The sequence below is a fragment of the Haliotis rubra genome, unplaced genomic scaffold (assembly GCF_003918875.1).
Source record: "Haliotis rubra isolate DU_JTF1 unplaced genomic scaffold, ASM391887v1 Scf56, whole genome shotgun sequence".
NCBI classification, from domain to species: Eukaryota; Metazoa; Mollusca; class Gastropoda; order Lepetellida; family Haliotidae; genus Haliotis; species Haliotis rubra.
The window spans coordinates 274272-418450 of record NW_025767257.1 but is presented as its reverse complement, the minus strand read 5'-3'; the positions used below and the strand labels follow the sequence as shown (position 1 = coordinate 418450).

The following is a 144179-nucleotide window of genomic DNA, read 5'->3' as shown; positions in this document are numbered from 1 at the left end:
ACAGTCGTGTATTGCTTTCCCGGAACAATTGCTTGCTTGGGTCACTTTATTAAATACATTTAATCATGAAGTTAACGCTGTCGACAATGCGATGTTTGCTAAGAGCTAAACGATTTCTTGCAATAGGCATATTCTTTGTGGGTACATGTCAGGATATTGTTGTCCAAATGCAGCATGTTTGTCAATTTACAACCTGCAGATTGTTTACCCTGATACCAGCAAACAGTTTGCTTTGGTAGTCGACGTCGCTCTGGACACTTAATGGCAACAACTCCAGCTCAGGAAAGATAAGTCGGAATTAAAGAATCAGATGCAAACGGCCATTCAGATAAGGGACCAAGTGCAACAGGCAGATTGTGCAAGGGTACATGCAAGGACGCTGCAACAGCGTCTCCTAAGATAGATTACACAGATTTACTTGTACGTCCACGTGCAATCCCAGTATTTGAAACAGAGACTCAGGGAACGTCAGTACTGGAATAATCGACGTGTGGCTAACCGAAAGGAAACTCTGACACATACATCAACTTCAAAATCCACCTCAAGGAATTCGGTGCTGCTCACAGTAATGGCTGGAACAACAACATGTGTCACGATGGCATTGGTCAACTCATCACAATCAAAGGATCCATGCATGTACAGCCAACAGATGTCGGTTTAACCAATATCAATACCGGATGCAAAATGGAAATTACGAATTGTGCACCGATGTCTTTGACGACCATCACACCAAACATCAGAACCCATGACTTCCCTACTCCCCAGCAGATATGATCATAGCATTCATGTTCCATTTGCCAATACCATGTGGATCAGATCTGTCTTAGTGATTCCCACCATACAGGTCTTTTTAACAGAGTATTGTGCATCTCTCATCACTTGGTTGCGGTCACAGACTGTTAACGGTATAAGAATCTACTTCGAAACATCGTTAGATCCAGGAAACCAGCACTTGTCATCCATAAGGTTGTATGTTTTCTTAAGACTCTTCATGATTCGTTTGTCTGACTGAGATACCGCTGACTTAATAAGATGTATTAATGGACCCGATCTTAATAATGAGCCTATATGAATTATGTAATGTCAGTCTTTCCACACAAACAACCTAAGAAACCACCCGAGCGTCTTTTGAAGTTGGATAATACATCAACACGAATCGATGGAACTCACAGGATTATTAGTGTATAACATTACACAGTTCAAACAAAGGGGGAAAACATAACTACTGTGAATGTTCTTCTTCAAGACTCATGTAAAGGTTACTCTGTATCAAAGACGGAATGTCTTACTTTCAGAAATGTAAAAAGTCTTTTTCATTTCGCAATGTGGATTAATATCACCCAAAATGTTTAGGAGTCAACGTAGGTGTTTCATGACAAGCAATGTTTTAATTGAAGGTGTGGGGGATCTATAAATAGATATGAGATATGTGTCATTAAAAGAAGTGGTCGACATCTTCATTGTCCGCACAATGACGCAGGGGGTAGATATGTTTAAGCATGTATATGTACTTTGTTTCAGCATGTATATGTACTTCGTTTTAGCTCGTTTTAGCATGTATATGTACTTTGTTTCAGCATGTATATGTACTTTGTTTCAGCATGTATATGTACTTTGTTTTAGCTTGCATATGTACTTCATTTTAGCATGTATATGTACTTCGTTTTAGCTTATTTTAGCACGTATATGTACTTTGTTTTAGCTTGCATATGTACTTCATTTTAGCATGTATATGTACTTTGTTTCAGCATGTATATGTACTTTGTTTCAGCATGTATAATGTTTATGTACTTGTTTCAGCATGTATATGTACTTTGTTTTAGCACGTATATGTACTTTCTTTTAGCATGTATAATATTTATGTACTTCGTTTATATGTACTTTGTTTAAGCATGTATATGTACTTTGTTTTAGCTTATTTTAGCATGTATATGTACTTTGTTTTAGCATGTATATGTACTTTGTTTTAGCATGGATAATATTATGTACTTCGTTTTAGCATGGATATGTATATGTATATTTACAAAGAAAGTGTAATCCCAAATATAACATATGTTACATTTGACCACTTTCTAAAATGGCATTCCGTAATCATATATGTACTTCGTTTTAGCTTATTTAGCATGTATGTGTACTTTGTTTTAGCTTGCATATGTACTTCATTTTAGCATGTATATGTACTTCGTTTTAGCATGTATATGTACTTCGTTTTAGCATGTATATGTACTTCTTGTGTCAACATTGAGTCGAAGGTATGTTTATGTTGAATCTGATAAATCAGCGAAGATAGGTGAAATGTTGAATTGTGGTTTTGGTTTTGCAGTTTTCTCGATATATTTGACATTGAATGTCACTTGGGTAAAATTCTTCATGTATGCTAAATAAAGGATGTAAATATTATGTACTAATTAACATTATTTTTTCTTAGATATTAACTGTTGAATAGGAAATGTTGGGCTCTGAATAAATTACACAAACTGACAGTAGGTCCTCATGAAACTGGTCTGTCATACTGATGTGATCTTCAGCCCCATCCAATCCTGACTGTCGTGATGTCAGTGGGATTCGAATGCAGCCCCTAATAGACGACTGCGCACTGTAGAAACGTTAACGCCGCTGGCGTTCCGCAGGTCATTTCTGAGTGTGGTGGCAGTCACGAAGTGGTAAGCTCTTGCTGCAACTAGTTGGAAATGTGCTGTGTTGAGGAAAGCTGTCGTCCACCTGCATGTTACTTGGCAGCTGATCCAAACGTTTCCTGATCTGCTCTCTACTGATCTCACTATGATTGATTGATTGATAGTCATTGTTGGTTGTTTAACGCCGCACTCAGTAATATTCCGGCAATATGGCGGCGCTCTGTAAACAATCCAGTGATCAACAGCATGAACATCGATCTATGCAATTGGGATACGACGACATGTGTCAACTACCTAAGCCAGGCTGACCACCCGATCCCCTTAGTCGCCTCTTACGACAAGCATGGGTTACTGAAGACCAACTCAAACACGGATCTGATCACACTATGATCAGCCATAGACGTTTGTAACGTGACGTTGCGCTGTTTACGTTTCAAGTAGTTCTGTGCATGTACAGTACAATTAACAATAGCAAATGTTGAGGTCTGTGATAATGATATGGAACGATTCTGTCACGATATATACAAATACATGCTTCCAATCACCTTGTGTACAGCGCATGAGTGTTCGTTCATTACAAAAGTGATGTCCTATAGGGTTACTCAATCACTGTGTACAGACGTGTTTCAATATTTATTTGTTGCTTGAGTTTTTGTCATCGTCCAAACGTGATCCGTAGCAAACTTTCAGTAGTATATCATAACGCCTGTTGCTTGTGGATACGGGTAAGACCTTACATTTGATTAGCGGGCGTGCCAAGAAAATACACCTTAATATGAAGAAACACAATGCTTCATGAAAAACATCAAATCTCCGGAACACTACACTCCTTCTTAGAGCATGAAAGTCGCTGTGCTCTAAACACAGCATTTTCATTGAAGAAACAAGCGTTGCTAAGGAACTGTCAGAATGAAATCTTACATCGGAAATCATTTAAGGAGGGTTCAGAAGGAGAGAAGGAAACAAGTTTTCCTATAAGAAATATCGACACTGACAATCATGAAAAAGCGATTAATGTTGAAATGCAAATACATGACAGGGAAACAATCAAACTACTCGACACTTTAGCACCGCACTTTAGCATCCCAACATGTCTTTGTGAATATGTATGTTAGAAATGTCATAGTAATGTTATGTATAAATCTGTACGGTACAAAACCGACATGATGCGGGTTGATTGTCCACACAGAAACATTTCAACATTCGATTTCAGCAAAGAGAAGCAGCTCTCCACAACTCCATTCTTGAAGTGTGCCTGTAGAAGGTGCCTGTACTGGAGGGTATGATACGTGTAGCCCAGAGTCGTTGTGAGAAAAGGCCTGAGATGAGCCTGTCTCAGTGTCACACACTGCATCCTCCTTCGACTCACAGAGTGGATGTCAGTTGTCGACGAGTGAGTGTACCGCGCCAGGGACAATCTATAGACCCCTCCGACTGGAGCATTGTGTTTAGATTTCTTCTCTGCTCCTGTGCCTTAATTATATTTCTTCCGAGCATGATCAAGATATTGATCACCATCGATCTCGTCTCTCGTATAAGTATTTTCCGCTGGTCTCAGAGAGAGTGAAAATATTATGTGTGACTGAATACTTCAAGATGAAGACGGCGTAACCCCTACTCAGTATCTGACACGGGTCTTCTTCTCGTGTTACTTTCGACTAAATATCACAATAGACGATGACGATGTCCCTTGACGCTTCAGATAGTACTCCTGGTTCCAAAGGGTCTTTAACAAAATGTGTTACACGTAATTGGATAAAAAGATAAAACGTTTTCGTTTAGAGGGGAAACCATTTGATTTATTTTTTATAATATTTTTCATTAGATTTGGTGAACAATAATATGAACCCATTTTAAAGCAAGAACATTGTTAGATAGAAAACTTGTGCAATGGTCACACCCGTGAATTGCCCGCAACAAGAAAGACAGACATACAAGCCACGGGTGTCCCAAGGCTAGTTCTGTCTGCTCTCTACAATAGGCCTCGTCTCATTCCAAATACCATCCGACGTAGTCACTGTGTTCCTGTACATATCTCCAGTTGCACTTGGGACAATATGAATATGTATGAATGAACACATGATATGAATTAACATCAGTGTGTTTCTTTCTTGTCCCAGCAATAGTCCAGATACTTGACAGGGGCCTGTAACAATGGAATCTGGACCAGACAATCAAGTGATGAATATCGTTACGCAGTTGGAATGCAATGACACCCTGACAACCTAACGCTCGCCTCCCAACAAGCAAGAGTTGCTGAAGACCACATTCTAAATCTGATCTTCACGGGGCTATTATTAATTAGATTTGCTGAACATTTATGTAAATTCCAGATCAAACAAGTGTCATGGTAAACCAAGAATTGGTTTTGTACCGATCGGATCTTTGTCTTTGTCACGTTTTTAATCGCTAGGTTCCCTAGCAATCATCGAAAGTGAAATCACAGTGGACGTTCGTTCAGCTGAATAAAACCAAATGATCGGCGGGTGTTGTAAAATCGATCGTACGTTGACAGTAGTGAGTGAGTGAGTTAAGATTTTAAGTCACATCGGCAGTATTTCAGCCATATCGTGACTAAATTAAGTTATAGATTAATAATAATTAAAGGTAAATTATAAAAACTCAACGAAGGACAGTAAAACAACTATTAATTAAATCTAAACAAAATTAACTATGCACGTCAAGACAATATAAAAACAGGCTATAGACTCCCAACAACTGAGGGTAGGTCACCAGTTGAGTTGGTTATACGTCACATCGGCATTATTCAAGCCATTTAGTGACGAGATCAAGTCTGAACTAATACACATTTTAAGTACAAAGTCCAAATGCGTTCTATTTTAAAAGCATATATATTCATTACATTTATATTCAAAAACAGAAAATGTCATAGCACTAAATTCAAAAGCACGCAATTCGTTATTAGCATTACATAGTTACAATTTATGGTACAGGTCAACTTCCCTCAGGTAACTAACAATGAGATACCCGCTCACGCGGTAAAACAGATCTTTCAGAAAAAAGTCAGCACAGTCAAGCAGTATATGATTGATGGTGAACACCTCATCGCAAGAGACACACATGGGAGGGCCATATCCCATCTGTTTTCAGCAGATAGTCATGAGTACCCCGACTGTGGCCAATACGACATCGTCGTAAACTTACCTCATTACGTCTTGACTGACAACCCAAGTAGGTATAACCAATTGTTGGCTTCAATTCATGAAGTTAATTTCCCACCGATTTCGCATAAGGTCCCGAGTATAACTTTTTATAGTGGGTTTGAAATCACTGTACGGGATCAGCAGTGGAGATAAGGGCTTGTCAAGAGCTGCTTTAGCTGCAGCATCGGCCTTTGTGTTACCTGCTATGCCGGCGTGGCCCGGCAACCAGCAGAGGACGATGTCACATTGGCCAGTAGAAAGATCGTTGTAAATTTCTAAGATGTCCAGGATGAAAGGATGACTTGAAAAAAACAGTTTGAAGTGCTTGAAGGCAAGATAATGATTCTGTAAAAACGATCAAGTTCTTGGAATGGTTCTGTTGATTAATATAGGTCAAAGCTGAGAATATAGCTTTGGCCTCAGCAGTGAAAATGGAACTATCGACGGAACTCTGGAGGAGACAGTCTTGGATCCAATGACCATAGCACTGGCAACTTGGCCATCATCCTTGGATCCGTTTGTGAAAATGGATCTATGGATGTTATACTTGGAACGTAGCTGGTTGTATTCCTGTTGGAACATCAAAGGATTTGTTTCAGTCTTTTTGAGTTTAGTGAGGGTAAGATCGACCTGTGGTTTCACGATCTGCGGTGGCGAAGACAGAAGTCGGAAAGATGCTATGATATTGAGATCACTTTTAGCTGCCAAGTGGTGGGACCAGGCTTGGAAGTTTAGGAAACAGGTTTTCATAGAGAGGATTGAAAACACAATTGTATGCTGGATTGGACTCATTTGAACGTAATTTAGTGATATACTGCAGCGAAAGTTTAATGCAACGTGGTTCAAGGGAAGGTTCGTTAGCATCGGCATATAGACCGGAGTTGTCCTAAAAGCTCCCAGGCAGAGCCTCAGACCTTGGTGGTGGATAGAATCTAATGTTTCTAAATTGCTTTTGCAGGCTCCATCAAAAACAACGAAGCCGTAATCTAGTTTAGAGCGAACCAAAGATCTATACAAGTGAAGAGGGTAGTCTGATCCCCTCCCCACTCTTTATTTGAAACGGCTTTTAGTAAGTCCAGAGCCTTCAAGCACTTAGTTTTCAGATATTTTAAGTGTGGTAAGAATGCCAAGTGACGGTCGAACATAAGTCCGAGGAATTTTGCCTCTTCTGCTACCTTGATGGGAGTACCATCTAAAGATAGGTCTGGATCCTTGTGTGTTTTGTATTTACGTCAAAAGTGAATACAATTTGTTTTGGGTTTTGGCCCATTTTTGTATTTTATTAAGGCAGAGTTGTAGCTGCCTTTCTATTGCGTGCATGTTCTTACCACGGCATGAAATATTGAAATCATCCACGAAAAGTGACCCATAAACACAACTGTTCAAGACGTTGGTGAGGCTGTTAATTTTGATGCTAAAAAGGGTGACAGACAGGATGCTGCCTTGTGGGACCCCCTGATCTTGGTGGAAATAATCAGACAATGTGGAACCCACCCGTACTTGAAATTGTCTGTTGTTTAAACACTGAGATATGAACTAATCTGCCCCTCAATCCAAATTCATGTGAATCTTTTAAGATACCATGTTTCTACGTTGTATCATATGCTTTTTCTAAGTCGAAAAAGATAGATACAGTGTGCAGGAAACCACATTGGATGTCACTAAGGAGGTTATAGGTCTCCAAGCTTCAGATTAATCGATTGTTGACCATGCGCTCCATGGTTTTCAAACACAGCTAGTTAATGATATAGGACGGTAGTTTGAGGGATCAGTATGTTCCCGGACAGGCAGAGAGTCACAATCTTTGAGATGGCGAACACCAGATTTTGATCCTATGCCCTTAATCGTTTGAATCATGTTCCACACATTGGATATGGGTGTGAGGGAGTTGTTTTTGGACACACATTTTCTTCATGACCGGTGTTTAGTTTGTTTGAAGGTACGTCTTGTCCTGGCATTTGTCATTTTAACTGCATTCAGGTTATGTACAGTAGGATGTTGTCGGAAGTATTTTTCCTAGCCTGTTTGCAGCTTGTATCAAACCATGGTTTGCGTATGTGCGGGTTTGCAGAGATCTCAGGAATGGTTTCGTCTCCAATAGTATTTAAGACATCAGAAAACAGTTCCAAGGGATCAGGAACATTCCTGAAGTTGTCCGGTTTAAGTATTTTAGAGCAGAGAGTTTGGAATAATGGCCAGTTGGCCTTAGTAAAATTCCTACTTGTTGAAGGTGGTTCATCTGCGGGATTGATAGGAGTAAGAATTGTTGGGAAGTAATCACTTCCACAAAGGTCATCGTGGACCGACCATTCAGACTCATTTAAAATATTAGAATCCGTAAGTGAGAGATCGAGAGCAGAGTATGTTCTAGTGGCAGGGTGGAGATAAGTGTTTGAGCCATCGTTAAAGATGCATAAATCATTATTTGAGAGAAAACCTTCGAGAACCTTTCCCTTGTTGTTTGTATCGGAACTAACCCATAGAGGGTCGTGGCCGTTTAAGTCGCCCATGATTATGCAGGGCTTCGGGAGTTGATCGTACAAGTTCTGAGATCTCTTGCGGACAGTTAAGGATGGAGAAAGATAGAGTGAACATAGTGTAAACACTATGTTCAGAGTCATGTGGACAGCAACAGATTGTAGATTGGTGTTAAGTAGAACAGGGCTGTGGAGGATGCCCTGCCTCCCCTGCCTCACCAGCTTTAACAACGGGAGGAGGATAGGAGTGGTAGGAACTATACTGACGGATGTGACATTTATCAGTCCTTAAGGAGAGGGAGTCTTTGCTTTGGGGTTTGGCAGTTGTTCATGCTGTTTTATTCTCTGTAGTTTCTTCTTTTTTTTCTTGTCGCACAGTTTCTGTTTCTGGCTTTGACATTGGTTCTGGTGTTTGTGATTCAGAAGTTTTCATTTTTGGTTTTGGAGATGAAGTGGTTGAGATGGTTTGAGAAGAGTTGACCCATGTCACGAGATAGTTGCAGTAGTGACGGAAGGACGGGACACAGCAGAAAATAGTTGAAGGGACTGCAGTTAAACTGAGAACCCCTTTTTAGCTTCATGAAAGGAGATGTTCTGTCCGTGTTTGATCTCTGTGATCTCTGATTCACGCTGCCATACAGGACAAGATTTGGAGGAGGCCATATAGTTACCACCGCAGTTTGGACAATTCACTTCCTTAGTACAATCATTGCTCTCATGTCTATCACCACAGCGGTAACAAACAGCAGAGGAAATGTTTTGGCAGTTGTCGCACCGGGATGGGTTGGGTATGTACACCTCCACTCTGATACTACAATAACCAGCTCTAATAAAGTTGGGAATCTTTGATCTGGCGAAAGTAAAGAGATAGGTCTTTGTGGGTTGAACCACACCGTCCTTCTTAATAGTGAATCGCTTCACAGCTGTGACAGACTGCTCGGAAAATTCCTGGACGATCGGTTCCTCAGTCATGTCAGACAGGCATCAAGCTCTGTCACGGACAATGCCTATACATGTGTTCAGTGTTTTGTGCGCTGAGACCGCAGCCTTGACATTGACAAATTCTTGTATTTGGGGGATTGCTGTCTCCGAGCACATTCTACTAGGAGAGAACCGGATCTGAGTTTTGTGACATTTGCAACCTCTCCGCAGATACCAGCAATACCTTTGGAGATTGCAAATGGATTCAGTTGTAAAGGTTCTTTGTCACAAGTTTCAATAATAAAGAAGCGTGGCCAGTAGTCAGGTCGAGTGGGCGTACTCTCGTCAGACGAGGAATTGGTATCCGTGTGTCTTTTTTTGGACCAGGGTGTTGGGAAGCCATGTTGTTCTGAATATGGTTGGCACCCCTTCTCCCCACCCACCATGGAGTGTCAACAGGGACGATCTTATACTGCAGCGGATCTCCAGGCTGCAAAGACCGAGGATAAATACTCTAACAAGGTTGACACGAAAAGCTGTAGCTGTCTACCAGATCAAAGTCAAAATGGTTCGGCCCATGACAATCGATTGGAGACGTACAGAAATCGGAGGTCAGCATCACCAGATTGGCCCTTGAGCCTTCTGTGCATAGGGCTCTACATTTGCTTCCTGCATGGACACTAGCTGGATTTATACCATCCCTTCAGATTCTGGCAATTGTTCGTATGAGCTTACATACCCATGTTTATAGTAAATGAATTCATTAAGATTATTTGCATGATTTATTGAGGACCTGTGCAATTCTAATAATATACCGGTTTGGTGTGACGTGCACACAAGTATGTACATCGAGACAAATTGTGAAATTAAAGATACTGGCGTTGGGGGAGCGGAAACCTTGCAGGTGTAGATGAGGGATGACATTGTTGTCAGCAGGTTGTCAGCAGGTTGTCCTCGTTTTGCCTACTTAGTATTTCCAACACAAAAGTTGATCATTCAATGTGAGTTCTGTCATTTTGATAGTTATCATCAAATCAGAATGATGCAATGGAGATTCCCAGTGTTTATGGAAAACGATTATGTTACTGTTGCTTCGTTGAATTAATGCTTCTGTGTATAATGTATGCATACAAAAAGTTAAATAATATTATTCGGTGTTATACACAAGCATTTATCTCTCAGTCGAGAACGCCATTGTTGTACCACAAAGCAGTGTGTTAATTCACGGGCTCGCACACAGCTGACATAACCGAAATACGACGGTAAAACACCATCCCATGGTGGAGGGTAAGAGATGTCCTTGATACTTCTCACAACTATCGCAAGATGACTTGAACACAAGTTAGCAGTATAGTGTTATCTCATGGTATGTGTTCTACACTTTTCGACCTGATATATAAGTCTGAACATTGAATGTGTTCTATGATATAGCATTTAATTGGCGCTTGCTACATCACGGCGGGTTGAGAAGTGACTCATTGACATAAGTTGACCTCTCCTCAACCATGTAGAAAACAGAAACTTACAGTGACTCCTTTACACCTCATAGACATAATTTAAACAGCGTAAACAACCATCTGAAATTGACTTACCTGCGACAAGTTAGACTGAACAATTGTTACAATTAGTGAAGTTTGGCTATTTACTCAACTTTGCTGAGCCCATCCAAAGTTGAATTCATTCATTTTTATACACCCCATGTACGACGACAGTCCACGTCCCTGGGTTGATATTGAAGTCTTGGGAGTTAGAACTTGTCGACTGCAATACGTCATGGTTTGGATGCTGAATATGCACATACTGAAGCAGTGCCTTGAAAACCTCATGCTTTGTGATTTTGATTGATTGGCAGTCTTGAAGTCGGTGGTTAAATATACTTACGGACAGCAACTTCAGGCTTGTTGCAGTAAGTAATTAGCATTTCTCTTAAAGCAGAAGTTGTTGTCCTCTAACTTGTAGATTTTCTTATGACTGTGAGTCCGTATCAAAGGATCGTCCTTCAGCATGTCTTCACTGCTCGTTAACAACAGCGGAGGTTTACAGAGCTGGGTTCTTTCTGTAATTACGAAAACATTCCAGTGTCGTCTGTCAATGACAGATCTCACGTCATTCCCAAGATTCTATGAATATTCAGTTCTTTTTGAATATTTTCGACATCACCCACTTGTCAAAAGCAACATCTCCAAGCAGATGCTGCACTGAGTGTTGACTTCAGTAAATGTATAAATGTGCGAGGGTTAGAGGACGGTGAGCCCAACAGCCTGCCTATTGTACTATAAGGTCTTTAATCAGCATCTCATCCTGGTGGCGTCTTGTCCTCTGAGGCCTAATCTATTTTTGATAACACATCAAGCGTTTGCATTAAGTGATTGGAACCTAATCGATGGCAAATACGACATTATGTCTGAGAAGGTGATGTGGCTGCTATCATACAGGAACAACTCATCTAGTGATGATATCGTCTCACTCTGTTAGTTTTAACATAACTGTCAACGCGTGGTATATGCGTCGACTGGGGAATTAGCTCATAATTAAGATGAAGTGTACGTACAAAACGTTGACAAGACTAAGGAATACGTTGAGTTCAAACTTCTTTAGTTACATGACAAACAAATATACAAGACATAAGTGAGGTGAGCGGATTACCTGCTCAACCCCATGGTGTTTCCAACGAGCGGCATTATCCCACTCGTGGATGTCCCTACACTGAGAGTCGGAATACCAGACTCGTCCTCCTTCACCGTATAGATGTGAGCATACTAAGTATATATACAGTTTTTGACAACAATGGACAGGCGATGACTCAACAATTGACAGAAAAACAATAGCACTTCCTTGACTAGTTGATGTGATGGCAGACACGGCCAAGGGAGATGACCAATAAAGGTTATAAATGTCATATACAGTAAATCTTTGCCTGACAAGTCAATGTACAATGCGGAAGTGATAAGGATTGCATAGAATACAGATTAGCATCATATAAATAATTACAATAAAGTGTCACATGTCTTGAGTACATAGTTTTTCATCTAGTCAAACTAAGATGCGCCATTAATCTAGAAACTTTCAGGTGGAAGTTTTGAAACAGTGTAGATTGAACAACGCTCAACAGACAACTGACATCATTCTGCTCATCCCAGATACGTTGTTACCAGCTGGTTGATGAGCGCCAACATCTATCTCCATACAAGATAATCCCACAGCTACGGAAGATCGGATTCTTAAATTATATCTAGCTTATTGTTTGTATATGTGTATGTCGACTTGTCGATATTTTGTTGAAACTGGACGTAAATAGTTGTAAGTGGTGGAAGTTGTAGTAGCCGTAGTAGCAATAGGAGTAAGAGTAGTTGTAGTAGTTGCAGTAGTAGTAGTAGTAGTAGTAGTAGTAGTAGTAGTAGTAGTAGTAGTAGTAGTAGTAGTAGTAGTAGTCACACAAAGTTTCGACATCGGAGACAGACAGAAAACTAGTCCGCGGTGCTGGTGTCTGTTATCAACTACATCATTGTAAACCCCCTTTGTCTGTGTCAATATTTGAACTGCTATAACAAAAAAAACGTTTAAGAACACTGGGTATATCTGTGTTAATGTTGTATGGCAGTGCGAAATAATATCTAATGGATGTGTCAGCTATCGCACGACAGATTAATGCGATCCCTAAATGATCAGTGGAGACCTGGCCATTAGTTCGCTGTTGCTGTTAACGATGCAGGGCATTAGTGTCTAGACAAGCCGTTTCTGGCGAAGCTTCAATGGGGGCTGTAATCCCCGTGGTTCGGACACCAGACACTGGTGCCTTTGTCATGCTGATGACCAGTTGTGGTCGGAAAAGGTGCTCATTGACGGGTCAAGTGCCACCTTATGTGTCGTCGTGAGACATTTACACATGTTACCCCTGGTGAATCAGGTATGTAATCAACCAAGAACCAGTTAACTTCGTGTGATCCTTGCAAAGTGGAATAGTTCACACCAGTGAGTTACAGGCTGGAGTAGCATTGACACGTACTTCTGACAATTAAGGCAATCCTAATGTCATAGGGAACAGCACTGTGCCTGTTGATATCATGCCGTTACACTGAACTGGAATGATCTCATTGAGCAGCCTTTCTATTCGAACTGATAATAATAATTGAGTTTAGTCATCTGTTTAGTGTGAGTAGGTCATGTATTACAGGTAACCAACGTACGTAATTTGCTAGAGGGACGGGGTGAGTTAGAGATTTTCGATGCAGTCAAATACTAGAGTGACACTCTAATGCTTATCTTAGTTTTGGATGATGCTAATGTCCTTATTTTATATTATTGTATTCCCAGAAATTATTGAGAAAGTTGTTTCGGCAAGTATACTCATGCCAATAGTGGTTGTCACCCCCCTCCCCACCCCACACCCCACACACACCCCACACCCACACCCACACCCCTCTCCAATACAAAAATTGAAGAGGGTGACAACCATTATTGGCATGAATATATCTAACCCTTGCCCTGCAATACACGAATGCGCCTATAGGTCAAAGTTTGTAGGAAATCGTGTGACAGCGTATTCCAATATTCGACCACTTCTTTCTTCGTATCCTCAATATTTCAAAGTCCTTTTTGGTTTATTCTGCCCTTCAGCAGTCCCCACACATTCTCAATAGGGTTAAGATCTGGTCTGTAGCTGGGCCAATCTAAAACTTGAACATTTTCGTCCGACAACCAATGTTTTGTGTAGCCTGCAGTGTGATTTTCGGTCGTTATCATGCATATTGAGTACCATACTACATAATGTAACACCTAGTTAAAAATTCTATCATCAGTATTTTCAGATTTTCTTCGAGAAAAGGTCACGAACTGTATATCTTTACTCGAAATGGAAGTTTGTGAAGGTATCCATACAACTGCTTATTATAGACAATAAAAGTAAGGACGGATTATCTCAAGTGACTATTAGTCTGCGGATGATACATATCCCAGGGACAAAACTGTCGACTAGTCTGTGATAAGTGAAACCAACACTTTGATGTAGGCTACTGCACGATTTTGCCGCGGGATGGTGTTTATGGTAACGCACGATGACTGTCTGAAGTAACAATTAGCTTCAGTTTAGGATGAAGCATCATACTCTGTGGGCAAGTGATACTAGTATATGACCTGAACCCATCTATATAATACTTTAGCATTTCGTTCACATCCTAGAAGTTAAACTAGTGAACTGATCGTGATTGCCATGTGCTTTATTGATTTGAAACCGGATCTGTGAGGCACAAGAAGAAGTGATGGAAGAGATAAATTTCAGGAAATCTGGCCTCAGGGATAGTCGTGGTGAATATCTCGAGCTTAAAGGATTGTCATCTCACATCCATGACGGTAAACCATCGGACATGGTTTGCTACACATGTGTGTGTGTGTGCGTGCGTGTGTGTTTGTTTGATAACTGAAACGAGTGGGGGTTCATTTCAATCTATATTTTGCATCATGTACATGCCCTGTCTGACAAGCATGCCGTTTGGGAAGGACCGTTGCCGCATAAGCCTGAACACGATCTCACATGCATCACAGAGATGTTACAGTGGTGCTTGCAACAATAACAGATTGGATGTACAGTACCTGCGACGAGAGTATCGGAAAAAGCTGTGTAACAATACACTGACGTGAGGGGCCATGACAGTGATTGTTACACAAGATAGTTCCACTGACATACGATTTATATCAATCTAACATATGTCTTGTTATACGTGGAGTTTCTCTTATGAACAAAGATCGAATTACACGATTTGACTGCCTAATTCGCATTCCATATTTGTGTAAGAACCTAGTGTTGCTGTTCTGGAAATGGCCTTTGCCGCCGGAGCCGCTATTGTACCGTCATGGCAGAATGGAAATAATCCTTCCAACTGGGTTTAAAGGCTTCTCACTGCAGATTCGATACTTCTAATTTGTACATTTAAAATGGCAGTAGGTTTATCTCTTCAGTGAGGGAACAGGTCCAAGCATTATGACGAGAAAGCCGTGACGTCACAGGTCGTAATGGAGGAGTATTGAGGTTTCTGATTATGGTAATACGCTCTCGAAGTCGTTGTGCGTGCAGCTCCCCAAATAAATATATTGCCAAACATGCTTTGAATAATCCAGGTTCCGTATCAAGGTAATTAACATTGTTTACGTAGAGGATCACTGTTTGAAATGCATTCCGGGCGGGTATGTAAAAGAATTGTTTTTCAATATTTTCTTTCCTGGTGCTGCTATCATCCGTAAAAGCATGTCAAACGTAACTTAGATCCCATTCCACATGCGGACCAATGGACATGCATAGTTATGAATGGTAGAATGTTGATCAAATGCTGTATCAATGAATGTACTCCCATGTAATATTGACCACGTCGATTACACCGTCAATATTTGTTCTGCTAACTCTCCCCTGTACACCTGAATGTATGTTTGTGTCGGTCTACAAGTTGTAGTGTTACCCCCTCCATGTCTGTCTGATACAACGCTAATGGACATATGACTGCACATGCAGTGAGAGTGAGTTCATGCTTCCTTTAAATAGACTCGTATTTGATCTCCAGTCCTTGATGATGCGGCGGGTTTTAATAATTATTGCTGTTCGTATATTTGATCCAGATTTCAGGGAACACATTACAGGTCATGCGCAGGTCCTATAATTAATCCCGATTCCAGGTCCTATATCTAATTCCGATTACGGGTCCTATAATAAATCCAGATTACAGGTCCTATAATTAATCCAGATTACAGGTCCTACAATTAATCCAGATTACCGATTATATTTAACGATTCACTAATTAACCCAAACATTTTTTCAAGAAATATTTGTTTGTGGTTTTAAGAAGGGTAAACAAGTACATTTGTACAGCAGGATGTGAACTGGGATACAGTACTCCACATCTTGGGTTACACGAGCTGTGAGAGATTGCCAGGACAGGTGATCCCTCATCGACACACTGAAGCGCGTCATGCCGTCACAGACAGAGAGACTGTCACAAAACATGGGGACTGCAATCAGAGATGCCCGTGGAATATCTTGTGGATCCCCGAGCTTAACCAGGGATGTGAGCTCAAGGCCGGAATGACCTCGGTTTCTCAGAGATTTGACAGAACTAATGTAACTGTCATCAATGTTTCTTATGTTTAACTATGACTAAATGCAGTCATTAGCTGATAGGCTCAAACTGGCAATCAGAAGAAAACGACTATTGATTCAGATATAACCGTTACATCATAAGGGAGAGATTTTGGCAATCAGAATACGTATGGAACTTTATATTTGAGATTACACTTTCTCAGTAAAGAACAGATTCTAGTTCTTTCGGAGGTTGAGTTCCATCCGGAATTCGAAACCAAATTCATTATTGAGAACTGAGAACGTGTAATCCCAAATATCACATACATTCAATTTGACCACTTTCTAAATGTCATTGTTTATTCATAATGACAATATTTTTAATGCATGACTACACTGTAACGTTCAACTCTAGTACCGCCGACAGCGGCGTTAAACACAGTTTACTCACTCATGTATAATGTAGCCATTGCACTTGGCAGTGTATTGCTTGTTTGTGTTAGTAGAGGAGAAGAAGAGGTTTATTTCAGTATCTGAGGCCACATGGCCAAGAGTCCAAACATTTGATACACTATTTTGCGGATGGACAGATAAAACAATGTAATTAGGACCTTTTCATACAGGCAAGTTATGCTTTAGAAAAATTGCAATAGACTTCAATAGATCTAGATGTGCATTTGTTGTTGTTACAAGTTGTTTATATATTAATCTAGATGGAAAGGTATGGTAATAACGAAGTACATACAGTTTTCTATGTACAGAATAGAATGGACAGACAAGTAAAAATGAAATTCGTCCTGTATAAAATTAAAATCCCATTTGTCACGTATGAGTAGATTGTTATTTATATTATTATTATAACGTTGTTGTTGAACATTCAACTTATGGCTTAAACAGCGATATTTGCATAAAATACATATAGGGCCATTGTTATGACAGAGTTCCAATACGTATTTTACAGGTTTCAGGGCGGACTTGATTATTCCATAGTCTTTTAGTAAAGATGATGATGTTATCCTTGAATGCCTATTTTGAATTTCAATATCTTGACATCTTTGTCTAAATTTACTTATAAACATTTCAATGTTCCCACATTCCTGTGTAATCCAATCATAAGTAAATCCAGTTCGGAATAACACTGCATAACATGATTTTGGGATGTCGATGGTCGTAAATATGTAATATTCTGCGCCAATATTTGATACATCTGCTCTTATATTTATCAAATAATTGTTCTACCAATTTCACCAAGTACAGCATTGGAAGAAATCTTATTATTAACACATACAAAACGTTTGAAAAAGAAGCATTGGATTTTTTTCAGTGTGAGCACGATATGGTAGGTTTCACTATTTTACTATCAAATGTTGCTGAAGCATCTTTCAAAGATATGTTTGGAAAATCTTTAAATATTTTAGTGATAGGGAACAAGGCCAGGGTTTTTTGGCTTGAAGACTTAGTGTTTCACATGTCTTCGATCATATCAATTTTGTGGTGAAAACAACACCTAGATATGTACAGTGTGATACAACATTCATTTGGTTTCCATTAATTACAGAACGCTTTTTCTGATTTCTTGAGATATCCACCATGCTGGGTTAAGCATGCAACCTTGAGTTACCCCAGACGATGTGTTAAGAGATTTGAGATTTCCAACTTTAAAACAAGCTGATTCCTTGTCATAGATATCTTTCAGCAACTTGAACATTTAACCAAGGACACCTTTGGTGAAAATACATACATCAGCTCAATTCTATATACGAAATCAAAAGCTTTTCTAAAATCAGTAAAAGCTGCATAAAATCGATGTTTGGAATTTTTTAGATATTTTTGGCATAGAGATTGATGGCCAAATATGTTATCGACTGTTGAATAGTCAGCCCTAAATCCTGCTTGACACTCATGTAAAATCTCATGTAATTCCATCCAGATGCCAATTCTGGAGTCAAGGATAGAAGTAAATATTTTACCCATCATATTCAACAATGATATACCAGGATAACCGTTTGGATCATGCATATTACCTTTCATATATAATGGTATAATCATACCGATGTTGCATTTGTCTGGAAATACGTCCATGCCTAATACAGTGTTAAACAGCAATTCTAGGAGCAATTCTAAGTATGGAATAATGAAATTTGCATTTTATAAAAAAAACTCAGGTGACATTCCATCAGTGCCCGGGGATTTTCTGGTCTTTAGGGATTTGGTTGCCTGTTCTATTTCACTTCTAGTTACTGGATCTGATAAAAAGTCTTCATTGTTACAATCTGAACAGTCAAGACTTGATATATATTCACGAGCGGTTACATTAAAATCCTCATCACTTACATTGGATGCAGGATTAAGTAAATCCTTAAAATATGTAACACCCCCCCCCCAACCCCCGAACCTGTTACAAGGGACCTTACCTTAGACCATAACTTCTTACAATCCCCATCTGCGGCTGCTGCACATATTTCATCAGCAATCATGTTTATTTAACTGTCGAGATGTATTCCGGCATACACTTTTGAAATTCCTCTTTGCATCAATTAAAGTATTGAACTTTTCATTAGATCAACACCTCCAAACAGTGTTTAAGTGAAAGCATATTTTATGAAAGTATATTTTTAGAAAGCTTACAATCTTGTTCAAACCACGCAAGTTGTACAGGCTTTTGTTTAGCTACTTTATTTACACTAAATGGCTTCCAACATGCTGCATTAGTTCTATCAGCTTGTCCGCGCAGCACTGACACTTTAGTTTACCAATTGTTGAAAGTCGTCATTAGATGCTACATCAGACATTATGTTGACACCAAATTGGACACAGAAAACAATCGATGTTTGAAATACTTCAGAGAAAGATTAGGATTTATATATTTAGAATTTACAAAAATAAATCATCAATTGCACTCTGGTCCAATCAAGTCTAAACAGAGATTTCTGCGTTCGCTATATACAAAGATTGTGATTCTAAAAATATTTGTTTACATAAGGTGAGTGCAGTGGTCTAAGAATGCTGTAACTACAGTGGTTTTACAAAGCTGCCACTACAGTGGTTGCAGAAAGCTGTCACTACAGTGGTTGCAGAAAGCTGCCACTACAGTGGTTGCAGAAAGCTGTCACTACAGTGGTTGCAGAAAGCTGCCACTACAGTGGTTGCAGAAAGCTGTCACTACAGTGGTTGCAGAAAGCTGCCACTACAGTGGTTGCAGAAAGCTGCCACTACAGTGGTTGCAGAAAGCCGCCACTACAGTGGTTGCAGAAAGCTGTCACTACAGTGGTTGCAGTACAGTGGTTGCAGAAAGCCGTCACTACAGTGGTTGCAGAAAGCTGCCACTACAGTGGTTGCAGAAAGCTGCCACTACAGTGGTTGCAGAAAGCTGCCACTACAGTGGTTGCAGAAAGCTGCCACTACAGTGGTTGCAGAAAGCTGTCACAACAGTGGTTGCAGAAAGCTGTAACTACAGTGGTTGCAGAAAGCTGCCACTACAGTGGTTGCAGAAAGCTGCCACTACAGTGGTTGCAGAAAGCTGTAACTACAGTGGTTGCAGAAAGCTGTCACTACGGTGGTTGCAGAAAGCTGTAACTACAGTGGTTGCAGAAAGCTGTCACTACAGTGGTTGCAGAAAGCTGTCACTACAGTGGTTGCAGAAAGCTGTAACTACAGTGGTTTTACAAAGCTGTCACTACAGTGGTTGCAGAAAGCTGTCACTACGGTGGTTGCAGAAAGCTGTCACTACAGTGGTTGCAGAAAGCTGTCACTACAGTGGTTGCAGAAAGCTGTCACTACAGTGGTTGCAGAAAGCTGTAACTACAGTGGTTTTACAAAGCTGTCACTACAGTGGTTGCAGAAAGCTGTCACTACGGTGGTTGCAGAAAGCTGCCACTACAGTGGTTGCAGAAAGCTGCCACTACAGTGGTTGCAGAAAGCTGTCACTACGGTGGTTGCAGAAAGCTGTAACTACAGTGGTTTTACAAAGCTGTCACTACGGTGGTTGCAGAAAGCTGTCACTATAGTGGTTGCGGAAAGCTGTCACTACAGTGGTTGCAGAAAGCTTTCACTACAGTGGTTGCAGAAAGCTGTGTGAGTACAGTGACGTTAGACAGGTGTGAGTACGGTGATGTTAGACAGGTGTGAGTACAGTGATGTTAGACAGGTGTGAGTACAGTGATGTTAGACAGGTGTGAGTACAGAGGAGTTAAACAGTGTGAGTACAGTGACGTTAGACATTAGACAGGTGTGAGTACAGTGACGTTAGACAGGTGTAAGTACAGTGATGTTAGACAAGTCTGAGTACAGTGATGTTAGGCAGGTGTGAGTACAGTGACGTTAGACAGGTGTGAGTACGGTAATGTTAGACAGGTGTGAATACAGTAGTGTTAAACAGATGTGAGTACAGTGATGTTAAGCAGGTGTAAGTACAGTGACGTTAAACAGGTGTAAGTACAGTGATGTTAGACAGGTGTGTGTACAGTGATGTTAGACAGGTGTAGGTACAGTGATGTTAGACAGGTGTGTGTACAGTGATGTTAGACAGGTGTGAGTACGGTGATGTTAGGCAGGTGTGAGTACGGTGATGTTAGACAGGTGTGTGTACAGTGATGTTAGACAGGTGTGAGTACGGTGATGTTAGGCAGGTGTGAGTACGGTGATGTTAGACAGGTGTGTGTTCAGTGATGTTAGACAGGTGTGAGTACAGTGATGTTAGACAGGTGTGTGTACAGTGATGTTAGGCAGGCGTGAGTACAGTGATGTTAGACAGGTGTGAGTACAGTGATGTTAGACAGGTGTGAGTACGGTGATGTTAGACAGGTGTGAGTACGGTGATGTTAGACAGGTGTAAGTACAGTGATGTTAGACAGGTGTAAGTACAGTGATGTTAGACAGGTGTAAGTACGGTGATGTTAGACAGGTGTGAGTACAATGATGTTAGACAGTTGTGACTACAGTCGTGTTAGAAAGGTTTGAGTAAAGTTGTGTTAAAAAGCTGTGATCATACTTGTGTGAGTTTTAAACTTGGCATGGCCATGTTCGAATATTCAAACATAAAATAGAAGGATCCTGGCACGGTACAGCAAAGTGTGGCGCCTTAGTCGATTGTGCCTCGCGTGTTCTTAACAAAATAAGCATGTAGGTTTATGTGGTTGTGTCCCTGTTAACAACTGAATCCTGTGGTAGACTTTGCGATCCTGGCTGCAAATCGCACTGAATAGATGCCGGTGTGGCTGAAGTGAAGAAGGAAACTCCATCACCGGTCGCCTTTTGAGGAGACGAATGAGCAGCGTTCACGCCCGTGAAATCTCTTATGTCTCATAACATTTCACAAGGAAAAGTTAGGGACACAACTTTACAGCACACTATGGGTCATGTAGCTAAGAACTACATTCAAAGTAGTCGTTGTTACACATGGTTCAGCAAGTTAAACTTTGTCAGTGAATGGAAGTGCTATGGTGTTACGCTACACTAACACATTCATATGGAAATGCGTGTTGCATGTGGACATATACCTCCACAGTAAAGTACAGATTCTAGTACATTTTGGGCGCTGTGTCTCACACTGAGAGACCAAATATCACCAACAGCCATCTAACCCACTCAGCCTCCCTAGCTTCCACGAAAATGGAAGCCTCACAGCTGGTAGTCTAGACCAGGCACTTTGTGTACCCCACGGACGAAAGTTATGAATACACAATGGCATTAGAAAGTGGTCAAATGCAACGTATGTTTAATACTGCATGTTAACAACAATACGCGATTCGTGATAACCTTCCTAATCATGCCAGAAGTTATGCCATCATGTGAGTGTCGTGAATCGGTCGTAGTAACATTGCCATGCAAACTATTAATTCGGGCGATGTATGACGTCAATGGAATATATCTGCCACAAAGCCTCGCCAGGATCCGGATCCTGTGTGTAGAAACCAACATAATTATACATGTACGGTTATCATAACAAGTCTGTCCCCTTGCCTAATTACACCTTCATCAAAAACATCAGTCCCAAATAGATCGCAATACGACCACCTTGTCGAAGATCGGAATTAATTAAACACGACTTCGACTGGAAGAGGCTATTTTCGTCTTCATACAATAAAACATTTCCCCTGCCTAATTAAGCTTTCTTCCAATTTCAGACATCCTATGGAGATCGTCTGTATCTGTTGAATGCAAGCAGCCGAGGCTCGAGTTAGAATCTATGGTTCTTCAGCACAACCTGAATGAGTTGTAATTCATTAAGCAACATATACTCCACGCATAATGGTTACACCCCATCAGTCACGTCAACAGAACATACTCAGTCCAGATATCTTTCAAACCCCAACACACACACACACACACACACACACGCACGCACGCACGCACGCACGCACGCACACACACACAAATCCGCCAATGTTATGGTATTCGCCCATATTAACTGCCTTGTATATAATTCATTTCAACAAAAAATATGAAGTTTCTTTTGTGTTCAGCATATAAAACAACACATAATGCGTCACTATCCAGTGTGATATAAGTCAATAAATAAACACAGTTCACTGAACTTGAGACAAACTTGAGAAACCTGCTGTACTAAAGTATTTGTAGAAAAAAATGGCTCCTCAACAAAAGCCATTCATCAAGACATGAGAACAAATCTCGAGTAGCAGTTTAAGAGTACCAATGAGAAACTTGAGGACCACCCTGGAACGTCTGTCACGTCTCCAACACCAGGCATGATCCATGATCAGATGGTGACCGACCGGCATTTCCCAGGAGAATGTTTAATCCATTATGAAATGGAATGGGTTCAAAAGCTTATTGTATTTGCTCAAAAAGACATTGGGCATAATGCATCTCGCGATAATCTAGCTCTGTTTGAAGATGGTCCAGAAAGGTCGAGTTGAATGATGAGAAGCAGCTGTGGGGAACATTCTAGACAGCCAACAGAAGGAATTCTACGAAGCTGGGGTAAAATTCCTTCAACATTCTTGACAAAAACTGCAAAAGGATTACGATGACATAATCATTTATAGTCTTTCACGTTAACCTTTCTACCATATATTCTTCATCAATCATCCCTCGAACGTACATCACCCTCAATCTGCTGAATGGATGCAGCAAGCCCAAGGTGTGCAGGCCCCAGAACACGGAAACATGCAACTGTACACAACTGAACTGAACTTTATTTACACTCCGGTCGCGTTCTGAGAAATTAGAGGTACGTGAGTATTATGTACAACGTATATAGGTTACATACATGTATGATACAAAAAATGATAACATATACATATCGCTTGGTTGCAAGAATACACTATGTCTGCACATGAGTGCATGTATGCATTTAAACAGTTAAAGGAACAACGTTACACTAAGACGGCGCCCTAGGACGCTTAGTCACACCTGACCTTCGAGTATCTGGCTAAACATTTCAAACGTTTCACATGCAATATTTCAGCACACAAAAACATCTTCTGCAACTTGCAACAAAGACGAAAATAACTAAAACAAAAATTAATTGACGTTTAACGGCGACATTAAAAAAAGACAAGCATTCCTTTTCCATGAGGCGTGATGTTGACATGTTCTTTATTCCTGGAGGTATGTAGGAGGGAACACCCTCTCTGTGCATCCAACACGTCCCTGCTGAAGGAGGAGGCGGACACACCTCCACTCATCAACCACTTCTTATTGCAGTTAACCCAGACATCTGGCGCCGCATGTCTGCTACTGAGTCATGTATTTGAAGTGGAGGATCTTTGAATGATCATGTGAGTTTGGTTGGATTCCCAGTGTCACGATTTTTATACCATTTGTTTTGAAATTCTGACAGTAACGACATATACGGTATATCAGTGTGAAGAGTATGGGGGTTGTCATTCATACAAAGCATTCATGGTTCTTTAACCAAGCGATGTATCTATTGATGAGGCGATCTACCTGGGTTTCGTATCATGAACACTTTTATTGTGAATGACATAATAAATATTGGAATAGATACTCTGAGAGACTGATTTTGGTTTGACTTTACCAGTATTCTAGTTATATGACAGCGAGTTGGTCCTACTGTGGGAGGAAGGTCAGGCAGATCTCAGATGTTTACCTCTGTTGAGAACAACGGGCAGGGTAGTGGTGCAGACAAACCTAGAAACAGACTGGTGAACCGGGAGTCGAACCAACACCCATGGGTTTCTAGCGCCAATATATAGTGTTAAAGAAGAACAGCACAGTCCTTTTTGATAAAGTGTGTAATATTAGGCCCTTAGTTTTAGCCAGGTGACAGAATACAGAGCAAATTGCACTTATATCCCCAAAAGTGCTAATCCTGGCTGTAGCATTGCCTATTCAACGAGTAACAGAGTTTAACACTGTAACTCGTGCGTACAAACTAATCAGTGTATTCTGGAACCAAGCCCACCTTATATAATGTTTCTTAAAGTCCGTCAGCAATCATGATCTCTGGTGAGAAACAAACAGACGGACTGTTCTGGGCGCGTTTTAACATTAGTCAGTTCATTCATAAATACAACATGCTTGTATGTGGGTTTATTTAGTTAATACGTATATAACGGTAACGGCTGCCCTGGCAACATGGTGTGTGTCCCTAGAAATGGATACCGAACATGTACCACTGACTTCCCTGATAAACAGTTACATAACTAATTCAATGTCATACATTTAACAGAAACTAAGACCGTCGCCAACACCACCAAAGGTTCCTATCGCCAGAAGGACCCAAAGAAGGATGCAGGGTCGATAAGGAGAATGTGACAATCATTATAACAGTAAACCAGATTCTCCCCAGGAAGCCAGTTCAAGATAAGACTCCATGTCCCAATATCGTACACACCTCATTAGACAGGGATGTCACTGTGAGTCGTGCTAGCTTGCCCGAAACACTCAAGGTTCACTCGACGGAGCCCTCCAACGTCAAAAAGACTATTGAGGTTCTACACCACCCTTATGTCGGTTTCTGATTGATCGCCCAATGACATCTAAGAATAGTCAAGTGGCTTATCACCAATCGGTTTGCCGTCTTAGGGTAGTGAAAATATTATCTGTTACCGGCCCTATCAAGATAAAGACTGACAGAACCCTTAATCTGGCACGGAAATAGGTCGTCTGCTCGTGTCATGTTTGATTTAATGGCACAACAGACAACAACTTCAGCCATGAGGCTTCAATTTCTACTGCTGACGAACTAGAATTTCAAAAGTCCTTGAACAAATTCCATTACTCTTACTTGGATGAAAAGATATAGAGTTAGTCCGACGAATAGAAAGAGAGAGAGGGACAGACGAACACACACACTGGCAGTTTTGTACTGTAACAACAGAAAAGCAAGACCATACAAGTATTACATATTAGCTTCACAGCTGGCTGTTACTTCTTTATTTAAATGATAGAGACATAGAGACACATAGAGAAATCTCTCTCTGCGATTTCTTTCTGGACCTATTTATTTCTTGAAAACCACGTTTACATACATGGACCACTTTTTATACATTAAGGGACCACCATTGCTGAACAGAATATTACTGTTAAGCCAGTATGTTTACGAAACCTGTCAAGTAAATGTATTTTCTGTGAGGTTGGGGATACGCTTCATGTGCCCCTAATTTCTACTCTAGATGAACAGGATTTTCAATAGCTTTTGAACAAATCCGGTTGCTCCTACTTGGATTAGAAGATAAATATTAAAAAAGAAGTAAAATTTACGTTGTCTTATTATTTGCCAAAAAAATGCATCCAATCATATAGCACAAGAAGATTCTTCAATTATGAAAGACGTAGAATGGTCACATCTGGGAGACAGGCCTCATCAGGGACAGCGGCACTCGTACAATCCACAGAACCTGATATCAGAAGGCCATTCTGCCCTTTACATAAACTGTCCTTTTCAAAGTGCAAGGAAGTGATCATCACGCTCTCTGTGCGTGTCTTGTGTTATATACAGATAATAGGTCCCCATGATCAATATGTCGTGGAACACACTGATATGTATGATAGAACAAGAGATTACAGCATCTCGACCCCAGCTCCATTACCACACCATAGAAAAAGTTCTCCAGGTCTCCATAACGTGGGCGAACATAATTGAATGGTAAGCCATTTGATCGGCAACGATGTCTTAACGAACTTGTGCTAATAACGACAAGTTAGAGATCAACAATGTGAACAGGTCTCCAATTTAGGGGAAGGGGAAGCTACTATGTACGCTAATTGGGTGAGGACTGATTAGCATCTATTACAGGTTCCTGTCCGCACCTTGTTCTGGTCAGTGATGAAGTTGAGCAGCGACTGACAGTCACAGTCGTATAAATGTACGGTCAGGAGCCTTCAGCTTGTTTCACCACCCTTGACACCACCGTGAAGCAGTGATAGGCATTATTGATGTAACAACGGTATAAGCAGTGGGACTTAAACCTTGTATGCTTCAACAACAAGAACAACTATTGTTGTTGTTTGTTTTTGCAACAAGATCAATAATATGAGTGAGAGAGTATTGTTTTACGCCGCTTTTAGCAATATTGCAGCAATATCACGGCGGGGAATTATAATATGAAGATAAACAGAAAGATATATATGTGATGCATTGCATAACTGTGTATAATGAACAGTTTTGCTACCCAGGGCATACCGACTATCAGTCGTTAAAGAATCCAACTGACAGACCAGTCACGGTCTTGTACGTAATCAATTACAAGGCGGACTTATAAAACTGGAACAATGTCTCGACGTCATGTTTGATGGGAAGCTTTCCATGTCACAATTAACCCTGGTTGCACCACTTCGGTTCATCCCTCATATAGTCCTACACGTAATCATCTGACCGAAAAAGGTTTTTTAACTCCTGAAATCGTAATGATAAATTCAAGAAATGGGTCTGTAGTGCGATGTACGGTGTGTGTGTGTGTGTGTGTGTGTGTGTGTGTGTGTGTGTGTGTGTGTGTGTGTGTGTGTGTGTGTGTGTGTGTGTGTGTGTGTGTGTGTGTGTGTTCAGGCCTACCTGGTCGTGAAATGGCAAAGCCCGGCACTGGTGCGTGGAACTATTGGTAACCGACAAGCCTTCATTACTGACCAGATAACTGACCTAACAGCTTATAACTACAGTATAAACCATTGCCAGCGTCACAAATCGCACACACATCTCCGACATCGCTGTGCATTGGGGTGTTTTGTTTCTAAAACCCATGTATCGCTTTCAAATTAAGCATAGTTGCATGTCATAATCATTGGAATCCTGGAAAAGTAATGAAGCTTGTCAACCCCCGCAAGACATCGGATAAATTGTCTGTTTTTACAAACTGCATGCCATGTGATTTCCTTAATTGGTCGATCATGTCAGCCGAATTGTTATGTAGTGTAAGTACACATGTGTTGATATTAAGGTGATGCTTTCCTTAATTACAGATTTGCGACCTGCCTGAAGTGCTCAGAAAAAGCTCAGGAAGGCACGGTGCCAATAATGTCGCTATAAAGAGCTCTGTCAATTACAAACTTGGTTAATGAATGCAAATTGGCAAAATACGAGGGCTCTGAAACGGCCTGTTTCTAACTACGAATGATGTATGTTGCACCCTTAACGCTCTGCGGCATGTATTTCCCCTCCGACAAAAGTGGCTACGGCGGTATCCTCAAGTATATCTCTAACTATAAGGACTCACTTGCCCAACCTGACAAAGGAATGGTGCCTTGGTGGGCAGCGCAGTTTAAAACAAGACTAGGGAGACGCAAGAACGAGGCGACCCGCCACCACTAACGAAAATGTTTAAAGTCAAAGTGGATTGTGATGAGCGATTCGGATATTTTGGATAATTCGTGGATTCAGCCAGAGACTAAAGTCAAAGGATCGTAAAAATCGAACGCCCTAGGCGAGGTATCTTACATCAGCTAAGTAATGGCCATGATGTTCTGGGAGTCCTTCCTAGGGTATCATTCCGATGCACATCCTTCCGTAAAGACAGGGAATTTATATTTGGCATTAGCTTTGTACTCGTTGAAAATCCATGATGTTCACCAGATTGGGAACTATCAGATTTCTTCCTTTTCCTAAACTGCCTGACAAGCATTATGGGAATGATTATGACGTCACCACTATGTTGACAACAGTGGAAGATGTGTTACGTCACATTACATCGCCACGAGTAAACCTTCTAGAATCTACGCTAGCCGAATCCATGTACCCCAGCATCTTAGGCAGAAAGGTATTGACCTCGGAGGGGATGAACATTAATGAGAAACCAACTCTGTCAAAGCACTCTCATTTGGAAAAGGTTAAGTAACGGCATAAGAAAGATATTGTAAGAATGACAGCTTCTGTGTCCTCTTAGATGGCGACGTTTCGACATAGATCCAAGAGTGCAGGGAGAGTGCAGCACATGCCAGTACAGACTAATATACATTATTATGGAATAACAACTACAAAGACAAATGTTTTATTGAATATATACAGCAACAAAAGAAAAAGCCAACTGTACATAACTGGATACAAATAGAGAGTGCCGGTAGGCTTAGTTGATGGTGATCTGTTGTTGTACTAGTATTCATTTATTGTAGGCAGATGGGAAACTTTTCGTTTGCTGAAGTCCTGCAGATTGTTTGAGGGGACTTATACATTGTCCAATATGATGATTTAATAACATAATTGGTCTGAGAGGACAGTTTTTCGGTCTGTTTCATGCTGTTTTTTTCTGAAGTTTTGGGGTGGGAATGTTTGCCTCCATAAGTGTTGGCGCAGTCACAACTGATTTGTTGACAACATTGTAGGTTCTTGTTGATTTGTTATTTGCCATCACTTGACTTCCCCCACCAACTGCCACAGTCACACGTAGGACAATGTACACATCCTATCAAACAATCTACCTTTACTCTGTTAAGTCCATCACAGGTAGGATGAGAGCTTTTCAGTCACTGTGTACAAGTAACATGTGGACACGTTGGTATATATAATATTGCGACAAATCTAGTTTGTTTGTTAGGATTAATACAGCTGCTGTTTGTTAGAGAAGACTATAACTGGTTAACAGGGTTGTCCTTTCAACTGGTTAATGTTGTTTTCTTTCTTTAAACTGGTTAACAGTGTTGTCCTTCCTTAATCTAGTTAACAGGGTTGACTTTCTTTAAACTTTCAAGTTAATCACACGTTTCGTGAGTAGGTAAAATGTATTGACATTCGTTAACCTGCGTTTTGAATCTGAAAATATGCAAAGGCAGCCATTAAACAGTGTCGTCAGTCGTTAAACACTGTTGTTCAGTAAATTGCGCAGTCAGGCGGTAAGTTGTGTTGTCAGTCGGTAAATTATGTTGGCAGTCGGTAAAATGAGCCGTCATGCGGTAAACTGTTGGTAATCTGTAAACTGATGATCGGATAACCCCGATACCACTCAAAGTTTCTCAAGAATTTGGGTTTGACCTCAACAATATACCCCTGAAATATCCCTCATGATCGGATAACCCCGAGAGGACCTCAGGTTCATGTTGAGCTTGCAGACGCATGCGGTCATGGGCACCAGGGGCTTGAAAATCAGCTCGGATGTTAAGTCACAGAGCCGTTGCAGGATTATCAGATTCACACAACCGCATCGTACCAGGATCACTGATGCCAACTCAGAGCAGGACACCGTTGTCATGTTGAACAACAGGGCCACCAGTCGAAACAGACACCTGTGGAACCAGATGCACATCATATTCCTACCGTGTCCTCCCAGCAACACTACAGGAACACCATGGCAATGAGCTTACTGAAGAATGAAACCATGTTAATTTGTCAACCTCCCAGACACCTTTCGGGAACATGATACGACGGCGCTAGGCTGTGATTGCATAACGTGGATCACAGAAGATTTTTGTTTTCGGACAATGAATTCTTCTGCATAATTTGTTTATGTAGGTTATCTGGCTCAATATTGCTCACGTAACTTTTTAGCATTGTGTGGCACATTACAACGGGGTGTTTTTTAAATTATATATGCCTTCAAACCATATAATGTCTTTAGCTATGTCAACAGACATACATTGTGCTCCTTAGTTAACTCTGAGGGCTATAGTCTGTCGTTGAATCATCGAGCATTGGAGGAAGAGCATTGTTGCCGGGATGAACATTATGTATTTTAATGTCGACAGTATGTCCGTGCTGTCTTTGAACTTTTAATGATCTGAACCTCAGAAATGTCTCCAATTGCGTTACTCGGAGATAGACAGCTGATGGGCTAATGTGTTTGATCTCATGCAACCGTTCAGCAAACCCAGCGAGACATGATGCCAGTCCACAGGTCACTACCATACACAGTAATTCTAATCCACTTCAAACATCGCTTAATCAGAGCAGCTAAGAGAGAGACAGCCGCAGTCTCGCGTACAACCAGTGTAGGTTTTCAACAGAAACCATATCAGTGTTAGCATTTTTTGTCTTTTTTCTTCTCGCTCCTCCCAGACCATATAACATCATGAAACCTTTTAGTTGTGCGGGAAGCGTCGAGCGTTATGTATTCAGCTACAAGGCGGTTGTGGGCCTGCTTCAGTAAACATCCGCTGGCGTCCTGATGAAGGCGCCCTTCATCACAGTTGCACCTTCACTTCTGAACACATGTGCAGCATCACGACCTGTCTGTGGGGACTACTGTGAGAGACAGCGCGTTTGGTGTATCCCAGACAGAAAATAAAGATATAACAGTTGCATCTGCTCTTCAGAAAGAAAGATCCCTACAGGAAAGTAGCGACAGTGAGATCTCAGAGGAAAATAGCGACTGTGTGATGTTGGTGAGAAATACCGATGGTGTGATCTAACGGACTATATAGCGCGTGACCTAAGAAAATGTGGCTCTTGTGTCATCTCAGAGCAGAGTACCGACTTCATGGTCTTTGGGAATAGTGGAGATTGCCTGTGTGTAACAAAGAAGTCACTGTTTGGTCTTAGAGACTGTCAAACTCAGGAATGGTTTGATTTCAGAGAAAATGCGGACTGTGATCAAGGAAAAGTAGTGACTGAGATCTTAACAGTTGAGTTGCGTTTCACGTCGCATCGGCAGTATTTCAGACACATAGCGACGAGACCAAGTCTGCACACATACACACACCACACACCAAGCACAGAGCTCAAACGAGTTTCTTGAAACACATATTTATTCACTACATTTCTATCCACAAAGAGAAAATGTCACTGCACCGAATTAAAAAACAAGCGATTACACAGTTACAATTTACGATGCATAGAGAATCTAACCCGAGTGTCTTTTGATATCAAATATATCAACACGAGTTATAAAGTTACAAATAAAGTGTTGACATATTTGATATCAGTTGACACGAGGGTGAGATTCTATTTATCATCAAAAATCACTCTTCATTAGTTTTCAACGAAAAATGTACTTCTCGGAGCACGGTTCTGAGATTAGACTTGCAGTGCAGCGATGTCATAGCATTGTGGTGTCATCAAGCTCATGACGTCAGGGCATTGTACAAAATCTACTGTCAAATTGATATATTCTAGGATATATCGTTTGATTTCACACAAGCAATATCTCCTGTGGAACACAGTTGTTGATGATACAGATCAACCTCTCTCAAATAGTTAACAATGAGATGTCCACTCACGTAGGAAAACAGATCTTTCAGATTTATCGCTTCATAATGTGAATTCACAATGTCAATTCCATTGAAAACTCCACAGTCAAACCGAATATGCTTGATGGCGAATACCTCATAGCAAGAGACACACATAGGAGGTCCATCTCCATCCGTCTTGAGCAGATAGTCATGCGTAAACCGACTGTGGTCAATAATGTCGTAGAATTGTGACACAATTACATTTAATAGAGAAGGTGTGAGTTTTACCGAGCAAAGTAATGGGGTGATCTCTGTAAAACATAGCAATGGTGTTATTACACAGAAAGTGGTGATGGTGTGATTTCAGAGAAAAGTACCTGTCTGACCTCGGTCGAAAAGTAGCAACTGTGAGATCTTAACCAATGAAAGTACTGTCTAGTGTGTTCAGTCTACTTGGTCATTGCTACTAATATCGGTTTTTCATATATGCTGACAGTTTCAAGAAATTTATGGTGCAGTACGCATTCTGTGGAGACTAAGCATAAAGTTTTCCACTGCATGGATTCTTTGCCAACTTAAGGCGCATCATTGTTGTACGTTCACCAGGTAAGCCAAGTCCATATGCTGCACAGAACACATCCAGTAAGATGTTCACCACCTCCAACTCACCACCAACTAACCTTCAAAACCTTCAACATCTACCCAAAGGACTCATTAAATCTGACCATGCCTACCATATTCCAGGAAGAAAATGACCATCCTCCCAAATCATTCATCCATATCAGCGTCCTGTACCATGCATCCATCAGCCTCCACTACTAAAGCAAACAGCAAGCATCGACACCAAATTCCCATCTGACAAAAAACACCACCCCCCCAAGCCTCAAAGGTCCTCACCCATGAGAGACTGTACAAATGACAATGTGACTGTGGAGAATCATTGGTGGAACCTCTCAACCTGCACACATTCAACTGAAAGAACACAAATTCTTGATCTCTCAGGTCAGAGAGAAGACCTGGAATGAATTTTGTCAGAACATCGACAACCCAACCATCAGATGAGCCAAACACCCCAAACTCTTGATCAGGGAGAGAACACACAATGCCATATAGGAAGTGGTCAGATGCCATGTATGTTACATTTGAGATCACACTATCCCAGTAAAGTACTAATTCTTGTACTTTCAATGTTGGAGTCCCATTGGGGGAATCATTGTATGCCAACAAACTGACTCCTCTAGAGTGGGAGGTATTATGCTTATGTGTGGACTGTACTTAAGAAGATATGGCCTCCCTGATATGTTACCCATAACATATCCTTGTCATGTTTCCTAAGCTAAATGCATATGAAGACAAATTTGTCAGGTTCAGTTTGTCAACATTTCAAGTTTTGTTATATTCAGATATTCTGACCACATACCCAATGATTTATTTTATCATTATGACATAAGGTAGCAAATAGCAACTTTTGACAAAACCGTGTCTCTCAAAGGGAGGGAGTGAGTTAGTTTAGTTTTATGCCACACTCAGCAATATTCCAGCTATATGGCAGCGGCCTGTAAATAATCGAGTCTGGACCAGAAAATCCATCGATCAACAGCATGAGCATCGATGTGCACAATTGGGAACTCTCAAAGGACCTGACATAGGGACTATAGGGAAAAACAAAGAAGGGCATTGAGCATTGAGCATGCATGTGGGATGAACTAAAGCACTGTTTAAATACCCATAAAATAAAATTTCAAAAAGTCACTTTGGAAAATACCAGGAAAACAGTTGTTGATGAAATGCCACATTGATCACAGATGACAGCTGACTGACAAAGTGTGTTGAAAGTGCAGTGGATAATCTGGGTGGAATAAAGACAGAAGATTCACTCCTCCAACCACTTGGCAGTCACATCAATCTGGTATCAGGTGTTGTTGATGATGACATGTAACAGTACCTCCTTTACAAAACTGATGGGAACAATACCACCAGGGCCTTCTGTGTTGTATATCTGTGGATAACAAACAGTATCAAACAACACTATAGATTCCATGTTATTTATTTATCATTTACCCTCCAGATATACACATTTCTCTCAGTGAAACAAGAATTAACATGGACAGGAATGATACAACAAATATATAACCCAGTAAACCTTTCTATACATTCAAGATGAAAATCTCCATTGTAAGCTTCAAGAGACAGTTAGCATCCTGCTACAATACTGATAGGAGAACGGAGTTATACTGAGGCAAGCACATCTCTATAGTCAGACATACTATCGGGGACATTTGTATAGAGTGACAGGAGGAACACTGCGTTGTGTCAAAACATCTCCACCACTAGGAGCAGAAGGTGTGTGGACACAACATAACATCTGGATGCAAGTGTTTTACTGGAGCATTTTAAGCACTTGCCAGTTTTAGTGAGTGAGTGAGTGAGTTTAGTTTTACGCCACATTCAGCAATATTCCAGCTATATGGTGGCGGTCTGTAAATCATCGAGTCTGGACCAGACAATCCAGTGATCAACAGCATGAGCATCGATCTGTGCAATTTGGAACCGATGACATGTGACAACCAAGTCAGCAAGCCTGATCACCCGATCCCGTTAGACGCCTCTTACGACAAGCATGATGGGTTACTGAAGATCAATATTCAAACCGGACGTTCACGGTACGAGAGAGAGTGTATGTTGATGCATTTTGAACAGTATGTAAAACATGTGATATTAATACTGGCATGTTTACACTTTAGTACTACACTTAGTTGAGGGACATCACTTTGGAGATGCCAGCAATGTGGGTATGAAGCTGTCAAACCAGGATCTTAATTAGGCACATGTCACATTTCAAACTCGCTACCATACCAGCGTACCAGGTAAGGCATGAAACTGGCGACATCAAGTTACAGGACCATACACCATTTGGTCAGTGAGGCCTCCTCCCAGCTCGCCTTCAAAAGTTCAATACCCAGACAACAACTACCTTATCATCAGGAATTTGTATAAGCTTCAAATCTCATTTGGATGTATTCTATGTACATTCTAGTAATGTCTACAAGTAAGCATATATACATATATAAGAAAAATCATCTCGCCTCCTATTCAGTTGGGAAATTCTGATTTTCACTATAAAATCAACAGTGTAATGTACTTAAAAATTTGTATGGTGTTCAGTTTCCATTTAACCTGACTAAGTGATTTGCTTTTGAAACACCATTTGATCTGTTTTAAATTGAAGGTAATCTGTACAGGTACATGTGGGCAGTTTACTGTGTAACACTGCAGCTATCCCCAAACAATCCTCTCATTAAGTACTACATACACAACACTAGTCTTAAGACTCCACTAGACATGTGACATTCAACATTATAAACTATACCAATAAATACAAATGACTGACATGAAAGACAACCATATCACAGAACATACATACATGAATTGCTTGTTGTGGACGCATATGAGTGAGTGAGTGGGTGAGTGAATTTAGTTTTACGCCACACTCTGCAATATTCCAGCTATATGGTGGCGAGGACCCATATGAAGCCGCTGTAGTGTTGAACACTCACACCAGTAAACTACAGACTTACCAGAGTGGTTCACACACGACACAATAGCTGAGAAGATGTCAAACATTCTGGTTTTGTTTACAGGTTGCAAGGGTCTTTACACAGTTCACAAGTAATATGGGGTTTACTGTAACCCAGGTGTTTAAGATAACGTGGAGTTTATAGTAACCCAGGTGTTCACAGGTAATATGGAATTTACAGTAACCCATGTGTTTAAGATAACGTGGAGTTTATAGTAACCCAGGTGTTCACAGGTAATATGGGTTTTCCAGTAACCCAGGTGTTTAAGATAACGTGGAGTTTACAGTAATCCAGGTGTTCACAGGTAATATGGGGTTTATAGTTACCCAGGTGTTTAAGATAACAGGGAGTTTACAGTAACCCAGGGCCTGGATTTTCGAACCTCTCTTAGCGCTAAGATAGTCGTACGTTATTGTTAATGTATGGCACTTATGACCATCTTAACGCAAAAAGAGCTTTGAAAATCTAGGCCCTGGTGTTTAAGATAACAGGGAGTTTACAGTAATCCAGGTGAAAACCATGTAATTTTTACACAGGAGTAAAACCTGATATTTTATACTTATCCTGACTCATGCTCTTTTGTCTTGTCTTCTTCTGCCACTGGTCTATGTACTGTAATATAGTGGAACACTTGTATCTCCCTAATTGAAGCTGGGTTCGAAAAATCTACAAATTCAATTTAAAAAAATCACTAATTAGTATTCACTTGTCTTCTTCTTCTTGCGAACATAGTGGAACACTTGTACCTCCTTTCCACAAGCTGAACGAGGGCCTCCTTTCACCTCTACCCATGTGCCTCACTCTCTCCTCATATACTGAGCCCAACATTTGAATTTACAGGGAAATCCAAAGTGTTATTTGGGGAGGATGGGAGGGCTGACCTCATGAGTCAGGATAAGTATAAAATATCAATTTTACTCCAAAAATTACATATTTTTCCTTATCCTGACTCATGCTCTTTTTGCTTGTAGCATCCTACGGAACGGAGGTGGGAATATCTAATACTTTGGATTTTTAATAATTAGTGATTTGAACTGTGATGATTGTAATAACCCTATGGGAACTTCATAAAGGCACTGAACTGATGAATTCCTGCTGCTAACTTATCAGCTGCCATATAAAAGGTTATTACCATGTACTTATTATGATAAAGTATATATAACATTAATACAATGCTTAAGACTAATAGACTTAAGCTTGTTAATATGCTAGTATAAACTCCTTAGAGTTTGTTAGCTAAAATACTTTAAGATATAACATAGTACTAAGCTTAAGATATGATTAAACTTAAGCTAATTATATAATAGCAAACTCTTTAGAGTTTGTTAGTTAATATACTTATATGATATAGATATAATGCTGAGCTTAAGATATGAATAAGCTTTAGCTACATATATAATAGCAAAAACTCTGTAGAGTTTGTTGCTAATATATTTTTATAATATGAGTATAGTACTGTGCTTAAGCCATAATTAACTTAAGCTACATATATAATAGCCAAACTCTGTAGAGTTTGTTAGCTAATATATTTTTATAATATGAGTATAGTACTGTGCTTAAGCTATAATTAACTTAAGCTACATATATAATAGCCAAACTCTGTAGAGTTTGTTAGCTAATATATATTTATAATATTAGTATAGTACTGAGCTTAAGATATAATTAACTTAAGCTACATATATATAGCAAAACTCTGTAGGGTTTTGTTAGCTAATATATTTTTACAATATGAGTATAGTAGTGTGCTTAAGATATAATTAACTTAAGCTACATATATAATAGCAAAACTCCGTAGAGTTTGTTAGCTAATATATTTTACAATATGAGTATAGTAGTGTGCTTAAGATATAATGAACTTAAGCTACATATATAATAGCAAAACTCCGTAGAGTTTGTTAGCTAATATATTTTACAATATGAGTATAGTATTGTGCTTAAGATATTATTAACTTAAGCTACATATATAATAGCCAAAAACTCTGTAGAGTTTATTAGCTAATATGTTTATAGTGTAACCATAGTACTAAGCTTAAGATAAGATTAGACTTAAGCTAAATGTATATAGCAAAATAAACTCCTTAGAGTTTATTAACTAATATACTTTTTATGTTAAAAACATAGTACTGAGCTTAAGTTATGATGAAACTTAAGCTATATATATATAATAACAAAACCCTCACGAAGTTTTGTTAGCTAATACCTTTATAATGTAAACATACTGCTTAAGATATGATGAAAACTTAAGCTAATTGTATAATAGCTTAAAACAACCCTTTAGAGTTTGTTAGCTATGATATAAACCTAGTATTGAGCTTATGAAGGAAAACTTAAGCTACATATATAATAGCAAGAACTCCGTAGAGTTTGTTAGCTAATACATGTTATAATGTAACCATAAAGCTTAAAATATGATGAAACTTAAGCTTAAATATATAATAGCAAAACCCTCTTTAGAGTTTTGATAGCTAATATACCTATATGATATAAACATAGTACTGCTTTTAAGATATGAATAAGCTTAAGTTACATATATAATAGCTAAAACTCTGTAGAGTTTGTTAGCTAATACATGTTATAATATAACCATATTGCTTAGAAATATGATGATACTTAAGCCAAATAGCAAAAACTCTTTAGAGTTTGTTAGCTAATCTACTTATATGATATAAACATAGTACTAAGCTTAAGATATGAATAAGCTTAAGCTACCTATATAATAGCAAAACTCCTTAGAGTTTGTTAGCCAATATATTTTAATAATATGAGTATAGTACTATGCTTAAGGTATAATTAGCTTAAGTTACCTATATAATAGTAAAACTCAGAGAGTTTGTTAGCTTAATTAACTTAAGCTATGTATAAAATAGCCAAAACTCTGTAGAGTTTGTTAGCTAATGCATTTATCATGTAACCATAGTATTACTCTTAAGATATGAATAACTTAAGGTAAATATATATAATAACAAACTCTGTAGAGTTGTTAACTTATATATTGTATGATGTAATAATCATAGTACTGTGATGATAAAAGGAACTTAAGTAAATTATACATAGCATGAAGCTATTTAGTATTGTTATAAGATAAGTAAAAATCTGTTAGATTGACTTATCTTCTCCGAGGAACTGTCAGCTGTTGTGCGAGGACCATGGGATCGAATTGGTGTATACCTGAGACGTCCTCGGTGGTGATATCTCTCAGATAATGGTTTGCAACCACTATATCGGATTTCCAGAAATAAACCCTCCATTATTTCAATCACATTTGTGTAGAACAATTGTAGAAGTTAGCGCTATAATATCATGAGTATTAAGCTCATGGAGGGTCGGAATAGGTCCATCCGCATATGCACGTAGTATGACAGTTCTGATCCAAATGGAGATATAGTACATGAGACTTCACTCTGCGTAAGTTGATGATAGAGGAAATAATCTGTTGCATTTTTCCTCCTGTTTGGTTTGGTGGAGATAAATTTACAGTGCTCTTGCTGGCCATCTTGATAGAATCATCGTATCATGGGGTCCAAGTATGTCATCCAGGCGTGTTCATAAACCTCACTTGTGAGGTGTTGGAGCACTATATTCATATCCCCAGGTTGGGCGTGAAATTTCCGCTTTATTCTCCAAACAGAAGTTTAGTAGGTTTACTAACCATCTAGTTGTGTTAGTCGCTTGATGAAATTCAGCTGTAGTCTGAAACGCTGTGGATTTAGATCCACTTGTATCTTCGCCTAGGTAATTCGCCAAGTAAGTCCTTGACGATGTAGGTGCACAACCAGGTGTGTCTGTCCTCGCTGAACTTTATGTAAAATCGCTTCGACTGCCGATCCCTCGCCTTAACTTGACAGGGAGGTCTCTAACTTGAAGAAAGGCAGTCTAATCATGAATGTTCAGGTTAACTGGACTGTAATGAGGCTTGCTCGCTCACTGATATATAGTTGTCACTTGTGACGTAAGTCTTGAACTGTGAATAGAGATCGACCTCTGTGTAGGTCGTTGTCCCTCAGCGGGTCCAATCAGAACAAGGCATTTTGATTCTGTATAATACCCGCTGTGATGTCACCGTGTAGCGGAAAACCCACCTTGAATAAATTCTTGTCGCCGCTGATATTAGCATAAACGCCGGTCTTCACCGTAGCTTCCCGGTTATCCGAGTGACCACGCGTTTCGAGGGTTAATGGTAACCGCTACTGAAACCTCCGCCAAATATCTCGCTCTGTAATTTTATGCTGGGTAGGTTATTTTCCTGGTTGTCGTGAAAGTAATTTCAGTTTTGAATATAATTCACTTCCTTATATATATAGGGTATAAACAACTTGCAAGTTGTGAGCTTGTAGACTGTATACATGAATGTATCGTCATAATTGTAGAATTAACGTTGAACTTGTTGTACATATTTCTTCTCAGAAACTTTGACGATTAAGAGTTATACTCGCTGTAACAAGGCTGCTGTTCAATTTCGATATTGAATTGTCTGCAGATATGCGTAATGGTCACGCATGTAGATAATCGTGATCGTCGTCCGGGATTGTATATTAGCAATTTATACGGAATAGTTGATTTCTGTGAAGATCTATGAAATGTCGTTGACTAATAATACAGCGACGTTCTGTGTTGTAAATAGCCTGAGCAATTATCTTCGCTGAGGGCTTATAGATCGGCATCTGGCATACAGTTGATAATCAACTTATGCGACGCCTTGAACGGACTGACGAAAGTAGCTATATATGACGAAAGTGGCTAGTATATGGAAACCTTGGAGGAGACTTCCTCGGTGAACGCCGGAGACTTCGCTGGGTTCTCAAGTATCCCTTCTAGATCTTCTGGGTGAAGTAGACTTGAGTTACTTAGCCTTCGCGACCATCGCGAAGGTGTCGAAGTCAAAGCCCGATTAGTATATATATATATATATAATATATATATGAGCTTGCTTCGCGGAACAGCCTCTGTGTTTAACAGGATGTGGATCGGGCGGCTTGCCTAAATAGGGCCGCATGGATCATCTTATCATATTCAGAAGTCGTATTTACGAAAGTCTGGTGATAAGTGTCTAATTGATCGCTCTAGATCTATTTAGGCCAGCGAACATACGCGCCTCGTCATGGATTCAACAGAACCAATATACGATTGTAGTTCTTATACTTGATATCGATGATCAACTTGTCTATGGGTTGATCTTCGGAGACTTGTGAGGGGAACGCTGATAGTTTCGCCGAAGCTCTTGTATAGTCCCTCGATGTCCTTCTAGATGATGATGATCTGGATTCAGGTGACCATTGCGCATGCCTTCGCGAAGCTTCCTCTGCGTCCGGTCCGGGAACGACGATATGACCTTCGCGAAGGCTTCCGTGATGTCTGATGGTCCGAGTCCACATCTAGGGATGAAACCGCATAAGGTGATGATCTATCCTGCCTTCGCGAAGTCCTTCGCGAAGGCTGTACATCTAGGTTCTTTCCGCCTTCGCGAAGGCTGTACATCTAGGTCCTTTCCGCCGCCTTGCGAAGGCCTTCGCCCGAAGGCTGTACATCTAGGTCCTTCGTCAAGGTGGTCCGTGACTTCCTTCGGCGAAGGTGACATCGTCCTGGCTGCTACGCTGACGGGGGTGCCTCTGGGGTGCTGTTCACGCTTGGAGCCTTCGAAGGTTTCGACCCTGCTACCGCAGAGATATGGTCCTCCATGATGTTCATAATTTGTCGCATCATGTCTTCTGGGATGGTCTGCGGCGAGGTCGAAGTCGCCGGTGCTTTATCTGCGCGGTGTTAATGGAGGGTCCACCTTGAAAATCGTCCGACATCAGTGTAGAGGCATCAGGCTGCATGGTGATCTCTGCTGATGTCGTTGTAGCTGTCACCGGTCGCTTCTTGTGGCGATCGCCGGGGATGATGATCAGCTGATCATCGTAGAGGTCCAGGTCATCGGCTGGAACAATCTCGGTTGAGAAAGTCCTAGTAGACTTCGTTGATTTTCCCTCAGAGGTCGACGCTGCCCTGGGTGTGCGGCGTCTGCGTTGAGTGTTGGTAATGATGGGACCCTCAGGGCGATCATCGCATATCTGCGTTGGTACATCAGGCTGCATGCTGATCTGTGCCGACATCGGTCAATCTTTGATGAACATCCGTATGATGACCGGCTGATCATCATACAGGCCCAAAACTTCGATGGGAGCGGTCTCCGGTTGTTGAGATGTAGTAGAAAAACCCTCTAGTCTTCTGCTGCGACGATGGGATGTCTGGGAAGCAGGATGCTTCTTGGAGATGGCGGACTCGTCCCACACCTCTCCACCACTCTAGCGAACACCACACGGGAGAGTCGGCCAACAGCAGTAGACTGGCGAGGGTTCCGTGTATCAGTCATACTAGACTCTGCATACGCGACCTATCTGCTGTGCGTGCCAAACGCAAAGTAAATATTAATAAAAGGTAGAATTGGATAAATTAGTACCGCAAACTGCAATGTGAATATAATAAACATGGCGCCGTACATCATATTAAAGGCGGATCAGCAGCAGCATAAAAACGTAATCTGCAATAGTACAGAATTTTCATCAACGTAATCCACTGAAACAAACACGGCGTCCATTGACTAAACTGTAGAAAAACGACTAAATATCAATATATAATCGTTGAAGGATACTAGCTAAACCTCTATAGATGTCTATACACAGGTAACTAACTAAATATAATTCAGGCAGGATATAGTGTGTCGGAGACACAGTGCTACTAATTAGTGATTTTAAATTGAAGCTCACTGGGCGATACAAGTGAAGTTCGAGAGAAGAGGCACAAAAGAGCATGGGTAGAGGATAAGGAAAAACACATGCTTTTCTGCAGTAACATCTGTTGTGGAAAGGTAGGTAACTGCGTGGTGAATACTAATTAGTGATTTTAAATTGAAGGAGCTTCAATTAGGTGAGATATCTAAGTGTTCCACTATGTACACCAAGCAAACAGAAGAAGACAAGCAAAACAGAGCATTTGAGTCAGGATAAGGAAAAAGGCCAGCTCCACTGGTCAGGAACATGCAGAAAAACATCTGTGTAAACTTTAAGGTAGTGGTTCATCGCCTCCAGAAAGCGGCTCCGGTACAGCTGAGGGGAGACAACTGTAGGTGTCTTACCTGACAATCAGAGAATACAACACCTGCATATTAATCACAGAACTTATATGATAATTGTAGGAGACAAGCATGAGGAAAGAATGTTGTAATTTTTGGTTCACTATTGTTTTCAAAACTAAAACTGGAAAACAAGGACAATTCATTCAGTCATATTTCTGAAATTAAAGTTAACTTAATTAAAGAGCAGTAAGCACCATCCTTCCAAGAAAATGTTTTGAAACAATTTAATCAATCCACTTTAAGTGTAGTTGAGCACACTGCCACCATTACTCACCCTGTCCGCCGATAATGCCAATCTGGGACTTCACCAACATCTCCAGCTTCTTGTCCCAGGTGAATGTGCGAATGTAATCTGGAGAGAGGCAAAACAAACATTGGCAGACAGCAACAAGCAGCAAATACATTCTGCAACACCACACTTATATTATTATGCACTGGAAAACATGAGTAAGATTAATGAGATCTTGTTCTGTGTAGTTAGACTGACCAATGATCCCGACTACCAGCTCCTTCCTGGCCTCGTCTAGCCCTACAAGCAGGGAGTAGTCCATCACCAGGATGCTGGACAGGAACTCCGAGTCGCTTGAGATGGCTGCATTCAGCACTGTCTTGGAGTGTGGCCGCATGTACAGGGGCGACTCCACACTCACTGAAACAATGGTGAACACCTCATCAACAACTGACTTTTACTTCAGAGTATATACCAATATGCATTAACACACAGACTCAACCAATTGCCTTTCAATCAATGTGTTTTAGCGGTTATTTCATAAGAATGAAATTTGTTAGTGTCGTTTAAAGTGTGCAATTTCTTATGTTTCATTCAGCAAGATGGAATCTAATGATGGTACTATGTCCTGTCCACTACTGTCTTTTTAAACTTTTCTATTTAAACAGATACTGATGTCGAATGTGCAACAGTGCTACTGACATTTGAGAAGGTTTTCGTCAAGCAACACCAGTTCTTCCTCTCGTTTCCCTGATGTGTTAACCAAGCGATTCCTCATCGAGCCCTTCAGGTCAAATGTCTAACAAACATAGAAATATGAACACATAAGACACATGAAAACAACTTAAACCTCAAACAAGTGAACCGTGCTGGCACACATGGAATTTAATTACACCTGCATATTTCATTACAGACACGGTGAACTGTCAACAATATTTGTGCTATATACTGACTCAAGAAAAATGTAGACACACAACATAACATGGCTGAGTAACAAGGCACAGTTAAATGATATGTAACTGAGCTTCAAGCATGGGTCAAGGGAGATAACCTGGGTGATCTTTCTGTTGTAGAAGAGGTTCTCCATCACCAGCAGGTCCTGCTTCAGGGCATGGTTGGTCTGGGTGTTCCGGAAACCAATCCTGTAGACGCCAAGGATCTTCGCCAGTGCAGTTGGCCTCTGCATATACACATAGTTGACTCTGTATCATGACTCAGTTTGGCTTATACAAAATAATTACCTGAACACAATCTTGAAACAGTACTTGACACCTGCACTCACTAAGCTTAATTTTCATGCATTTTTAGAACGAAAAAACATATCTAGTATGATCTGTGCAGAAAGACCGAGATAATGTTCATGTATTTAACAATGAATCAACTTTGAAAGTAAAGTTTTGTACCCACTACTACCACGATTCAGTGAAATATTGCTCTGTATCATATTAGTTAGCTCACCTTTTCTCGATAGGCTCTTGTAATGTACTTGAAATATTCAGGACCAAACTTCTCAAATGATTCCACCTCCATACCAGACATTTGTTTCAAGATGAATCGGTCATCTACAATATGTTACACATGCTCACTTACTTATGGATAACCAACATAACAAAAGATTCATCAATTCTGAACTGTTTTTGTTTAAAAAACATTTAAATTTATCATACAAACAATTCATAACTGACAGAATTTCGTGAACATGGCAAGATGTTAGAGATTTTCCATTTCTAACAAGGATTACTAGGTAGGACAAGATAGTACTGAATATCTTAGGTTGGGTTGGCAGGTTGGCAGAAAACTATTGTTCAGTGACATGACCTGTACATACCTATCTCAGCAAAGTGAGGGAGTGAGTTTAGTTTTACGCTGCTTTTAGCAATATTCCAGCAATATCACAGTGAGGGAAACAAGAAATGGGCTTCACACATTGTACCCCTGGGGGGGATCGAACCCAGGTCTTCAGCATGATGAGTGAACACTTTCACCACTAGGCTTCCCCACCTCCCTATCTCAGCCACGTAGAAACTCACCATCAGTCTTGCAGAAGGTGGACCCAGACTTCCCTCCCTTGGCCTCCCAGGGCTTGCAGCGACACAAAGACCTAATGAACCTGTTGAGCAGAGGACAGTCTGATGTTTGTACAACCGACTCTGGTATCAACATCACCACAACCTGTTCAACTCACTCAACACAATCATCCCCAACCTGTCATCAAACTTGTCGACACACTCATTCCCATAAGATCAACACACTTGTCAACACACTCATTCACATAAGATCAACACACTTGTCAACACACTCATTCCCACAAGATCAACACACTTGTTAACACACTCTTTTCCCATAAGATCAACACACTTGTCAACACACTCATTCACATAAGATCAACACACTTGTCAACAAACTCAATCCCACAAGATCAACACACTGGTCAACACACTCATTCACATAAGATCAACACACTTGTCAACACACTCATTCCCACAAGATCAACATACTTGTCAACACACTCTTTTCCCACAAGATCAACACCCTGGTCAACACACTCAATCCCACAAGATCAACACACTTGTCAACACACTCCAACACACTCATTCCCATAAGATCAACACACTTGTCAACACACTCCAACACACTCATTCACATAAGATCAACACACTTGTCAACACACTCCAACACACTCATTCACATAAGATCAACACACTGGTCAACACACTCATTCACATAAGATCAACACACTTGTCAACACACTCCAACACACTCATTCACATAAGATCAACACACTGGTCAACACACTCCAACACACTCATTCACATAAGATCAACACACTGGTCAACACACTCAGTCACATAAGATCAACACACTGGTCAACACACTCCAACACACTCATTCACATAAGATCAACACACTGGTCAACACACTCATTCACATAAGATCAACACACTGGTCAACACACTCCAACACACTCATTCCCATAAGATCAACACACTTGTCAACACACTCCAACACACTCATTCACATAAGATCAACACACTTGTCAACACACTCCAACACACTCATTCACATAAGATCAACACACTGGTCAACACACTCCAACACACTCATTCACATAAGATCAACACACTAGTCAACACACTCAATCACATAAGATCAACACACTTGTCAACACACTCCAACACACTCATTCACATAAGATCAACACACTGGTCAACACACTCAGTCACATAAGATCAACACACTTGTCAACACACTCCAACACACTCATTCCCATCAGATCAACACACTGGTCAACACACTCCAACACACTCATTCACATAAGATCAACACACTAGTCAACACACTCAATCACATAAGATCAACACACTTGTCAACACACTCCAACACACTCATTCACATAAGATCAACACACTGGTCAACACACTCCAACACACTCATTCCCATAAGATCAACACACTGGTCAACACGCTCAATCCCACAAGATCAACACACTTGTCAACACACTCCAACACACTCATCCCCATAAGATCAACACACTGGTCAACACACTCAATCCCATAAGATCAACACACTGGTCAACACACTCAATCCCACAAGATCAACACACTGGTCAACACACTCAATCCCACAAGATCAACACACTGGTCAACACGCTCAATCCCACAAGATCAACACACTTGTCAACACACTCCAACACACTCATTCACATAAGATCAACACACTGGTCAACACACTCCAACACACTCATTCACATAAGATCAACACACTGGTCAACACACTCAATCCCACAAGATCAACACACTGGTCAACACGCTCAATCCCACAAGATCAACACACTGGTCAACGCACTGGTCAACACACTCAATCCCACAAGATCAACACACTGGCCAACACACTCAATCCCACAAGATCAACACACTGGTCAACACGCTCAATCCCACAAGATCAACACACTTGTCAACACACTCCAACACACTCATTCACATAAGATCAACACACTGGTCAACACACTCAATCCCACAAGATCAACACACTGGTCAACACACTGGTCAACACATTCAATCCCACAAGATCAACACACTGGCCAACACACTCAATCCCACAAGATCAACACACTGGTCAACACGCTCAATCCCACAAGATCAACACACTGGTCAACACGCTCAATCCCACAAGATCAACACACTGGTCAACACACTCAATCCCACAAGATCAACACACTGGCCAACACACTCAATCCCACAAGATCAACACACTTGTCAACAAACTCCAACACACTCAATCCCACAAGATCAACACACTGGTCAACACCCACAAGATCAACACTGGCCAACACACTCAATCCCACAAGATCAACACACTTGTCAACAAACTCAACACACTCAATCCCGCCGAGGATCAACACACTGGCCAACACACTCAATCCCACAAGATCAACACACTGGCCAACACACTGCAACACACTGGTCAACTCAATCACACAAGATCAACACACTTGTCAATCCCACAAGATCAACACACTTGTCAACAAACTCCAACACACTCAATCCCACAAGATCAACACACTGGTCAACACGCTCAATCCCACAAGATCAACACACTGGCCAACACACTCAATCCCACAAGATCAACACACTTGTCAACAAACTCCAACACACTCAATCCCATAAGATCAACACACTGGCCAACACACTCAATCCCACAAGATCAACACACTGGCCAACACACTCAATCCCACAAGATCAACACACTTGTCAACACGCTCAATCCCACAAGATCAACACACTGGTCAACACACTCAATCCCACAAGATCAACACACTGGCCAACACACTCAATCCCACAAGATCAACACACTGGTCAACCCGCTCAATCCCACAAGATCAACACACTGGTCAACACACTGGTCAACACACTCAATCCCACAAGATCAACACACTGGCCAACACACTCAATCCCACAAGATCAACACACTGGTCAACACGCTCAATCCCACAAGATCAACACACTTGTCAACACACTCCAACACACTCATTCACATAAGATCAACACACTGGTCAACACACTCAATCCCACAAGATCAACACACTTGTCAACAAACTCCAACACACTCATTCCCATAAGATCAACACACTGGTCAACACACTCAATCCCACAAGATCAACACACTTGTCAACAAACTCCAACACACTCATTCACATAAGATCAACACACTGGCCACACACACTCAATCCCACAAGATCAACACACTGGTTAACACACTGGTCAACACACTCAATCCCACAAGATCAACACACTTGTCAACACACTCCAACACACTCATTCACATAAGATCAACACACTGGCCAACACACTCAATCCCACAAGATCAACACACTGGTCAACACGCTCAATCCCACAAGATCAACACACTGGTCAACACACTCAATCCCACAAGATCAACACACTGGCCAACACACTCAATCCCACAAGATCAACACACTGGTCAACACGCTCAATCCCACAAGATCAACACACACCAACACACTCATTCACATAAGATCAACACACTGGTCAACACACTCAATCCCACAAGATCAACACACTTGTCAACAAACTCATTTCCCATAAGATCAACACACTTGTCAACACACTCATTTCCCATAAGATCAACACACTTGTCAACACACTCATTCCCATAAGATCAACACACTAGTCAACACACTCATTCACATAAGATCAACACACTTGTCAACACACTCATTCCCACAAGATCAACACACTTGTTAACACACTCTTTTCCCATAAGATCAACACACTTGTCAACACACTCATTCACATAAGATCAACACACTTGTCAACAAACTCAATCCCACAAGATCAACACACTGGTCAACACACTCATTCACATAAGATCAACACACTTGTCAACACACTCATTCCCACAAGATCAACATACTTGTCAACACACTCTTTTCCCACAAGATCAACACCCTGGTCAACACACTCAATCCCACAAGATCAACACACTTGTCAACACACTCCAACACACTCATTCCCATAAGATCAACACACTTGTCAACACACTCCAACACACTCATTCACATAAGATCAACACACTTGTCAACACACTCCAACACACTCATTCACATAAGATCAACACACTGGTCAACACACTCATTCACATAAGATCAACACACTTGTCAACACACTCCAACACACTCATTCACATAAGATCAACACACTGGTCAGCACACTCCAACACACTCATTCACATAAGATCAACACACTGGTCAACACACTCAGTCACATAAGATCAACACACTGGTCAACACACTCCAACACACTCATTCACATAAGATCAACACACTGGTCAACACACTCATTCACATAAGATCAACACACTGGTCAACACACTCCAACACACTCATTCCCATAAGATCAACACACTTGTCAACACACACTCCAACACACTCATTCACATAAGATCAACACACTTGTCAACACACTCCAACACACTCATTCACATAAGATCAACACACTGGTCAACACACTCCAACACACTCATTCACATAAGATCAACACGCTAGTCAACACACTCAATCACATAAGATCAACACACTTGTCAACACACTCCAACACACTCATTCACATAAGATCAACACACTGGTCAACACACTCAGTCACATAAGATCAACACACTTGTCAACACACTCCAACACACTCATTCCCATCAGATCAACACACTGGTCAACACACTCCAACACACTCATTCACATAAGATCAACACACTAGTCAACACACTCAATCACATAAGATCAACACACTTGTCAACACACTCCAACACACTCATTCACATAAGATCAACACACTGGTCAACACACTCCAACACACTCAATCCCACAAGATCAACACACTTGTCAACACACTCCAACACACTCATCCCCATAAGATCAACACACTGGTCAACACACTCAATCCCATAAGATCAACACACTGGTCAACACACTCAATCCCACAAGATCAACACACTGGTCAACACACTCAATCCCACAAGATCAACACACTGGTCAACACGCTCAATCCCACAAGATCAACACACTTGTCAACACACTCCAACACACTCATTCACATAAGATCAACACACTGGTCAACACACTCCAACACACTCATTCACATAAGATCAACACACTGGTCAACACACTCAATCCCACAAGATCAACACACTGGTCAACACGCTCAATCCCACAAGATCAACACACTGGTCAGCGCTGGTCAACACACTCAATCCCACAAGATCAACACACTGGCCAACACTCAATCCCACAAGATCAACACACTGGTCAACACGGCTCAATCCCACAAGATCAACACACTTGTCAACACACTCCAACACACTCATTCACATAAGATCAACACACTGGTCAACACACTCAATCCCACAAGATCAACACACTGGTCAACACACTGGTCAACACATTCAATCCCACAAGATCAACACACTGGCCAACACACTCAATCCCACAAGATCAACACACTGGTCAACACGCTCAATCCCACAAGATCAACACACTGGTCAACACGCTCAATCCCACAAGATCAACACACTGGTCAACACACTCAATCCCACAAGATCAACACACTGGCCAACACACTCAATCCCACAAGATCAACACACTTGTCAACAAACTCCAACACACTCAATCCCACAAGATCAACACACTGGTCAACACGCTCAATCCCACAAGATCAACACACTGGCCAACACACTCAATCCCACAAGATCAACACACTTGTCAACAAACTCCAACACACTCAATCCCATAAGATCAACACACTGGCCAACACACTCAATCCCACAAGATCAACACACTGGCCAACACACTCAATCCCACAAGATCAACACACTTGTCAACACGCTCAATCCCACAAGATCAACACACTGGTCAACACACTCAATCCCACAAGATCAACACACTGGCCAACACACTCAATCCCACAAGATCAACACACTGGTCAACCCGCTCAATCCCACAAGATCAACACACTGGTCAACACACTGGTCAACACACTCAATCCCACAAGATCAACACACTGGTCAACACACTCAATCCCACAAGATCAACACACTGGTCAACACGCTCAATCCCACAAGATCAACACACTTGTCAACACACTCCAACACACTCATCATTCATAAGATCAACACACTGGTCAACACACTCAATCCCACAAGATCAACACACTTGTCAACAAACTCCAACACACTCATTCCCATAAGATCAACACACTGGTCAACACACTCAATCCCACAAGATCAACACACTTGTCAACAAACTCCAACACACTCATTCACATAAGATCAACACACTGGCCAACACACTCAATCCCACAAGATCAACACACTGGTTAACACACTGGTCAACACACTCAATCCCACAAGATCAACACACTTGTCAACACACTCCAACACACTCATTCACATAAGATCAACACACTGGCCAACACACTCAATCCCACAAGATCAACACACTGGTCAACACGCTCAATCCCACAAGATCAACACACTGGTCAACACACTCAATCCCACAAGATCAACACACTGGCCAACACACTCAATCCCACAAGATCAACACACTGGTCAACACGGCTCAATCCCACAAGATCAACACACACCAACACACTCTCATTCACATAAGATCAACACACTGGTCAACACACTCAATCCCACAAGATCAACACACTTGTCAACAAACTCATTTCCCATAAGATCAACACACTTGTCAACACACTCATTTCCCATAAGATCAACACACTTGTCAACACACTCATTCCCATAAGATCAACACACTTGTCAACACACTCAATCCCACAAGATCAACACACTTGTCAACACACTCATTCCCATAAGATCAACACACTAGTCAACACACTCATTCCCATAAGATCAACACACTAGTCAACACACTCTTTTCCCATAAGATCAACACACTGGTCAACACACTCATTCCCATAAGATCAACACACTAGTCAACACACTCATTCCCATAAGATCAACACACTAGTCAACACACTCATTCCCATAAGATCAACACACTAGTCAACACACTCATTCCCATAAGATCAACACACTAGTCAACACACTCATTCCCATAAGATCAACACACTAGTCAACACACTCATTCCCATAAGATCAACACACTAGTCAACACACTCTTTTCCCATAAGATCAACACACTGGTCAACACACTCAATCCCATAAGATCAACACACTAGTCAACACACTCATTCCCATAAGATCAACACACTAGTCAACACACTCATTCCCATAAGATCAACACACTAGTCAACACACTCATTCCCATAAGATCAACACACTAGTCAACACACTCTTTTCCCATAAGATCAACACACTGGTCAACACACTCATTCCCATAAGATCAACACACTAGTCAACACACTCATTCCCATAAGATCAACACACTAGTCAACACACTCATTCCCATAAGATCAACACACTAGTCAACAAACTCATTTCCCATAAGATCAACACACTTGTCAACAAACTCATTTCCCATAAGATCAACACACTTGTCAACAAACTCATTTCCCATAAGATCAACACACTTGTCAACAAACTCATTTCACATAAGATCAACACACTGGTCAACACACTCAATCCCACAAGATCAACACACTTGTCAACACACTCCAACACACTCATTCACATAAGATCAATACACTGGTCAACACACTCAATCCCACAAGATCAACACACTGGTCAACACGCTCAATCCCACAAGATCAACACACTGGTCAACACACTGGCCAACACACTCAATCCCACAAGATCAACACACTGGCCAACACACTCAATCCCACAAGATCAACACACTGGTCAACACGCTCAATCCCACAAGATCAACACACTTGTCAACACACTTGTCAACAAACTCATTTCCCATAAGATCAACACACTGGTCAACACACTCAATCCCACAAGATCAACACACTTGTCAACAAACTCATTTCCCATAAGATCAACACACTTGTCAACACACTCATTTCCCATAAGATCAACACACTAGTCAACACACTCATTCCCACAAGATCAACACACTTGTCAACACACTCAATCCCACAAGATCAACACACTGGCCAACACACTCAATCCCACAAGATCAACACACTGGTCAACCCGCTCAATCCCACAAGATCAACACACTTGTCAACAAACTCATTTCCCATAAGATCAACACACTTGTCAACACACTCATTTCCCATAAGATCAACACACTTGTCAACACACTCATTCCCATAAGATCAACACACTTGTCAACACACTCAATCCCACAAGATCAACACACTTGTCAACACACTCATTCCCATAAGATCAACACACTAGTCAACACACTCATTCCCATAAGATCAACACACTAGTCAACACACTCTTTTCCCATAAGATCAACACACTGGTCAACACACTCATTCCCATAAGATCAACACACTAGTCAACACACTCATTCCCATAAGATCAACACACTAGTCAACACACTCATTCCCATAAGATCAACACACTAGTCAACACACTCTTTTCCCATAAGATCAACACACTGGTCAACACACTCATTCCCATAAGATCAACACACTAGTCAACACACTCATTCCCATAAGATCAACACACTAGTCAACACACTCATTCCCATAAGATCAACACACTAGTCAACACACTCATTCCCATAAGATCAACACACTAGTCAACACACTCATTCCCATAAGATCAACACACTGGCCAACACACTCAATCCCACAAGATCAACACACTGGTCAACACGCTCAATCCCACAAGATCAACACACACCAACACACTCATTCACATAAGATCAACACACTGGTCAACACACTCAATCCCACAAGATCAACACACTTGTCAACACACTCATTCCCATAAGATCAACACACTTGTCAACACACTCAATCCCACAAGATCAACACACTTGTCAACACACTCATTCCCATAAGATCAACACACTAGTCAACACACTCATTCCCATAAGATCAACACACTAGTCAACACACTCTTTTCCCATAAGATCAACACACTGGTCAACACACTCATTCCCATAAGATCAACACACTAGTCAACACACTCATTCCCATAAGATCAACACACTAGTCAACACACTCATTCCCATCAGATCAACACACTAGTCAACACACTCATTCCCATAAGATCAACACACTAGTCAACACACTCATTCCCATAAGATCAACACACTAGTCAACACACTCATTCCCATAAGATCAACACACTAGTCAACACACTCTTTTCCCATAAGATCAACACACTGGTCAACACACTCAATCCCATAAGATCAACACACTAGTCAACACACTCATTCCCATAAGATCAACACACTAGTCAACACACTCATTCCCATAAGATCAACACACTAGTCAACACACTCATTCCCATAAGATCAACACACTAGTCAACACACTCTTTTCCCATAAGATCAACACACTGGTCAACACACTCATTCCCATAAGATCAACACACTAGTCAACACACTCATTCCCATAAGATCAACACACTAGTCAACACACTCATTCCCATAAGATCAACACACTAGTCAACAAACTCATTTCCCATAAGATCAACACACTTGTCAACAAACTCATTTCCCCGCAAGATCAACACACTTGTCAACAAACTCATTTCCCATAAGATCAACACACTTGTCAACAAACTCATTTCACATAAGATCAACACACTGGTCAACACACTCAATCCCACAAGATCAACACACTTGTCAACACACTCCAACACACTCATTCACATAAGATCAATACACTGGTCAACACACTCAATCCCACAAGATCAACACACTGGTCAACACGCTCAATCCCACAAGATCAACACACTGGTCAACACACTGGCCAACACACTCAATCCCACAAGATCAACACACTGGCCAACACACTCAATCCCACAAGATCAACACACTGGTCAACACGCTCAATCCCACAAGATCAACACACTTGTCAACACACTCCAACACACTCATTCACATAAGATCAACACACTGGTCAACACACTCAATCCCACAAGATCAACACACTTGTCAACAAACTCATTTCCCATAAGATCAACACACTTGTCAACACACTCATTTCCCATAAGATCAACACACTAGTCAACACACTCATTCCCACAAGATCAACACACTTGTCAACACACTCAATCCCACAAGATCAACACACTGGCCAACACACTCAATCCCACAAGATCAACACACTGGTCAACCCGCTCAATCACACAAGATCAACACACTGGTCAACACACTGGTCAACACACTCAATCCCACAAGATCAACACACTGGCCAACACACTCAATCCCACAAGATCAACACACTGGTCAACACGCTCAATCCCACAAGATCAACACACTTGTCAACACACTCCAACACACTCATTCACATAAGATCAACACACTGGTCAACACACTCAATCCCACAAGATCAACACACTTGTCAACAAACTCCAACACACTCATTCCCATAAGATCAACACACTGGTCAACACACTCAATCCCACAAGATCAACACACTTGTCAACAAACTCCAACACACTCATTCACATAAGATCAACACACTGGCCAACACACTCAATCCCACAAGATCAACACACTGGTTAACACACTGGTCAACACACTCAATCCCACAAGATCAACACACTTGTCAACACACTCCAACACACTCATTCACATAAGATCAACACACTGGCCAACACACTCAATCCCACAAGATCAACACACTGGTCAACACGCTCAATCCCACAAGATCAACACACTGGTCAACACACTCAATCCCACAAGATCAACACACTGGCCAACACACTCAATCCCACAAGATCAACACACTGGTCAACACGCTCAATCCCACAAGATCAACACACACCAACACACTCATTCACATAAGATCAACACACTGGTCAACACACTCAATCCCACAAGATCAACACACTTGTCAACAAACTCATTTCCCATAAGATCAACACACTTGTCAACACACTCATTTCCCATAAGATCAACACACTTGTCAACACACTCATTCCCATAAGATCAACACACTTGTCAACACACTCAATCCCACAAGATCAACACACTTGTCAACACACTCATTCCCATAAGATCAACACACTAGTCAACACACTCATTCCCATAAGATCAACACACTGGTCAACAATTTCATCAAAGCTTTTCCGTTCTCGCCAGGTAAAAAATATTGCAGTAAGAAGAAGACTGGTAAGATTCATACTAGAGACTTGTGTTTTCAGAAACTCTACTCACATGTCCTCCCCTGCTGAGAAGATGAGCTTACGGAGCTGGCGGAAGGGCTCGGCAAAGTAGATCTTGCAGTAAAACCTTGCCCCACTGTCGGAAAATTCTGAAACAGACAAGATGCATTGAAATGTCTTCCCATGTAAACCTCCACCTTCACACCAACACAAGCTGATCCCGGCCCAGAAAAATGGAATACTGATTCAAGCTGAGGGCAAATGTGAATAATCACATAGGTCAATGTGAGGGCAAATGTGAATAATCACATAGGTCAAAGTGAGGGCAAATGTGAATAATCACATGGTTAAATGTGAGGGCAAATGTGAATAATCACATGGGTCAATGTGAGGGCAAATGTGAATAATCACATGGTTAAATGTGAGGGCAAATGTAAATAATCACATGGGTCAATGTGAGGGCAAATGTGAATAATCACATGGGTCAATGTGAGGGCAAATGTAAATAATCACATGGGTCAATGTGAGGGCAAATGTAAATAATCACATAGGTCAATGTGAGGGCAAATGTGAATAATCACACGGGTCAATGTGAGGGCAAATGTGAATAATCACATAGGTCAATGTGAGGGCAAATGTGAATGATCACATAGGTTAGTGTGAGGTCAAATGTGAATAATCACATAGGTCAATGTGAGGGCAAATGTGAATAACTACATAGGTCAGTGTGAGGGCAAATGTGAATAATCACATAGATAAGTACGAGGGCAAATGTGAGTAATCACATAGGTTAGTGCGAGGGCAAAGGTCAGAATTAATAAAGCACAATATGAGGGCAAAAGTCAGAATTCAAGCAGTTCATTGTGAATACAAGGGTCAGTACTCACGCAGCTCGATGTGGGGGCTGATGGTCTGTTTGCTGTTGGCCTTGGACTTGTCCACCTCACTGACCGTACTGGACGTGAGAACTGAGTAGTTGTCAGGGTCCTCTGGAAACACACAACACGTGTCATTTCTTAACAAATCTTACTAACTGAGTATTTTCAAAAACATTATTTTTGAGTCAAGTTTCCTCATTCACACACATGTCCCATAACCTATGTGCAGCAACTATATGGAGGAGCTCATTGTTCACAATGAGTAATCAATCTTAATCTTTTAAATATCATCAACACAAAAAAGACACCAAATTAATCTAGCATGTGGTATCTTCTGTTCATCTAAATCGACTTTTGGTTACCAAGAAACTTCTCAATGAGAAATGTTAATGGCAGCTCAAATGTTTATCCAAAGTGTATTCATAGCTTCAGTTTCATTTAGGTATTGTTTTTTTCACTTTTATCAGACAAAAATATGAAATCTTTCTGTTCATCAAATTGCTACTGATCATACCCTTGGTTAAACTCCAAACATAGTCATATCTTGATGGACATGCTACACTGAAATCAGTAATATGTGACTGACATGTAACACAAATCTAGGACAACAGGAAGTGAACGTCATGCATGAACAGAGTTCAAGTATTTCTTGTGAAACACTCGTCAACATAACATGCCTTTCACAGGATCTATGTTTCATGTTCCCACATCTCCCTAGCCCTCGACATTGTAATTAATACCATGTGATCATTACTGGGTTGACCGATACACTGCATAATATATGCCCAAACTGGAGTTTAAGGGACATGCCTAAGAGTCAGCGCCATATCCCCCCTTTAACATGAAACGTTAAAGGTCACATGCAACCAAAAAATCAAACATAATTAAAACACAATTATCACTTATTCATGACATATAATATACATTGCTGGTTACGAAAAAATATATAAACAAAATTATAAGCGTACAATCGCAAATCGAAAGCGCAAAATTGTGTACTTCGGTTTACTTCCCAAGAAACGAAGCAGCCGGGATACCGAACCCAGTCAGAGCGGGTGGGTGTGCACTCAAGTGTAACGGCTGGTTCATTTGCAGATGCCTTCACGGCTAATTGTGTGTATACATATAGAGAGATGTTGGGTTTTGTAAATACATGCTCATTTTTTGTGTATAACATTTTGCAATCAACAGACATCATAACATGCCATGTGTTCAAATATCACACCTGCCTGTCTGTGTAATTACATAATGTGACAGAAACCGGCCATAAATCAATGCATTTTGTTTATGGTGTATAGCCTGATTGGTGTTAAGTTCAAATTGCATGTGGTCAGTGATAGCAGCTGTGTATTGAATATTGTCATTAGCAGACAGGCAGGCAGACACACAGGTGTCAATAAAACAAGACATTGAGTTTTGTCTGTGACAACGACATATCTATATTACAGTTAGAAATTCTGTCAACGCTAAATAATGACATTGCTTTTAAGTATCGAACTGAGAAAGTGTCTCGGTAAGAAGAACGTGTGGTGAAATAGACAAATGAAATTATATAAACCGTTAATTTACTGTCATAACATATAAAAAGCTCGCGCCTGTGAGATATCAACAAAACATTAGAAAAATAGCTCACACCAAAGCCTTCACCGAGTATTCACCCGACAACCCGCTTCCAAGCTGCGCGAACCTATTTAATTGCGCACGTGCTATGAGCGCAGCCCAGCTGTTGAAACCGGTTTTCCCCAGAAAAGTCTGGGGAAAATTAGTGAAACGTTTGAACTCCGATTTCGCGCGTTTTTTTTCATCGCGTTATTTTTCAACTTTATAAGTTGAATTTGCATTTTTGACGATTTGTTTCGGTATGTCCATACCAAAAGGTATCAGAATCTGCAAAGTTGTGTTTTACGTTGCATGTGACCTTTAACCAATGAAATATCCATAAACTTGTAACATCAGTGTAAGCAGCATATCAGTGTGTTGTTATGTGACATGTAACAGAGAGTGATGCTGTACAAACTAAAGCTTCTCGACAAAAGCAACAATATTGTGTTGGCCAAATGTAACTAATTGGAGAAAATTATAAAAGCATGAAATCTGATTGCATCAAGAAATATTATTGTACTGTGTTTCCATCACTGAGTTATTGCACGGCTAAATGAAAAAGGAACTGCTACTGGGAAATCACCCTGTCACTTTGCATCCTGCATGTTACATCTTTTTATTGCCAATAATTAGCAACATTTTTCAAATTTCCCGTGTCATATGAATCTGACAGTGTTATTCCTGCTTGCCAACTAAGATTGTATACAGAGCAAAGTTTGATATGTGGCCAGCCATCTGTTGGTACTCTGTACTATTATGAATGTCCTGGAAGTCAGATCACATGTCAAGCAGAAGAAGCTAGGTCTGTGGATTAAGCAAACTTTATCACATTTTTAAGTCAAGTGTGTTGTTTGCTGATTAGTGTCTACACTTCAAAGGTACAGCTACCCACATGAATATTATGCTGCATTTTAGTCGGTTGTAGGAAATAAAGTCATAGGACATAAGGTCATGGAAAAAAAGTGATAGATTTGGGTAGGACACACACACTAATCTAGCAACATTCTGAGTCGAGATTCACATCAAAGGGTGGATATCACGTCAATGTGGTTATTTTCATGTGACCTATATTATATGTAACCCTCCCTCATCTTCACCTTCATTCAGCAATATTGTGGCAATTTCAGAGTAACCTGTAAATCATTATAGGTGGGTCTTGAGTAGCCAATGGCTGACATGGGCAATGCTGTGATGGCACACAATAGACCAAGACACTGTGCCTGATCTATTTGGTGTATTGTCACATTTGGTGTATACATGTCATACTTGGTGCATAAATGTCATACTTGATGTATTAGTGTGTCATACACAGTGCATTAATCCACCATACTTGGTATATTAACGTCATACTTGGTATATAAATGTCATACTTGGTGTATTAGTGTGTCATACACAGTGCATTAATCCATCATACTTGGTATATAAATGTCATACTTGGTATATAAATGTCATACTTGGTGTATTAGTGTGTCATACACAGTGCATTAATCCATCATACTTGGTATATAAATGTCATACTTGGTATATAAATGTCATACTTGGTGTATTAGTGTGTCATACACAGTGCATTAATCCATCACACTTGGTGTATACATGTCATACTTGGTATATAAATGTCATACTTGGTATATAAATGTCATACTTGGTGTATTCGTGTGCCAAACAGTGCATTAATCCAACACACTTAGTGTATACATGTCATACTTGGTATATAAATGTCATACTTGGTGTGTTAGTGTGCCGCACACAGTGCATTAATCCATCACACTTGGTATATAAATGTCATACTTGGTGTATTCGTGTGCCAAACACAGTGCATTAATTCATCACACTTGGTATATAAATGTCATACTTGGTATATAAATGTCATACTTGGTGTGTTAGCGTGCCATACACTGTGCATTGTATAATGCAGTGTATAACTTGGAGTAATTGTGTGTCACACATAGTGTACTGTCATACCTGGAGTATAAATGTCAAACTTAGATTAATTATGTGTCATACATAGTGTATTAATGTCATATTAAATCCTTTCAAGATGGCAAACCTGGTGTACTAATGTGGTATATTAAGTACATGGTCAAACACTTTGTACAAGGTAAAACTTGGTGTGTAAAGCATCACACATGGTGGGTAATACGAGTCTTCAGGGAGGTACACAAACAGCTAGTACACGTAAATCTCCAGACTCAATAGTCCATGTCAATAGAGAGAATAAAGGAGTGCATTATCCCACTTCACTACTGCTCACGTCTCACATAGTGTTGACATATTTCCTGAATTAACTAAAATCATTTAATGTCTACAGGTGATGTTAGTAAGGATGTGGGATATATACAACATCAATGACGTAAGTAGGGATCATCATCATCATCATCATCATCATCATCACTTCATGTCCGCTTTCTCACAACTACCGAAAATATTTCAATACATGAAGGATGTAAATACAGGGACTAATTCTATCAATCATTTCAATATCAAATTGATAAATCTTTACTGTTCTATTTTATGAATTCTTAAAAAAAAGTGTTGTCAAGAAACTTTGTGCCACAACATCGAACACACAACGCAATGACATGCGAGATATGACATTACCATGTTGACATGTGAACAAGTGCCTATCACGAGCAACGTAAATTATATGGGACAAGCAAAGAGACAAACTCGGAGGGAGAACACATGCAGGGGAAAATAAAAACTATGTGCTTCTGATTTGCTTCCCCTTAAAACAAGGAAACTGACACCACCAAAAACAGACAAAATTATACCACTTTATATACCACTTTAAAAAAACAACTTTATCGGGCGAGTGAAACTAGGATTGGAGACATGACAGTTTTCCTAGGTAAAATAAAAGTCATGTCAATAATCAAGCCACATAGTTACACAGCATGTCGATGATACACATGACAATAATTTCAATCAAGGAAAATAGGACGCAATGGAAAGAAACTTTCTCAAAAAAATATGCTGTATGTAAGGAAACTGGTTCCCATCAGAAACACATGTTTCATTTCACTGTCATTTCATGCAAATACCTTCATTGCTATCTCCATCAATTTTAGGTGTGTATTTCACCGCATCAATAAATTCATTTTTTCTTGACATACAAGGACTTTGTTCCTTAGATGTTCCTCGGAAAAAAGACAAAACCCCACTTCCTGCACGTTTGCCTGAAGAAATTCCACATAAATTGTTCATGAAAAACAGTACTCATGTAAAGACATCAGACACCAACTTGCATAACGGAAACTTTTCAGTAACACTGACTGAGTTTGGTTTTACGCCGCTTTTAGCAATATTCCAGCAATATCACGGCGGGGGACACCAGAAATGGGCTTCACACATTGTGCCCATGTGGGGATTCGAACCCGGGTCTTCGGCGTGACGAGCCAACGCTTTAACCATTAGGCTACCCCACTGCCCCTTTTTCAGTAACATGAATCTAGCATGCGGACGCAAGTCAGACAGCTGGTATTTAAAACCATCTTTACAATCATAACTTCATGTTCTTTAGGTAACATACACATTACATCCAGAACAAGTTTCTCTAGAGCCTTTATAAAAATGTAATTTTCTGACTAAAATTGATATTTTATACTTATCCTGACTCATGCTAAATATGCTTGTCTCCTTCTTCTTGCGAATGATAGTGGAACACTTGAAATCCGTCGAAGTTCCCTTCTAAAAAGCGGATGTAAAATCATCACTCATCCATGAGTAGTCTCCCTTGCCTCCTTTGGCGCCCTTTTTGGTCATATGACCAGCTATGTTTGTCACTATCTCCGTTTGTATGCCCGACACCCGGATTTACATTTTCGTGTGGATTTTAGATATACTAATGTTCCATTAGTTATCTATTGCAACTCCATCTCTTGATGCGTGCATCAAGTGAAGATGTGACCCTCTTCATGTACGAGTAAGTCCTATACAAGTACAGGGTCTATCACTCATGCTAGTCTGTCCTAGACGTGTGCATGGACTTTAACTATTTGCTCTCCAGAGCGTTGGTTTTCACAAGTCACGTGATAAAAGGGTGAGATTTTTCTCAGCGCCTTTGTGGAACCGTTAGTTGTTGTGCTACAACAAGTGGCCCAAACTGGTGAATGCCTGAGATGTCTTCGGTGGCAATGTCTCTGAGGTAGTGGTTGGCAAACACAGTGTCCGATTTCCAAAAGCAGCCCTCCATTATTGTTGTAATTGAGCAGTTTCCATGCAGAGCAAGTGTAGACGCCAGGGCTCTGACTTCGTGGGGATTGGAGGGTCGTGGAAGCTCAAGTCCTGCTACCTTGTAGGCCCTTAGTATAACGGCTCTCATCCATATCGACATCGTTGTCTGTGAGACTTCCGTGGGCGTCTCAGTGGATAAGGGGATGAATAGGCGCTTGAATTTTCGTCTCCCTCTGTGAGTCATGTCTTGAGCTGAGGTGAGTAGACCGAGCATGCTTTGCCAAGCACGTAGTGTCAATGGAGAGAGCATTGCTTGAGATATCATATGTTGTATCTTGACCCAACAATCCTCTGGGACGACCGTGTGATTCTGTGGTGTGATGAGCCATATTCCCAGAAATTGAAGATCCTGTTTGGTTCCAACTCCGATTAGGAGATTACCAGCCATCTACTGCAATCATGTCCTACGTTGTAGGTAAGTGGATCTAGGAACCCTTGCCATGTCCGTCATGGAAGCGGAGAGATGATCGATTCTGGAATCATGGCTTGAAGCTTGTCTCATCAATCTTCCGGTAATATGTAATGAAGATGTTGTCACCAGAATCCGAACAATGTGCAGCGATGATGCATAATACGTCGTCTCTAGATCAGCAACAATCTATAAAGTTCTGGGACTGCCATCGATGTGAAGTCTATTTATAGTCGACTGGCTGCCGCGAGCAGAAACCATCTAACGCTTGTCGCTGCAAGTCCCCAGATGACCAATATTAAATCTGCTGACAGGGGAAGTCCTCTATGACCCGTGAAGATAGTCAAACTACGCTGTACCCTGCTAACTGAGTGTAAATGGAGCCTTTCCAACATTGAAAGAGTTGTTTACAACTGTAGACGACTTCCTGGCACGTGACTATGACCGAGTTCTGCGCAGGGCGTTGTCTCTCATGGACCAATCAGATTTCAGATGTGACGTCACCGGTGTTGCAGGTCCTCGTAGAATCTTGTGCAGTCGTTGATTCTTCATCAACACTCGGCCTTGTCCGTAACCTCTCTGTTCGGCTTGTGCCGGAGTTACAAGAGTGAACACGTGTCTAGATGGCTGAGTGCAAGCGAGCGAAAACTTCGCCGCGTAGTACCGAAGTAAGCAGACTGTTCCTTGTCTGTTGTGACTGTATTCTTCAACTTTATAATCTTTACTGCAGTCATCATCTTATACAAATGTTCTGTAAAGTTGACCGTAACCGATGTCTCGCTGAGGAACTGCGACAAAGCTGTTAACTGTCCCCTTGATATCTTGTAAGCCCATGTGATGAAAATTCATCTTCAGTGTTTCATCGGATGTTATCTGACATCGTTAGTTCAGGTGTGCGTCTCTTCCTTCAGCCACGCGTTGATCCAACATAGCCCACATCTAGTTGTAGTGTCCAGTTGCGTTATCTTCTTATCTTCCATCTTGAAGATCTATTACTGGATTCACTGATGATCTTGTAATTTCAAACCCTGATGTATCATGAAGGGCTCCATATGATGAAGGGGATATCTGCTATCCTTAAACGGCGGGACATGCTGACTCTGATTATAATCCTCCCCGTGAGTGCCTGCGCGCAGGTTGTTGAAGATCCAAGTTGGAAGATCCGTATCTGCGCAGTCTCTAGAATCCTGGAGAACGACTGGATCTACTTCTGTGTTAGAATGCTTCCTGCTGAGACGCTGAAATTGCGTGGAGGCTCCATCGTGGACTGCTAACGCTAAGCTGGTGTTCATTGAATCCTCCAGGCTTCTAACTGCTGATACTTCTGACGGTAAAGATCTTCGCGAACGTTACCGTTCGTGCATCCGAGAGAGCTTGCATGGCTAATATTCCTTCCGCAGGGTGACCATCATCGGAGGGGTCCTCTGTGAGATGTGGAGTGCCTGTGCGCAGGTTCCCGATGTGTGTCTAAGTCCGACGGTGATGATGATCCGTATCTATGATGTCTGTAGGGTTCGGGAGAACGCTTTGATCTGCCTCTATGTGGAGAATTCTTAGCGGAACCTTCAGGGACGTCTAAGGCTCAGCTGGTAGCGTTGTCCAGGCTCCTAACTTCAGGCGGGGAAGATCGTCGGATGCGTGAGCCTTCACGCAGGCTTCACTCTTCTTCCAAGTGCGTTGGAGAGGCTGCTGTATCACACAGGCTTGTAGTCATCGTAGTGGTCTTCGTAGCAGCTTTCTCCTGCGCGAAGCAACGTTCCATCATCGACATCATATGGTCTGTAAACTGTTGCATAAACAGCCCCAGGTTGAAGTTCTGCGATGTCTGTTGAGACTGCTGCAGGGTTGATGATGCTTCTGAGAACGTTGAGGCCTCTTCTAAGGTATGCTGCATTTGTGAAAAGTTGACGCTCCTGTTATCTCTGGTACCCGACGTCTACGTTTATAGAAGGTCTTCTGTCAATGTCTGCGCTGATATAGTTGTCGATGTAGCTGTTGAAGCAGGCTTCGTCTTCTTGCTGATGACTGTGGCTTGAGGTATGATGATGGGGGGATCATCATACACGTCTGCTTCTTCCAGAGGTACAATATCGGTAGTGGAGGATCTCGTCTTCTGCGTAGAGCTGTGAAGAGACTTCGACTAAGTCTTAGGAGCTGTAGACTTCTTCTTCTGCACTGAAGAAGATCTTGTCTTCTTCATCTGCGATGAGGACAGCTCCATTGACGACAATCTTTACTTATTCGAGAAGGAGTTCATCACTGGAACAGCGACCTGTCCTCGTAAACCGCTCGGCAATTCACTGGATTTACCAGACATGACTTGTGAATACCTTCTTACCCAGTCCTTTGCACGTCTATGAAGAGAAAAAAGGTAGTTATTAAATTCAAAAGTAGTTACTTTTTGACAATGATAGCTGGAAGGACATAATATATGCGGGTCAGCCACAGACAGCCGGTACCTACAACAAATATAAGTTTTCATCAATTGTAAACCAGATGAAAAACATGGCAAACAACGTATAATTTAGACATAATATCAAAACATTTGATAATATACAATCCAAAAACCATATACAGCTGCCATTTAGATGTAAAAGGTCCAAAATAGAAAAGGATAAGTGCCGTATAGGGACCCAGGTGCTCTCACAACCGTCCTCAAGGGCGAAGCAGGAGAGAGTGACCAAAAAGGGTGCCAAAGGAGGCAAGGGAGACTACTCGTGGGTGAGTGATGATTTTACGTTCGTTTTTTAGAAGGGAACTTCAACAGATTTCAAGTGTTCCACTATCATTCGCAAGAACAAGGAGACAACCATTTAGCATGAGTCAGGATAAGGAAAAATATGACAATAACTTAAACAAATGTCATCTGATACAATACAATAATCTTGAAACTAGTTGTCGGGCATGTACTGTATGTGAGGAAGTAAGAGGACAAGATTTAGTGGTACAAAGTACCAGTAAGGTCAATACACTTTTAACTTTGTATTGAAATTACCTGTGACAAAATGCTGGGTTTCCTACCTGCACCAGTGACCATAAGAACTATGTCTACCCAGCAGCCATTCCAGCAAACATTACATAAAATGAATTTTGGGAAGCCCATAAAAAGTCAAACGTTTTGGAAAAAAATGAAGGTTCCAGATATAGGTTATCACTTGCCTACAAGTGGCATGATGTGCAATGTCTTAAGTCAAGTTCAAGAATATTGCTTGTGTAATGACGTGCATGCATGCGTGTGTGTGGCTGATTGTACAAGTCCAGACTTATGCCTGTGTTTAGTGCTCTCCTACTGAGATACCATGCCAAAGTTTAACTTGTTACCCCAGGCTAGCCAGGCAGGGTAACTTGATTGAACCACTTTTAATGTCTTAAAACAACATATTCATTACGAAGTACCTGCCACCATTGTCAATGTACAAACAGTAGTACTGTACAAACTACAGTGGAAGCCCTCTAAACCGGCAGCCCTTCAATCCGGCATGCTCTCAATATCGGCACTAGAATTTGGTTCTGACAGAAGCTAGTTAATTTATGATCATTTATACGCCCTCTAATCCGGCGTCAGTCTATTCCGTATTTCGGCACAACAAAGACCGTCCAATTGACTGTTTGTAAAGTAATTAACACTCTCTAAACCGGCATCTGGTATCTCGGCTCTCCTGTTGATTGGCTGATGGCTGAACGTGTATTAACAACACAGTTGATTACCATCAGCATTAACCTCATTTATGTTGCCTGATACAAACTTTAGCATGGTTGTTTATTGTGAATACTCTTTCGTGGGGGGTCACGAAATGTTTTCCACATGACATCCTTTCTATTCTATGGAAACTAATGTCTGTGTGTTCTATTGACTTATTCTGGTATGTCAAGTTTTCAAGTTCATAGTCTACTGACAGTATGCAAATGATAACTATTGATGGCAACAATGGTATTTTAGATAAGTCATTGTTTTATTTGACCATATGGTTACCGTATGTTTTCCTTTTAGTTTAAAGATCCGCTGAATTGAAAAACCACATCTGAGACCATAGTCCCAACAACAAACTTATCATAATGTAACACAGTAAAATATAACAGTAAAATATAAAAGTATTATAATAACAGTAAATGTGAAATAATAAAATATAATAGTAAATGTAAAGTAGTAAAATACAATAGTAAATGTAAAATAGGAAAAATATAATAGTAAATGTAGAATAGTAAATGTAAAATAGTAAAATATAATAGTAAATGTAGAATAGTAAATGTAAGACAGTGATGTCCATGATGATGATGTAACAACATCATGCCAATACAGGTGGTCACATGACTCGGTACATTACTCCAGAAGACAATAACCATGAAGTATGGGAGATCAGCAGCACCACCACCTACCAGATTCCAGCACCGAGTCAACAGTTCCACCTCCCACATCACCAGACTTGGGGCCTCCTTTACTGGAGGACATACTGAAAGCAAACAGCCATGGTGTCATACAATGCTGTATACTACAGTAAAACACTTCACAGACACTGTCCTCGATGGTCTCCACACTGAACACAGCTCCACACTGTTCATGGCAGCTGCTCGAGTGAGTTTAGTTTTACACCGCTTTTAGCATTATTCCAGCAATGGGCTTCACACATTGTACCCATGTGGGGAATCGAACCCGGGTCTTTGGCGTGATGAGTGAACACTTTAACCACAAAGCTACCCCACCGCTCCTGGAAGCTCGAAGCAAGTCACACGATCGGTGTGCAATCAAGTTACATTATCAGCTCCCTGGGGAGTGTACAAGCCATGTTCTTCCAAGGTTAGCCCTCACATTACAACCTGACCCTACCATTATATGTCAACAATCAGTCTGGACCTGTGTGTCATAAGGGACTGCCCACCAAATCAGTTTACATTCCATCTCTTCATGAAGCCTGGGTTTAATACTGACATGAAAGGTGGTTTACCTACCTGCTGACCTGCTCCTTGCCAGAACCACAACAACACTGGTACTCTCTCAGTCGGACATGGTAGTCTCCGCAGCTGTGGGGGCAACCACACCAACACCTCAGACATGAACATCGAAACAAGACAACCACAAATCACAAAACTCTCAAGATTTCATCTTCAATCAGAGGACAGAGGCTGATGATGAATTCATCTTAGGCCTAATGTTTGCCCTCCTATCTAAAATGTCTTCATCAATGTGGCTTGCAAACCATTCACAGATATCTTGAAACCTTGCAGAAAACAGTGATCCCCCTTGCACTACAATCAGCTATGTTCTGTCAAGTTCCCAATACTGCATTCACAGCTATGTTTTCACATTAGGAAGAAGTTTGCTATTTCCAAGTGGTCACATGAAATTTTCTAAAAGTAGCCTTTCAGTGAGTGAGTGAGTGAGTTTTCATTTTACGCCGCTTTTATAGCAATATTCCAGCAATATCACGGTGGGGGACACCAGAAATGGGCTTCACAAGTAGCCTTTCAGTTACCGGTTGCAAGAAAAAGGAAACCTACAGAAGTGTGCATATGTCTGAAGCAAGTATTTGAGTGTCAAGGAATGTTGCCTATAGACCAACCTTAAAGCATATGCTATGACTGAGCTGGGTTCATAGTCATACACCACGACTGGGATCTTCTCACAGGGCGGCAGCAGGTAGTGTTCCGCCGGGTCGCTGTAGGTACACACAGGATATTTAGATCAGGGCAAAGTAACATGTAGCACTACTTCATCTGTGCTGTATGTTTGATTCATGGTGTATACACCTGACACTATCCACTCTTGCTGCCAGGGTGAGGTCATTAAGGGAAGCTGCACCTATCATTTATGTCTCACTCCTACACAGGATCCAGGTCTTGCTTGTGTACCTTTTGTATCTGAATGATATTCACATGACTCAGTGGCATTACAGTTTGACTACAGAGGTTAAGTCTATTATATTCAAATTGTCTTCCTATCATGTGGCATAACTTACAATGGCATGGTGATAGGGGTGAAGCCGGGGGCTGACCAGAAGCCGGACATCAGTGTCCTCCTGACCATTCCCTTCTTGTCCTGCCGTCCGTCCACACTGTCTTCTGGCAAGAGCAACACATTGATGGATCTCATTAAAAACAGTCAGTACAACCACACAGCTGACTCCCAACACAAGGAGTACACAGATAAACACAGCTGGACGCCATCAGCTGTCAACAGCACTGCAATCTACTCGCTCTACACATATGATTTCTTAAAGTAATGTGTTAACATCTACTGTGTTCCACTGTAAACTATGTAATGGTTAAGTCATCCATATGGTATATCAACAAAAACTGAGCATTGAAAATTACTTTGACATAGCTGTCAACAATATATTTATACATTTTGTTATCTTACATCTTAAGGGAATGTTACTACTTTACTGTAAGTGAAAGGTTTGTGTCCAGTTGAGTACATTATGAGGGAGATACAACTGTGCATGAATATGTGCTGTACACAGACAAGCTACCATTATGAGGGAGATACAAGTGTGCATGAATATGTGCTGTACACAGACAAGCTACCATTATGAGGGAGATACAAGTGTGCATGAATACGTGCTGTACACAGACAAGTTACCATTATGAGGGAGATACAAGAGTGCATGAATACGCATGTACACAGACAAGCTACCATTATGAGGGAGATACAAGTGTGCATGAATACGTGCTGTACACAGACAAGCTACCATTATGAGGGAGATACAAGTGTGCATGAATACGTGCTGTACACAGACAAGCTACCATTATGAGGGAGATACAAGAGTGCATGAATACGTGCTGTACACAGACAAGCTACCATTATGAGGGAGATACAAGTGTGCATGAATACGTGCTGTACACAGACAAGCTACCATTATGAGGGAGATACAAGTGTGCATGAATACGTGCTGTACACAGACAAGCTACCATTATGAGGGAGATACAAGTGTGCATGAATACGTGCTGTACACAGACAAGCTACCATTATGAGGGAGATACAAGTGTGCATGAATACGTGCTGTACACAGACAAGCTACCATTATGAGGGAGATACAAGTGTGCATGAATACGTGCTGTACACAGACAAGCTACCTTCTCTCATGGCCTCCAGGTTGTTGGAGGAACCTCCTCGCTCCAGCAGCTGGGGGGACAGGGAGGATGGACCTGCAGCACAACAACGGCGAAATGGTCCACGTCAAGATAATCTCCAGTCTTAGCAAGTTGAACAGATGACTGAAGATCATAATGATTTGTCAGCACATGGCCTCTATGGAGACTCCAGGGCAGAATGAGGTCCTAAACACTGATGTTTGTCATGAGGGTAACAATGATCAGTCAGTTACAACACCTGGTGGAGTATGTACCACAGGTAGGCCATGAACACAGGTCCCGGCTGTCTTTTACAGGGGAGACTCTTTACTGCTGGTGAGTATTGGTTTTTATTCACTACAAGGCATGGGCAAAATATCAGGCTTCATATTTTTCATACGATGCCCTAGGGCAAAATATCACTTTGTCATGGTGACGTGATGTCATGAACAATGCTATGACGTCACATTTCTTCTATGATGTTGCGTTTTTCATGCAGCGGCGACGGCAGGTAGCCAGCCTATGTTTGAAAGTAGATTTGGGGTTTATTTTCCTCAATTTGACGTCTTCGGTAATAAATTAAACATTATTTTCATGCCCATATCATACTATGTTTACGACTAGGGTTACGCAATATACATTCTATTGTGGGCGTGAGGCTCCTGTATATAGAAGAAACAGAGAGCGCGAGCCTGCGAGCGATCCAATAAAAATACGAATTTAAGGTAAAAAATAAGGTTAAAATCGAATTCCTCACCTTACTTCCAGTTTAGGAAACCTAAACTGGGGATTTTAACAGCGTTCACTGACGTAAACAGAGTAAAAAGTAATCGTGTGTTGAAATTTTATTCAAATGCATGCTGGGAAAAGGAACTCTACAGTGTGGGAACACTCTGATGGTAAGTGTTTTTTGATTGGTAAGGTAAGGTAGGTAAGGCTTTTAAATAAAGGGGGGTACCCCCTTTACCCCCCCTATCTTACCTTTTTCAGCTTTAATATTGTTTAATATTTAATATTTAATATTGAACGCTGCTTCAACACAGCCTTCATTCATGGCGTGCCGTTGCTAAGGAAACAAAACGGAAGTGCGCAAAAATAAATGCTCAATCAAAATAAAAATGGCGGATAGGTATCCAGTATTCTGTAATCTTGCCAACAATAGTAATAATATAATATATCATAAAGTAAAGATAAATTTTGTAATATTAAATTATCTTTAATAATTTGGAATTAGGGAATTGTGTTGGGTCAAACATGATTACTTTTACCAGTGGTTGTTTATATTTTAGTACTCATGTCACAGAGATACATATTGATACAAACTATTTCCTTTAATTTGCTGTTAAGCTAAAGGGTCTACTACATACATAACAATCAGGTTGATGTTTCACCCTGAATTGTTTGGTATTGAACTGAAAGAAATCATATATTTCTTGCTCTTATTCCTTAAATATATTTCCGGATTTAGTTTCCCATTAACACAATATTCGCCATCTCCAATGGCAGTTTTTATCTATTTTTCTGGTTGTTATGTGTGAAGATGAAGATGACCTGTAAATTGTTAATGGAACTTTACGTCAACATGAACATCTTCTCAATGTGTTCACATGAATAGCTATGTCTTGTTTTCGTTTCTGACTTTTTCAAGACGAAAATAAACATGAAAACAAGGTTGGGGAAGAAATAGCCTAGCCAGTTGAGAATCTCCCCATTTTGATATAAGAACAAGGGTGGGAAAGAAGTAGCCTTTAAATTTGATTCAAAGGGTGGCGAAAGTTTGGCCTAGGACAAACTTTTCCCGGGGAAGATTAAAGCCTAGTGGGGGGAAGTTTGGCCTAGGCTTTATAAATCAAGCATTAACTTGATTATAAGTAGTTTTATTGTTAAAAAACTTCTTGCAATATATTGCAATACATATCGCAATATGTAATTTTTAGAATAAAATTGATATTTTATACTTATCCTGACTCATGCTCTTTTGCTTGTCTTCTTCTTCTTGCGAACATAGTGGAAACACTTGTATCTCCTTAATTGAAGCTCCCTTCAATGTAAAATCACTAATCAGTACTCACCACGAGTTGCTCCCCTTTGATCCCTTTTGGCGGGAAAGGTGTCGCCACCTCATACCTCGTGCTTCACTCTCTCCTGATTTTGCGAGCCCAACCCTTGAATTTACAGGGAAATCCAAAGTGTTATGTGGGGAGGATGGGAGGGCTGACCTCATGAGTCAGGATAAGTATAAAATATCAATTTTATTCTAAAAATTACATATTTTTCCTTATCCTGACTCATGCTCTTTTGCTTGTAGAATCCTACGGAACGGAGGAGGGAGTAACAGAATACTTTGGATTTATAATTAGTGATTTTGTATAAATATAACTGTAATAACTGGTATGGGAACTTCATGAAGGCATAGACTTAGGATATTTCCTGTATATAACCATAGGTTTTATAATGCCATAATTGTGTATTACATTGATATATATTGAAAAACCCCATTACATAAATTATATATACATAAGAGACTCTGATAGAGTCACTGTACAACTAAATATAATGTCCATATATACTTAGGGGTGAAAGACCTAAGCTGAATATATATACATAGCTCTAGAACTCCTCAGAGTTATAAGCTAACTAAATTATGTATATAATACATATTAACTTTGTGATTGTAATATTTTAACGCCTACGAGGGACTGTCAGCTGTTGAGCGAGGACCAAAGGGCCGAAATGGTGAATGCCAGAGACATCTTCTGTGGTGATATCTCTCAAGTAGTGATTCGCAAACACCATGTTCGATTTCCAAAAGCATCCTTCCATAATAGTGGTCAATGAACAGTTACCGTGCAGGGCGAGGGTGGAAGCCAGTGCCCTAATCTCATCGCGATTTGATGCTGTTGGTGGGTCCAAGCCTGCTGCCTTGTATGCCTGGCATGACAGTCCTTATCCAAATAGATATGGTAGTACGCCGAGACTTCTGTTTGATTCGTTGGCGATAAGGGGATGAATAATCTTTTGAGAAATCTTAAGCCTTGTTTTGGATCGTCAGAGGTAAACTTTGAGAGCTCTGACTGGACACAGTGACAAGTCTTGTGTATCTTGTGATCCGAGAATGGAGGATAGCGCTGGTACATGGAATAACCTGTCTGGTTGACCTGGTAGTTAATTTTTAGCGATGAAATCCCATCTTAATCCGAGGTGCTCTATGTTTTGATTGTCATCAAACTGTATCCTTTCGTAATCCAGAGCGTGAATTTCAGATATTCTTGCTGCCGTGGCTAGAGATAACAGAAATAGTGTTTTCTGTGAGAGAAATTCAAAGTTTGTCGATTCCAAGGGCTCATAAGCCTCACTTGTGAGGTGTTGTAACACTATATTCAGATCCCAAGCTGGGACGTGGAACTTCCGCTTTTGGTCCTCCAATCGGAAAGCACGTAGTAAGGCCAGTAACTCTGGAGATTTTGTCAGCTTGACACCCGTTCTCATAGTAATCACAGAGCTAAGCGTGGCAAGATATGTTGATATCGTCGAACCTCTTAAATGTTTGTTTTGCCGCAGGTAACACAAATAGTCTGCCACTTGAGGATGTGAAGCATCCCTCGCTGTAAATCCTTTATTAGCTGCATAATTTTCGAAACTGTGCCACTTGTCGTCCGCATTGTTACGAGTTGAGTGTCGTGAAGGCAAGCGTGACCGATTTTGCCGCCCTGGCAGAATATCCTCTCTTGTTTAAACACATTTGTATACAGTCCATAATGCGAAGTTGGTAAACTTCTGGGTTTCCGTGCACTTGTTTTGTGTGTGGATGTATTAACAGGTTTGAGCTTTGGGTAGCTCTAATACTGGTTGACCGATTTCTTGAATTAGACTGGGAAACCATACTCTGGCTGGCCAGTAGGGCTTAAACCAAAGTGAGTTGTAGACTCTGTGTTTGTTTGATTTTCTATAATACTTGAGGTATTATTGCTGGCGGGGAAACGCTGCGGCGCTGAGGCCTTCCCAAGATATACTTAGAGCGTCCGTTTCCCAAGCTTGTGGATCTGGGATTGGTGACACGTAATGTCGGTAACTGATTGTTGAATCTTGTGGCGAATAGATCTATTAGCGGCGCTGCTAACGGCTTGATTATCTGAGCAAATATTTCCGTATTGAGCATCCACTCTGTCGGTGATGGTAGATGAGACCGAGATAGCGCGTCTGCTAGTACATTCTTGGCTCCGGGAATGTGAACTGCTCTGATCTGTAGATTTAGATCGTGGGTTAGATCGAATAGTTGAAAGCTTAGATTCAAAAGGTTCAGTGATCTCGTTGAGCCTTGCTTGTTTACGTAGAACGCCACTGTAGAATTGTCTGTATGAATCATCAGGTGCGCATTTTGTAGAAATGTGCTCCAATGTAGAATGGCGTTGATTACAGCTTTCATCTCTAAGTTGTTTATGTGGAGTTTGCTTTCTTGTTGATTCCATATTCCGATGTCGCTTTGGTTGGCGAGATGAGCTCCCCAACCTTGAAGTGACGCTCCCACATATAGATGGGTTTTAATTCCTGCTCTGCTAAACAAATCCCTTCGCAGACATTCGATTTCTTTGTCCACCATAGTAGATGAGGTCTGAGATGTTTCGCAGACTGAATGGCTGTAAATCGTCGAGATGTGCATTGATGAAGACCTGTAAGGGACGAACTGTAACCTGCCTCTGACTGTCATGTCTTGGGCTGATGTGAGGAGACCTAGGAGGCTCTGCCATTGTCGAAGTGGTAACGGAGAGCGTAGAGCTGGTGGAATGGTCTGTTGGATCTTGATCCAACGGTCTTCTGGTACGACGATACGGTTGAGATTTGTGATAAATCGAATGCCTAGGAACTGTAGGTCTTGTGACGGTACTAGGTCCGACTTGAGTAAGTTTACTAACCATCCTAGTTGTGTTAGTAGCTTTATGATGTAATTTAACTGTAGTTTGAGATGCTGTGGATCTTGATCTACTTGTATCCCGTCGTCGAGGTAAAACGCACTGCGTAGCCCTTGATGATGAAGATAGGTGATAATCGGTTCCGTTATCCTCGTGAAAAGCCAGGGGGCTGATGATATTCCGAATGGGAGCACTTTCCACTGGTAATGTTGCCCGTCTAAGGTAAACCGTAGGTATTTCCTGGCTTTGGCGTGTCGGGATGTGCAGGTAAGCGCCCTGTAGATCGATACTGCCCATGTAGTCCATGGGGCGAATCAACTGCCGTAACTGAGGTAAATGTATCATGCGGAACTTCGGTGGTTTGCGTAGATAGTTCTTGTTGAAAAAGCTCATGTTGTAGATGAGTCTGTATTTCTCCTTGGAGTTTTTCTTGGGAACTAGGAAAACTGGGGAGTAGAAACCTGGTTCTATGTTGTCTTGGTCTAGTACTTCTATGGCCTGCTTTATTAAGAGTGATGTAACAGCCTCTCTTAACTTCGGTAGTTGTTGTGCCTGTACGTCGAACTTTAGTGGGATACGAAATCCGTGACGAAGAATGTTGGAGACATAAGGGTCTTGTAATATTCCCCAGTTTTCCCAGTAAAGTTGGAGGCGTCCACCCACTTGAGATGGTTGTACTGGAACGGCTGGGGGTGGAAGACTCCAGTCGTTCCGAACCTGTCTTTCAGCGTTTATAGTTGCGGGAACCTCTGGGTGTCCTGCCTCTTCCTGAACCTCCTCTATAGTTGCCGAATGGGCGACGAAAAGAATCTTTTCCTCTAGAGCTGGCTATCTTCCTGTCTCGTGCTCTCTGTAGGCCCGTGAATTTAGATCTTCCTGAGTATCTTTGAGAGGTCTGTCGGATGACACTGGCTAGTGTATCCATCGATTTAATCATCAGGACTTCTCTGGAATCCTTAGTGACTTCCTTGGAAACTTTGTCTATTTCTCCATTAAAGATGGATGTTGAAGACCACGGGGCTGTATACAGTGGGGCTGTAAAGTTCTCACCCCAGTTACAGGAAGCGAGGAGGCCTTGACGACGAGCTAAGGTCAGTGCTGCTGAAATAGATGTAAGATGATCTGTTAGGAACTGCTGGTCTTTCTTTGCATAAGTAAGGCAGAATAAATCATTCTATCATCCTCAGAAGTCGATCACGAAATCTGGTGATAAGAGTCTCATTGATCGCTCTAGATCTATTTAAACCAAAAACATACGCCTCGTCATGGTTTCTATCTGGACTAACTGCGATCATCAATCTTGTAATTCTTGTACTTGACATCGCTGATCAACTTATAGTTCTCGTCGATGTCCTGAGCTTTGAAGAAGGGGTCCATGTTATCGTGGAGAACTTCTTGGCATGAAAGTTTGGTAGATGTGGTGTCTGAACTTTTCGTGGGCTTTGTGGAATGCTGCATCTAGATTCTGTGGAACTGCTGCAATCGGGTCGATCGGGTGGTAGTGTGACAGCATCTGCATCGCCTTCTTTCATCAGATATGTCTGCCACATTGCCATTTTAGATGGTGATGAGAGATCTAGGTTATTGACCATCCAATACCGTATCTCAGCATCGGAGAAAATAACTCCTCCATCATCCTCTATACCATCATCATTGATGAGAGGTTGGTGCTGTTCTGGACTGCGTGCTTCTGTCTCTACGTCCGGCAATGCTTGTGCAGCTCTGTATGGTGATCTGTAAGGTGATCTACGTGGTGATGAACGAAGAGGCGATCGTCTAGGTGATCTACGTCTATGGGTTGATCTTCTCGGTGACCTGTGAGGAGAACGTTGATAGCTACACGAAGCTCTTGTGTAGTCCCTCGATGTCCTTCTAGATGATGAAGATCTGGATTCAGCTGGCCTCCGCGAATGCCTTCGCGAAGCTTCCTCTGCGTCCGGTCCAGGGGATTTACGATAAGACCTTCGCTAAGGCTTTCGTGATGTCTGATGGTCCGAGTCCACATCTTGGGATGAAGATGACGAGGGTGAAGATCTATCCCGCCTTCGCGAAGGCTGTACATCTAGGTCCTTCGTGGAGGTGGTCCGTGCCTTCCTTCGCGAAGGTGACATCGTCTTGGCTGCTACGTTGACGGGGGGTGCCTCTGGGGTGCTGTCTACGTTGGAGCCTTCGCTGGCTGCCTCGGTCCTTGCTTCTGCAGTCTATATCGGTCTTCCATCATCGCCATAATTTGCTGCATCAGGTCATCAGGGATGGTCTGCGACGATGTTGTCTCGCGCTCTTCTGCGGTGTTAATGATGGGGTCCACAGCAATAACGTCTGACATCGGTGTAGAGGCATCAGGCTGCATGAAGATCTCTGCTGAAGTCACTGTCGCTGACACCGGCCGCTTCTTGTGCCGTATGTCGGGGATGATAATCGGCTGGTCATCGTAGAGGCCCCTTTCTTCGGCTGGAACGATCTCGGCTGAGAAAGTTCTCGCTGTCTTCGTAGACTTCCCTTTGGATGTCGACGCTGCCCTGGGGGTACGAAGTCTGCGTTGAGAAGACGTCGAGGCCCTCTTGGACTTTATCTGCGATGACGGGATGTCTGGGGAGGCCGGCCGCTTCTTAGAGGTGACGGACTGCGTCCCACGTCCCTCTTCCGATGGGGTCTCTAGCAGAACACCAGACGGTAGGGGGTCGATCGCCAGCAGCTGACTAGATGGAGTATCTGGAGTATCAGCCATATTTAGCCCTTGTTTGCGTGACCTATCTGCAGCACGTCTTAAGACGCAAAGATAGTATTTATTAAATGCAGAATTAGATAAATTAATGCAATAACTGCAACGTGAATCAAACGCACACGGCGTAGAACAACTAGGGCATATTACATGCGGATCTGAGGCAGAAAAACGTAATCTACAAATAGTACAGATTTTCATCAACGTAATACTAGCTGAACAATCACGAATACACGTGAATAAACAGTAGAAATACGATAAATAATCAATACAAATTGCTGAAGGATACTAGCTATACCTCTATAGTACACTATAGGAGGTAAAAAACTAAGAAAAATCAAAGGATATGTTGTGTAAGGAGACACAGGCGCTCTCACATCCTGCTCACTGGGCAAAGAAGGAGAGAGTGAAGCACGAGGTATGAGGTGGCGACACCTTTCCCGCCAAAAGGGATCAAAGGGGAGCAACTCGTGGTGAGTACTGATTAGTGATTTTACATTGAAGGGAGCTTCAATTAAGGAGATACAAGTGTTTCCACTATGTTCGCAAGAAGAAGAAGACAAGCAAAAGAGCATGAGTCAGGATAAGGAAAAATATATGCTTTCGTATAGCAATATATCGCAATATAAAATTCTCTGCAATACCCAGCCCTATTTACGACACTCGTGCCTAAATATCGGTATATCCCTCGCTCTCACCCAGGAAATACTAACATTTAGTACTCGTGTCACAAACATAGTATGACACTGGCACTGATATATAGAGATTATTTACCTTGTGTGTTTCCATATTATTAATATCATATATTAGGAATAAATATTGTATTATGCGAGCCTTTGGCATAATAAAAATAATAAAAATTGTATTATGCAAGCCTTTGGCGAGCATAATACATAATTTTTTATTCTTAACATATGATATTAATGATACGGAAACAAACGAGGTTAATAATCTCTTTATCATATAATGTCATTCTTAACATTACTCTAAAAAAAGAAGCAAATCGTACGTGAATTTATATGAAGGGTATCGAGCATTCACTTAAGAATACTTAGCGGTACACCAAGGTGAAGGTCGTTCATGACGGCGGTATATGGTTGTGACTAGTTGCTAATACAATGCAAACAAAACTCATGCTTAAAATGAGATCTTTCTGTCTAAAAGGAACAACAAAACAGGGCAGGGTTTTCCTGTCAGTGATATCACCGCATCAATATCAGTTTCTGATACCTGATGGAATCAATTGATCGTCTGCATTGTGATCGATAGATCGAAATCCTTGATTGGTACCTTTCTTAGACGATTGCCTTTCAGTCGTGCTTCATAATCCGTACCTTCAATGTGAACGAAGTACTCCATTTCATGTTTTCCAAAGTCAATTACTGCAGTAATGACTCCAGAACCTCAGTCATCAATTCTTACAGAATCACCAATTTTGAGAATGGGGGAGGCCATGTTTGTTTACTAACAATGTAAACTCGTGACGACGTCATCAATGAATTGTTAAATGTTTAAGGATTCGCATGGCGTGTATGGAGTTTTGTGAAAGTAGTTCATGGATTGACGGAATTTGCATAGTTATCAGATTTGGATACCAAGTTTATCAGATTGCTTTATTGCACCGACAACAACCTCCATTAGATGATAAAATATCCTCTATACATACTGGGTAGTCTGCCTGCTTGTCTTCTAAAGGGGAGGTCTGACTACTGTCTGATTTAGGGGATACAACCTATTAGAAGGGAGTCTGTTGTCTTACACTGCCTGAAACTAACCTCCACTGTCCCCTTCTGGAACATCGATGTTGGGTGAGTCAGTTTCCTTCCTACTGTGTAACAACCTCTCTTCATATCGTGGGGAGGATCGGTCAAGCTGAAAGTAAAGCATAAGTGATCAAGTCTCTTGGCATCCACACAAGCTCAGCATTGAGTGCTAGACCTTACTCGGAATTATCTGGTTGGTGAAACAGATTACCTGTGTTGCAAAAATATTGCCAAAACCTTTATTTGCATGAACACACTGTCCTCAACCCTGAAGAGAATATAGTCCCTTCAGTCATCTCACTTCATGTCCATTTGACTCCCCTGTTCCCAGTCTCACCTCATCTGCAGACACAGACAAGTTGTCCCTGTCCTTCTTGGAGCCACTGGCCTGCAGCTTGTATTTCTTCTGCTGATGTGTCAGGAATTCCTGAATTCTGCACAAAAACGCCAACAATACAAAGTGAAACTTACACTAAATGACAAGACATAAATTTATCATTCACCCCCAACATGTTTATAATGCTACTTATTTCCAAATTAAATTTATCAATAAGAAACACGAATTTTGCTGCAATATTGATGATAGAACTGGAGTATATAGTGTGATCTTGACGGCAGTACTGACACGATAATGTGATGTAGATGGCAGTACAGGCAATATATTGTGATGTAGATGGCAGTACTGGTAATATACTGTGATGTAGATGGCAGTACTGGTAATATACTGTGATGTAGATGGCAGTACAGGCAATATATTGTGATGTAGATGGCAGTACTGGTAATATACTGTGATGTAGATGGCAGTACTGGTGATATACTTTGATATAGATGGCAGTACTGGTAATATATTGTGATGTAGATGACAGTACTGGTAATATAATGTGATGTAGATGGCAGTACTGGTAATATACTGTGATGTAGATGACAGTACAGGTAATATACTGTGATGTAGATGACAGTACAGGTAATATACTGTGATGTAGATGGCAGTACTGGTAATATATTGTGATGTAGATGACAGTACTGGTAATATACTGTGATGTAGATGGCAGTACTGGTAATATATTGTGATGTAGATGGCAGTACTGGTAATATACTGTGATGTAGATGGCAGTACTGGTAATATATTGTGATGTAGATGACAGTACTGGTAATATGCTGTGATGTAGATGGCAGTACTGGTAATATATTGTGATGTAGATGACAGTACTGGTAATATACTGTGATGTAGATGGCAGTACTGGTAATATACTGTGATGTAGATGGCAGTACTTAATATATTGATGATGTAGATGGCAGTACTGGTAATATATACTGTGATGTAGATGACAGTACTGGTAATATATTGTGATGTAGATGACAGTACTGGTAATATGCTGTGATGTAGATGGCAGTACTGGTATTATACATGATGTAGATGACAGTACTGGTAATATACTGTGATGTAGATGGCAGTACTGGTAATTTACTGTGATGTAGATGGCAGTACTGGTAATATATTGTGATGTAGATGGCAGTACTAGTAATATACTGTGATGTAGATGACAGTACTGGTAATATACTGTGATGTAGATGGCAGTACTAGTAATATACTGTGATGTAGATGGCAGTACTAGTAATATACTGTGATGTAGATGGCAGTACTGGTAATATACTGTGATGTAGATGACAGTACTGGTAATATACTGTGATGTAGATGACAGTACTGGTAATATACTGTGATGTAGATGGCAGTACTGGTAATATATTGTGATGTAGATGGCAGTACTGGTAATATACTGTGATGTAGATGACAGTACTAGTAATATATTGTGATGTAGATGGCAGTACTAGTAATATACTGTGATGTAGATGGCAGTACTGGTAATATATTGTGATGTAGATGGCAGTACTGGTAATATACTGTGATGTAGATGGCAGTACTGGTAATATACTGTGATGTAGATGGCAGTACTGGTAATATACTGTGATGTAGATGACAGTACTGGTAATATACTGTGATGTAGATGGCAGTACTGGTAATATATATAATGATGTAGATGGCAGTACTGGTAATATACTGTGATGTAGATGGCAGTACTGGTAATATATTGTGATGTAGATGGCAGTACTGGTAATATACTGTGATGTAGATGGCAGTACTGGTAATATATTGTGATGTAGATGGCAGTACTGGTAATATACTGTGATGTAGATGGCAGTACTGGTAATATATTGTGATGTAGATGGCAGTACTGGTAATATATTGTGATGTAGATGGCAGTACTGGTAATATATTGTGATGTAGATGGCAGTACTGGTAATATACTGTGATGTAGATGGCAGTACTGGTAATATACTGATGATGTAGATGGCAGTACTGGTAATATACTGTGATGTAGATGGCAGTACTGGTAATATACTGTGATGTAGATGGCAGTACTGGTAATATACTGTGATGTAGATGGCAGTACTGGTAATATACTGTGATGTAGATGATGTGATGTACTGGCAGTACTGGTAATATACTGTGATGTAGATGGCAGTACTGGTAATATATTACTGGTAATGATGTAGATGGCAGTACTGGTAATATACTGTGATGTAGATGGCAGTACTGGTAATATATTGTGATGTAGATGGCAGTACTGGTAATATACTGTGATGTAGATGGCAGTACTGGTAATATACTGTGATGTAGATGGCAGTACTGGTAATATATTGTGATGTAGATGGCAGTACTGGTAATATATTAATGATGTAGATGGCAGTACTGGTAATGTATATACTGTGATGTAGATGGCAGTACTGGTAATATATTGTGATGTAGATGGCAGTGTGATATACTGTGATGTATGGCAGTACTGGTAATATACTGTGATGTAGATGGCAGTACTGGTAATATATTGTGATGTAGATGGCAGTACTGGTAATATACTGTGATGTAGATGGCAGTACTGGTAATATATTGTGATGTAGATGGCAGTACTGGTAATATACTGTGATGTAGATGACAGTACTGGTAATATATTGAGATGTAGATGGCAGTACTGGTAATATACTGTGATGTAGATGGCAGTACTGGTAATATATTGTGATGTAGATGGCAGTACTGGTAATATACTGTGATGTAGATGGCAGTACTGGTAATATACTGTGATGTAGATGGCAGTACTGGTAATATACTGTGATGTAGATGGCAGTACTGGTAATATACTGTGATGTAGATGGCAGTACTGGTAATATACTGTGATGTAGATGGCAGTACTGGTAATATATTGTGATGTAGATGGCAGTACTGGTAATATACTGTGATGTAGATGGCAGTACTGGTAATATATTGTGATGTAGATGGCAGTACTGGTAATATACTGTGATGTAGATGGCAGTACTGGTAATATATATGTAGATGATGTACTGGTAATATATGGCAGTGTGATGTAGATGGCAGTACTGGTAATATACTGGTAATATGATGTAGATGGCAGTACTGGTAATATACTGTGATGTAGATGGCAGTGATGTAGATGGCAGTACTGGTAATATATTGTGATGTAGATGGCAGTACTGGTAATATACTAATGATGTAGATGCTTGAGTACTGGTAATATATTGTGATGTAGATGGCAGTTACTGGTAATATACTATGATGTAGATGGCAGTACTGGTAATATACTGTGATGTAGATGGCAGTACTGGGTAATATATACTAATGATGTAGATGGCAGTACTGGTAATGTAATATATTGTGATGTAGATGGCAGTACTGGTAATATACTGTGATGTAGATGGCAGTGTAGATGGATCCCGACAGGACTGAGACTAATCAGGACAGTGACCATCACACCAGGACAATCAGGACCACAGTGACCTATAGACCATAATCAGACAGATGACAGACCAGACCACCAGGATGTAGAACACACAGGATGACACCAGGACAGGACAGACACAGGATGGAGACCAGACAGACACAGACAGACACCAGGGACACAGACACAGATGACACAGACACCAGGACACAGACAGACACACCAGGACAGAGGACACAGACAGACACAGATGAGACACACAGGACACTGAGACAGACAGAGACAGACAGAGGACAGGACACAGGAGACAGACACACAGGACACAGACACAGGACACAGACACCAGAGACACACACACACAGGACACACACACAGACACACACACTGTAGGACACACACAGACAGAGGACACAGACAGACACAGACGAGATGACACACACAGACACAGACAGACAGGACAGAGACACCAGGACAGACACACACAGAGGACACAGACAGACACACACAGACAGACACAGGACACACACACATGGACACACACACAGGACAGACACACACAGACAACACACACAGACAGACACACAGGACAGGACACAGACACAGACACAGGACACAGATGACACCACGACAGACACAGAGGACACACAGACACAGATGTAGACACAGGACAGACACAGGACAGAGACAGAGACACACAGACACAGACACACACAGAGGCAGACAGGACACAGACACAGACACCAGACACAGACATAGACGATGTAGACACAGACAGACACAGACCAGAAGGACACAGAGACAGATGACAGACATGGACACAGACATGACAGACACAGACACAACGGACAGGACAGATGACAATGGACACAGATGACAGCACAGTACGGAGACAGATGACACAGACACAGAGACAGACGACAATGGACAATAGACAGACAGACAAGGACTGGAATAGCACACAGACAGATGGAATAGAAGAAAGGATGATAGACACACAAGGAAGAGAAGGAGGATGGTGAATGGATAGGACAGATGGTGGAATATGGATGTAGATGAGGGAATATATAGATGTAGATGGAAAATAGAATAGATGTAGATGAAAATATAATGGATGGAATGGACCGGAATAATGGATGGAATGATAAAATAATATATAGAAATAATATAATGGATGGTGCACAGAATAACAGGATGAATATACTGTGACAAATAGAAAACATAAATGTACTTGACATAGATGGCATACAGATGTAGATGACACTGAAAATATAATATAATGATGTAGATGGTAAAAATAATATAAAATATGGATATAGACAGGATAGAATGGATAGATGGAATAATGTGGATGTAGATGACATAGATGTAAGATGGTAATAATGGAAGATGGAAAAGAGACAGATGGTGCACAGAAGAGACAGATGTAGGAATGGAAAATAGCACAGGATGTAGATGAAGAACACAGGAATAATGGATATAATAGATAAAGATGGTAGAATAGATGACTGCACACAGATGTAGATGACAGTACTGGAAAATATAGACAGATGGAGTGGAAGATACAGACGGTGAAAATACACAAAGATGATATACTAGACAGATGTAGGATGGTGGACAGAGAAAGATAGATGACAAGATGTAGATGGACAGAATATAGATGACAGTACTAAAGAATATAGATGTAGATGGAAAATAATATACTGTGATGTAGATGGTGGAATAGACGTAGATGGTGAAATGGAATATAACAGAAGTAGAATATATGTAGATGGTACTGGTAATATACTGATGGATGGAAATATATAGATGTAGTAGATGGATAGAAGGACACTAAAAGATGGATGGTACACAGAATGTATGGATACAGGAATATAAACAGATGTAGAATGGAATATACTGAGATGTAGATGGAAAATAGCACAGATGTGGATGGAATAATATGTAAGATGGTGAAATGAGCCAGATGGAGATGGTAGTGGAATAGATGTAGATGGTGGAATATAACAGATGTAGATGGTAGTACAGGCACGGACAGGATGTAGATGGAAAATTAAAGAATAGACAGAATGGACAGGAATGGACAGATGTGGATGGTACAGTAATGGAAGAATGGATACTAGTGATAACAGGATGGATGGACAGGATATAATGGATATAGATGGTGGCACATAGATGGATGGTAATAGGTAATGGAATGGATGTAGATGGTGGTAACATAATGGATACTGTGAATGGAAGGAAGGCAGCAACAATGGTAATATACATGGAAGATGATAGGATATGCAGCACTGGTGGAATATAATAGGGATGCAGATGGTAATGGAGACGTAGACACAGCAACATTATCATGTACACAGCATCCATACATGTAGACAGATGACAGCATGGTAGTAACATATCAGATGATAGATGGCAGCACCGCACACATCAGATCCATGATGGACACAGCACCGAGGAAGGATAATATACCAGACGTAGATGGCAAACTGGAGACATATCAGATTATAGATGACAAGACCGAGATCATAATAATCAGATGGCAGGACTGATGACACAATCATTGAGACAGACGTAGACAGCATCCATAACATAATCAGACAGACAATCATAACATATCAGACACAGCACTGAGACACCAGACAGATGGCAGCACCGAGAACATATCAGACAGATGCAGCAATCAATCAGACGTAGATGCACAGCACCATAATCATTAACTCAGGATGTAGACACACAGGAACATAATGACAGACAGCAATTGGGAACATGACGTAGATCATAATCAGACGTAGACACAGCACAGGAACATAATCAGATGTAGATGACAGCAACTGGGAACATACCAGGATGTAGACAGCACAGGCAATCTATCAGACAGATGGCAGCACCACACTATAATCAGGATGTAGGATGGCAGCACAGGCACCCCATTGTGACAGATGGCAGTGACCACACATATCTGTGATGTAGACACAGCACTGGTGACACTTGACATAGACACAACTGGCACATATTTGTGATGTAGACGGCAGCACAGGCAATGAATCCTGGATGTAGACAGACCAGCATGAATCAGGATGGAATCCCGACCAGGACAGGACTGAGACAGGACAAGACAGGATGGAGACCAGACACAGAGACACCAGGACAGAGACAGACCAGACAGATGACATGAATCAGACAGATGGAGACAGACAGACACACAGCACAGAACACACACTGATGTAGACGACCAGACCAGGACCAGGATAGAGACAGACAGACCAGCACAGACACAGATGGATGACCAGACACAGACAGAGACACAGAGACACAGACAGGACCACAGAGGACCAGACAGACACAGGATGGAGACACAGACACAGACACACACACGGACAGACACAGATGTAGCACACACAGATGTAGATAAAAATCACACAGACAGAGACTGACAACACAGACACATGTAGAGACACAGGATAGACACACACAGACACAGATGTAGACACACACAAGGACACTGTGACAGACACAGACACAGGACTGACACACAGATGACAAGGACACAGACAGCACACACAGATAGACGACACACAGACACGACAGCACGACACACACACACAGACAGGACCAGACACACACAGACACACAAGATGGAGACCAGGACACAGGACACACAGACACACACACACAGGATGGAGACCACAGAGACCAGGATATGGACATAGAGACAGACAGACAACACACACAGAGGACACACAGGACAGAACACACACACAGGATGGACACCAGGATGGAATCACCAGGACACACTTGACACAGGACCAGACAGATGACCAGACACAGACAGACAGACAGATGACACCAGGACCAGGATGACACATAGAACACACACAGAAAGACACTGAGACAGAGACAGACAGGACCAGAGACCACAGGACAGGACACAGACAGACCACACACAGGACTGACAGACAGAATCAGGAATCACAGGACACCAGACACAGGAGGCACCAAGACACAGACAGACAGACCAGGACCAAGGCACGAGACAGGACACAGACACGACACAGGACACAATGGATGACGACACAGCACAGGACCAGACAACGGACAGCACCAGACACAGATGGCACCAAGGACACGGAGACCACACACAATGGACAGACGACAGCACACAGCACAGGACAGACAATGACCACACAGACAACACCACACCAAGGACAGGACCACAACGGACAGACGAGACAGACAGAACGCACCAGGACAGAGACACCGACACAGGACCAGACAGGATGGCACCAGCACACAGACCACAGACAGCACCAGACACAGACACCAGACAGACGGCACCACACACAGGAAGACACAGACACACAGCACACAGATGGCACACACACAGGCCACAGGCACACAGACAGATGCACACACACAGGCATGGTACTGGCACAGCCAGACCATGACCAGACCGACCACATCACACACCAGCACACAGTGGACACAGTACCAAGCACCACACACAATATACACAGCACCACACCCACATCACAATATATTACCAGTACTGCCATCTACATCACAATATATTACCAGTACTGCCATCTATCTACATCACAGAATATCTACATTCCAGTACTGCCATCTATCATCTATCACAATATAATACCAGTACTGCCATCTACATCACAATATATTACCAGTACTGCCATCTACATCTCAATATATTACCAGTACTGCCATCTACATCACAATATATTACCAGTACTGCCATCTACATCACAATATATTACCAGTACTGCCATCTACATCACAATATATTACCAGTACTGCCATCTACATCACAGTGTATTACCAGTACTGCCATCTACATCACGGTATTGTATATTACCATTAGTATTACTGCCATCTACATCTGCAATATATTACCAGTACTGCCATCTATATCAAAGTATATTACCAGTACTGCCATCTACATCACAGTGTATTCCCAGTACTGCCATCTACATCACAGTGTATTACCAGTACTGCCATCTACATCGTTAGGATGAGAAAGCCACAATAACTCGGTGCGCCTAGTGGCTGCAAGAGTTGTATACTCCCCAGGGAGTTGAGATTGATAATACGATGTGCTGTTGAGATTGACATCCAATGATCGAGGGAAAAAATACCAGCGCCTTGAGCATGCACTAGTTGCGTGGATATGTGCGCTATATAAATATCCTATAATAAAATAAATAATAAATGTAGATGGCAGTACTGGCAATATACTGTGATGTAGATGGCAGTACTGGGACTATAGTGTGAGGTGGGTATTTGCTTACTTGGTGTTCCAGCGTACCACAGCCTCAGCCACCAGTCTCTTCAACTTGATCAGGTCATCGTGTATCTCAAGGAACACTGGCTTAAACTCAGTACCTTGGTGAAGAAATAACTTCCAAATGAGGTCACTTTGTGTACCTTTGTTTAACTTTGTTAAAAGATAGCAACCATCTGTCTGCCCCTAGATGTGGAACAGTGAATATTCCATGCAGTATCATGGAACCATAATTATCATTCCCAATAATTCAAAGAACACTACTTAGCTCTACCAGAAATCCTACATTACACAATTAATATCTTCAGATTTTCAACATAAGTTTTACATTGTGAAATAACCAGTACCAGTTAAGATATAATAGTGTATCTCGTTCCTTAGGCTCTTGTGCTTGTGAGAGGCAGGAAAACGTCACTTCTTTCAAACATCAGCAAGGCAGTTGGGTCACCTTGTGGTTAAAGCATTTGGTCTTCATGGTGAAGACCCGGGTCTTCCCACATGGATACAAAGCGTGAAGCCCATTTGTTTTGTTCGTGCCATGATATTGCTGGAACACAGCTGGGTGTTCTAGTGGTTGCAATAGCTGTAGTATTAATACTGATTATAACTACAGTTTGATACTACAATAAACAAAAACTCTTTTATATCACAGTCAGAGTCAGGGATCTTCTGTTACTTTGATGCATTACCCAAATCTTTACAATTTCTACCAACCTAAGCTGTCCCCACCTTTTCCTGTTGCAATGATGTTACCTGCATCCATTTTCTACCATTGCATCTACTCAAGGCTGTCATCATCTCTACTGCCTCTACCCACCCGAGCCGTCCCTAACTTCCCACTTCTCTACACACCTGAGCCGTCCCTCCACTTCCTACCACTTCCCTACCCACCCGAGCCGTCGCTTCATCCTCCTACTGCTCCCCAACGCATTTGAATTCTGTCCCCACTTCCCACTTCTCACCCATTTGAGCCTGTCCCTCATTACCCACTACTCTACCCACCTGAGCTGTCCCCCAATCTCACCGCTCTACCCATTTGTGCTGTGCCCCTACTTCCCCACTTCTCTACCCACCTGAGCTGTCCCCCACTTCCTACTGCACCCACCCGAGCCAAACCCCCACTTCCTACTGCTCTACCCACCTGAGCTGTAATTCCCACTTCCTACCGCCCCTCTACTCCACCCGAGTTGTCATCCTTATTCCTTATTCTCTACCCACCTGATTCAGTCCTCCAACTCCACCCTGTTCCCTACCTTAACCCCAGCTGTCGTCCCCACTCCCTACCGTTCTCACCAATCTGTTTCGTCCCCCACTTCCTACTTCTCTACCCACCCTCAGCTGTACCACCACTTCCCCACTGCTCTACCCACCTGAGCTGTCCCCCACCTCCTACTTCTCTACTCCACCCCAGCTGTACCCCACCTCCTACCGTTCCCCACCAATTTGAGCTGTCCCCCTACTTCTAACGACCCTTGTCCCCACTTACTGTTTCACCCACCTCAGCTAACCACTTCCCACCACCTTCGTCCTACTGCTCTTCCACCCACCCCAGTTAATTCCCCCTTCACTTCCTACTACACTTTAATCCCACCTACCTGATCAGTCCCCAATCCAACTTAACTCACTTAATTAACGCTCTACCCACCTCCAGCCTAATTTAACCCACTGTTCATCGCACTTAGCACCTTTACCCACCTGAGTCCTGCAACTTCACTGTTCTAACACCTTTTCAATTGCTCTACCTTACCTTTATCTAACTTATCAGTCCCCACTTCCCTTAACTGCACTAATTTACCCTCAGCTTTAATTTATCCCCTGATGAAACCGACCTTCTACTGCTCAACCTCAATCACCATCATCCTCAGCTACCCCTTCTACCTTTCTCTTATCTGCTCTACCCACCCTGATCAGTCCTCAGCTACCCCTAATCCTTTAATCTTCTACCTTCTACTTAACCCCAGCTCCGACCTTCTACCCACCTCAGCATCCCAGCTGTAATCCCCACCTTCTACTACTCGAAGCACTTAACTTCACCCACGATCTGATCAGTCCTCCATTAATTCAACGATCCTTAGCTTAATCGACTGCTCTCAGCCCTTCCGACCACCTCAGCTAATTTATCTTAATTTCCCACCTTCTACTGCAACCTCTACCCACCTCGACCTTCTACTGCTACCCCACCCTTCTACTACACTATCCACCTGATCAGTCCTCCCCAACTTCTACTGCTCTACTCCACCTCAGCTACCTCCAACTCTATTGCCTTTACTCCACCTGAGCTGTCCCACCTTCTATTGCCTCTACACACGACCTGATCAGTCCCCCACTTCCTATCTACCACCCTTTCACCCTTGTCTCAGCTACCCTTTCACCCGCCTTCTGCATCAATTTGATCGCCTCTTCTACCCACCCTTAGCTACCCCACCTTCTCACTGCCTCTACCCACCTGATCAGTCCTCCTTCTACTTCTACTGCTCTACCCAATCTTCAGCTTCACCCCTTACCTTCCACTTCTCTACGAACCTCCAGCTAATCTCTAATCTTCTACTGTTCTAATCACCCCAGCCACCCGACCTACGTTCCAATTCCACCTTCCTACTGCTTCACCCAATCTCAGCTTACCCCACTTCATTCTACTGCTCTGTCCTCCACCACTGTTTCACCTAATTCCAGTTTCTAATCTTTACCTTCTATCGCATCTAATCGAGCTTTGTCCCCACCTTCGGTTGTTCTATCGCGACCTGACTGCACTTAATTTCCTACTTCTATTGCACCTACCCACCCTGTTTCATCGCCACCATCGCACCAGCTTCTTAATTTCGGCCGTTTCACCACCTCAGCGTCCTCCATCTTCTACTGCCTCCACCCACCCTCAGCTAATTCTACCCCATTGCCCTTCTACTACACTCACCCACTGGATCAGTCACCGCCACCTTCTACTGTTCTTTCACCCACCCTCAGCCACCACCACCTTCTACCGCTCTTTCTACCCACCCTACTGAAGCTAATCGCACCAGCAATTTAATCTTCTACTTTTAATCTACTCCACCTGGATCTCCGCCTACATCCACGATCATCATACCTTAACTTTACCGTTTAGCTAATTCCGACCTTCTACTGTTCTTAATCGACTCCACCGACCTCAGCTCGACCCCACCTTCTACTGCTCTACCCACCTCTAAGCAGTCTAACCTTCGTTTGCCGCACTCAGCACTACCCACTGTTCTGCCCACTTTAGCCACCGACTTTATTGTTTTAACGACCCTCAGCTACCCCACCTTCTACCTTGCCTCTTACCCACCTTAATTCTATCGTTTCATCAATTCGAAGCTTCAATTCCATCTTACCCACCTGCTCTACCCCACTTTACCTTTCATTCCACCCCTTTACTGTTCTACTCCACCCCAGCTACCCCACCTTCACTGTTGCTCTACCCACCTGATCAGTCCTCCAACTTCTACCGTTTCCACCCACCTCAGCTAATTCTGCAATTCTTCTACTCAGCTCTACCCACCTCAGCTTAATTTAATTCCCACCTTCTACCTGACGTCTACCCACCTTCATCAGTACCCCACCTTGCTACTGACTTCTACTGCGTCTTCACCTCAGCATACTCCCACTCTACGTCTACTGCTCTCTAGCATCCACTTTACTGTAGCTACCCCCACCTTTCTACTAATCCTGCACTCCACCTGATCAGTCAGTCCTCCAACTTCTACTGCTCTACCCACCTCGTGCTACCCTCACCTTTCTATTGTTTCCCCATCGCACTTTAAGCTGTCCCAGCTTTATTGTTCTTACCACCTTGATCGTCCAATTCCCCACTAATGCACCTTTAAGCTACATCTTTACCCACCGCATTGCTTCCTACCGACTTCTACTGCTCTTCCCACCTGTTCCCATCCAGCTACTCCCACCTTCTACTGCTCTACCCACCTGAAGCAATCCCCACCTTCTCACTGCTCTACCCAATTTCAGCTACACCTAACCTCTAGCACTACCCACCTTCTACTGCCACCTTCTATTGCCACCCACCTGATCAGTCACCCTTAATCTTCTACTGCTCTCTCACCCACCTGATCAGCCACCCCACCTTCTATCGCCTGCTCTCACCCACCCCAGTTACACTCCCACCTTCTACTGCATCTACCCACCTCAGCTAGTCCCACCTTCTACCACACTGCACCCACCTGATCAGTTCCCACCTTCTACCGCACTACCCACCCTCAGCCAATTCCACCTTCTACTGCTCTACCCACCTCAGCTACCCCACCTTCTACTGCGTTCTACCCACCTCATCAGCCACCACATCTTCTACTGCTCTACCCACCTCAGCCACCCCACCTTCTACTGCTCTACCCACCTTTTCAGCTACCCCAATCTTCTACTGCACTACCCACCTGATCAGTCCCCCACTTCCTACTACACCTTACCCATCCTTAGCCGATACCCTACCTTTAATCGTTCTACTCTACCACCTCACGATCAGCCTCCCCAATCTTCTACCGTTCTACCCAATCTCCAGCCAGCCACCTTCTACCACCTCTCTGATCCCCACCTTCTACTACCCATCCATCTTCTACCCACCTTCTCAACACCACCCACCCTGCCACCCCACCTTTCTACTGCTCTACCCACCCCTCAATTCCTACTCCCACCTTCTACCGCACCACCCACCTCAGCCACCCCACCTTCTACCGCTCAATTCACCTAATCTGATCACCCCCAATCCCACCAGCCACCCCATTCTGCTACCGCTCCACCCTCAGCTACCCCACCCCTAGCTCTACCCACCTCTAGCCAATTCCCACCTTCTATTGCTCTACCCACCTGATCAGTCCCCCACCTTCTACTACACGCACCCACCCGCCATCTCCACCCTAATCTTCTACTGTTTCTACCCACTTCAGCTACCCCAACTTCTACTTCACCACACCCTCAGCTACCCTGATCTCCCATTGTTCCCCACCCACCTCAGCTACCCCCACTTCTACTGTTCTTAACGACACCACCCACCTGTTAGCAATCCACCCCACTTTCTACTGTTCTAACCACCTCTCAGCTACCCCACCTTCTACTTCTACTCTGCGCACCCACCTCGACCAGTCCTCCACCACTCTACTGCTCTACCCACCCTCAGCTACCTAATTCCATCTTCTATTGCCCTACCCACCTCAGCCAATACCCACCTTCTACTCCTTAACCTTCTACCGTTTCAGCCACCCCACCGACCTTATACTGCCTACCCACCCTCAGCTACCCTTAATCTGCACTGTTTCACCCACGTCCTCCACCTGATCAGTCCCCCACCCTTTCAGCACTCACACTACCACGACCCTCAGCCACCCCACCTTCTATTTCACCCACCTGCTCCCCACCCACACCCAGCCTCACCCCACCTTCTACCGCTCTCACCCACCTGATCAGTCCTCCAACTTCACCGCCCTACCCACCCCAGCCACCCCACCTTCATTGCCTCTGCAACCCCAGCCACCCCCACCTTCTACACACTACCCACCTGATCAGTCCCCCACTTCTACCGCTTCTACACACCCCAGCCAGTCCCCACCTCTACCGTTTCACCCACCTCAGCTAACCCAATTTCTACTGCGTTTACCCACCCAATCAGCTCCACCCCACCTCTACTACACTACCCACCCTCAGCTACCCCCACCTTCTACTCTACCGCCCTACCCACCTTCAGCTACCTCTAATCTTCTCTACTAACACCACCTGCCTCTACCCACCCCACCTTTCAGCTAACCCAGCATCGAACCTCTATTGCTCTACCCACCTGATCAGTCCTCCAACTTCTACCACCCACCTCACCACCCACCCTTCCACCCCACCTTCTACCGCTCTTACCCACCTCAGCCCACCCACCCTGTCTCCACCTTAATCTACCGTTTCTGCTCTTACCCAATTACCCCAGCTACACCCACCCCAGCCAATCCTCTACTACCCACCTCTACCAATCTCTACTTTCACACCCTCACCTGAGCAGTCCTCCAACTTCTACCGTTCTACCCACCCTCAGCTACCCCGTCACCACCTCAGCCAATTCCACCAATCTTCTGTACTTTCACCTCACCTTATCAGTAACTTCTACTAACCCAGCCACCCCACCTCTATTGCCCTCTACCCACTCTTAACCCACCTTCTATTGATCAGTCCTCCAACTCTCTACTTCACACCACCCACCCCAGCTTACCCCCACCTTCTGCTACTCACTCTCTACCCACCTCAGCTACCCCACCTTCTACTGCTCTACCCACCCCCCACCTTTCTACTGCACCCACCTCAGTTACCCCACCTTCTACTGCTCTACCCACCCCCCACCTTCTACCGCTACACCCAACCTCACCTCCATCCCAGTCCCCACCTTCTACTACCCTACCCACCCTTCAGCCCCCCACCTTCTACTGCTCTACCCTCAGCTACCCCACCTTCTACTCTTCTCTGTCTCTATCCCACCTTCACCTTCCAGCTACCCCACCTTCTACTGCTCTACCCACCTCAGCTACCCCCACCTTTCTACTCTTCTACCCACCTCAATTTACTACAGTCCTACCCACTTCTACTACTCCCCATCTTTCTACTCTTATACCCACCTCATCACCCCCACCTTCTATTGTTTCTCCCACCCACCCTCAGCTACCCCAATCTTATTGCCCACCCACCTGCTACCCCACCTTCTACCCACCCACCCTGATCAGTCCCCACTTCCTACCACACTACCCACCTCCACCCCACCTTCTACTGCTCTACCCACCTCAGCTACCCCACCTTCTACTGTTTCTACCCACCTGATCAGTCCTCCAACTTCTACCGCTCTCTCACCCACCCTCAGCTACCCCACCTTTCATTGCTCTACCCACCCTCAGCTACCCCACCTTCTACAACACTACCCACCTGATCAGTCCCCCACTTCTACCACACTACCCACCCTCAGCCAATCCTTAATCTTCTACTGCTCTACCCACCCCAGCTACCCCACCTTTCTACTGATCTACCCACCCTCAGCTACCCCATCTCTACTGTTCTACCCACCTCAGCTACCCCACCTTCTACTGCTCTACCCACCTCAGCCACCCCACCTTCTACTGCTCTTCCCACCTCAGCTACCCCACCTTCTACAACACTACCCACCTGATCAGTCCCCCACTTTCTACTACACTACCCATCTCAGTTACCCCACCTTCTACTGCTCTAACCACATCAGCTACCCCACCTTCTACTGCTCTACCCACCTGATCAGTCCTCCAACTTCTACTGCTCTACCCACCTCAGCTACCCCACCTTCTATTGCTCTACCCACCTCACCTACCCCACCTTCTACAACACTACCCACCTGATCAGTCCCCCACTTCTACTACACTACCCACCTCAGCTACCCCACCTTCTACTGCTCTACCCACCTCAGCTACCCCACCTTCTACTGCTCTACCCACCTCAGCCACCCCACCTTCTACTGCTCTACCCACCTCAGCTACCCCACCTTCTACTACACTACCCACCTGATCAGTCCTCCAACTTCTACTGCTCTACCCACCTCAGCTACCCCACCTTCTACTGCTCTACCCACCTCAGCTACCCCACCTTCTACTACACTACTCACCTGATCAGTCCTCCAACTTCTACTGCTCTACCCACCTCAGCTACCTCACCTTCTATTGCTCTACCCACCTCAGCTGTCCCACCTTCTATTGCTCTACGCACCTGATCAGTCCCCACTTCCTACTACACTACCCACCTCAGCTACCCCACCTTCTACTGCTCTACCCACCTCAGCCACCCCACCTTCTACTGCTCTACCCACCTCAGCCACCCCACCTTCTACTGCTCTACCCACCTCAGCTACCCCACCTTCTACTACACTACCCACCTGATCAGTCCTCTACCTTCTACTGCTCTACCCACCTCAGCTACCCCACCTTCTATTGCTCTACCCACCTGAGCTGTCCCACCTTCTATTGCTCTACCCACCTGAGCTGTCCCCGTCTCCACCTAGTTCCTGCAGTTTCTGCTGCACATCCTGTGCCAGATCTCGCAGCCTTGACTTCTCAGACTGTTGCTCTGTGACAAACTCTGACACAGCCCGGGCTGTAGATTCACTCTGTGTTTCATTTCGGAGCTTCATCGTACACTCCAGAATAGTACTGTATTTCTCCATACCTCTGAAGAATGATGATCAGATTTTACCTCAAAGCTGTGATACACAATAAATAATATTTGTCTAGTAGTACCCCTGAAAGAGGAAGTGTACAGTCAGAATTGATAATTGTAACTACTGATTGTATATTTGAAATACTCATCCTATGTCACGTTATGCTCTTTCACTTGTTTTTATGACCTTGGAGTTGAACAACCTGAAACAAACTTCTCAGCTTACGCCTCACACGAACACATCCAAGCTCCAACTATTGCTGCCAGTCACTAAAGCTCATGCAAAGCGTGCAACTTGCTCTGATCGACCATGTGACTCCCAACTATCTTCACTCTCTTGACTAAGTGCCAGAACCATCCAAATATTCTGCAAGGTCTTTTACACTCTAAGGTCTTTTACACTCCCAAGGTCGTAAAAACAAGAACCTCATAACATAAGACAGGATTTTTAAAATTCAGCTTTAAATATATCACCTTTTTTTGGTAAAATATACGTTTATTTCTCACATATAAAACAGAATGGGGAGGGAATATTTTTCAAAATCAAAGTGAGGGTTAAAGAGGATGTACATATATATCTCCCGCTGGCATGCAGAGCATTAAAACAGCTGACTGCAAACTAAGACACAAGAACCAAATGCCTGTACATCATCTGGTGAAATGGGTCAAATAATTGTGTTATCTCATTTAATTACTACAAGCATGTATTTTCCAGTGTATGTTGACAAATGTTTACATGTAAACACTGTACAGCAGTCATGTCTGTATATACAGTACTTACCTGTTGGTGATGCTACGCACAACATCCTTGAGTTTGTCCACACTGGCAGGTGTCTGATGGAGGGTCACTATGACAGGAGGTAAAGCAAGTTCCCTCAGCAACAGATCAGAGTACCTGGAAACAAGTACTGTAATGTGTTAACCACAGTCAAATATACCCTGATAGTTCTATCAGCAACAGATCAGAGTACCTGGAAACAAGTACTGTAATGTGTTAACCACAGTCAAATATACCCTGATAGTTCTATCAGCAACAGATCAGAGTACCTGGAAACAAGTACTGTAATGTGTTAACACAATTAAATATACCCTGATAGTTCCCTCAGCAACAGATCAGAGTACCTGGAAACAAGTACTGTAATGTGTTAACCACAGTCAAATATACCCTGATAGTTCTATCAGCAACAGATCAGAGTACCTGGAAACAAGTACTGTAATGTGCTAACCACAGTCAAATATACCCTGATAGTTCTATCAGCAACAGATCAGAGTGCCTGGAAACAAGTACTGTAATGTGTTAACACAATTAAATATACCCTGATAGTTCCCTCAGCAACAGATCAGAGTACCTGGAAACAAGTACTGTAATGTGTTAACCACAGTCAAATATACCCTGATAGTTCTATCAGCAACAGATCAGAGTACCTGGAAACAGGTACTGTAATGTGTTAACACAATTAAATATACCCTGATAGTTCTATCAGCAACAGATCAGAGTACCTGGAAACAGGTACTGTAATGTGTTAACACAATTAAATATACCCTGATAGTTCTATCAGCAACAGATCAGAGTACCTGGAAACAAGTACTGTAATGTGTTAACACAATTAAATATACCCTGATAGTTCTATCAGCAACAGATCAGAGTACCTGGAAACAGGTACTGTAATGTGTTAACACAATTAAATATACCCTGAAGTTCTACAACAGTCAAAGTATACACAAGTACTGTAATGTGTTCTATCAAATATACAATAGATCTATCAGCAACAGATCAGAGTACCTGGTAACAAGTAATGTGTGTTAACACAATTAAATATACCCTGATAGTTCTATCAGCAACAGATCAGAGTACCTGGAAACAAGTAATGTGTTAACACAATTAAATGATAGTAACAGATCAGATTGGAAACAAAATATACCCTGATATCAGTTCTATCAGCAACAGATCAGAGTACCTGGAAACAAGTACTACTGTAAATGTGTTAACCACAGTCAAATATACCCTGATAGTTCTATCAGCAACAGATCAGAGTACCTGGAAACAAGTACTGTAATGTGTCAAATATACCCTGATAGTTCTATCAGCAACAATCAGAGTACCTGGAAACATACCCTGTGTTAACCAGTTCTATACCCTGATAGTTCATCACAGATCAGAGTACCTGGAAACAAGAAACAATGTGTTAACCACAGTCAAATATACCCTGATAGTTCTATCAGCAACAGATCAGATACCTGGAAACAAAGTACTGTAATGTGTTAACTGTCAAATATACCCGACATAGTTCTATCAGCAACAGATCAGAGTACCTGGAAACAAGTACTGTAACAGTGTTAACCACAGTCAAATATGATAGTTCTATCAGCAACAGATCAAGTACCTGGAAACAAGTATAATGTGTTAACACAATTAAATATACCCTGATAGTTCTATCAGCAACAGATCAGAGTACCTGGAAACAAGTACTGTAATGTGTTAACCACAGTCAAATATACCCTGATAGTTCTATCAGCAACAGATCAGAGTACCTGGAAACAAGTACTGTAATGTGTTAACCACAGTCAAATATACCCTGATAGTTCTATCAGCAACAGATCAGAGTACCTGGAAACAAGTACTGTAACGTGTTAACCACAGTCAAATATACCCTGATAGTTCTATCAGCAACAGATCAGAGTACCTGGAAACAAGTACTGTAATGTGTTAACCACAGTCAAATATACCCTGATAGTTCTATCAGCAACAGATCAGAGTACCTGGAAACAAGTACTGTAATGTGTTAACCACAGTCAAATATACCCTGATAGTTCTATCAGCAACAGATCAGAGTACCTGGAAACAGGTACTGTAATGTGTTAACCACAGTCAAATATACCCTGATAGTTCTATCAGCAACAGATCAGAGTACCTGGAAACAAGTACTGTAATGTGTTAACCACAATTAAATATACCCTGATAGTTCTATCAGCAACAGATCAGAGTACCTGGAAACAAGTACTGTAATGTGTTAACCACAGTCAAATATACCCTGATAGTTCTATCAGCAACAGATCAGAGTACCTGGAAACAAGTACTGTACCTGGAAACAAGTATGTGTTAACACAATTAAATATACCCTGATAGTTCTATCAGCAACAGATCAGAGTACCTGGAAACAGGTACTGTAATGTGTTAACCACAGTCAAATATACCCTGATAGTTCTATCAGCAACAGATCAGAGTACCTGGAAACAAGTACTGTAATGTGTTAACACAATTAAATATACCCTGATAGTTCTATCAGCAACAGATCAGAGTACCTGAAAACAAGTACTGTAATGTGTTAACACAGTCAAATATACCCTGATAGTTCTATCAGCAACAGATCAGAGTACCTGGAAACAAGTACTGTAATGTGCTAACCACAGTCAAATATACACTGACAGTTCTATCAGCAACAGATCAGAGTACCTGGAAACAAGTACTGTAATGTGTTAACACAATTAAATATACCCTGATAGTTCTATCAGCAACAGATCAGTACATCCAGGAACAAGTACTGTAATGTGTTAACACAATTAAATATACCCTGATAGTTCTATCAGCAACAGATCAGAGTACCTGGAAACAGGTACTGTAACGTGTTAACACAATTAAATATACCCTGATAGTTCTATCAGCAACAGATCAGAGTACCTGGAAACAAGTACTGTAATGTGTTAACCACAGTCAAATATACCCTGATAGTTCTATCAGCAACAGATCAGAGTACCTGGAAACAAGTACTGTAATGTGTTAACCCAATTAAATATACCCTGATAGTTCTATCAGCAACAGATCAGTACATCCGGAAACAAGTACTGTAATGTGTTAACACAATTAAATATACCCTGATAGTTCTATCAGCAACAGATGAGAGTACCTGGAAACAAGTACTGTAATGTGTTAACACAATTAAATATACCCTGATAGTTCTATCAGCAACAGATCAGAGTACCTGGAAACAAGTACTGTAATGTGCTAACCACAGTCAATTATACCCTGATAGTTCTATCAGCAACAGATCAGAGTACCTGGAAACAAGTACTGTAATGTGTTAACACAATTAAACATACCCTGATAGTTCTATCAGCAACAGATCAGAGTACCTGGAAACAAGTACTGTAATGTGTTAACCACAGTCAAATATACCCTGATAGTTCTATCAGCAACAGATCAGAGTACCTGGAAACAGGTACTGTAACGTGTTAACACAATTAAATATACCCTGATAGTTCTATCAGCAACAGATCAGAGTACCTGGAAACAGGTACTGTAATGTGTTAACCACAGTCAAATATACCCTGATAGTTCTATTCTGAGAATCTACCAACAAACGCTGATGTGCTGTGTGCGCTACCTGAATGATGCCACCATGTTGTTGTAGCCGAAGTACTGGTTGTGGTCCTGATGCAGGGAGTGAGTACACGGCTCCGCACTGGCCCGTCCCGTCTGCAAAACTGCACACCATGGAAGCGCAACTCCAAGTACTTGGCAAAGGATAGGTTCCAGGTATCCACGGTGATAGGGACAACTGGAGTCACCTACATAGACAATGAACAACAATCACAGATGACTCATTGGATATGCATGAAGACACACACCTGCTTACACCACAACACTACTACAGGACACACACCTGCTTACACCACAACACCACAACAGGACACACACCTGCTTACACCACAACACTACTACAGGACACACACCTGCTTACACCACAACACTACTACAGGACACACACCTGCTTACACAACACCACAACAGGACACACACCTGCTTACACCACAACACTACTACAGGACACACACCTGCTTACACCACAACACTACTACAGGACACACACCTGCTTACACCACAACACTACTACAGGACACACACCTGTTTACACCACAACAGGACACACACCTGCTTACACCACAACACCACAACAGGACACACACCTGCTTACACCACAACACTACTACAGGACACACACCTGCTTACACCACAACACTACTACAGGACACACACCTGTTTACACCACAACACTACTACAGGACACACACCTGCTTACACCACAACACTACTACAGGACACACACCTGCTTACACCACAACACTACTACAGGACACACACCTGCTTACACCACAACACTTCAACAGGACACACACCTGCTTACACCACAACACTACTACAGGACACACACCTGCTTACACCACAACACTACTACAGGACACACACCTGCTTACACCACAACACCACAACAGGACACACACCTGCTTACACCACAACACTACTACAGGACACACACCTGCTTACACCACAACACTACTACAGGACACACACCTGCTTACACCACAACACTACTACAGGACACACACCTGCTTACACCACAACACTAATACAGGACACACACCTGCTTACACCACAACACCACAACAGGGCACACACCTGCTTACACCACAACACTACTACAGGACACACACCTGCTTACACCACAACACTACTACAGGACACACACCTGCTTACACCACAACACCACAACAGGACACACACCTGTTTACACCACAACACTACTACAGGACACACACCTGCTTACACCACAACACTACTACAGGACAAACACCTGCTTACACCACAACACTACTACAGGACATACACCTGCTTACAACACAACACTACTACAGGACACACACCTGCTTACACCACAACACTACTACAGGACACACACCTGCTTACACCTCAACACTACTACAGGACACACACCTGCTTACACCACAACACTACTACAGGACACACACCTGCTCACACCTCAACACTACTACAGGACACACACCTGCTTACACCACAACACTACTACAGGACACACACCTGTTTACACCTCAACACTACTACAGGACACACACCTGCTTACACCACAACACTACTACAGGACACACACCTGCTCACACCTCAACACTACTACAGGACACACACCTGCTTACACCACAACACTACTACAGGACACACACCTGTTTACACCGGCAGCACCAGCTCCACATCAAGATATTGTTCTGGCCACCAGCAATCACTGAGTCCAGTTTTTTCAAGACGACGTTGAGGTAGCCCTTGTCATGAGCAAATCGGCGTATGTGATGAATCATGGGCGTGTCACATGACACAGATGGACAGGAGTAGGATTTCCTGAAGTAAGGTAGTTTGGAGTGAGTGAGTGACAGAGTGTGTGTGGTAAACCCACAGAAATGCTTCCAGTGATAATCAACAGTACATGTGTTGACAGTGTCGGAGTATAAGTATCTGGGAACCTTCATTGACTCTAAGCTGAACTGGAACTCTAACACTAAAGCCCTATACAAAAAGTGTCAACAACGTCTTCATCTCATGCATAAACTGAGATCTTTTAATGTTAACCCATTTGTGATGTCATCTTTTTATGCAGCATTTATTCAGAGTATTTTAACATTTTACTTCCATTGTTGATACGGGTCTCTCTCAGTTCATCTCAAATCTAAAATAGACAAAATTGTTAACACTAACAAGTAAAATCGCTGGAGTCGGATTTGAATGTTTATCATCAAGTATGAGCGGCAAATCGTGAATCAAGCTGTCAAAATTATATCTGACCCTACTCACTACTTAAATTCGGAATACAACCTCTTCCCTTCAGGCCGCCACTACAAAGTTTCAATTGTGAAAATTAAGAGAACCCGTACATCCTTTATTCCAAGTACCATATCTCTCTTAAAGGTCACATGCACTGTAAAACACAACTTTGCAGATTCTGATACCTTTTGGTATGGACTTACCGAAACAAATCATCAAAAATGCAAATTCAACTTAAAAAGTTGAAAAAAAACCGCGATGAAAAAAACCGCTCGAAATCAGATTTCAAACGATTCACTAATTCTCCCCCGCGTGCGCAGTGAAATAGGTTCGCGCAACTTGGAAGCGGGCTGTCCGGTGAATACTCGGTGAAGGCTTTGGTGTGAGCTATTTTCCTAATGTTTTGTTGATATCTCACAGGCGCGAGCTTTTTATATGTTATGACAGTAAATTAACTGTTTATATCATTTCATTTGTCTATTTCACCACACGTTCTTCTTACCGAGTCACTTTCTCAGTTCGATACTTAAAAGCAATGTCATTATTTAGCTTTGACAGAATTTCTAACTGTGATATAGATATGTCGTTGTCACAGACAAAACTCAATGTCTTGTTTTATTGACAACCGTGTGTCTGCCTGCCTGTCTGCTAATGACAATATTCAATACACAGCTGCTATCACTGACCACATGCAATTTGAACTTAACACCAATCAGGCTATACACCATAAACAAAACGCAATGATTTATGTTATGATGTCTGTTGATTGCAAAATGTTATACACAAAAAATGAGCATGTATTTACAAAACCCAACATCTCTATATATATGCACACACAATGAGCCGTGAGGGCATCTGCAAATGAACCAGCCGTTACACTTGAGTGCACACCCACCCGCTCTGACTGGGTTCGGTATCCCGGCTGCTTCGTTTCTTGGGAAGTAAACCCAAGTACACAATATTGCACTTTTGATTTGCGATTGTACGCTTATAATTTTGTTTACATGTTTTTTCATAACCAGCAATGTATATTATATGTCATGAATAAGTGATACTTGTGTTTTAATTATTTTTGATTTTTTGGTTGCATGTGACCTTTAAACAAATGTGAAGATACCTAAATCAACGAATTTATGTAAATATGTTTTGTATCTCTCTAATGTGTCAGTAGCTCTGCTGATGTAACACAAATTCCTGAAAAGGCATTAAAGTATTATTCTATTCTATTCTATTCTATTCTATTCTATTCTATTCTATTCTATTCTATTCTATTCTATTCTATTCTATCACAGCTCAGCTGGTAATGCACAGAACTATGTGGGTAGCTATGATGGTACCTGTCTAGATCTGCCTAACAACATCTCCAGCTGTCAAGGTAACAATGATACAATGATGCACAATCAACCAAGTCTCCAAGCATCCACTTGAACTACTTTAGTCACTTCTTCAGACAAGCAGTGAAGAGCTGAGAATCTATAACACAGATTCAGCAGCAGCTCATCGTGTTGAACAGCTGACTCACCTGAAACAGTATCGTTCGAGGAAGCCTCCTAGCGTTATATCGTTGTTACCGTAGAACTCCATCTTTACAACCCTGCAATGGACATATTGGCAGGTCATATAAAGATTTTGAATGTGACCTACATTGTGAGCAACTGAAACAGAATCACACTGAGAGGTTCAAACTCAGTAGTTCAAAACATAGCAAATCTCCACCAATTTTCACCTGTCAGTGTGACCAAACATTCCTGAAAAAAATGCTTATAAACATGGTAAATTACTCGTATCAGTATTTTCCACCATTCCTGAACTAGGCTGGAATTTCTGAGTTAATAATGAAATAATGAGTATATGCATCGTCTAATCAAAATCACATAACTAAGACATCCTGTGCAGATGACTGTCAATTGCAGGTTCTGCCAAGGATGAAATCTTCATAAATAGAGAAATCAGTGGACAAGTGGTAAAACCTACCATGGGTAGACACAAGGGTTGGGGTGATTGGCTGACTTATGAGAGTAGCTACTGAAGAGAACGGCCATCTTCTGGTGGTTAGCTGGGTCGAGACAGTCAATCTGTAACCACAGAAGGTACTAACAATATCAATCTCTAATAAACATAGGTTTAACCAAAGCTACTGACCTTTCCATGCAAGTAAACAGTAATTAGCTGGTTCAGTCATTAAGGTATGAGAAAAGCAAGATGGATCCAAAATTCTTCAACCAGCTTACAGCTTCCAACTGTGTCAAATGTTTTCACAGCTTACCTTCTTCTCCCAGAGAACTCCAGGTTTGTTTTTCTCATTTTCTGATTGTTCATCAAAGACTGCTTTACGCATCACATCTCTTTGTAAATCAACACGAGGATCAAGGGGAGGTAATACATTTATCCTTCCACCACGAGCTCGGAAATCAGCCAGTAGAGCCTGCAAATTAAAGTATATCTGTAACTGAAAGACCACCTCCGTGGTGTAGTGGTTAGAGCGTCCGCTCAGAGAGGGGAAGGTGGATGGTTCGATCCCCGACCGTGTCATACCAAAAGACGTTAAAATATGGTATTTGATGGTCCCTGCCTGGTGCTTGGCATTAATGGGTACAACAAGGACTGGTCGGCTCGGAGTCAGTATAATGTGTTTGTGTGGGGTATTCATGCTTCACTGTGGCATGGTATCTCAGTGGGCTAGCACGATAAAACCAGCTTTAGTCTGGGCTAGTACAAGCAGCCACCCATACACATACACACGCATGCATGTCGTCATATGAGCAAAATATTCTCAAGCACAACGTTAAACCCAGATTACATTCAGGATCAAGGAGTGAGTGAGTGAGTTTAGTTTACGCCGCACTCAGCAATATTCCAGCTAAATGGCAGCGGTCTGTAAATAATCGACTCTGGGCCGGACAATCCAGTGATCAACAGCATCAGCATCGATCTGCGCAATTGGAAACCGATGACATGTCTCAACCAAGTCAGCAGGCCTTACCACCCATTCCCGTTAGTCGCCTCTTACGACAAGCATGGGTTACTAAAGGCCATTATTCTAACCCGGACCTTCACAGGTTTCAGGATCAAGGAGATTATATATGTACATATTCATTATATAAATGAGTGTGACAGATGCAGTTATAAAAAATATAAAAGGTCTTCTTTACATCGAAAAGTCATATTTAATATAAAAACAGAAATCAGTATTTCACTCCTATGATAAATGTAAACCAATATTTTATGGGCCTTGGATGACGGAACTACTTTTGCCAATAGTTACCGCCCTCAGAAGTTGTCTCCCTTGGTTTGTCTGCTGACAACTGCCAGTGACACAGGGCAAGAACAGCTTGTATATCTAGCAGGCATTGTAAAGGCATTTGGCACATATGCCAGGAATATATGATGAGGTCAAACGCTTCCTTTCACTTTTATGCTACAAAACACTGACATCATGCTGTCTGTAGTGTTCTTATTTGACTTTCATTCAACAAACATCAAACTAAGCCAGCCATTGATCTTTGCCATGATTGCCGAGGTGTTGTTTAAATGTATTAATGAATGCCTCTGGGGCACCATAAAACAAAGCTTTGAACTTGTTATTCAAGTTTCTTGTTCTTCCAAAAACAGAACATCAGTGACAAATATTAAAAGTTAAAAACCTTACTCTGGCTCCCGACTAGACACCAACCTGTGTGGAGTTTTCATGTAATGGTGCTGTAAGCTGCTGCAAGATGAACGGATGAGCTTCGGTAATGTGAATGTTGGACTTGGGAGCATAGTGACTGGAGTAGTCGCTGTCATAATACTTCGACCTTGACCTTTGTCCTTGTTCACCTTCAAACAACTGTGACCAATAGATATCCTCTGGTAGGTATTTCCTCAATTCACACTTAGACCCATGTGCAGTTTCCAAATATGGAACTTTATATTTGTGATATGGTGATATTGACAAAACTAAACCTATCAAGGCTTTTTTAAACAGCCATTGTTTAGTCTGCTTGTGTTCCTGGAAGGACACTTTGCTGTCAAATATAGACTCATCTTTGCTGGTCTGATAACTGTGGAGTGGGTCACTCAAATCTGTCAACTCAGTCCTCTCCACTGACTGACGTTTACAGGAATCTTTACTCACACGCTTTGAATCAGAATCTTTTTCCGCTGAATGACCTTTCCTCAACACAACTTCCGAATTTTCTTCTTTTCCTTCATTCAACTTTACAGTTGATCTAGCACATTCACCAATGGCACAATTTTCTACATTTTTCCCCCCACGTTTTCCTTCCCCATCAATAATATGTTGATCTTGAGTTGGTTTGTCACCAGCCACTGACTGTGTGTTTTCCTCTTTGTCTTTCACCTTCTCTTGTGCAGTCTCCGTCTGCACTGGTTCTCGGATTGTTTGAGCAAGGTCAAAGTCATCCTGTGCCTGTATTTCGTCAGGGTTAGGTGGTGGAAGAGCAAATTCATCCATACAGTATGATATCTCCAGCAGAGAGTTGTAGGAGGTGTAGCTCATTATCTTCACGACCTCCTTCACCTGTAGCGGAATGAAGTAATCATGTACATGCATGAGTGAGTGAGTGAGTTTAGTTTTATGCCACACTCAGCAATATTCCAGCTATATGGCAGCGGTCTGTAAATAATCAAGTCTGGACCAGACAATCCAGTGATCAACAGCATCAGCATCGATCTACGCTATTTTGGGAACCGATGACATGTGTCAACCAAGTCAGCGAGCCTGACTGGGTTACTGAAGATCAATATTTTAACCCAGACCTTCACAGGTCGTACATGCATGTACAGTGCATAAAACACTTTATCAACACCAGAAGTATCATGGTTGTCGGCTCTAACTAAACCTAGAAACTACACTAATTTGGCTTTAAGAAAGGTTATAACAGTCGTTTAGCTTCTTATTCTAAGTTGCTCCAGCAAATTATTCAAATAAGAGTGAGTTACCTTCCTGAGTTCGTTTGTGGTGCCCCCTCTAAGACAGATGGTACAGCCCAGGTGTGTGGCACAGCCATCCATCACCACAACAGTCTTCAGGTCACCTGCAAATATGTCATGCTTAGACTGTTGCATAATGTATCAGAGACTTGAAGAAAACATCTGTGGTCATTTAACCAAAAGTGAAACCAGGGTGTTAAAGAAGACTATGTGAATGCTTCAGCAAACATTTCTCATCATATGTCAGTGAGTCAGTTACCATGGTTACTAGGTAAAATGATATAAACTATGATAGTAGCCATAGACATGAAAAAAGAGTTTTTATAAAATTACAGGCCAAATGAATGTAGCTTTCTCAAATGAGAGGTTTCAAATTCATTTTGATTTTCAAATTCAGACAGGTACTTTTTCTAATCCTCCACCAAAAATTGTAAGTTCATAAAATCTATAACCAAAAAGACCATGTCCACATCTGAAGTGTTTCCATTGTAAGAGTCGTGTGAAACTGTATGATATACCATTAGGCAGTAGATAGGGCTGGCACTTGAAGGAATGACAGAAGCCCAGCTTGGGACGGCTCACAAGTCCATCTATAGATGGCACAATGTCTGCCTGGGTGACCCGAGCCACTCTCTCCATCACAGACTGCAACACATCAACACAGGAGGGTAATATCCAAGATTATATAATTCTACACTGAATATCTAATAGAACCATGACTACAATCATTCTAGTTTTTATTATATGCTAAATTTGATTGATAGATGAAATGTGGGTGTCCCATGCTGACTTTAACAGAGTGCCACATTTTTATGTTGACATATTGGAGCTCATTGTCATGTTGGGTTCACTGTGCAGGGGTGGAATCAAAGACATACACAAGAAAGTTCACAAAAACAATGTTATTAAATACAAGATTTACTACTTCTCAGTGTTTACACCAGTTCATGCATGATGGTGTCTTTTGTCTTAGTAACTTGTCAAGTAATCTTCTGATTAGAAGTACAACACTGCTCATCCATAGAGTGAAGGTGCCCTGTAGAGTAACAGATATTGCACCGAAACACAGCACAAATCTGTTCAAAGGACCACCTCTCTCACAACACTTGAACCCATACAATTTGTCAGTGACCTGGCATATCTCATTTCGAATATGCTAATAATATTCTATTGAACTAAATGTTTCATGATTTACAAGTTTCCCATGTATCTAATTCTACTAACTATAAGAGTCCAAATCAGCCATAACATACCTATACCAATACTGACGTGAGGAACCGACCACAACCACGCTATCTACTAGATCTTCATGACAATGACACTTGATCATTAAATAAAGTAAGAATAAGGAATCTCCTGACTGAACGGTTTTGCCACCTACCTGTTTGACATTGAAGACCAAGGTGATGCCAACCTCCAGGAGGAATTCCTGCGCCAGTCTCGACACCGACTTCTCCACGATCAGCACACTGGGACGGAAAGCTGCAATCTTTGCAACACTGTTCTTCAGGAACTCCCTCTCCTACAAGTACCACACACAGCTGTAACACGTCAACACCCAGCATGGTACAAGTACCACACAGAGCTGTAACAAGTCAATACTCTGGATGGTACAAGTACCACACACAGCTGTAACAAGTCAACACCCAGCATGGTACAAGTACCACACACACTTGGAACAAGTCAACACCCAGAATGGTACAAGTACCACACGCAGCTGTAACAAGTCATCACTCTGAATGGAACAAGTACCACACACAGCTGTAACAAGTCATCACTCTGCATGGTACAAGTACCACACACAGCTGTAACAAGTCAACATCCAGTATGGTACAAGTACCACACACAGCTGTAACAAGTCATCACTCTGCATGGTACAAGTACCACACACAGCTGTAACAAGTCAACATCCAGTATGGTACAAGTACCACACACAGCTGTAACAAGTCAACATCCAGTATGGTACAAGTACCACACACAGCTGTAACAAGTCAACATCCAGTATGGTACAAGTACCACACACAGCTGTAACAAGTCACCACTGCATGGTACAAGTACCACACACAGCTGTAACGAGTCAACATCCAGTATGGTACAAGTACCACACACAGCTGTAACAAGTCAACACTGCATGGTACAAGTACCACACACAGCTGTAACGAGTCAACACTCTGCATAGTACAAGTACCACACACAGCTGTAACAAGTCAACATCCAGTATGGTACAAGTACCACACACAGCTGTAACAAATCATCACTCTGAATGGTACAAGTACCACACACAGCTGTAACAAGTCAACACTGCATGGTACAAGTACCACACACAGCTGTAACGAGTCAACACTCTGCATAGTACAAGTACCACACACAGCTGTAACAAGTCAACACCCTGCATGGTACAAGTACCACAAACAGCTGTAGCAAGTCTACACCAGCTGGGAGAACAACATGACAAAGAGTCTGACCTGCAGTATCTGAGGTTTTAGGGGTGACAACTTGTATATTTCTAATACGCCATACTACAAGTCAGCTGCTGGAGTCTGACCTGCAGTATCTGAGGTTTTAGGGGTGAACAACATGACAAAGAGTCTGACCTGCAGTATCTGAGGTTTTAGGGGTGACAACTTGTATATTTCTAATACTCCATACTACAAGTCAGCTGGCATACTACAAGACCTGCAGCTGGGTTTTAGGGGTGACAACTTGTATATTTCTAATACTCCATACTACAAGTCAGCTGGGAGAACAACATGACAAAGAGTCTGACCTGCAGTATCTGAGGTTTTAGGGGTGACAACTTGTATATTTCTAATACTCCATACTACAAGTCAGCTGGGAGAACAACATGACAAAGAGTCTGACCTGCAGTATCTGAGGTTTTAGGGGTGACAACTTGTATATTTCTAATACTCCATACTACAAGTCAGCTGGGAGAACAACATGACAAAGAGTCTGACCTGCAGTATCTGAGGTTCTAGGGGAGACAACTGGTATATTTCTAATACTCCATACTACAAGTCAGCTGGGAGAACAACATGACAAAGAGTCTGACCTGCAGTATCTGAGGTTTTAGGGGTGACAACTTGTATATTTCTAATACTCCATACTACAAGTCAGCTGGCAGAACAACATGACAAAGAGTCTGACCTGCAGTATCTGAGGTTTATATTTCTAATACTCCATACTACAAGTCAGCTGGCAGAACAACATGGGAACAACATGACAAAGAGTCTGACAATCTTGTGACAACTATTTCTAATACTCCATACTACAAGTCAGCTGGGAGAACAACATGACAAAGAGTCTGACCTGCAGTATCTGAGGTTTTAGGGGTGACAACTTGTATATTTCTAATACTCCATACTACAAGTCAGCTGGGAGAACAACATGACAAAGAGTCTGACCTGCAGTATCTGAGGTTTTAGGGGTGACAACTTGTATATTTCTAATACTCCATACTACAAGTCAGCTGGGAGAACAACATGACAAAGAGTCTGACCTGCAGTATCTGAGGTTCTAGGGGAGACAACTGGTATATTTCTAATACTAGTACTCCATACTACAAGCAGAGACCATATACTAGTAATAGAGGGACGGCCCTCTAGCCAGTGCGCAAAACCATCAGCGCTACGGCTTGTACTGCGCAGCCTATCCGGAAGCTGGCGAAAACGTGTGTTGACTTCAGTCATCGATTTCGCGTATTTTCATTGCAAAGGTAAGATTTGATTTTTTTCATGTATTCTCATGCATATACTTACATTTGCAACAGTGCATTAGAGGTGTATTAGGGGTGCTAAAGCATATATTTGTCTTTGTATTTGATGAATACTGTCATGTGTGCTCGTCGTTCTGTGAGAACAATGGCGGAGGTGTAAAATCGGCAAAAGTCCCGATTTTGATTTTCAATAACGGATACTAATTCTCAATGCAAATCCTTAGTTACCGGGTGTAATGAAAGAAAATAAGATAAAGATTTGTATAGGGGCATTTATAAGTCTGTGGCGTTCAAGGCCATTCCTTATTTTGGCTCGTGCAATGTGATGAAATATGATGTTTTCCTCAAATATTTTACTCCACAACACTTGATTTTCGCACGCTTTCACAAGAACAGCTTATTACTAGCATGTTTAAAATAAACATGTGAACATTCACGGCGATTTCCTCTTTTGCGTGGTACACTTTTTATATGGCTAAGATCGGTATTTTATTTTTATGATTTTTGGCGTAAACCCATATTTGCGTCCAGATACTGAACATTTCAATTATCATGTAGCAGACGACATAACATTCATTTTGTTCATTAATATAACGTGAATATATATTTAAATCATTCTACAAAAGTCTCATTCACCTAATCGTTTGAAAAAAGTACATATTTCCATTATTGTTCATTTTGATGATTATATTTTGGAAAAGGTCCTTATTTATCATGTAACAATTCATATATTTTTCTGTTATCATTATTCTTCCTACTGAAGTTAGAGTTATATTGCTATATATTATTATATTATTATACAGTACCAGCAGCCTGACTTTATGCAACAATGAATCAACATTTTATTTATATCATTACACTATTTATATAATAAATTATCATTTGTTTGGCAGATGCCCAGGAAAAGAAAGTTTTCATCGGCAGTCACTGGAAGGGCTACTCAAAGTGGGGTCCGAGACAACAAGGTGTCAGTTCTTCCTCTCTCTCTGACATTCTTATTCATCAGTTCAATCAACTGTTCTCGACGATTGCAGGTAAGTAATAATGGAAGTAAGAAATTCACAAATGATGTCTTTGAAAAAATGAGTAATTTTGTGTTGATATTTTGTAGTTATTGGTACTTGTATATCTGGTACCTGCAGAAATAAGTTTAAAATATCAAAGCAATTGTATAATCAAATATTAATATTGTTTCTTTTCTTATGTAAAAACAACGGTATAGTGTAAATTATTAAATACAATATTCCCATCTTGAGTAAGTAACTAGACCTTGTTTGAAAGAGCATTGGCAACCAACTATTGCATAATTTTAACAACTATTTAGAACACTTCAAATTTATTTTTTTAATATTAATATTGTGTAACTCCATTTTCAGTTCAAGAGATGCACTGTGGGACAAAGCATGGAAGTCATTCTTCATTGACCTCACCGATGAACCCACAGATACCCCATGCCTGGAAGAAGCGACAGATTCTGATGGTTGTTCGGCTGATGAATTCTTTGGGTTTATTTTACACAATTCACCAGTATCATCCGGACAACAATGTAGATGAATTTGTTAATGGCATCCTGCGATACCAGCAATATTTAACATTAAAAAAGGAGCTGTTTCAGCATGTAGATGAGCTTGGCAATTTTACAATTGCAAGAAACAAGCGTGAAAACATTACTATTGTGCAGTTTTATGACTGACGTAGGCTCAGTCCAGCTTTCAGTAGTCATCAAGCCATCCTTTACATCAGCAATATATGCACATCGACGTGACTTTGGCCCAAATCATGAATTCTGGATTGGTTTACCTGCATTTTTCTCCACTCTAAGAGTTATGAAGAAACTTTTATCAAAACTGTCTACATATCATGTTTGCGTTGGCAATTATGAAGACAGATTTGCAGACTTGATTCCAGTTGGTGCAGGCATAAGTGAAGGAGCTATTTCAACAATATCTGCCTAATAATTTAACATGTAATAAAGTACATGAGTAGAAATTATGGAAATTAAAATCCAATGTACAGTTCACTTCATGGATATCTAAAATATCTGTTAATGAAGTTATAATAAGATTGTGTTCAGATTTGTATGATTTTATGTTTTACATTCACAATCAGTCCTAAATGGACAACATTACTATGCAGGTTGTGTTGCAAGAAGTTTATAAGTTATCATCTTCCCTTATTTTATCATGACTACAATTAATATATTTTTCTGTTATCATTATTCTTCCTAATGAAGTTTGATTATGAGTTTACCTGGGCTTAGACAGTACCTACAGCCTGTCTTATGCAACAACAAAAATGAAAAATGAACTCATTATTCAACATTATATTTATACCATAAAATTATCATTTGTTTTGTAGATGCCCAGGAAAAAGAAAGTTTTCATCGGAAGGGCTACTCAAAGAGCCTACTATTAAGTACAATATTCCCATCTTGATTAAGTAGATATACCTTGTTTGAAAGAGCATTGGCAACCAACTATTGCATAATTTTAATTTCAAATTCAGTTTAGAGTTTATTTGCAACATTGAAATTCACATTTACTGTGTTTTTAATGAAAGAATATCTAAATGGTTGAATTTAGTAATACATGATTGTACATATAGATCTATGGTCCTATTCTACAATAAATACATTGTACATATAAGAACGTGTGATGTTGTGTTTTAATGTTATTGGTTGCATTTTCTTGCCAAGTTAAAGTTGACACTTTGCTGAAATTTTTTAATTGATAGGGTAATGTAGTACAGCCCATTTAACACATATATTTCATGGGCTCTCGAGGCAAGTGACTTTAGTATTTAGTGGCTTCCCTTTGAAAAAAAACAACAAGTGTCTCCATACGGCCCAAAGCATAATCACTGCTAGCCCCAAACTGGCATTATAAAAACATTAACGCTCTTGGAAAATGTGAAATCGTGTTTCGTTGGGACTATAAACTTTATAATAAACACCAGTCAGTCACAGGCCCTCGTGTCTTTCCGAGGATTCATGATTTTAATAATATTGTTTTTGAGATGACACCCCGACTCGAAATGCTTCACAGTACAATACATAATGACAAGGCCAGACACTTCTAGGGTGCACCCTACCCGACTGCGTTGCCGATCGCTACGCTACCATCGCATGCAATCGATTAAAACTTTATGTAAACATCGAGCAACACTCATGACACCTACCAATTCTTTATTGTTATTTCTGCAAGTCGATTGAAAACCAACTTTGACTCTCAACTAAACGATCTTGACACAAATGGATGACGATAGGTCCGCACACAAAAGGGGTGTGGTCGAAGCAAGTCCTCTGATTGGCTAACGCTTGCAAATCTGCACATTCTTTATAAATTCGCGGGAATTTTTACTTTCATCGACTGCTTGACCACACCCTCGTTTTGTGCCAACGAATACTTGCAAGTAAATCTTGAGATTAGCCATGTGATGATACGTTTAGCGAGCATTGGGGAAATTGGCAACTGTAATGTTAAAACTGCCTTTACCTGACTGGGTTAGTTTGATTTTTGTATTTTTGGTTTATATTCTCTGTCCTGTCGTAGTCTGTGAATTCTCCAAGTAAGTATCGAGGTCCAAGTCGGAATCATCCCAGTGAATGAATTAAGTCGTCCATGGCCATGCCGAATGTTGAAACAAATATTCCAGGCTTATGACGACACGCATTTCGCGAATGATACATGTTCTGCGAAGTTGTCAGTAGACATGTGCAAATGAGAGATAGGATAAAAATTAAGATTATTGTAATCAGTTTAATGGAGCTGTCCATGTAATGCTTAACTGTCAAACGCAGCCGGTGAAATCCCGCTAAGGGAATGAACTCTCGGCCCGGATATTACGCAATATTGTTTACGTGGTTACCAGAGTGCTCATTTGCGAATGTCTGCGCATTTGTTGCGCATGTGTACCGGTAGAGGGAAGTTAGCAGCAGGGTGTCGATGTGTATCAGTTACATGCCAGGCTGTAGCGCTGATGGTTAGTGATATACTGTTGGGGAGGGCCGTCCCTCTATTATATGGTCTCTGCTACAAGTCAGCTGGCAGAACAACATGACAAATAGTCTGACCTGCAGTATCTGAGGTTCCAGGGAGGAGAACTTGTTTTCCACTCTCTGGTACTCGATGGCTCCCTTCAGGAGGAGGATCTGGGGGTTTGGAATCTGCTGCTGCATCTTCTTGTGGGCGATGTTCTTGGTAAACACTACACCATGCAGCATGAACGTGTCCTGTTTAAGATCCCCAGGAATCTGAAGCAGAAATTTCTTGTAATGTGCATAAAGTTGTTTCTTGTGCACCATATTCACAAGTTCCTTGACCATTATACAGTGAGAGTTACATAAATATGATTAGTGAACAGCATTTAGAAGTGATACATATAAGAGGTGAGAATTTATAGATGTCAACTTCTTTATGACAAGGAACGCATTGTTTCAGAGTATATTCCTCATTCACCTGCTGAGAGAGTAAGAAAATACTCCTCATAATAAACCTTTTAAATGTGATCATGTATATCAGTGTGAAAAATAGGACAGAAAACCTAGAAATCTTCGGAGTCACTATGATGTATCAATACATCACTTGCAGGCCACACTTTAGTCTTCAGTAAAAATGTGAACAAACACGATACAACCTTCATCCTTGGCAACTTATATCCACAGAGGCTGAATTAGTTAGATGAGTCGTACATCTTCATCTATTATGAAAGACACATGGCAAATTTACTGAAAATGAAAGTAAGAAAACCTGTTACCACATAACAACATACAGCTCAGTGTTGACAATGGCAGAACCTGCTGTATGTGTTCTCACCTTCTTGATGTGGATGTACTTCCTTATGTCGGGGTCATCTCCCTCAGCCTGGACATCCGGGCGCACGAAGCGACTGACCTGGAGGATGATGTACGAGATGACCTGCTGCCAGCCCAGGGACAGTCCATGGTGACTAAGCAACTGCTTCAACAGAGCTTCCCACATCTCCGTGTGTGCCTTGCTGGATACAGACAGGACAGGGTTATCACATCAGCCCCATAAACACACAATACACCAGCCTGGTGATGTCAGGGTGAAGTCATCTACAGAAGTCTTGACTCTCACATTTTAGCAGATAACTCACATAGATTACTGCTGAGGTTAATCATGAGTTCTATGCTCAACTTCTTGGGCAGTATTCAACCCCAGCTACCTAAGATGTGCTATAAGGTTAACAGTCATCTCATCCTATTGGGTAGTACCGGTTGTACAAAGCCAGAATAACTTGTCTAAGGATTATATCACATCCTGACACAACACTTATCCCTGAGTTGAAAGCAAGGACTGAGATCTGCAGCATTAATAACCAGAGACAATTAGATTAGTCCTTGCTAACTGAACATCCCTTTCACTAGTCGCTGATAACTTGTCTCAACCAGATGCTAGCATTTAAAGTTCCCAGAATCCAGTTCCCAGTAGATATCTGATATATGAGACCTGGAGGATCAGGATCTCAAGTTGGTCGAAAAGCAACACATTGCACTAAACAATACCTCAGAATATTTACAAACAATGACAGAATGAGACACAAGAGAAATATCCGGCAAACACTGAGCAGTAGCACGTCATGTTCCAAATGCATGAGCATGAAAACACTGACAAGAGTTGGGGAGTCTCTGTATCAACAAGAGCTTAACAATTAGTCAAGATTGCTTATGACATCCTTACTCACCAAGAGTAACAGTACCAACCTGAGACGTTCATAAGCCAGTTTCTCTCCATTTTCTTCCCTGAGCTGGTCAGCGTTCCTCCATCCGTGGGGACAGGTGATAGTGTCAGCTGAGGCAGGGATGGACTTCCCCACAAACAGGGAACCTGGCACACACACAGACAGTTAGTGACAGGAACTCATATTGTCAATGCGGATGATGCAGGTCTAATTACGAGGAATACCACGTTATTTTAGAAGACCAATATAGATGAGAGGATGATGGGGTGCTACAGTCAGCAACAGGGTGTCCTTGGGTTACAGGCTGAATGGTTTGTACACATGACCCAAGTTCAATGACTTGTGTATGAAGAAATACATTTGTGTGTCATTTAAAGTAACACAACTGCTCAGTAAGATAGTCAGATTGTTCAAGAAGTATATACTGACTGACTGAGTTTGGTTTTACGCCGCTTTTAGCAATATTCAAGCAACATCATGGCAGGTCAAGAAGTATATAATATAATCAGTTTCTCATATATGCTAATAGGCAACCACATCAGCCATTACCCCCATCGCAATATTAAAGATCTCAAGATTAACCACATATCCAAGAGATCTTCCATTCCATGAGCTTTATGCCTTTTCCAGTACAAATTAGTCTGAAAGGACAGCAATCCCAGGTATCAATACTTCCAAGATACGCCAGGATGTCCTATTACAGGCATGATATCAACGTCTGTACTTCAGTTTCCACAGATACCTTTGAGAAAGTCATCTGACAGCCCAGTGCTTGGTAGAGGTTCATCTGACGACCCGTCTCGGGCCACGGCTGCTACTACAACAAACATGGAAGTGTGTCATGAAACATGCTGTAACAAATTGATTTCAGAATTTTCATGCTGACACAAAATCTTGTAAGTTTTAAAGTTATGAAGGACAACTTACATTTTGACAGGTCATTGGGCACACTACCGCTGTCTGAGCGTTCACTGACATAGAAGATGGCTCGAGAGCCAGACTCAGAAGAAATGCTTTTCCTCTGGTCAGAGTCAGTTGTGCTTGACCGCTGGTCCTCCCCCACGGATGCTGAAAAGAGGTGAACTATGATCATTAGGCTGTCTAAGGGCATATTTAGGCCAAACAGATATGGAAACAAATAGGTCAAAATAACATACAAAATGGAATATTTTCATCAATAATTGTAAAATCTAGGTCCACCTACAGTCATCCCTGTCTATGGACTCGATCTCCTTGAACCACAGCGGTTCACTGCTGGCAGCTGTCTCCCCGACAGTGGTCTGACTCTGGGCTTGGAGTGTGGAATCCACCAGGCCTGCATGTTCCCCTGGCTTGTACAGGCAGAAGTCATCCTGGAACACCAGCAGCTGACTGGATACAGGCTCCAGGTAGTTGGCAAACACCAGGGCTTGACCAATAGCCACTGCCTGGTCCCTGGAAGCAGCATGGCAGAGTTGCTGTCTTTACCAAACTTAATTGATCAATGTAAGAATCAAACATTACATTAAAAATATAGGAGTGTTGACTTTTATCCTGCCTTGCTTGGATATATTCCATTTCGCATATCTCACTTTAATAAACACAAAATAAAGTAAAAACACCAATATGTAAATTAAATCATGAATATTTTATTCTAGTGATCATGAAGAATGAGCTGAGTTCATGAAGGAATATGTTTCAATTCATTGAATACCAAAATGAATCATAACAGCCCAAATATACACCACAAACGCTTGAGTCAGTTGAGCAGTCTGCTTCCCTGTAACAAGTCAGGGCAGGGTCTGTGACCTCTGGACAATGGTCAAACTTGACGAATGTGTAATAGCATGGTATGAGAACCATGAGCCACCCCCATTCTGGACCTCAGTAACGGAAACTGACAGAATCTATGGTGTGGTGATGACATGCAGGCATACTGCTAGCTATTCTCATTTCCCAGCAGAGAGTGCATTCCAATAACATTGGATCTTTAGCAAAGTATCAATGGGTTCCTAAATTTCTGACTAAGGTAAAGAATGTCTTGAGATAATCAAGATCTGCCTGATGCTGATCCATAGAGGATTTCGCAACAATATGTGATCACACTTCCAGTCCAAACAACAAAGCAGCCCGAACAGTGGAAGCATCATCACCACCACCACCAAAGCAAACACTGGCCCACGAGAGGAAGGTCATTGTGCTACAGCAGAACTCTAACCATATCTCAGGGATCGAGAGAAAGGATGCAAAGATTGGCTATAACTACCTTTACAAAGTGGTAAACACAATCACCGCTAGGCTACACTAATACCTCTACGAGATGGAAGAAGATTACAAACCTGTTAGCAGCCTTGTCATTTGTGAGAAGCCAGTTGACAAGTTCTTTACCCACAATACATTTGTGATATGTCCGAAGACGAACTCGGTGACTCTGCATTTCTACACCACTCACAAGGTCGTTCATCTGTCGCCATAATTCACGTAACTGTATAGAGTCCTGGGAAAACATGGTAGCAGTCAGCAAACAAACATGTGCGTAATGTTCAAAACTAAATATTCTCATAGCGTCGATTCAACAAGATTAGAATACTGAATGAAATTTTGAAAAGTACTACTGCAGTTCACCCATGCCTGTAGTTTGCACCTGACCTGGATGAGTATCTTGCTCTCTCGCAGAAGGGATTCTTGTATGGAGAAGTCTGCCTGTGGAGTCAGGTCGAAGGGAACGTTCTTCTGTACACAAGCTGTCCCTGTATCCTGGGGGCTCACAGATCTACATAAAAACATGCATAGGAGTAATATTTCACAGAAGGCAACAAGAATAAACTTCAAAAACAGATATGGTCACTCATTCCAGAGACACCAGAACACACAGGCAATCATTATGGAGTACTAGAACACCAGGCAATCATTATGGAGTATTAGAACACCAGGCAATCATTATGGAGTACTAGAACACCAGGCACTCATTATGGAGTACTAGAACACCAGGCACTCATTATAGAGTACTAGAAATCCCAGATGCTCATTATGGAGTACTAGAACACCAGACGCTCATTATGAAGTACTAGAAAACCAGGCAAACATTATGGAGTACTAGAAAACCCACACACTCATTATAGAGTACTAGAACACCAGGCAAACATTATGGAGTACTAGAACACCAGGCAAACATTATGGAGTACTAGAAAACCCAGACGCTCATTATGAAGTACTAGAAAACCCAGACGCTCATTATAGACTACTAGAACACCAGGCACTCATTATGAAGTACTAGAACACAAGGCAATCATTATGTAGTACTAGAACACCAGGCAATCATTATAGAGTACTAGAAATCCCAGACGCTCATTATGGAGTACTAGAACACCAGGCAATCATTATAGAGTACTAAAACACCAGGCAATCATTATAGAGTACTAGAACACCAGGAAATCATTATAGAGTACTAGAACACCAGGCAAACATTATAGAGTACTAGAACACCCAGGCACTCATTATGGAGTACTAGAACACCAGGCAATCATTATAGAGTACTAGAAAACCAGGCAATCATTATAGAGTACTAGAAAACCCAAATGCTAATTATGGAGTACAAGAACACCAGGAACTCATTATGAAGTACTAAAACACCAGACGCTCATTATAGAGTACTAGAACACCAGACGCTCATTATAGAGTACTAGAACACCAGACGCTCATTATAGAGTACTAGAACACCAGACGCTCATTATAGAGTACTAGAACACCAGACGCTCATTATAGAGTACTAGAACACCAGACTCTCATTATAGAGTTCTAGAACACCAGACGCTCATTATGGAGTACTGGAATGCCAGGCAAACATTATGAAGTACTAGAACACCCAGGCACTCATTATGAAGTACTAAAACACCCAGGCAAACATAATGGAGTACTAGAACACCAGGCACTCATTATGGAGTACAAGAACACCCAGGCAAACATGATGCAGTACTAGAACACCAGACGCTCATTATAGAGTACTACAAAAGCCAGACGCTCATTATTAAGTACTAGAACACCAGGCAAACATTATGGAGTACTAGAACACCAGGCAAACATTATGGAGTACTAGAAAACCCAGACGCTCATTTTGAAGTACTAGAACACCAGGTAAACATTATGGAGTACTAGAAAACCCAGACGCTCATTATGAAGTACTAGAACACCAGACAAACATTATGGAGTACTAGAAAACTCAGATGCTCATTATGAAGTACTAGAAAACCAGGCAAACATTATGGAGTACTAGAAAACCCAGACACTCATTATAGAGTACTAGAACACCAGACGCTCATTATAGAGTACTAGAACACCAGACGCTCATTATAGAGTACTAGAACACCAGACGCTCATTATAGAGTACTAGAACACCAGACGCTCATTATAGAGTACTAGAACACCAGACGTTCATTATGGAGTACTAGAACACCAGGCAAACATTATGAAGTAATAGAACACCAGGAACTCATTATTAAGTACTAAAACACCCAGGCAAACATTATGGAGTACTAGAACACCAGGCACTCATTATGGAGTACAAGAACACCCAGGCAAACATTATGGAGTACTAGAACACCAGACGCTCAATATAGAGTACTAGAACACCAGACGCTCATTATAGAGTACTAGAACACCAGACACTCATTATAGAGTACTAGAAAAACCAGACGCTCATTATGAAGTACTAGAACACCAGGCAAACATTATGGAGTACTAGAACACCAGACGCTCATTATAGAGTACTAGAACACCAGACGCTCATTAAAGAGTACTAGAACACCAGACGCTCATTATAGAGTACTAGAAAACCCAGACGCTCATTATGAAGTACTAGAACACCAGGCAAACATTATGGAATACTAGAACACCAGGCAAACATTATGGAGTACTAGAAAACCCAGACGCTCATTATGAAGTACTAGAAAACCCAGACGCTCATTATAGAGTACTAGAACACCAGGCACTCATTATGAAGTACTAAAACACAAGGCAATCATTATGTAGTACTAGAACACCAGGCAATCATTATAGAGTACTAGAAAACCAGGCAATCATTATAGAGTACTAGAAATACCAGACGCTCATTATGGAGTACTAGAACACCAGGCAATCATTATAGAGTACTAAAACACCAGGCAATCATTATAGAGTACTAGAACACCAGGAAATCATTATAGAGTACTAGAACACCAGGCAAAAATTATAGAGTACTAGAACACCCAGGCACTCATTATGGAGTACTAGAACACCAGGCAATCATTATAGAGTACTAGAAAACCAGGCAATCATTATAGAGTACTAGAAAACCCAGATGCTAATTATGGAGCACAAGAACACCAGGAACTCATTATGAAGTACTAAAACACCAGACGCTCATTATAGAGTACTAGAACACCAGACGCTCATTATAGAGTACTAGAACACCAGACGCTCATTATAGAGTACTAGAACACCAGACGCTCATTATAGAGTACTAGAACACCAGACGCTCATTTTAGAGTACTAGAACACCAGACGCTCATTATGGAGTACTAGAACGTCAGGCAAACATTATGGAGTACTAGAACAACAGGCAAACATTATGGAGTACTAGAAAACCCAGACGCTCATTTTGAAGTACTAGAACACCAGGTAAACATTATGGAGTACTAGAAAACCCAGACGCTCATTATGAAGTACTAGAACACCAGACAAACATTATGGAGTACTAGAAAACCCAGACACTCATTATAGAGTACTAGAACACCAGGCAAACATTATAGAGTACTAGAACACCAGATGCTCATTATACAGTACTAGAACACCAGACGCTCATTATAGAGTACTAGAAATCCCAGACGCTCATTATAGAGTACTAGAAAACCCAGACGCTCATTATAGAGTACTAGAACACCAGGCAAACATTATGAAGTACTAGAACACACAGGCACTCATTATGGAGTACTAGAAAACCAGGCAATCATTATAGAGTACTAGAAAACCCAGACGCTCATTATAGAGTACTAGAACACCAGGCAATCATTATAGAGTACTAGAAAACCCAGACGCTCATTATAGAGTACTAGAACACCAGACGCTCATTATAGAGTACTAGAAAACCCAGACGCTCATTATAGAGTACTAGAACACCAGGCAATCATTATAGAGTACTAGAACACCAGGCAATCATTATAGAGTACTAGAAAACCAGGCAATCATTATAGAGTACTAGAAAACCCAGATGCTAATTATGGAGCACAAGAACACCAGGAACTCATTATGAAGTACTAAAACACCAGACGCTCATTATAGAGTACTAGAACACCAGACGCTCATTATAGAGTACTAGAACACCAGACACTCATTATAGAGTACTAGAACACCAGGCAAACATTATAGAGTACTAGAACACCAGACGCTCATTATAGAGTACTAGAACACCAGACGCTCATTATAGAGTACTCGAACACCAGACGCTCATTATAGAGTACTCGAACACCAGACGTTCATTATGGAGTACTAGAACACCAGGCAAACATTATGAAGTAATAGAACACCCAGGCACTCATTATGAAGTACTAAAACACCCAGGCAAACATTATGGAGTACTAGAACACCAGACGCTCATTATAGAATACTAGAACACCAGACGCTCATTATAGAGTACTAGAAAACCAGGCACTCAATAATGGAGTACAAGAACATCCAGGCAATCATTATGGAGTACTAAAACACCAAGACACTCATTATGAAGTACTAGAACACCACGTACTCATTCTGGAGTACTAGAACACCAGGTACTCATTCTGGAGTACTAGAACACCCAGACACTCATTATTATTATTATTATATGATATTTATGTAGCGCACATATCCAGGCAACTAGTGCTTGCTCAAGGTGCTGGTATATTTTACTTCGATCACTGGATGTCAATCTCAAGGGCATATCTTATTAATCTCAACTCCCTGGGGAGTATACAACTCTTGCAGCCACTAGGCGCAGTTATTGTGGCTTTCTCATCCTAACGAGGTACCCATTCACAGCTGGGTGGACTGGGACACACATAGTCACAGTACTTTGTCCAAGTTCACTGCACGTTGCTGTATCCGCAAGTAGGTGTTTGCACATATTCATGTGGCCACCATCTGGTCATATACCAACAGATTCGTGGGTATTTTTAAGAGCACAAGGTTGTGTACTGTACACTAAGGGTTGTTACAACACTGAAGGAGTCTGCACACAAAGTTGACCCCAAGGTTTTCACACCCGGTCACAGGTGGGCTCGATCCCGACACCACAACCTAGCCTGGCGCCCTAGCCAGCTCGCCCACCACGCCCCCAAAGAACACCAGGCACTCATTATGAAGTACTAGAACACCAGGCACTCATTATGGAGTACTAGAACACCAGGAACTCATTAACATGTGCCACGATGTATGATAACACACAGAACATGTGCCACATTGTATTATCACAAACAGAACATGTGCCATGCTGTATGATCACAAACAGAACATGTTCCATGTTGTATGATCACAAACAGAACATGTGCCACATTGTATTATCACAAACAGAACATGTGCCATGCTGTATGATCACACACAGAACATGTGCCTCACTGTATGATCACAAACAGTACATGTGCCACATTGTATTATCACAAACACAACATGTTCCATGTTGTATGATCACACACAGAACATGTGCCTCACTGTATGATCACAAACAGAACATGTGCCATGCTGTATGATCACAAACAGAACATGTTCCATGTTGTATGATCACAAACAGTACATGTGCCACATTGTATTATCACAAACAGAACATGTGCCATGCTGTATGATCACAAACAGTACATGTGCCACATTGTATTATCACAAACAGAACATGTGCCATGCTGTATGATCACAAACAGAACATGTGCCTCACTGTATGATCACAAACAGTACATGTGCCATGCTGTATGATCACAAACAGAACATGTGCCACATTGTATTATCACAAACAGAATGTGCCACATTGTATTATCACAAACAGAACATGTGCGATGCTGTATTATCACAAACAGAACATGTGCCATGCTGTATGATCACAAACAGAACATGTTCCATGCTGTATGATCACAAACAGAACATGTGCCAAATTGTATTATCACAAACAGAACATGTGCCACATTGTATTATCACAAACAGAACATGTTCCATGCTGTATGATCACAAACAGAACATGTGCCAAATTGTATTATCACAAACAGAACATGTGCCACATTGTATTATCACAAACAGAACATGTGCCCCACTGTATGATCACAAACAGAACATGTGCCAAATTGTATTATCACAAACAGAACATGTGCCTCACTGTATGATCACAAACAGTACATGTGCCTCACTGTATGATCACACACAGAACATGTGCCGTGCTGTATGATCACACACAGAACATGTGCCAAATTGTATTATCACAAACAGAACATGTGCCAAATTGTATTATCACAAACAGAACATGTGCCTCACTGTATGATCACACACAGAACATGTGCCATGCTGTATGATCACACACAGAACATGTGCCAAATTGTATTATCACAAACAGAACATGTGCCATGCTGTATGATCACACACAGAACATGTGCCTCACTGTATGATCACAAACAGTACATGTGCCATGCTGTATGATCACAAACAGAACATGTGCCACATTGTATTATCACAAACAGAATGTGCCACATTGTATTATCACAAACAGAACATGCGCCATGCTGTATGATCACACACAGAATGTGTGCCATGCTGTATGATCAAAAACAGAACATGTGCCACATTGTATGATCACAAACAGAATGTGCCACATTGTATTATCACAAACAGAACATGCGCCATGCTGTATGATCACAAACAGAACAAGTCCCACATTGTATTATCACAAAAAGAACATGTGCCATGCTGTATGATCACAAACAGAACATGTTCGATGTTGTATGATCACAAACAGAACATGTGCCACATTGTATTATCACACACAGAACATGTGCCATGCTGTCTCGTCACACACAGAATGTGCCACGATGTATAATCACAAACAGAACATGTGCCATGCTGTACGATCACGCACAGAACATGTGCCACATTGGATGATCACAAACAGTACATGTGCCATGCTGTATGATCACAAACAGAACATGTGCCATGCTGTATGATCACAAACAGAACATGTGCGATGCTGTATGATCACAAACAGAACATGTGCCACATTGTATTATCACAAACAGAACATGTGCCACATTGTTGAATCACAAACAGAACATGTGCCACGCTGTTGAATCACAAACAGAACATGTGTCCCGCTGTATGATCACAAACAGAACATGTGCCACATTGTATGATCACAAACAGAACGCGCCATGCTGTATGATCACAAACAGAACATGTGCCACGCTGTTCTATCACAAACAGTACATGTGCCACACTGTTGTATCACAAACAAAACATGTGCCATGCAGTATGATCACAAACAGAACATGTGCCACTTTGTATGACCACAAACAGAATGTGCCACATTGTATGATCACAAACAGAATGTGCCATACTGTATGATCACAAACAGAACATGTGCATACCCTGTCTGAGGACTGTCCTCCCTGATGCTGGAGATACGACGTAGGTTGGGACTCCAGATTCCAAGATCCTGGAAGCTACCCGACTCAAAGTCTATGGACAGGCTCCTCAAGTCTTCCCTTGACACCTTGACATCTCCACCTTGGTCAGATTGCTGGGCGTAGCGAAGAACCACCTTACAACAGTAGATGCAGACTCCGGATACCACCTGCAACACACACATCTCCTTACTGTAACCAGAACTGGGCTACACATAGATCATGGGTCCCAGATAAATCCCTCACTTTAATCAGGGTGCTGTTGTACAAAGCGACTTTAAAGCTAAGGTCATCGTAACTCGTATACATTAACATAGACTTACGACTGTAGTAGCGCGCTAAGGTGATCGTAACTCCTATACATTAACATAGACTTACGACAGTAGTAGCACTAAGGTTGTGCCAGGATAAGTACCCAACATGCAGCACACAGAAGGTGGTTCACCAAACATTATAATCCTGAACTAATGGGAAAAAGACCCTGAATTTCTTAAAATCTCTTGGTTCTGAATCTTCTCTATAGCAACACACCAGATTAACATTAACCTGTAGAGGTTTTCAATTCTTTGAAGAGAGTCGTCATTGGGGTACATATATGCATTTTCTGCGCTGAAAATGTCCTGTGACAGTTGTATCAATGTTTTAATCAAAATATTGTACAATAAATAAAATCTTTTTTTATCTATTATACAGCCCCCACCCTGTGGAGTTACCTCCCTGCTACGCATGCGCAGCCAACCAGGTAAGCACCTAGGACCGTATCATCATTCCTTCTGCTGAATACATCAGTGAACAGAATTGCGGGGAGGCGGGCGGCCCTACCCCAAGGACGACTCTCTTCAAAGAATTGAAAACCTTTACAGGTTTGTTTAATTCTTTTTTCATAGAGATCGTCCTTGGGATACATATATGCATAAACACAGACTCCCAAAGACCGGAGGCCAGGGAGGAGGGAATTCTGTCAAAGTACACATGAATAGCGATCGTTAAGAATAATGTAACAGACGCCACAATACTCACCTGTCACGTGTCCCGGAGCTTCTGCGAGAGGCATGATGGGAGGGTAACCGACAGGGAGGAAAAGTACTGAGAGTCGACCTCGTAGGTTAAGCATAGCAAGTTCGCACACAGTGCAAAAGTAAACAACCCCACCCACCTCATGGTCTATTAGAGAGCACTGTAGGGGGGAAAAACCAACTCACAACTGACCATAATCTCCGGAGAGAATCGAAAGGAGTTAGATCACACAACAGCGGACATATCAATACTGGAGAGTACAGAACGGCCAAAGCGCGCACGATCACGTGAATGTGTATCGAGCTGATAGTGCCTGATAAAAGTGCTAGGCCGGCTCCAAATAGCGGCAGAGCAGATCTCTTCAATGGGTAGTGCCGATGCAAAAGCTTTTGACTTGGCTACTGCCCTGACCTTCAACCCCTCAGGGGGAGGCTTGCCCTTAGCCTGATAAGCAGCACAAATGACCGAAACAAGCCAGCGAGACAGGGTCTGTTTGCTCGCCGGCACCCCAGCATTCCCGCCACCGTAACAGCAGAACAGATGGGTACCCGTACAGATCCCCTGTGTTCGTTTGATATAGACCTTGAGAGTCTTTCGGACATCCAACGGGTGAGTGCTCGTAGGAGAGGTCCCCGATGAGGAAGGCTGGGTAAGAGTAGGAAGTTCGATAGGAGCTGTCACATGGGAAGCGTGATCGACCTTCGGGCAGTAAGTATTCGGGAGGCGATCACAATTATGAGAAAAACCGACTGCAAAAGTCTTATAACTGTTCTGTTCAAGGACAAATAAAGACCATACATACAGGTTGGGGAGTCTCAGACATTATTCTCTTTATCGTAGAAGACAAGGTATTCAGCTTTGCACCTCGACACATCTGTACAGTGGAGTGACAGCAGAAGGAATGATGATACGGGCCTAGGGGCTTACCTGGTTGGCTGTGCATGCGTAGCAGGGAGGTAACTCCACGGGATGGGGGCCGTATAACAGATAAAAAAGAATTCATTTAATGTACAATATTTTTATTAAAACATTGATACAACTGTCACAGGACATTTTCAGCGCAGAAAATGCATATATGTACCCCAAGGACGATCTCTATGAAAAAGAATGATGTGTTGAGACAACCTGCCTTTGTATCCAATGATCTTCCCAGGAAGTTCCTGGTTACAACACTTGCTACAGAAGATCTGTCCGCAGATCCTGCAGTGATGGCGGCGGCGGAATGTGGTGAACTTGTCCCCGCAATCATAACACTCCTTACAGCTGCTGTCTGGCATCCAGTACTGCTTGAAGTCACTGTCTTTGTAAGTCTGTAGAGTCTGTTGGGGAGACAGGTTCATCAGTATCTCGTCAGCTGAGAACTCAACATATCACATATGAAGATACGATTGACTGAAAACAAGAGTCATCAGAAGATGACATATCCCCCCGGCCCCCACATCTTTGAAAGAACAAATCATCTGACAGTTACTTAAATTCCAGCTTGATTTTAGACTAAGTGCAAATCGTTTCCATGGAAATCATGTAAATAATAAATGACAAAAATCTGCAAATAGCAAAAGGCACCACTTCAAGATCTGCCTCACAGTTTTACTGAAAGATATTAGGAAGTTTTCCAGTTGTGCTCCGGAAACGAAACCCACCCCTTCCTTTTGAGACTAAGTGCGAATCATTTCCATGGAAACCGAGAAAATAATAAATCACAAATATCTGCAAATAGCAAAAGGCACCACTTTGGGATCTGCCTCACATATCTGCCAAGTTTTGCTGAAAGATATTGAGAAGTTTTCCAGTTGTGCTCCGGAAAAGAAGCCCACCCCTCCCTTTTGGGACTAAGTCTAAATCGCTTCATATCTATGAAATTTTTAGAGTAAAATTAATATTTTATACTTATCCTGACTCATGCTTATTGCTTGTCTTCTTCTTCTTGCAAAATGAACCTAGTGGAACATTCGTGTATCTCCCAATTGAAGTTCCCTTCAATAAAAATCACTCATTAGTACTCACCACGAGTTACCTCCCTTCCACAAGCCTAGTGGAACGAGGAAGCCACCTGAACCCATGTGCCTCACTCTCTCCCTTTTTGTTTTGAGCCCGACACTTTATTTTTCGAAGAAATCCAAAGTGTTTAGTGGGGAGGACGGAGGGAGCTTACCTCATGAGTCAGGATAAGTATAAAATATTAATTTTACTCTAAAAATTTCATATTTTTCCTTATCCTGACTCATGCTTATTGCTTGTAGAATCCGACGGAACAGGAGGTGGGATTATATATACTTTGGATTTTAATAATTAGTGATTTGAACTGAGATGATTGTAATAACCCTATGGGAACTTCATAAAGGCACTGAACTGAAGAATTCCTGCTGTTAACTTATCAGCTGCCATATAAAGGTTATTACAATTTAGTGAAGATAATAAAAGTATATACAACATTAAGGTAAGCTGAAGCCATTAATGTGATAGTATAAACTTCTGAGAGTTTATAGTGAATACTTTTATAATGAACCAAAGTATTAAGCTTACAATATGCATATATATAAGCTATAATAGTACTGTGCTTAAGATATAATATAACTTAAGCTGTATAATAGTAACCAACTACTTAGAGTTTGTTAACTAATACATGTTATGAATTGAACATATGACTGAGCTTAAGGATTGATAACTTAAGCTGAACATATATATAATAGCAGAACTCCTAGGAGTTGTAAGCATATATATAGTATGATATAGAACCATAGTACTGAGCTTAAGATAATAAATTAAACTTAAGCAAAAATATATAGATAGCATGTAGCTATTAGTACTGTTATCAGATAAGTATAAAATCTGTAAGATAGACTTATCTTCTCCGTGGAACTGTCAACTGTTGAGCGAGGACCATGGGACCGAAATGGTGGATACCTGAGACGTCCTTGGTGGTGATATCTCTCAGATAGTGGTTGGCAAACACCATATCGGATCTCAAAAAACATCCCTCCATAATGGTATTCAACGAGCAATTTCCATGTAGAGCGAGAGTTGAGGCTAGCGCTCTAATTTCGTGAGGATTAGAAGCTCTTGGAGGGTCGAGTCCTGCAGCCTTGTAGGCTCGTAGTATGACAGTTCTGATCCAAATAGAAATCGTAGTACGCGACACTTCTGTCTGCGAAGCGGTGGATATAGGGATAAACAATCTTTTGAATTTCCCTCTACTTTGCTTGGATCGTTGGAGATATATTTTCAGTGCACGTACAGGGCAAAGTGATAGGTCCATCGTATCATGCGGTCCAAGTATGGATGAGAGAGCTGGGACATGGAACAATCTGTCTGGTTGACCTGGCAGTTGATTTTTCGCTATAAAGTCCCAGCGAAGTCCCAGATGAGCGATGTTATGAGTATCATCAAAGCGTGTTCTCTCGTAATCCAAAGCGTGAATCTCAGACATCCTGGCGGCAGTAGCTAATGCTAACAGGAATAAGGTTTTGTGGGTCAGTGATTCAAACGAAGCAGATAACAATGGCTCATAAGCCTCACTTGTGAGGTGTTGGAGTACTATATTTAGATCCCAGGCTGGAGCTTAAAACTTCCGTTTCTGATCCTCCAATCGGAATGCTCGTAACAAAGCGAGTAACTCCGGTGTTTTAGTCAACTTGACGCCCGTTCTCATAGTTATGACAGAACTTATGGCTGCAAGATAAGTGGACAAGGTTGAGCCTTTTAGATTCTTAGTTTGACGTAGATAACATAAGAAATCTGCCACTTGAGGATGTGTAGCATATCTGGCTGAAAATCCTTTCTTAGCAGCATAATTGACAAAGCTGTGCCATTTGTCATCGTACAAGTTACGAGTTGAGTTACGTAGTGCAAGCGTGACCGCTTTAGCCGCTCTGGCAGAATAACCTCTCTTATTCAAACATGCCTTGATACAATCCACACGTGAAGTTGGTATGCTTCTGGTGTCTTGTGCACTTGTTTGGTGTGCGGATGTATCAATAGATTGGTGCGCAGTGGGAGCTGAAGTACTGGTTTTCCGATTCCTAGCATGAGATCTGGAAACCACGTTCCTCGCAGGCCAGTAAGGCGAGACCAAAATGAGATCGAGGCTCTTCGTTTGACTGATTTTCTGTAAGACTTGTGGGATTAACGCAGGAGGCGGGAAAGCGTACGCGTTGAGTCCCTCCCACGATATGCTTAGTGCGTCCGTTGCCCATGCTAGTGGGTCTGGCACTGGCGATACGAAGGTTGTCAGTTGTTTGTTGAATCGAGTGGCAAATAGGTCTATTAAGGGAGATCCTATTTCCATGATTATTTGATTGAATATCTCTGTGTGGAGCATCCATTCTGTCGCGACGGTTGGTGTGGCCGAGAGAGAGCGTCTGCTAAAACATTCTTTGCTCCTGTAATGTGGCAAGCTCTGACATGTATGTTTAGATTGTCGACTAAATCGAACAGTCTGAAACATCGAGTGAGTAGATTCAGTGATCTTGTTGAACCTTGTTTGTTCACATAAAACGCCACTGTTGAATTGTCTGTGTGAATCATCAACTGAGCGTTCTGTAGTAGGTTGCTCCAGTGACTTATGGCGTTTATGACTGCTTGCATCTCTAGCAGATTTATGTGACATTTGCTCTCTTGATTGCTCCATAGGCCTGACGCTGTCCTGCCGGCAAGGTGGGCTCCCCAACCTTTTAGTGACGCGTCTACGTAGAGATGTGTTTTCGATTCCGGCTCTACTAAGGAGACGCCTGCGCAAACATTCAATCTCTTGGTCCACCAGAGTAGATGTGGTTTGACGTAATCTGGTAGACTGAATGGTAGAGGGTCCTCGAGATGAGCATTGATGAGGACTTGTAATGGACGTAATTGAAGCCTGCCTCTGAGTGTCAAGTCTTGAGCTGATGTGAGTAGTCCCAATAGGCTCTGCCACTGTCGTAGTGGTAACGGAGAGAGTAGGGCTTGGGGAATCAGTTGTTGGATCTTGATCCATCTGTCCTCCGGGACTACTAAACGATTCTGAGCTGTAAGGAATCGTATACCTAGAAAATGCAGATCCTGCGTTGGTTCTAGGTCCGACTTGAGTAGATTTACTAACCAACCTAATTGAGTTAGTAACTTGATTATAAAGTTCAGCTGTAGTCTGAGACGCTGTGGATCTGGATCCACTTGTATACCGTCGTCTAGGTAAAATGCGCTCCGCAGACCTTGACGATGTAGGTATGAGACAATAGGCTTGGTTACTCTTGTGAATACCCAAGGGGCTGAAGTGATTCCGAAGGGAAGTACCTTCCATTGGTAATGTTTGCCGTCTAGGATAAATCTTAGATATTTCCTTGAGCTGGGATGAATGGGAATGTGTAGATATGCGTCTTGCAAATCTATGCTGGCCATGTAATCTAGTGGACGAATTAATTGCCGAAGTTGTGGTAAATGTATCATGCGAAACGTTGGTGGTTTGCATAGATATTCTCTGTTGAAGGTGCTCATGTTGTAAATGAGACGATACTTCTCCTTGGAATTCTTTTTCGGCACTAGGAAAACTGGGGAGTAGAAACCTGGTACGATGTTTCGTTGATCCAGAACTTCTAAGGCCTGTTTGTTTAGCAGAGACTGTACTGTTTCTCTTAACATAGGTAGTTGTGCCGGTTGAACGTTGAACCTTGGCGGGGTGACTGTTAACGGCGGCTTGGTCTTGAGTTGTATAAGATATCCGTGCTGTAGGATGTTGGATACATAAGGATCTTGTAGTATTCCCCAGTTTTCCCAGTGTAGTTGAAGACGTCCACCCACTTGAGAAGGTTGTACTGGAACGACTGGGGGTGGAAGACTCCAGTCGTTCCGAACCTGACTTTCATCGTTTAAATCCACGGGCACCTCTGGATGATCTGCCTCTAGCTGATCCTCCTCTAAATTTGCTGTATGGGCGATGAAAAGAATCCTTGGGATTATTAGCTGCAGCTAGTTTCTTGTCCCGTGCTCTCTGTAGCCCTGAGAACTTAGACTTGCCCGAGTATCTCTGTGCTGACTGTTTAAAGACGTTCGCTAAGGTATCCATGGAATCTTTAGATACTTCTTTGGAGACCTTGTTTATCTTGCCACCAAACAGTAAGGGCGATGACCATGGAGCTGTGTAAAGAGGCTCTGTGAATTGCTTATTCCAAGAGCAGGAGGCTAGTAATCCTTGCCGACGAGTCATGGTAGTAGTTTCAGTAAGCGCTGAAAGGTGCTCTGTAAGAAATTGGTGGTCTTTTTTCTGCATGAGTAGAGCTGAGTAGATCATTCTGTCTTCCTCGTCTGTAGAATTCTTGAACTTGGTGATGAGAGTCTCATTAATAGTCCTAGATCTATTTAATCCGAAGAACATCCTTCTGGAAATGGTATCTAATTGGGCCAGTTTGCGATCGTCTACTCTGTAACTTCTGGACTTGGTATCAGTGATAAGTTTAAAGTTGTCATCAATATCCTGGGCCTTGAAAAAGGGTTCCATATTATGTCCAGCAAATTTCTTGGCATTGAAGACCGGTAAATGAGTAGATTGGGCTTTAGAGGATTTGGAGCAGGCTGTATCTAGTTTAGCTGGTACGGCTGCAATTGGGTCAATAGGAGGTAAGGTGATATAATCTACATCATCATCCTTCATCAAGTCTGAGTTGCATCCTCGTTCTTTGATGGGGAGGCAAGTTGTAATTCATTCACCATCCAATATCTTATCTCAGCATCTGAGAAAATGATACCATCCTCCTCTTCTGACGTATGGTCATATGTCAGAGTCCTAGATCTATGGGAAGATCTATGAGAGGACTGTGGAGAACGGACTGACGAGTGGCTAGTGTACGGAGACCTTGGAGAAGACATCCTTCGCGAAGGCTGGGGGCTTCGCGAACGGTGAGGGCTTCGCAAACGCTGTGGGCTTCTCGAACACTGGGGGCTTCGCGAACGCTGGGGGCTTCGCGAAGCTCTTCTAGGCGAGGTAGAAATGGAACCACTTAGCCTTCAGCGTCCTTCGCTAATGTCTCGAGTCAGTGTCGAATCGACATGTGGCTTGCTTTAGCTTAACGACCTCTGTGAATTACAAGGTGAGTGCTCGGCGAAGCGCTCCTTCTCCGCGAAGCCTCTCGCAATAGGTGAGGCTCTAGCACCTTCGCGGAGGTGGCCTGGGACTTCCTATGCAAAGAGCTCGCTCCGGGCTGGGATGCCCTTCGCAGCGGAGGCGTCCTGTGGGCTCTGGGGCCCTACGCGAAGCCAAGGCGGGCTCTGGGGCCCTGTATGACTTAAAATGGGTTGGGCTCTGGGGCCCGTGGCTCTGGGGCCTCTGTAAACCGTAACGGTCTTCCATCAGCCTCATGATTTGGTTGACCAGGTCGTCTGAGGCGGTCTGCACTGATGATGAGGGTTGTCTCTCTGCGAAGGTGATGGGACCCTCAGTCAAAACTTCTGGTGACAGCGTAGGCATCTCCGGTTGTGTGCTAATCTGCGCTGAGGTGACAGTCGCAGATACAGGACGTTTCTTGTGACAAACCTCTGGAATGATAATCGGAATGTCATCATCATATAAGGCTAATTCTGTGACTGGTAAAATATCAGAGGCAAAATTATTAGATTTTGTAGATTTCCCTTTTGACGTAGTTGTAGACCTGGGTGTACGAAGCGTACGAGATGATATGGACGCTTTGCTAGTCTTAGACTGAGAAGACGACAGATCTTGAGATGCAGGTCGCTTCTTGGACATAGCGAAACTCAGGCATGCCACCAGCCGGTGGCGGGTCGTCAGTCAACAGTTGACAGGGAACATTAATTTGTGATCTATTAGCCATGACTGAAATTTGTTTGCGAGATTCATCTGCCTTCCGTCTAAAAACGGAACATAAATATTTATCAAAGGCAGAAATTGGTAAATTAATACAAAATTTACAACGAGAAACAAATGAACATGGAGTAATGCAAATAGGGCATTTTAAATGTGGATCAGTAGCAGAGTAACGTAGTTTACAATCTGTGCAGATTCTCATTAACGTAAACTACTGAACAAACACGGCGAACCGTGAATAAACAGCAGAAACACGATTAATAATCAATGCAAAATTGAATAAGGATACTAGTAACACCTCTATACTAAGTATAAGAGGTACTAAACTAAATATAAATAAAGGATATAGTGTGTTGGGAGACACAGGCGCTCTCACGTCCAGCTCACTGGACGAAGAAGGAGAGAGTGAGGCACATGGGTTCAGGTGGCGCCCTCGTTCCCGCGCTTGTGGAAGGGAGGAAACTCGTGGTGAGTACTAATGAGTGATTTTTATTGAAGGGAACTTCAATTGGGAGATACACGTGTTCCACTAGGTTCGCAAGAAGACGAAGACAAGCAATAAGCATGAGTCAGGATAAGCAAAAATTTGATATTTTATACTTATCCTGACTCATGCTTAATTGCTTGTAGAATCCGACGGAAACGGTGGTGGGTCAAGCCACTCTGGATTCTCTGCTGATTTACGTCCTTATACCCCCTTGGGAACTTCTAATGGCATTTGTCCTTTCTTCCAGCTTCCTCTGATGAGTGTGGGGGGACCACAACTTGTCAGATTTATCCTGGAAATCTTCTCTTGACATTCTGTGTGGATTTATACAACTCCATCTCTTGATGCTTGCATCAAGTGGAGAAGTGACCCTACTTCGTGTACAAGTAAGTCCTTACAAGTACAGGGTACATCACTCATGCTAGTCTGTCCTAGACGTGCGCATGGACTTTAAAACCGTACTCTGTTGAGTGTTGGCTTTTGCAAGTCACGTGACCAAGGGGTGAGATTTATCTCAGCGTCTTTGAGGTACCGTCAATTCTTGAGGTACCGTCAATTCTTGTGCTACAACAAGGGGCCCAAACTGGTGTATGCCGGAGACGTCCTCTGTAGCCATGTCTCTGAGGTAGTCGTTGGCAAATACCGTCTCCGATCTCCAAAAGCAGCCCTCCATTATTGTTGATATCGAGCAGTTTCTGTGCAGAGCTAGTGTGGATGCCAGTGCTCTGACTCCATGAGGATTGGAGACTCGTGGAGGATCAAGTCCTGCTGCTTTGTAGGCTTTCAATATGACGGCTCTCATCCATATTGATATAGTTGTACGTGAGACTTCTGTAGGTGTCTCCGTAGATAAAGGGATGAAAAGGCGCTTGAATTTTCGTCTCCTCAATTTAGATCTCTGTAGATATATTTTCAATGCTCTGACTGGACACAAGGATCGTTCTTGCGTATCCTGTGGTCCTAATATCGACGAAAGTGCTGGGATATGGAATTGTCTGTCTGGTTGACCGGGCAGTTGATTCTTTGCTATAAAATCCCATCTTAGTCCCAGATGCACTGTGTCACGATGCGTGTCAAATCGTGTTCGCTCGCCCGAAGTCTAGAGCATGAATTTCTGACATCCTTGCCGCTGTAGCTAAGGCTATGAGGAACAGTGTTTTATGAGTTAATTTCTCATATGATATCCTTTCTAGTGGTTTGTAATCTTCACTGGTAAGATGTTGTAGAACCACATTGAGATCCCAAGCGGGCTCCTTGAATTTTCTTTGTTGGTCTTCCAACTTGAATGAGCGTAGTAGTGCCAGTATCTCTGGTACTTTGGTCAGTTTTATACTCGTTTTCATCGTGATAACTGAGCTCAAGGCTGCTAGGTATGTAGAGAGTGTAGATCCCTTCAATCGTTTTGTCTGTCTAAGATGACAAAGATATTCCGCCACTTGAGGATGTGTTGCTTCCATTGCAGTGAAGCCTTTATTCCGGCGTATTTCTCAAAACTTTGCCACTTGTCATCATACAAGCTACGGGTTAACCTACGTGAAGGCAAAAGTTACTGCTTTGGCCGCTCTGGTGGAATATCCTCTTTCCTCAAGCAAGTCGTGATACGCCCATGTGTGTAGTTGAAACATAGTTGGGTTTCTGTGTGCTTGCTTGGTGTGTGGATGAATCAGTAGATTTGGCCACTTTGGAAGTTGTAGGATTGGATTTCCTATTTCTTGTATGAGGTTGGGGAACCACTCTCTCTGCTGGCCAGTAAGGCGCGACAAAAAAATCAGTTGTAACTTGTTTGTCATTTTGATTTTCTGTAATACCTTCGGTATTAGTGCTGGTGGAGGAACGCGTGCAGCCGCTTAGTCCTTCCCACGATATGCTCAAGGCCCGCTGCCCATGCTTGCGGATCTGGGACCGGAGAGACAAATGTTGGTAGTTGTTTGTTGTACTTGGTTGCGAACAAATCTACCAGTGGGGATCCTACTGTCCGAATGATGTCCTTGAATGCCTCTGGATGTAACATCCACTCCGTCGGTGACGGATTCATAGGACGGGATAGGGCGCCTGCTATCACATTTCTGGCCCGGAATGTGTGACGCTTTTATGTCGATGTTCAGGTTGTCTACTATGCTGAATAGTTGAAAGCTGAGGTCCAACATGCTCCTTGACCTTGTTGACCCTTGTTTGTTGATGTAGAACGCCACTGTGGAGTTGTCCGTATGGATCATCAGTTGAGCGTTCCTTAATATGCTGGACCAGTGTAGTAAGGCGTTTATGACTGCTTTCAACTCTAGCATGTTGATGTGTAGTTTTTGTTCCTGATTCGACCACTTCCCCGATGCCACTTTGTTGTTTAAGTGAGCTCCCCATCCTTGGTGGGACGCATCTGCGTAGAGATGAGTGTTGGATCCCGGCTCTGCTAAGTAGGTTCCTGCGCAGACATTCGACTTCTGTGTCCACCATAATATGTATGGTTTCAGTTCGTTCAGTAGGACGAATGGATCCAGGCTGTCTAGATGATTGTTCACAAACACTTGTAGAGGGCGCAAAAGTAATCTGCCTCTGCGTGTCATATCTTGCGCTGACGTGAGGAGACCGAGTAGACTCTGCCACTCTCGTAGTGGTAATGGAGAGAGTAGTGTTTGTGATATCATCTGTTGTATCTTGGTCCAATGGTCCTCCGGGACTAGTAGTCGATTCGTTGAAGTGACGATTCGTATTCCTAGGAATTTTAGATCCTGTGTAGGCTCCAATTCCGATTTGAGATGATTTACTAACCATCCTAGTTGAGTGAGCTTGATCGTAAATGTCAGTTGCTGTCTGAGTAGATTGGGATCTTGATGAGCTTGAATCCCGTCGTTGAGGTAAAACGAACTGCGTAGACTTTGATGATGTAGGTAACTGACGATGGGCTTTGTCACTCGAGTAAACAACCAGGGGGCCGACGATATTCCAAACGGTAGTTCCCTCCACTGGTAGTGACGTCCGTTGAACAGGAATCGTAGGTATTTCCTTGAGTCCTGATGTATTGGGATGTGAAGATATGCATCCTGTAGATCTATGCTGGTTAGATAATCTGACGGACGGATAATCTGTTTGAGTTGTGGAAGATGTACCATTTTGAATCTTGCGGCTTTCTTAGATAATCCTGGTTGAGGTGCAAGGAAACTCAACTGAAATATTCTCAACATCTGCAGGGGTTCGACAAGGCTGCATTCTCAGCCCAGTGTTATTTATATTATATATAAATGAACTTGTAACAGCCATGTATAGATCGTGTACAAGTGGAATATTCGTCACCCAAGATATTGAAGACTTGATGCTCCTACTTTTTGCGGATGACGTTGCGGTATTTTCATTTACTATCATCGGCTTACAGAGACAGCTAAACACACTGGAATCCTACTGCTCAGAATCAGGACTACAACTGAATTTTAACAAATCCAAGATTATAGTTTTTAGAAATGGTGGAAAACTGGCACAGAATGAAAAATGGACTTATAAAGGACTGTCTATCGAAACCGTCACCTATTACAAATACCTTGGACTTATCTTCTCATCAATGACTGGTATGGACAAAAGCATGTGACACTCTCGCACAACAAGCTAGTAAAGCATGCCTCGCAATAAATAGATTCCTACAGAAAAATAAAGAAGTAACGTTTTCAACTGCATGTTCGATATTCGACACTAAAGTTTTACCAATACTCCTCTATGGAGCAGAAGTGTGGGGATGCAAGTATTCAGCTTCAATTGAAAAAGTTCAGTTAAACTACTTTAAACACCTTCTCAAAGTTGGAAAATTTGCTTCAAACAAGGCAATTCTTGGCGACACTGGAAGACATTTGATTTATATATCAACACAAGTAAAGGCCATCAAGTACTGGATAAAAGTTCTACTGAATGACAACCGATCGCCACGCACACCAGTGTTACCAATGCTTAAATCACTGATGATGTAGGAAAAAGAAACTGGACCTCTAATATTAGAGAAACATTGTCCAAGATAGGATTCTCACATGTATGGATCGCACAGGATGTCGGAGATGTAAATAATTTCTTATCATGTTTAAAACAGCTACAAAGATATATCACACCAAAACTGGCATTATGAGATAAACAGTTCAAGTTTCCTTACCCACTCACGCTTCTTTCAAGTTTTCACTGGAAAGAGAATCATATATCACTTAACATGAGGAACAAACAACTAATAAGAGTCTACTTCAAATTTAGAGCTTCGCTAACAAACTTTAAGATAAACAAGCTAAGAACCAATAAAGACACAACGGCAATCAACCCCATCTGTGAACTTTGTAATCATAACCTTAATGAAGATGAGAACCATGTATTTTTTGTTTGTGATAAGTATAATCAAGCCAGAACTCTATATCTACAGAAGCTACAATCAGTCTACAGAGGCCCACTTACCATTCAGGCAATTTTTAGTCACAAAATAGTAATGTACAGCATCTAACAGCTATCTATCTCAATGAGATATTCAAAATAAGATCAATATGAAACTCAAATGTTTATGATCACGTGTAATCTAAATTGTATATGTCAACTGTATCATAGGCCTTATGGCCCAAATACTACTGAATAAACTTCTCTCTCTCTCTCCTGGTTGAACTTTTTCATGTTGTAAACCAGGCGGAACTTTTCCTTGGATTTTTTCTTTGGAACCAGAAAAATTGGGGAGTAGAAACCTGGTGTGACGATTTTTATTTCTTCGACTGCCTTCTTGTCGAGTAGAGTTGTAATGGCATCGAGTAGTTTCTCCTTCTGATCGGCAGCATAGTTGTACATCTGAGGAGTGCTTGTTAAAGGTGGAACTGCTTGCAGTTCTATCTTGTATCCTCTGTGTAGTATCTGGGATACATAATCGTCTTGTAGAATTCCCCAATTCTTCCAGTAAAGTTGAAGGCGTCCACCCACTGGATTTGCAGTCTGCGCAGATAGGCCGTCTGACTGTGTTGATATAGTTGCAGACGTCAGTGTAGAAAAAGACCTCGTCTTCTTTCTCGCCGGTACTTTAGGGATGAGGATCGGCGGCTCATTGTAAACGTCTGCTTCGTCCGATGGGTTGATATCTGTGGCGAAGGACCTCGTCTTCTTCGCTGCCCCCACTGACGTCTTGACTGTAGACTTGTCTGAAGACGGCTTAATCTTCGCAGCAGATGGCGTCCTGGTCTTCTTAGACTGCGACGAGGATTGTTGAGTCAAAGACGATCTTTTCCTAAGGCCGGAACCCTCATTTCTCTGCTCTGCAGACGTCACCGGCAGCACACTGGAATGATGTACCTCGACAGACAACAACCCACGGTTATTAACGCATTCACCCTGTTGGGACATGACTTGTAACTGCCGTCTCAATTTGTCCTTGGCACGTCTATGAACAGAATATAAATAATTACAAAATTCAATTTGAGATAAATGCTGACAAAGTTTACAGCGGAGGCTGGAAGAACATATAGAAGTGCAGTTAGGACATAGTAAATGCGGATCAGCAGCCCACAATCGAAACCTGCAAGAAATGCAAGTCTTCATGAAATGTAAACAAGTCTAGACATGTTGTAAACAACGTGAAAAACGGACAAATTTAGAATAAATTTCAACCCATATTGTTTCTTAAATCCTTGATAAAGCCCTTATACAGCCTAATTTAGTATAAAAGCCTAAAAATTCAAAGGATATATGCCGTATAGGGGACCCAGACGCTCTCACAACCGTCCACTAGGGCGAAGAAGGAGAGAGTGACAAGCATGGCTGATCATGTGACCTTTTTCGCGCCAAAAGATGGGCACAAGGGAGGCAACTGGGGTGAGTGATTTTATGTCCACATTTTTTTAAGGGAGTTTCAAAAGGGGATTCAAGTGTTCCACTATAGTTCGCAAGAAGAAGAAGACAAGCAATTAAGCATGAGTCAGGATAAATAAAAATTGTATATTTATAATACTTATTTTATCTCACAGTATTCACTTCTCTCTCTTACTCCGACCATGGAGTGGAAACGTGCTGTGAGCAGGGTTGGACAAAGTTTCTGGCCACTCTTCAACCTCTCGCCCGAACACCCCTCACCGCATCCCATTCATGGACACTTCAGCAGTCCCTGGAAGGCATGCAGGGCGCTCAGGCCGGTCACATGACACCCGTCTCGTCATTCTCTTTCTTGTCGCACATGAGTGTGGGCGTGTATGAGCTCTGTCTCTGTTTGCTGCTCTGCTTCGCTACATTATGGGGAAAAGTAATCGTTCCTCTAGGAAGAGGAAATATTGTGATAGATGCAAGAAAAACTTTTCTGTAGTTGATCCCCATTCGCTATGCGTTGATTGTATTCATCTGTGACGACTTTGCAGTCGGAAACAGAAAAGTAGCAGACAGAGACCAGAGGAGACTTCAGAGGGTCCCTCGACTTCCAAGAAATGCTAGGGGCTCAACTCTGCTTACAGCACGTTTCCACTCCATGGTCTAAGTAAGAGAGAGAAGTGCATAACATGTGTTAGGATAAATTTAAAATTTGTTTTGTCAGATGTTTGTCATTCTTCACACCAAGATATTGGTCTCTTACATTGCTACGCCTATCCAGTATGTTGCCAAGACGACTGAGCACATTTGATAATGTCCGCTTCTGTACATGGTCTTCTACAGCCTGACCCTCAGAACTCTCTTCTGATTGGCTACTGCTGTCCTCATTCCCTGCAAAATGAACAATATTCATTGTATTCAATAGAGCATAGATTCTTACTTGTATATTCTCTAACCAGTACCACTTAACAAACACTGCTGCAAACATAATTAATCAAATGATAATTGGCTAAATTCACAACAAAGAATGTCAATCACTATTAATGAGTTTAGGAATGATCAATTATTTTATCCTCATTAAATTTTTAAAGTATTAGGTAGTGATAATATTTAGGCAAAAACAACAGAATGAGAAGTCAGAAAATAAACAACAGTTTACCAACACCTGACACAGGTGCTGCTTGTTACCCTTAGCTGTTCCCAGGTTCCCTGCACCAGCAGATGAAGTTGAAGGGAAGATGGCTTCATCAGACACTCCAGAAGTCAGTGACACTTTAGAGGGAACCCGCTGCGATATCGGTATCGGCATGGAACCATTTCTCTCTACTGACGTCTCTCTGGATGAAGCTCTACTACCTGGTGTAGATGATCCACTGGAATTGTCCGAGTCATCTGGGACAAGAGAAAGAAGAATTAGAATTTCTGTTAATAAGAGTCATAAATGAATCAGTGAATGTTGTTCAACTATTGTCAGCTGTCACCAATTATCCAGTAACATAAGCACATAAATAATCATTTTTGTATATGGCTATGCAGTGACGGAAACAGAAAGCTTAAGTGGTTCTCACAATCTGATCTTCTCGTGTCTACTCTAACAACAAGTATTGGATTGTAAAAATTGAAAACAAAAGACATGCTTTTCCCATAGGACTTGGCAGGAATCTTTGTACATTGACATACA

General features: G+C 41.8%; 1 protein-coding gene and 1 long non-coding RNA gene across 2 annotated transcripts; one reads left to right on the top strand and one right to left on the bottom strand.

Moving 5' to 3' along the window:
• Positions 1-42335: 42335 nt before the first annotated feature.
• LOC124253975 (1-phosphatidylinositol 3-phosphate 5-kinase-like) lies at positions 42336-143817 on the bottom strand. The gene is given in 41 exon segments (XM_046687829.1): positions 42336-42472; positions 42747-42824; positions 42960-43121; positions 43404-43500; positions 43753-43881; positions 44160-44263; positions 44732-44811; positions 56029-56125; positions 56864-56965; positions 67476-67549; positions 68046-68117; positions 68657-68752; positions 69053-69155; positions 70170-70241; positions 79574-79670; positions 79899-79995; positions 88656-88749; positions 96635-96825; positions 97596-97709; positions 101197-101285; positions 101288-101380; positions 102830-103001; positions 104944-105015; positions 105396-105496; positions 105688-105846; positions 107095-107943; positions 108366-108460; positions 108875-109001; positions 109738-109878; positions 116144-116323; positions 116886-117066; positions 117797-117920; positions 118517-118591; positions 118702-118842; positions 118979-119208; positions 120093-120250; positions 120403-120526; positions 127377-127582; positions 129559-129748; positions 143262-143389; positions 143687-143817. Coding segments are annotated over 40 exon segments (5571 nt in total). The 5' UTR covers positions 143330-143389; positions 143687-143817.
• Positions 112978-114139, top strand: LOC124253945. The gene is made up of 2 exons (XR_006892350.1): positions 112978-113105; positions 113448-114139. It is a non-coding gene; the product is annotated as an uncharacterized LOC124253945 (long non-coding RNA).
• Positions 143818-144179: the final 362 nt, after the last annotated feature.